This window comes from Oryzias latipes, chromosome 20 (genome assembly GCF_002234675.1).
Source record: "Oryzias latipes chromosome 20, ASM223467v1".
Classification (NCBI taxonomy): Eukaryota; Metazoa; Chordata; class Actinopteri; order Beloniformes; family Adrianichthyidae; genus Oryzias; species Oryzias latipes.
This window is the reverse complement of record NC_019878.2, coordinates 17863404-17995213: the sequence shown is the minus strand read 5'-3', so window position 1 is coordinate 17995213 and position 131810 is coordinate 17863404. Positions and strand designations below refer to the sequence as shown.

Below are 131810 nucleotides of genomic sequence, written 5' to 3'. Positions count from 1 at the left end.
TACAATGCTAAAAAAAAAAAACACGTTGTGATTGTCCAAAAGTTATTTAAATGTTAGGAATAAGGACATTTTTATAGATAGTAGAGAATGACATGTGTAGTAGAAATGTGAGACAGGTGGAATGATTTTTTAGAACAAATGAAGGATGGTGGGAAATGCTGCTTCTCTTTTGTATTTTTCCAGATAAACTCCTGTTTATACAACCATAGAAATTTGGAAGGGATTTGTGAATGTGTGCACGAATGAAATTTAATCAATATTTTTCATTGACTCCGTTAATGTTTCAGTGATTATATGGCAAAGGCTTAGCTGCTCTATAAATTTAAAGCATTTTTATGTACTAAGGCCTCACCGACAAATGGAGATATAAATTCGTTTGTCTTTTGGCAATTTAAATAATATTTCTTAAGTCTTGATTTTAAATATAAACAGAGGAAAGAGGGAGATAAATGCACTGATTCATAGTTAAATATAATCTGCACTGATATTCGTTTTTTTATTTTTATTGGGGGGATTTGATCTGTGGTTTTTGCTCAATTCATCACGTGGGAAAGGTATACTTTATTTTTTTTCCTTTCTTTTTTGTTTGTTTTCCTTTAAGCTTTTAAACCTTGGGATCCTTATCTGTTTGCATACTGCTCTAAGCTGTAGTGCTGCTTCAGAAACATGAAAGTTTTTCTGTTTTAATAAAATTCTTATGTAATCTGTTTTTAATAAAGAACAAAGTTGTTCATTAAACACAAAATGTCCAAAATCTATTTTTTTTCTTCTGAACACTAGTAATGTCACTGGCTCCATAGAATCTATATTGTTTTCATGTATTATTCTTAATTCTAGTAAAACTCAAGTGGATTTTCTTTCCTTTTCCTTGGTTTTATTTATTTAATTTTTTTGGTTTTTGCCAATGCAATGGCTATTTCTGTATTTACTAGTACTTTGCTTAAGTTTCATGGCAGGGTTCTGATCCAAACATTTAAACACTTTCCTTATTTATTACTTTTAGTCTTAATTTATTTTTGATAAACAGTTTATTTATCAGCAATTTACTTTACCACATGTTAAATTAAGTTTTACAAAGACGTGGTTTGATTTTTAAAAACATGGAGGAGTTTGCATGTATTGTTTCCACTTTTACAGCAGATGGAGTCCTCTCACTTGTTCATTATTGGGAGATGGAAGGAGGGATCTCTGGGATTTCTCCATTTGCTGAGGAGCTTTTGCCAGAAGTGAACCAGTTCATCACCCAGGCTGAAGTCACAGAGGAAGTCAAACAGCTCCAGAGGTGGATGAGCTTCATTCTTACTACCTCAAGTCTCTGGAAGTTGTGGGGCTGTCTTGGTTGACACTCCTTTGCCACATTGTGTGGTGGTCGAGAATGGTAACTGAGGACAGAATGGTGGACCCTTTTTTCAAAAAGGGGGCAAGAGGTTGTCCTCCAACTTTAGCCTTCCTGGAAAAGTCTACTCCAAGAGAATTTGGCTGATATTTGAACCTCCGATTCAGGAGGACCAGAGCATTTATGTCCCGGTCAAGGAATCAACTCTAGACCTTACACCACGTGCTTGAGATTTCATGGAAGTCCAATATGCATGTGGTTTTTGAATTTGGACAAAGAGTTTCATTTTGTCGTCATAGTGTATAACAGTGTTGTGTGGGTGGTGCTCTGGAAATAGGGGGAAATCCAGAGCCCCCTAATAAAGCTTTTTTCGCAGGAATCTGGTTTGTATTGCAGGGAGAAAGTCAAACCTGTTCTCAGTAGTTAAATTTGGTAGGAATGCCCTTTGTCATGTGTTCTGTTCAAAAATTTTATGGACAGAATCTTTAAGCACACAAGGGCTAGAAAGAATTGGGATTGCAGATGATGTTATTCTGTTGGTTCAATCGAACTATAACCTTCAATATGCAATGATGTAGTTCACAGTTGAGTGTGTACTTCACCTCTAGAAAAAGTATCAACCCTGTGTCAGAGGCCATGGATTTCCCTCTCTGAGTGGGTGGAGAGCTCCAACTCCAAATGGAGGACTTGGAGTTTGTTCAGGTGTGGTTCAAGTGAGAGAAGGGTGGAGTGGGAGATTTACAGGGGGATCATGATTTACAGGTGAAAGCCAATAATTTACAGGTCATGACTGAAATGATCAAATCCCAGATACAAGCAGCTGAAATGTGGTTCCTATGCAGGGTGGCTTGGCTCTCCCTCACTGAGTTTTGGGGGTGGAGCTTGATCACCTAGGAAAAGCTCAAAGTAGAGTTGTTTCTCTCCTCAGCATCAACAGAGGCCAGTTGATGTTGTTCTGTCATCTGGGTGCTTCCTGGATGCCTCCTCGGGGAGGCGTTCTGGGTCTGCTCCTTTAGGGAGAGGTTGCAGTGAAAATTAGGATGCAATAGAAGGACAATGTCTTTTGGCTGGAAGCGCCTAGGGGTCCCCCCACCAGAAGTGATGAAAGTTTTAGTAGAGAAGAGGTCTGCTCAGACTGATGTTCACGTGAGCCGGGTTTATGTGAGCAGTAATAGATGAATGTGTGGTTTCTTGAAAAGAAGAGTTTTTTTTAAAATCTTATCTGATCATTCATGATCAGTGCAGTTATTAGGGGTGTGTATTTGCAAGAGTCTCATATACGAGACGTTTCAGGATACATCGCATATTAAGTACCACAAAATGTTTTTATATGGTACTGGCAACAACGTGGCACAGAGTTTCGGTTAGGTGTCCACCTCAGGCAAAAACTAGGTCGTACATGTCGTATGACAACAAAGACCTCGTGGAACACTGAACATTTAGAATTGAACACAAGCTGATTCTCACGAGCTGTTGTTGTTTTGGTCCGGTGTAGTGCTGCTCAAAGAGGCTCAGTGTGCTCTGCTGCCAACTAGAGGTTTAAGTGAAAAAAAAACCAAGAGTCAGACGCTACAGGACGCTCATAAATAATTCAATAAATATCGTCTTGACAGCATTTTATATCAATGTAAGTATCGCCAAATGAAATATCGCGATATATCAAATCGAATTTCCCTACACCCCTAGCGGTCATGCTAAATATATAAAGCGGGTAAAAGTGCAAAAGAATCCTGAGTAACCCTTGTGCTATCCTCGACACTTTAACATTAGGAGTGGGGTCATCTAGACCCACTAGACAGAGTGCTGAACCTTTTTTCTCCAATGATTTTTGATCTTCACTGGTGTCCATGGATTACGTGAAATCCTCTTCACCTTTATCCACCTTTGTCATGGTAGGGACAAAACGTCAATGTAAGGGTGGGGTCATAGTATAGTACAAGGGTTAAGATTTATCTCTGTGTTAAATGACTTAAGTAAACTATTGGCAAGAAGATGTCCAATTTAAACAAACCAGGAGGAGTCGTTCAGAAAAACATGAATAAAACAGCATTTTATATCTGTTCTTTTTTTCCTGCTGTGTAACCTGTGACATTCACTCTTTCCAATGATTTCACTGACATTTAAATAGGCTGTTTTATTCCAAGAATTCATTTGATAATATTGTTATTCTTGGATTGACTGTTGTAGGTAAAGCCATTCTAAGCTTCACAAATTGATGCTGCACACTTTTTTAATTCTCTTTGTTATCACTTGTTTGAAATGCCCAGTTTTGCTACTGTATTTATATTTTTGTTTGCTTCAAAGCCAGATAAGGAAAATCTGTGGTAGGAACTGTCTTTTTTTTCTGTTTGGACTGCTAGAACTTCAAATGAGAAAAAGGACAGAAAGACAGAATACTAGTTATTGTGGATTCAAAATGAGGATGCCTGATTCAATTAATGTTTATAAAGTGGACATTTATTGTTCTGTGGCCCTTTTTATTGTTGCAAATCTTTGTGGGAATCTAATCACAGTCTCCATCAAAGTCAAATTAGGCTCATAAAGGCTTACTAAAACCCCTTCCATCACTCCAACCACATCTAAATTAAACAATCAGCTTGTCATTAAAAGAGTTTGCTCTCTTTATTATAACTGACAGACTCTCTTACTATTGAAGGTCTTGGTCAAATGTTTCTTTTGCACATTTCTTAAGCTTTAACAAACAGAATTGCAGAACTTCCAGTTAGCCTTTTGTTTTCTAGACACATTTAATGTATTTGAGTCCAGCAGGACTAAACCTTCTGTCAGCGGTTACATCTGACAGAAGGTTCAGCTTGGATTAAATTAGCAAATTACCCATTTCCTGTTGGCTAATTGAGCTTATAAAACACCTTTATTTTATTAGAAGATTCAATCCCCCATATATAAATCAGCTGCAAAGGTGACATGACTGTCACACAGGCAGTCAGGAGCTGCGAAGTAAAGATCAAGATATAAAATGACAATTTATGCTTAAAAGAAAGCAAGGAGTGTGAGTATTTAAGTATTGTAACTATTTAAGTACAGTTAAGTAATTAAATAATACACGCTGCTGAACTTTACTTTTTCCAAACCAGTAATGAATTGCAGCTGAAAAAATGCCAGAGGACAATCACTCATTTGACATATGACTGCCAGCATGTCTGTCATGTGAACGGCGGCTGTTGTAGTGCCAACTGGAATGTTCCTTGAGCTTGAGGTACGTGTAGTCAAAGAAAAATAAATTACATTTTATGATTTATTTATTTTCTTTAGAATATAAAAAGTAAAACACTCCTCAATCTCTCACCTTTTCCTTTTCCCTCATGTGATCAGATCAAGGTTGTGTGGTTTCTTTCTGTGACATGTAAGATGAGCAACCAAAGCTGGGATTCTTCATTTAAAAGTTGTTTCAGTCACTGGTTAGAGTAGTGGTGGGCAAACCACGCCCACCACTACCAACAATCTATTTAATCTGGCCCGCCAAACTGGAAAAAAATATACTGATAATCCTTATCAATGTTTAATTTTCTGGTGTGTCTCCATAGATGGTGCACCACAAATAAATTGACCGTGTTTAAGTGCAGAAAGTTATTTTGCATTCATGTGATGTTAGAAGTGGTTTTTTTTTTTTTTGTACTTTTAATGTGTGTTTTCCAAGTTGGACAGTCATTTTTTCGATCATTTTAGCAAGACGTGAATGCAGCATTTCTCCAACCTTGCGTTTTTCCCTGATGGACATCAACCTATCGGTGCAATTGGCACCAAAATCAAAAACGAAAGCTACAATTTTTAAATTAAAACTTCCAAAATGTTCTGTTTTTAAATGTATACATTTATTTTCAATCATAATTAATGCATGTTTTCTTCCAGATTCCATGGTATTTCTTTCTCTGATCTACTTTCTGTCCCTTCTGTCAAACTTGAGTGAAAAAGTTTCCCCATCGCTGGTTTAGAGTATTTCTTGGTTTGGATAAAATGCCAGGATCTTAGGACAGATTTGCATCATTATTCTGTGAAAACTTGTGTGAAATCAATTATTACTGTAAAGGACAAAGACAACATTCCTACGTAATGCTATTTACTTCTTGTATTTTGTAGAAAATATTTTTTATCATGAAACACTTTTTGACTCTTCAGTGATAGATAACTTTTATCCTATCTTTTAATGAAAATCATTACAGGGTAGCTCATCTTGAGAATTTATTTATTGTTAGTGTTAGAGAAAATAGTTGGTATGTTTTCTTTAACATATGTTTGTAGTTTCATCAAAGCAACTTGTCAAACTTATGTTAGGAGGTTTAGAGCATACCAAAAGCCAAAATGCAAAATCTTGTATAGACGTTTTCAGATTTTGAGTTTTTACATTAAATGGTGAGAACAATGATTGCTCCAGACTTTGAGTAGTGAATCTGTAAGAAAATCCTGCCCTCTTTGATGATATAAAGGTCACAAGACAGAAACCTTCATATTGACTGTAACATCTGATACATTTTTCTTCCTAAAAAAAAAGGGATTTTTTTCCAGATCGGATGTTTTGTACTTTGGCCTGTTTTATCAGGTTTTATCAGCTGTGTTAAAGACAACCAAATTATTTTTCATTAACCTAAGTATAAAAAAAATGATTCATTTAAGGGCTCAAGTTGATGGCTGAGGTTGTCTTTCATTGCTGTGCTTGCATACATTTGCTGTTTATCTTTGTGATTTAATCAAAGTGAGTCACCCCGGCAATCTCTTTTTAATTTTTGTCTTTCATTTTCAGCCCAGCAGACAGCCTCCACTTAATCCTTCTCTTTTAATTTCAGCTGCATCATTCATCCGTCATATCGCTTGCCTTGAGTCTTGCAGGCTCTTTGAGAAGGTCCTAGGTAATTGTTCTCACCTTTATAGTCACTGCCATTGAAAAGAAGCTCGCTTCGCCTACAGTTTACCATTAGTCCTTGTCTACATTAGTTTTTTTCTTCATTGGAAAAAGTGAAATCTGTTGGACAGCTCCATCTAACATGAAAGCTACAAATTATAAAGCCACTGATCCCTAAATGAAACATAATGCATGCTTTCAGAAAAGCAGCATTCATCCCATTTCATGAAAGAATGTGAAATAAATATGTTTATTAATGTCAAAATTTCAACCAATGTTCAGTACTATTTGGCTTTCAGATGATGGTTTGCAATAATTTTGCTTTAATATTTCTGAGACTTCAGAATCCAAACTAAAATATATTTTTCATTATCATTTTTTTCGGGTTGTCTGAATCTACAAATCCAAAATCCAGTGCCCTATAAATTACCCAGCAGTCTCTGATTCAAACAGTGTGCGTCCATTCTCACTGGATTAGCGAATAAAGACCACAATGCATTGCGATTTGTCACTAAAAAACGATTATTTAAATGTATTTTTCTAAATCATTCAAGTTTTCATCATCAGAACACAGTGGATTCATAAAAATAATTAGTGCAAATAAACAGATGATTGTGGTTGTGCAATACAGAGGGTGTTGTATGAACTAAAATATGTATACAGATAAGAAGTTGTGTAAAAAAGTGCAGTGAATTATTTGTATGCAATGAGGATGTTGCACTCTAAGATAAATATTTTTGTATTGTGTAAACTGCACACAGAAAGGGTTGTATACAGAAATAGTTATAACACAGTAATGTGATTGGTCAGTGTGTGGAGTAAAGAAACAGCTGTGGGGAAAAAGCTGTTCCTACACCTGCTTGTCAAGGTCCAAAGGCTCCTGTAGCTCCTCCTAGATGGTAAGAGGGTAAAGAGTCTGTGGGTGGGGTATGGGGGGTCCTTTGTGTCTCCTGCAGAGACATCACTTCCTGTATATGTCCTCAATCCAAGGAAGTGGAACTCCACAAAGATGCAGTTTTCACTGCACTCTGCAGTGCTTCCTAAGCTGACAGTGCAGTTCCCATACCAGACAGTGATTCAGACAGTCATATGCTTTCAATGGTGCCTCTGTGGATGTTCACCAGGATGTCGCAGGAGAGATGGCTCTTCTTCGAAGCCTTCAGGAGTTTTTTTGTTTTGTGTAGACTGGAGCTGTTGGTGGTGCAGGAGAAGTCCCCTGATCCACCACTTAATGCCAAGTAATATGCTCCATGGGCTTTACATTGATGTTTGACTCGATAGCTTAGTAGAGAGGTGTGGTCCAGAAGCGCCCCTTTTTGAGCTAAACTTTAAAACTGACAGGTGCTAATTTAAAAAAAACCCTGTAAATTAAATTTTTCTGAATAAAAATTCTACATGAAAGATTTCATTCTTTAATTGGATGAACAGTAATAACAAGGCTGGACGTGAGAGTGTGTGTGTGGATTTGTGTGGCCCTGCGAAAGATTAGCAACCATACCCCGCCTTTACCCAAATCTGAGATGGGCTCCAGCAACCCCTTGACCCCAAAATGATTAATCAGGGTTTGGAAAATGGATAGATGGATGGATGGAATAAAGGTTCAGATTTTACACATTTTCAGGTCTGAATTTGATCCAGAAGCAGACGACTTAATCTGTGCGTGTTCCTCTGTTTTTCTACCATCAACCTTTAAATGCAAAGAAAATGCTGCTAACACTAAAGACAATCAGAGCTTGTGTGAAACTTTGTGTTTTTTTTTCGAAACTGCACCAATTTCTTTAGGAGTCACATTTCAGCTTGGTGCCGGTTTTATGCTCGTCAGTTAGAGAAGATGAGCCAAAACATGGATGCTGCCACCTGTGATAATAGAGGGAAATTTGTCCCGTCTCAACAATACCACTTGTCCTGGCTGTAAAAGGGCACAAAATTTGTATTTCTTTTTTAGGTGAACCTAGGCTTAAATTATTTGTTTTCGTTACTTTTTATTGTAAACTGCAGCTGAAATCACTGCTTTCAGCCAAAATGTTTTAATTGTCACTAAGAAGTTTGGGGTGTGAGGAGAAACACTGCTGATTTATTTTGATTTTATATTGTCTTGAAAGTTTTCACTTATGCTCATGCATAAAATAAAATAATGTTTTGATTCTTTACTTTGACAAAAAAAGGTAGATGCTACAAAATTAAAGCTCCTGGAAACAAAAAAAAACTGAATCTTGATTTTAATCAAGCTGAAATGTTTAGTCAAATTATAATCATGGAAAAATTATAATTTAAGGTTCAATTTGGAAGCAAAAGTCCCTATTAAACAAAAACATTAAACCATAACCAAATTCAAACAGAAAAAATCTGTTTTTTCTTCAATATTGAAATCAGTGCAAGCCAAGAGTAAACGATCCAATAAAAAAAGTTAAAAGTTTCTGTCTTTTCCACATAAATCAAGCTAAATTTGCTCAAATTGTTCCATTTATCACCCATCAGCTCATAAGAGTTGATCTGAATGCAGCAGCAACATTGAGTAAAATGTCCTCAGGTGTTTGTGTCATAGTGACGATGACAAGGCAGACCCAGATGCTGGAAACCCGGAAGTAAACTCAGGCTAGGAGATCAAGTGAAAGAGTTTAATGGATTCACAATCCCAGAGTTCCGGAAAACAGCGTGGACCTGAGGTGAGTATATGTGGCGTGGAAACCAGAGCTTCGCGCCAGAATGTCTTGGGACTTCGTGGCCTGAGCGGAGGAGACGTGGAGAGAACAGGATACCAGCTGCACCCGTGGTGAGGAGAACCTGAAGGAGCACAAAAGAGGTAAGTTCAAGGCTTAGACTTGAATAGGCGTAACTTAACCTTGAGCCAGACGTAAGCACCGGAGAGTGTATAACGGACTGGCGTCGAATGGTGGGATGGATCTCCTTAAGAAGGACAGCAGGTGATGAGATGATGAGAGGCAGCTGGTTCCAATGAGCAGAGTAGGGAGGGGGAAGGCAACCGACCGAGGCACCGTGACAGTTTGGAAAGAGTTGGCTATTTTCCTCAGTCACTCGCCTTTCCAAACTTTTACTTCTACAAATGAATATTTAACCTGTGTAATGCATATTAAAGCATGCTCAGAGGCAGGACACCTGCTCTGCTGTTCTAGGATTCATGGGAAATCTGAGAATAACTTCACGCATCTCCTGTCTTGCATGCTGATGGTTCTGTGGGAACAAATTTGACAGCAGTCACCTAAAAAGACTCAAGCAGTCTGTTTTTAAGATAAGATAAATTATCTAAAGCTTTTTACTTAATTGTTGTAGTTTATGCATCTGACAGGTTGTAATTTGCAGAATTAGACAAAATACGATCCTATAATTGCAATTTTAAATAATAGCAATTTAATAAGTTCATGCAAAAATGTTCCAGTCACAAAAAACAATTACAATTAAATAAATGTCTAAGAATAACTGTTGAATTCATACAAATTTCCAGTTACTCAGTTGACACAGCCGAGCATTGGACTTCATAGAAGCCGAATTTTGGTGTGTTAATCTTTGTGTGCCAGTGTCACCTCAGCAGCGGTAGTGTTTCCTCATAGTGTGAAGCACTGATGGAGGTTCACTGGGCACAAAAATAAAATGAACACCAATAAATCAATGGGACAACACAAGGATTAGCTGAGATGTCGGAGATTTTATTTAAACACCAAAGCAGACTCAGTGGGGAAGTCAGACCTGTCAAATACCACACAGAGTAACTGGGGGTGGAGGCAGAGCTGTTTCTTCATCTGTGCTGACCAGATCACGTGGAAAATAATGTCTCGTGCTCCCTGAACCTTCATGTCAGAAGCTGAGCCTGATGAATCCTGGCAGTCATCTTTGAAAATGCTTGTGCAATCAGGATAGAAGAAAAAAAACAACTCCCACTGATGTTAGAACCTGCTCATTCAGTATGTCCTGGAAGTCAGCTGACCGAATTTCCTGAGCACACAACCCTTCTGACCCACTGAGGTGCACCTCAGAATAAAGCTTTTCTCAAAGGCTCCCATTGGAAGTACCAGGAATAATGCATGAATGTAGAGAAAACTGCTTTATTACTTCTTTTTTTCCCAATATTTTGCATTATTTTGATCATTTTACCAACATAAAAGGGGAACGTTTGCATTAATTAAACTTTTGAGTAAATCTACCTTTTTTTAACTTATTTTGCACTTAACGTAGCATTAGAAAGTCAGAAATGGCTCTGCTGCAGTAAAAAATAAAACTATTAAAGAGGTGTGTTTGGAATTTTTTGTTTCTGAAGTCACCATGACCCTGAACGGCAAACAATGTAGGTGAGAAATGACAGACTAAGCAGATAAAATTCCTTTTGAGAGGGCTTCAGAGTGCTCTCAACACTCTTATCTGTTTGCGACAAATTCATTGTCTCTTTCTTTTTGACTTTTAAAAAACATCCATCATGTGAAAGTGTTTGGATGATGACAGTTGAGGCAATTTACAAACCATTTTACTTACCCATAAGGAGGAAATGACAGATGAAATGTGTTTAATCAAAAAGGAAAATTCATGTTTTGGTTGAAAACCAGAAAGGAGTCTTGATAGAAGCAAACATACAAAAAGGGAAAAGCTAAAAATGAAAAGTGAGGGAAAAAAATAGTAAGGGAAAAAAAAAGCTGCAGTGTTGATAGCTCAACAAGAAAATAGAATGCTCGCTTCCTTGTTTCCTTTTAAAACAATTTATTTACACAATACAAATGGAGCTATGTCAAAAATGGCTGAATAGATTCTCTGCCAATAAACGTGTTTTACAATCTACAGAATAAGCTGGAAAAACAAAACCAAATTCTGACACCAAAAAGTTGCTTGAGTAAAAAAATGGTGAATTCTGGCAATAAATAAATATGTACAGTACACCTGTATTGCACTCGTAATACACGTATTGTGAAACCATTACAAGACATTAACAAATCCTGAACACGATTCAGTACTGAATACTTACTTTAGATGTGTCACCATTGGTTTATTCATGGTTACGACCATAATTTGTTACACATTCAACTTTTTAGGAGGTATTTTTGCAGATTCTCTCAACTACAATAAGCATTGTTATTAATAAAAAATAAAAAAAAGAGCAACACGAAACATGAATAGCTGTTAGTTAAAAATTACACTTTTATTTTCTGATAACTGAAACAACTAGAGCTTCTTTTCCTTTTTCAACTCAGAAATAAAGGTGAATATTGCAACAAACTCTTCAAAGCCCCACTCCAATCGTCTTTTGATCTATTGTAAAACTGTTTACAGTGGTCTTTTAATTGTGATCACTCTGTTTTTAGGCAAAATCTAAAAAAAAACGTTGTTTTCTAGGACATAGTTTCTGCAGAGCGGCAGTACTTCAATAGAAATTCGCCTCTGCGTTGTGGGCAGGACTCATTTCCCATCATCCATTTGTTTGCTATCAGGTTACAGGTAGCTTACAGCAAGCTCACAGCACCTCACAACCTAACATTACTTGTGCAGCAAAAATGACGAGCAATATTGATGGTATCCAGCCGTACAGTTTTGAGCCAGATAACAGCTCAAATGAGGAGAATGAAGACATTATTGGATCTATTTTTCAGCGTGAAAGCAGGGAGCTTGTAGCCCGCCGATTATAGCACCTGGTTCAAGCTTTTTCACAACATTTTGAATAAAGAAATACTCAGAAACACAATTTTAAGCCTAATTTTCCTTGTAGAATATTCTTCATCAACACAAAAATGCCATAAGAACAAGTAAAAAAAAAAACAAAACGTGATTTTCATTGGAGTGGGGCTTTAAAGCTACCAAATAAAATCTACAATGGATGATGACAGCTAAAAACGCACTAAAGCTCTTTAACTCTAGTCTTTGTGTCAAAGCAGAGTCAGACCATTAAGAGTCTTTTATAGATCTTTTTAAAATCCGATTTTCTTTTCATGTAATTGTACAAAAAAAAGGGGCTTTCATATTTAAAAACCAACAAACGGCTGGATTTGGTTCCGATGGTCTAACTTCTATCATTAACAAACGGTTTCACATAAGGAGACTGTTTTTCTTTTTCTTTTTTACTTCACATCATGGTTATTTTTGGTTATGCTGAATTTATCTTTTCAGTGTTTAATTTATTTATGTATTTTATCATCAGAGGAGAGCTGAAGCTCCTGGATGTTTTCTCTTGAGTGAACGTGTGGGTGACTTTCAGGTCCACTCAAAGAGAGCTGTAAAGCACATTAGAAAGCCCCGATGTGACAGGGCCAGTCATCCTTGTCACCTTGCCTTGCCTTACAATCAGGCTCCTGCACTCTCGGCTGACTTGTCACTTTCCAAGTTCTCCATGAGAAAAGTGTAAACCTGACAAGTTGGTGGAGGTTTCAGGAATTATTATTCATAATGGAGGTTCAAGCTCGTTTCTGTCCGCTGTGCGTATTACTCCTCTGTATAATAAAGCAGAGTTACACTTGACAAACCACATAGACAAGCTTTAACACAATAATTTTGAATTTTAAATTCAACATGCTCCAATAACAAACAACATAGTGACAACATTACTGGTTTTACAGACATAATTGGCAAACACAGCACAAAAAGAATCATATAGGCAACACTTTTCTATACACTGTACAACTATCTCTACATTATTTTTTCCCCTTTTGAGTAAATGTAAACATTCAAGGACAAGGGTGAAGGCCTTTCCTCCCTAAACATGTCACAACAAATGAGGCACTCACCAGTGATAAGCACAGAGTTTTCACATTGCAAGAAATAATGAAAAACATTACCCCAATCACAGATTTTCCAAAAAAAGAGAGGGTTAGGCAGTGTTGATATAAGGAAGGCAAAGAGCAATCAGTCTCTTGAGAACGATACTGCAGAGCAGGGCAGTTGTGCTCCAAACCCGTCACTGTGAATCAGTTTCACTCTGGTTATCTGGTGTGAAGCCTCAACTCTTCAGCATTTATGCAAATTCTGCCTGTGCCAGCTTTTCTCTCTCTGACTTCCTTTTGCAGTCAGTAAAGCGGAGCATTGCACACTGCTTTGTTTCTGTTCATCCATGCAGTTTAAAGCAAAGTTTCATCTCTGCTCACTTCTCAAACACACCTGCACTCCTTGCCTGTTCTTGGCCACCGCTCTGTCACAACATCAATTATGTAATTTCCTGTTCAGAAACATCAGTGTTTTTTCCTTCAATGGTTCTGCGCTAATGCAAGCCTGGTTTGTTTGGAGCAGCAGAAACTCCTCTGCATGATTTTTAATCAGTTCATATTTACATCAAATCATGAGGCTGCTTGTGGAGTTCCCATTTGGAATGCTCACTTAAGCACACTGTTTGCTCTGAGTCGCAGCACTCTGGAAGGTAATAATCATTTGGAAAATGATCTGTAAGGATAACTCACTAATTCGCTCATTAACCTGCCCTGGATTGTGAAACAGAAGCTAATAAGGTGGGTGGCTGTGACTTCAATGAGTAGGATGTGTTTGTGGCAATTTATCTTTGTCACTTGATTAAATCTGCTCCGGAGCTCATTTGTTTCCCTTTTCACTGCAAACAAAAAGTGTGCAAATCATTCAAAGGCTTCACATGCGGTGTGTGATATGTTCAATGATTCATCTCAGCTTGTATGTGTTTATTTTTCAAGTCATACGCAAGACAGGTCATCTTGACAGGAGGATGAGCCGCGGTGCGTTTTGGGGCTGCACCTTGTCAGCATGGTGATTTGGGTGCTGAAGTTGTTGCTGCTGCCGATTGATGGATGCTGGTATTTGGTGTCTGAGCCCATGTACCTCTGCAAATGCCACCTCCGCCACTTCCTTTTGATCTCTCCTTGGACCTGTAGTGGATCGCAGCAACAGATTGTTATTTTTAAAGTGCCGAGGAAGTTTGTCATGAAAAACCAACATTTTGATATTAATTTTTTCAATTTTCAACTACTCACTGGGTACTTTATTAGGCACACCTGTCCAACTGCTGGTTATGAAATAGGAGGTTTGAAACAACCATTTCTAATCAGCCAATCACAAGGCAGAAACTCACTGCATTTAGGGACATAGACATGGTCAAGACGATCTGCTGCAATTCCAACTGAGCGTCAGAATGGGGAAGAAAGGTGGCCTTAAGGCAGATGGGCTATAGCAGCAGAAGACCACACTCCTGTCAGATAACAGCAGGAAACTGAGGCTACAATTTACACAGGCTCACCAAAATTGGACAATAGAAGATTGAAAAAATGTTGCCTTGTCTGATGAGTCTCCATTTCTGCTGCAACATTCGGATGGTGGGGTCAGAATTTGGCGTCAACAACATGAAAGCATGGATCCATCCTGCCTAGTATTAACCACGCTGGTGGCTATGGTGTCATGGTGTGGGGGATATTTTCCTGGCACACTTTGGGTTCTTTAGTCCCAACTGAGCGTGGTTCCAATGGCACAGCCTACCTGAGTATTATTGCTTACCATGTCCATCCCTATCTGACCACAGTGTACGAATCTTCCGGTGCCTACTTCCAGCAGGATGAGGCACCATGTCATAAAGCTGGAATCATCTCAGACTGGTTTCTTGAACATGACTATGTGTTCACTGGACTCAAATGACCTCCACAGTCACCAGATCTCAACCCAATACAGAACCTGGGGATGTGCTGGAACGGGAGATTGGCTTCATGGATGTACAGGTGACAAATATGCAGCAACTGTGTGATGCTGTCATGTCAATATGGATCAAACTCTCTGAGGAATGTTTCTAGTACCTTGTTGAATCTATGCAACCAAGGATTCAGTCCTGCTTGTTCCGGGTCCAGCCCGGTGTACCTAAAAAAGTGGCCAGTGAGTGTAGTGTATTGAAATAAATACTCCAACTTCTGGGTAAAACTTTGATTACAAGTCAAACAAAAGAAAATGACCAGGACAGATTTTTCTTATTTGGGAAGCTTTATTACATGACACCAGAGGATTTAAACACCAGCTAAGTTGTGGTTCAAATGTCATCAATTATCTTTGGTAATCATCTTTGGGTTCAAGGATGTATGGCAACCCTCTATGCAATATGGAGCTGCAGAATTTAATTTTTAGCAGAGCGCTTTTTTAAATGGGAGGTTAGTAAGGTTGTCGAAGATGTTGCCTTCAAAAGTGTCACCTAACATTCAAGACATCCATCTATTTGCATTACAATTTCTCAAACACGTATTTAATTCCACTGTTTTTGTCAGTGTATTTTGACAAAAGTTGAACAGCTTTATCATGTGTTTCTATAGATAAATACATCAGTGTCTCTTAGTAGAATAAAATAAAAACATTTAGTGAATAAAAAAATGAAGTAAAATTAGGTAGCAAACTTTTAACCATTATTTTCAATTTTAAAATATAAAAAAAAAATCAAGATTTTCATTATCATTGACATAATTAAGCAACCAGATATTTGTATATTTAGGTGGGAAAAAAATCTAAATCAGATTTTCGGGGTGACCGCATTCATTTCAGCAAAAGAATAGATTGTTCTTTGACAAGAGGTCAGGTGTTAACCAGTTTTGTCTCCTGATCTGTAACCTATTTAGGGGAGTATGTCACTGTCTCCGAGCGAAATCTTTCAATCCTAGAAGGGAATGACTTTCCCCGTGGTCAGATTGTATACAAAAATCCCCTGCCTGTGTGCAGAATAATGTTCGACTAAAGGTCAAGGCTTTCTGCATTCAGATACAAATCCTCTGTTGCCAAGGTTCTGCTCTACGATGGCATGAACACTTGCATTATTCAGGGAATGGAAAATATTGTTAAGAAATGCCGAAAGATACAGCAGAAACATCAACATTTTTGTATGTACATTTGAAACAGATCCTACAATTGCTTTAATTAAATTGTTTTTCCTCTAAATTTACACAAACAGGTTGGTAGATTAAATTAAGGTTGAATAAAAAAAAATGCTTAGTGGCCAAATTGTACCCTTAACATTATTACATTTGTGATTTTTCAAACTCTTCTTATTTATTTGATGCCTTCCTTTTATTTTTTTGAGCAATCATGAAGGGAAATGAGAACAAACGACCTTTTATTACAGAAATATTCGTCCTCAAAGCTGTAAAATATTCTACATATAATTCTAACCTGAAGCAAACTCATCCACAGCAATATAAATATTATGTTTCATTATATAAAAGGTCTTGAACGAGGTTTCTTTATCAAGAAGGATTTTGTCTTGAAGCTCATCATTTACCACTTAAACCTTATTGCTTATTTCTGCTTTGGTCAAACTTTCATTTCATTCTTTCTAATGTAACAATTCATCACTCCAGCGTCATTCTTTGAGCATCAACTCTGGGAAAATGTAATAACATCACACCACCGCCAGGTTTCAAGCTTAACAAGCCACAGCTGAAAATTGCAGCTGATTGAAATTCAGGAGGCATCCAGTCAAGCCTCTTGCCATCACATCACAGTGATTTAATCTGGCCCGGTTCTGAGAACATAACTAATCTGCCCACGGTGAGTCTCTGCAGACATTACAGTCCCAAAAAAAAGCGGCACTTTTTCCCAGTACATCCTCCCCGTCAGGCAGAAAGCTGGCAGGACTGCATGAATGCCTTTTAGCGGGCTCAGGTAACAGTGAAACCTCAACTGCAGGTGACCTTTCCATGGAAAGGGAACCCTTTAAAGAAAGTTTACATACCTCACCGTTGAGAAAACAGTAAAGGACTGCAACCACAAAGCCCTGAAGAGAAAAAAAAAGTTGGGTATTTGAATGCACGTAAAATGAAACACAATTTCATCTGAGTCCTTAATTAAAACATGGGTGTGCTGGGGAGTTCTTTTGGTTTCCGAGTAATGCATGCTCTACTGTTGCTCAATAAATGAAGTGATATAACACTGGGGGGTTAAACAGTAACAATGTCAATAAAGCGTTAGGAGACCCACAATAGACAAACCAAAGCATTTGCAGTTTCAGATCCAAAGGGAAGCAGAATTTACTTTCATACCGTGGCCCTGAAGTGCAAATCAAAGCAACAACAAACTCTAAGCAACAACAACATTAAAGGGCCTGTACTGTAACATGCAAAATCAATTTTGGAGCTTTTAAGTGTATTATAATGTTCATTACTCACAAAAAGAAACCCCAAAGTGGTATCTTGATCAACATGAAGGTAATATATTATTATAAACATGGATAATGTTTATTATAAAAGGCTTAAGAATAGCATGGTATGGACCCTTTAAAGATCGCCATACCAATTAAAGAAGCAAAACAAATAAAAAATATATTATAAATATATAATATATTATAAAATATATTACTTAATTATTTCATAATCAAGACACCATTCCTGAAACCAAAACACAACTACAATAAAAGGAAATGAAATGAAATAAAACATTTCGGAAACAAAATGTTCTTTTGTTTAATTTTTTTTATTTTGTTTTACTTTCATGAATTTTGTTTTGATTTTTTAAATGTAACGTTGTTTTTTATTAATTTTTTTGCTTTTTTTTAATTGTTATTGTGATCTTTGTTATGTTTTTGCATTTATTGATTTTTTGATTTGAACTTCAGGGCTACCATACATTCATCGCATTTCAATGGTAAATTGAAATACATTTTGAACTTTTTAAAATAGTTAAAAATAAAGAAAAATACGGGGGTGGGGGCTGTTTTACTCAAAAAGAGTTGGTTTCATACCTGAAAAGATCCCAGAATAAGGTCAAAGACTAGCCGAAGCTCGGTCTTCATTTGCTCTGGGATGAATGCAAACACTATAAAATTTATCCCAAACAGGGGGATCAAAAGCAGCGTTGATTTTGCCAATCTCCTAAAAGAACAAAGCAAAAGCAGAATCAAAACGTTCTTTGCTGGAAAAAAAAAAGCAATTTCCATCACTTTTCTGTCAAATAATGAAATGCATTCCTGAAGTACATTTCCTTTTGCATTTCATCTCAGCACACTAGAGAGAGGAGAGGAGGAAAAAACACACCATAAAAATTTTCAGTGGGAAAATAGCTCATGCATTTGGCTGCTGTATGAGATGCTCTACATCACAAAAAAAAGAAAAAAAATCGCTTAAACACACTGAGTGCTGCGTCGCTGTTAAAGCAGCTCCCAGAAGAGGCTACATTTGCAGTGCGTTTTCTGAATTCCAAAAGGTTTGGTAATCTTCTCCTCATCCTGACTGTTCAAAGGCACAATTAAATAAATAAATAAAATAAGAACAAAAATAAAACTCTTTGCAGCCATGCTCATATGGACCACACAAATCCATTCTGTATGAGTTTATTCAGCGTAATCTTTGTTTGGCTTTGCAAATCAGCCAATGTTTGCCGAATGTAAAACTGTCCTCTCAAAAAACAACAGAAAAATCTGCAGGCCTTTTCAGACATCCTCATAAATAACACCTTCTATTTACTCAGGATCAACACAAAATAAACAGAGTCGCACACACAAGTATTGGTTGGACTCGTTTCTTCCGATGTCTGGACAGTTGATCTTCTGGCGAAGTATCCGGATGATACAGATGAAGAGAATAAAGTTCACCTGGTGGGAGAGGAGAAATCTGATTTGTAAACACATGTAAAAGATTATAACCCCATCTCAAACAGAGTCAACATGTATTATGAGTTTTATAAATATGGGAGAAAGCTAGAATGGAGATCCAAAAGTGAGTTTCTTCTGATGGAATGGCCCTACAGGAAAAAAGCAATTCTGAACTCTTCATTTCAACTGAACAAGCCGGGTGTCACAGCCTCTGTGACACTTCTCGCAATTGGATAAGTATAGATAATGGGTTGATGGATCATTTGGACTGTACATCTGAAATTGCAGAACACAATTCTACGTGACACCTTGTTTGTGGACCGAAAAAGAGATAACTGAGAAAAAAATGGATTTGAAATTTTATTTTTCACAAACAGAAATGCAATTTCAGTTTATGAAGAATCAAAGAATACAGAGTTACTTATAGGAAGAACACAGATAGGACTTAAAGTCTTTTGATCTATTTTAAAAGAATTTCCAGTGCTCTTTTAATTATGATTATGCAATTTTAAGCCAAAACAAAAAAAATGTCATCAACTAGGACATAATTTGTGCAAAGTTGATCAGAAATTCACCTCTGAGTAGTGGGTGAGACTGTTGGTGTGGAGTAAGCCTGCCCCTTTCTTCTCATCTGTCTGTTTGACACGTTCTCCTGCTATATTACAGCCCCTCACACCCCCAATTTGGATAAAGAAATACTCACAAACGCAATTTTAAGCTTAATTTTCTGTCCTCCATGATGGGAAAAATGGCACAAGAACATGCTGAAAACCCCAAAACGTGATTTTCACTGGAGTGTGTCCTCTTGACTTTTAGCTTTCTGGACATGGGGTGAATGTCAAACCCTCAGCTGATTATTCTCGGATTTTGTCCTTTATGTTTTTTAAGTCACTTTTTGTTTATTTAGGTATTCCAATTGATTTTTTTCTCTAATTTTAGTTCCGTTCTTTGGTTTTTCATGTATTTCCAGTCTCCAGCCCTCAGGATCTCCATAATTCCTTGTTTCTATAAGACTAAAATTTGACACATCTTTGAGACAAAAAAAATGGGGGGGAAAAACAGAAAAAAATGCATTAATGACACCAAGAAAGATGCCATTGATTTGCTAAAAGGGATATTTCACACCCTACAGTTTATTTTTAACTCTGCTGCTTTTGAACCTGCCTTTGACTTAATTTTCACGCCTTTCATTTTATTTTTATACAAACACACAATCTTTCTGCCTGAGGAGGAGTTTCCGATTCCTCAACACTCAATCCTGACCTATCATCAAAGTAAAAGTCTAACTTCTCAAAGTGAACTGAGATCAAGTTGACTTTCTGTTCTGTCAGCTAAAAGTGCAGAATAGAACAAAATGATGGAAAGATCATTTAAGCTGCCACAGATGCGTTTCCTCTCATGACACTTAAAAAAATGGATGTGATATTTTAGGTTGCACAACGTCAGTGAGTAAACTCACCAAGATCGATGCCAAAATTGGAGTTTTTATGATCCACCAGGACATGTCAGTGGGCTCAATTATGTCCCAGCACCTGGTGAGACAGGAAATAATGCTTGATATGTGGAAGATGGGATAAATCTATACAAAGCTCCAGCTCCTTCCTGTGGTTTCTCCTACCCGACATCATAATAGTAAGCTTTAGCGATGCTCCAAGCTGTGATGAAAACTGAAGGGCCTCCTGAAGACAAAACACAGACATCCAGGCATGTATGCTTACAAAATATTACTAAAACTTGAGGTGCAAAAATATTTTGACCAGGAAAGTTTTATAACTTAAAGAATTAATCTCACCCCAGCCGATCAGAATGTAGGCGCCGAAGTACTTCCTCTCGGAGAAAAAGGAGACGGCCAGCAGAGCGTGAAGATAAAGACCCTCGACCAAAAGCCAGAAGAAGCTGGCCATAATGCAGTACTGGAAGAACATTATCACCGCTTTGCAGCCGAGCTGGCCAAAGCAGAAAGGAGTAAATGACACAAAGTCGTTATCGACATTAATCACTGCCCACTTTTCTCTCTACTTTTAGCTCTATGCAGTTATCTCACTTTTTAGATAAGATTAAACAGTTTTTTCAAATAAGTTCAGGTCAAACCAAACTGTTGACTTTATGTAAGACAAATTCCAAAGCTGTATTTCTTTAACCCCTTGACAACTATTGATACAAATGTGCATTGGGCTGTAAGACAGTGGTGATGTGCTGTATGGATGACAAAGGAGTTCAAGGTGGAGGTGGGATTGCAACAGGGATCAGCTCTGAGCGCCTTCTTGATTGATGATGGACAGGCTGACAGATGAGGTTAGACAGGAATTACCATGGACTATGATGTTTGCAGATGATATTGTGATTTGTAGCGAAAGCTGGGAACAGGTGGAAGAGAAGCTAGAGATTTGGAGGTTTGCCCTGGAAGGGCGAGGAATGAAGGGTAGCTGCAGTTTAGGGCTGCACGATATGAGGAAAACTTGCGATATGTGATATTGGTAATTAAAATTGCGATAACGATATAAATTGCGGTATATAGACAAATAGCAAAAAAAACAAAAACATCATTTCCATTTCACTGCAACAGTTTAAAAATTATACTCCAAATGACCCTTGTCGACGTAGGAGGCAAACTTCAAACATAAAAGGGCTCATCTGATTGATCAAAAACGTAAACGGGTCCTTCCGATTGGTTAAATGCATAAAGGGATTTATTTCATTTGTTCAATATTTCAAGCTGCCATGAGTTTATTTTAGCACATTTAAGGTAATCATTTATTGCGATTTTTGCCGTCTTTTGCGGTATGCATATTGCACAGCTTGATTTCGCGATAACGATAAATTTGCGGTATATTGTGCAGGCCTACTGCAGTTAGACTAAATATTTCAGTTTTACTGCAGCTACCCTTGTGAATGAGAGGGACCCAAGTGGAAGAGTGAGATTACAGGGAGAAGAGGTAAAGAAGGTGGAGGATTTGAAGTATCTTAGAAGATGAGTAGTAGTGAAGAAGTGAGTGCAGGCATCTTGGAATGGCTGGAGAAAAGTCTCAGGTGTGACGTCTGATAGAAGAGTTTCAGCTCAAATGAAAGGAAAGGAAAGGTTTAGAAAACTGTGGTGAAAGGAGCCATGTTATTTTGGCTTAGAGACAGGAAGCAGAGCTGGAGATAGCAGAGATGAAGATGCTGAGGTTCTTTTTGGGACTGACCAGGATGGATAGGAACAGGAATGAATACATGAGAGGGACAGCACATGTTAGAGGCTTTGGAGATGAAGTCAGAGAGGCCAGACGGAGATGGTTCCGACTAGTCCAGAGGAGAGACAGGGAATGTTTTGGTAGAAGGATGCTGAGTCTGGAGCTGCCAGGCAATAGGTCTAGAGGAATACCAAAGAGGAGGTTTATGGTTTTTTTTATGATTCTTTGTGTATGTTTTGTTTAGTGACAAACAGTAATAATACATATTTATTATTCTTCTGAATTGAATAGGTTTTTGTCTAATAATTAGTAATAAGTAAACTGTTACACAGTATTTGGATATTTTTAACCATGTATTACCTTTACTTAAATAATTAAATGACTACTTTTTATTTCTTGCTGAGAAATTTTGAATTAAACTCATTCGAGAAAAAATGCTTGTGTCTTTTTTAAAAAGTGAAAGGTTTGAATTTTAGATGTAATACATTCCTTTCGTCATCCAATACCTATATTTATGATAAGTAACAACATTAGTAGTAATACATTCTGTCTACATTTGTCTTTCTTGCAAAAGAGCCTGATATTGTTGTGTTTTAAGGACCAAAATGTGTAATTCTGTCTATTATCAGACAGAATATGAAGGCAGGAAGTTGATAATTGAGCCAGAGGAGCAACAGATAAGAGCTCCATCATTCACCTCCATTACAAAAGTGAAAAATCCCAAACTTGAATTTGTTCTGCTGAATTTTATATTAAGCAGAATATATGAATTTTATACCACTTTAAGTTTACAGTGTTCATAAAAAGTCCCCTGGCTCACACAGTGTGCTCTATGAATGCATATGAGTTGTATATGTGTAACATCACATACATTAAACATGTATTTGACACTTTTAAATAAATGCAAAAACAAAGAACAAAGCGACCAAACAAATGTAAAATCCAGAGTAGTGTGGAAACAGTGCGGAAAAATCGATCAGACACACGTTAGGGTGAAAGCAAACAAGCTTTCAAGAAGGAGGAATTCTGAGATTTGTGTCTTTCAGAGATTCAGCTGCGCTTACAGAGATTAGACCAGTTCCAAGGACAATTAAGTCAGCAGACACCTGAGAATGATGTACAAGTGCAAAATTATCATAACAAATCTGCATGTCAGAACCTATAGGAACAATTAATCATCACTGAAGATGTTTGAAGAAGGCATCAATCTTTAGTTCTGAATCTACCCTTTCTTAACATGGCTCTTTATATTCCCTTGATGCAACCTGAGATGGACAGCACCATATAATATATTAAATTTTTGTCATTATTCATGAGCCAAAAGCAAAAGTAGTGCGTAAAATTATCGAATCGTGATCCAATAACTTGGAAAGCCTTAGAGACATAACTGTAATATTTTTTTTTTTTTTTGCTTTAAATATAATCACATTGTTTTCATGAGTTTCTCTGTCACCTACAGAGAGATCTTTCTGCATAGCTGCATTCAGACTACTGCAGTGCAGTTAAGTGAAGTTTCAGGCTATGACTGGAGCATGGCGGTCCATTTCTCATTGTGCGCATGGGATTATTGTTGTTTTGCATGAACCAATTTAAGTTGTACATGATCAAAATAGGTCGAGTGACAAACAAAGAATTTTACTTTTGACTCAGATGCAGCAGTGAAGCATAAGGAAACAAATCAAGTTTATATCACCTAAAAGTATGCTTGATTATTAAAATATGAAGTGTTTTCTAGACAAATCTGGTTTTGCTGTCAAGAAATCATCATTAAACAAGAAATGCAAACAATGCTGTAAGTTCTCTGTTAGAGAGAATAGGTTTTATTTTCCTAAAAAAAATAATGTTTGGTGAGGCTTGTGGAGTCTAAAGTGTCCTGGTTTTCATTAGATTTTTTTCTGTTTGTAGTAAACCTTGCAGTAAACTTGCAGAGGCAGCCTCTTCATCCACTTGACAAGAATCTTTCAGTCTATGGCATGATGTACGCCGGCTCCTTTGGAAATTGACTTCCAACACTCCACAGATTGATGGGCAACAGCAATAGTAGTCCATTTCATTGCCGATGTCCTCAATCCTTTCAAATGTATTCACAGACTTAAACGTCTGAAGCCAGAAAAACTCACAAGTACGTCTGCAGTAATCGAGTAGTGTAGGGACTGCATTTGATTAGCATTTCTTTAAGGTTTGTTTTTTAGACACATTAATGTCTGCTTTTGTAATAATGGATCATGTTGTTAAATAAAAAAAGTGTTTTTGTAAAAATTCTGAAAACTGGGAATTTATTTTAAAGTCTCTTTAAAAACTAAAATGATTTCAAAAGAAATTCATGAAAGAGATGTTGAACGCAGACTAAAATACACCTGTGCATATTTTCATCTAGTTTTGCAGTCTCTACATCCTTTTCTGGTCAGAAATTAAATCATAATGTATGCATTTTAATGGATAAAAACAACAACAACATGTGGGACAAAGGCATCACAGCAGATCTATACAATAACCAAGCATTAACAGAACCGAGTGATGAGAAAAATGATGTCGTGATCATGGTAAATATTGCACCGCTAAATCTGTGTCTGTGAGTCTGGCTGCTTTTAGTTTTATTGACACACCAGAGATTACCCCAAGACTACACATTAAAGTCCAATGCCCACTGGATGAAGTCAAATCAAACAATTCACAGTTAACCTCAAAGGGATTAAAAAGAAACTAAATCCCATCACAGATTGAAAACTGAGAAAAAGCTGCATTTATCCTGATTTTAGTTTGTTGTGAGCCAATAACTTTAGATGCAGCTGGCGATGGGTATCAAGAAAATATAAGTGATTTTTAAATAATTAATTAATGCACACATCCTTTGTCCATTTTTTGTATTCTTAGAAAAAAGATAAACTAATTCCAGGATCACAATATAAGATAATAAATGCACATCCCTGAAGGTGGAGGCAGAAATAATTGAGTTAAAAATAGTTTTTGCTGTTTTTGGAAAAGCTGTAATCTTGCTCTGAGTTTATTAAGCTATGATTTCATTTTCTCACAAAGTAAACAGTTTATTCTCCAATGAGTTTTAATCAAACATGTTTATCCTGGGATTTCAGATCTTTTTCCAAGATCTGGCATCTTAAAGAATTCAGCCATTTCTTCCCTATAAGTTTACTTGCAATGACCAGATTTACAACAAATCCCATTTTTAAAACATCAAGATTTCAAAAAGAAATGTCAAGAAGATGAAAAAAATATATAAATCCATTCATAAAAACTCAAACGATGTGACCTGGTTTTGTGGTCATGTCATGTATCACACACATCAGGGAGGTTTTACTGTTATGTGATTTGAGGTAGTTGCACTGCAGAAAGGCGAGATTGAAAACACTGTGGACTGACAATTACACAACTAAATTCAGCCAGAAATCCTGTCTTTCAAACGGAACCCTGTTTGGATGCTATTTTAAAGGTTGTACAAAATAAAATGCAAAATAAAATGCAATGTAAGCGTGTGGTTTTCAGTATATTTCATTTTCTTGTCAAACAGGCTACCACCGATAAACAAGAGAAAACAAAATCTTCAAATGTAGCCAATAATTTGTCCAGTGTTTTATGTAAAAATGCAGTGTGCAGGAACAACTATATCTGTCACCAGAACCTTTGATTTATGGGTGTAATATTCTAACAAAGAAGCAAAAAACACTTGAAAAAAGTCATTTTTGTTGATTAATTACAAATCTGTTGGAAATATAAACCTTTAGTATCAGTTTATTCTACACTATTGATCCAAGTAATGTCTGTAAACTGCAATTTTTTAGTAATTGTGAGTAAAATGCTATAAAAATATAAATCATTTATTTTGTTTGGATCCTTAAATGTGGCTTTTAGTGGATTTAAAAGCCTTTTTTAACCAAAAAGAATAAACTTTACTATACAAACTAAACCTCTTGCAGACTTCATGTCACCCACTTGTGATTATGGATTTCAATTATTCACACACACCACAGTTTCCAACCATAGAAAAATTAAAGATTAGTGTCTTTGAAAGTAAACTCACTGAGCCAGATGAACAGTTATCCACCTCCCCGACCTCGTACAGAACAACGTCCTTGATGAACACGGCAATGGCCTTCAGGATAAATGACACAAACAAGTGGATGTGGATGTAGTTCCTGGTGCAGTGAAGCTTCCTGGAACAAACAGAAAGACGATTAATGAAATACACCAAACCAAATAAATGTAAGAATAGTTTGTTAATGAAAATCCTCGAGTTATTTGTGTAAAAGGACATCAAATCCTGTCCTGAATTAAATTTTAATCAAAAATCCTGTTTTTCTTCCACAGTACCTTAGACTACTTTAGAATTAACTTATTTTGTTTAACTTACCTTGACGAAATAAAAAGTAAGACAAGTTTCTAATTGGATAAGCATTTTTATTTTTTATTTTGTCATTTAATCCTTAAGATGGTTAAATCAAACAGGAAATGTTTCTTCATTTATTTATTGTTTTAGTGGCCCCAAAAACTTAAAAAGACTAGCACAAAGACTTTATGTCTTTTGTTTTTACACGTCTGCTACAATAAAATTCACAGTTTTTGACCAGCTGGAAATTTATGTTCCATGTTTATTTATCAGAGGTCATCAACAAAGACAAAACTTCAGGGATCCTTCAGCATCTCAGATTATTTATTGATGCATCACAGGTTGTCCTTTCCCGGTGGTCTTTTAATTATGATTATGCCGTTTTTTATGGAGTGCTATACTGTTCATAATTAAATAAATAAATAGTTTTTAGCCCATGAACAAATGAATAAATACAATTTTCAAAAAGCCTGTGTTGTTTTCTAGGACATACAGTAGTTTCTGCATAGCGGCAGTATTTCAGTGGATTTTTTTACTTTCCTTTTGTTTAACCCAAGCCCCTTCCAGATTTTTTTTGCACACACAAGTTTTAAGGTTTTTTTTAGGCATGAAGGATATTTAAATTATATAAAATACTATAATGTGAATTTAATGTCTTATCCCTTGTGCTATCTTAGATGACCCCACCCTTGCATTGACGTGTTCTCCCTACCATGACAAAGGTGGATAAAGGTAGAAAGACTTCATGTAATCCATGGACACCAGTGAAGATCACAAATCATTGAAGAAAAAATGTTCAGAGCACTGTCTAGTGGGGTCTAGATGACCCAACTCCAAATGGTAAAGTGCCTAGGATAGCACAAGGGTTACAGATGTGAGAGAAAAATAGCTATAACCTGGTTTTCAAGAGTTCTGGCTCATTACTGAACAGATGTGATTTCCCCAGTTCCGTGTTTCGCACTGATGACCTTCGCTAAGTTTGCATCAGCACTAGCCTGTCACAACTCTTTCTAGTGCCTGAAGTCTGTGGACTGTCTTGATTTAATTTATTTTACCTGTTTACTTAATGTCTCTGACTTTGTCCTACTTTTGCTTTTGGATCTCTGTTAAACAAACATATGAAACGGAAAATTCCCACAGGCTTTTCGTCCATATGGAAACATTGAGAAGTATCTGCACACTGGTGGGAACTGCGGCGCTAAAAGCAGAAACATGTTAAACTATGAGAAAACAAGTATTTTCTGGAGAAAAAAAAGGGAAATTGTGTATTCAACGGTATTCCATCCATATAAGCCTAAAGAGGAATTAGTGTGCATATTGAGGGAGTGCTTGCAGATGTATAATACGAGTCTATTTAACATAATGGCAGACACAGACATGGACAGGAATCACCTGTATTGAATTTTAAATGCAAAGCAGTAGTGAAATACATGTTAAAATAGTGATTCCATTCAAGCAGCTTAAAGTCCCAAAGCAAACGTCAATCTTTCTCTCCCCACAGCTTTGGATGTGTGCCATGAAAAAACCAAGAGGCAGTTCTGAGTGACACTGTTGCATTTGGAAACCATTTTTTATTCTTCATCCTGCCTGTCACATTTGAAATGAATTCTTCTTTTTTTGTGCACAGCTGTACTGACCCAAGATAAGTTAAATCCTACTGAAATGTGTTTGATGTTGATGTGTGACCCACAATTGTCTAATTTGCCAAGTTGCTAAGTTAAATCTTCCGGCAGAAATGATTGCCAAAGCTCCACAAGTTAAAGCTCTGCGTGGAATCCATAAGAAGAGAAAGGATTTCCCTCTTTTGGTTCTTTGATCATTTTCTCAAATAGCTGAATGAATGGATCATCTATGTGGAACTAAAAGTCTTTTCTGAGAAAGCAGATATTTATTAAAGTTAGTTCCACATTTTGCAGTAAAAAAAAAAAAACAAGACGTTCTGATTTTTTCCTTCTTAGCTGATGTGGATTACAGACAGTGTGATTTTCAACACGTTATGTGTTTTGCATTTAAAGGCAGAATGCAAGACTAAACTAAACCAAAAGAGTTCAAATGTTTTCTACGTGAAAACTAAAATAGAAGTTGCTGTAAACGTCTAAAGCTGCGTTCACACGTGTGATGTGCATTGTTGAACGCACGTTAGCACGTTTCAGAACACACATTTAGTCCATGGTGTTCACACACAACAAGGAGGGAAGGGTTTCTTACTATTTTTCTTTATCCTTTGATGCTGTTTACTAGTGCATGTCCACCACCTACAGTCCGAAATGTCAAAGCGATGCAAATCTCACAAATCTTGCTCCGGGTTTTTTTTAACAGCTCTATTACAATATATGAAGAACTTCTAAAAAAACTCTAATTATTAATTTCTCCTCTTTGACCAATTTTCGGCACATCGGCTGGCACCTTAGTGAATGTAAAGGGACGCCATTTATACAGTATGCCACTACCAGAGTCGAGTTCATAATGGGTCAAAGTTCAACCTGGTTTAAATTTCAAGGTGTGTTCTATGGCCAGGTGTTTTAAACGTAGAGCCTGAAAAAGGCTTGAAAATGAACATGGCGACACATGAACGCGAGAGTTTTGAAAGCAGAAGCCCGAAACGCACGTTAGCACAGACATTTGGTTGAAAGTGGCCGCTTAAATGAGCATTGCAGCGGTGTAAGCGTAGCGTGAGAGTCAAACAAAAACATAAAAAATAACATTTTTGAATTTCATCTGGGAGAACGGTCCAAAGCTCCTTAGTTAATTGATACATATGTCATTGTGTAAAAAATAAAACAAATTCCCATTAACTAAAGATTTTTGGTTTTACATACCTGAAGATACACAGGATCACAGTAGCTGTCGTGAGAGAGATGAGCGAAACGCTGTGACCAATGGTATAGCCCATTTTGACTTGCCAGAAAAATGTTCCCTAAAAGAAATATTGAGAAGAAAAACATCCCATTAAACAAAAAAAGGAACAACTTCAATTTGCACCATTTATAGGTGTGAATGTGAGAGTTCATGGGTGTGTGATTGTGACCCTGTGACAGACTGGCAACAGTCCAGGGTGTCCCCTGCCCTCGCCCGCAAGTGAAGATGAACAAATGAATGAACGAATGAAGGTTTAGATTAAACAGAATTCCAGGTACAGTATTCTAAAATGTGTTTGATCTTAACAAATCTTCAAGACTAACATGAAAAAAAACTCACAGCTGAGCACCAACAATCAATACAGCTATTTTCCTGAAGAAAAAAAAATAGATTCCTGTAGATAGACGCAAAATTGACAGAAAAGCAAATTGGGGGTCAATTTAAGGGGGGTTTCAATTTCAGTCATCACACATCTGTCTGACCTGACATTGTTTCAAAAAGCCATTTGAGTTTTGCACTTGGTTTAAGTACGATAAATCACTTTTCCTTTCGGGACACACTTAGAAAAAAACTGTTTCCATAGTATAAAAATGTTCATATTTAAAATTCTTTGATAGAATATAAACTGACTGTTTATACATATAGTCTGCTCAAACGAAAAACACTCTTTGCGACTTTGTCACATTAACCTTTATTTCTTGAGAAAATAAAAGCTACTTCACTGCCATGTAGTGATTGAGATGCTTAGATTTTTAAAACAGAACTAAAAATTATGCATTTTGGAATTTGCAAGTCTTTGAACATGGTGAACTCACGGGGTTAAATTTGGACACTTTTTTAATTGAAATATACTTTTTTCTGTTTAAAAAAAAGAAGTTATTTGTTATTTATTTGTTTCTGCTTCCCCAAATGAACATAAAAAAGCTAAGAATTGTTCTTGGGTTTTTCTCATATTAACACGCTCTCTTCAATGACAACCTCCAACAAAAGAAGGTCTTTTTCTAGGTGTAATCCTGTGACTTTCTGTGGGAGTCCAAAGATCTTTAGAAAAATCCCACTCGATGCTTTTCAGCTGCATTTATCCGATTATTCTCAGCCTGGGAAGACTGATGCTGACAAGTGAAACAACAATTGATCCCACCTCAAGAAACAAATCTTCTAAAACTTTTCCTGTTTCATTGCAAACACCTGCCACTGTTTGTTGCAGCCTAACAAAACTTATTTGGTTATTTTTCTACATTTATCTTTAAAGGACTGTCTTTCAGGTGTAATCTAAATAAGATTTTGTGAAAATAATAAAATGTTCTTTATACTGTGCCAAGATTTGACCAACCGCAGAACTCTCATTAACTAATAGGAGCTACTCTAGTGCATTTCCTGGTGGAATGCAATCTAACACTCATTCTGTGTATTGACTTGTTTTGAGAATGTTTTACCTTTAGCCCTCCGGTGTTAGTGCCATGGCACCGCCTACTTTGTGCTCAGGGAAAATTAAATTAAGAGCTTCGTCTCCCGTGGCATTACAGAGATATCAAGTATGCAGAGAGACGGACATCAAATTCCTTTTAGGGAGCCTCACCCACTCGGTCCCCCATGACTTCCTATGTGGCATACTAATGAGGACGCCTCTGCGACTCACACAGCAGCCCACCAAGAAAGCTTTTACTGTTGAGCAGCACTCATCCACTCCTCACCCTGCCCCACCTTCAAAGGCATAGACAAGATTAGCTCTCTCTGCGGTAAAACAAGTGGAACTTGCATCTGATGTATTCCCATCCCAACCCTGGAGGGCATTATAACTAACCATGTAAAATATTGAATGATAATGGAGGGAATTAAAAAACCAGCTCACTTTTTTAATGAAAGTCAAATGTGTTGTCCAGCAAACATCTGCCTGTTTTAACTAACTGGGCCCGGAAACAAGAGATCAAGCGGCCACTTCCATTGAAAAGTCTATATAAACACTTTTAAACACATTTTTCAGGCGTCACTGTTTAAAACCTGTGCGTTAATGTGTAGCTACGCACATTTTTAAGACCATATTCATGCTCTATATTTTAAAACGCCCGGCCATTGAATACAAATTGAAAGTTAAACCAGGTTGAACTTTGACCAATCAGGGACTGTGATTTGGTAGTGACGTATGGAGGGGGTTCCTTTTCATTCATTGAAGTGCCAACCGTTAGAAGATTGATCATGGAGGAGAAATCAATAATTGCAGTTTGTGCCTGGCCAGAATGATATGACACAAAGTCTTTGATAAATCGAGATAGAGCTGCGAAATAAAACACCTGGAGCAAAATTCACGAGATTTGCACTACTTTGACATTTCGCACCAAGCCTCTTCCAACTGTGAGTCCATACATTAGTATTGGACGGCAACAGTCCAGGGGGAATACCGAGTGCTAACTGCATGCTAAACCAGGTTTCCTGAGCGTGCATTCAGCTCGTGCTGTAACCAAGAGTAGATAGTTACAGAAAGATGCATTGGAGACCTTTATATGCAGAACACTAATAGAGTAGATATCTAAAAGAGTTACAAAATAGAGTTCTCTGAGATGTCCAGACATCTACAGTTGATGTACATTAGTTATCTAAAAGTCATCTTGTGCCTGGTGGGAAGACACTACCCAAATGGCTTGTTTACAATGTGCAAGGCATTACACCGACATACATAATTAGCTGTCTATTGGAGATCAAATCAGTGATGTTCAATAAAACTCTATGAAGATGTCTATCAGATGCATAATGTATATCAATCACTGTAAACATTAAAATAGCCATGACTTAGATAACTAATTGATGTGTCTGAAGGCCCCGGGGAAGACCCAGGACATGCTGGAGAGACTACGACTCTCGGCTGGCCTGGGATCGTCTCGGGGTCTCCCCAGAGGAGCTTGAGAAGAACGGCAGCCATGGCTTAAATCATATCTTTCTCAAACATGTTTTCAGTTGGCGTGGTGGTTAACTATTGACAGAGTTTAGTAATTTAAATTTTAGTTAGATGTGAGCAGAAGGAAGTCTCTAATTTCCTCAGACTTCCTCTAAAACAACCATATACATCATGTCATTCTTCCTACAACTCTTTATGGGGAATAATGGGAATGCAATGGCACTTGTGATTCTGTGAGTCCCAGTGTAATAGAGACATCAAAATTGCTCTTCCCACACCATAGGACAATATTCTAACGAGTCTAACAATTTATTTCTACTTGTTGGGCCACAAACATCTCCAGGACAGGCATCAGAACAAACCCTGAAGAGATGGTTGGATGGATGAGACAAGAAGATTCAGGGGATGAAGTCAATATTAAAAGGGTTCATGAGCTAAAACTGAAGACATGAAAGAATGCTATTAAATATTTAGTCATGACCAAACTTTAATGTTTATGTACAGTAAATTGCTGTGTTATTGCGTAAATAATTAACAAGTGTTAAAACCTGTATCTTCAAAGTAGTAAAACTACCCACACTCTCACAGGATGAGAACAAATAGGACCCCGATCTTGGAATCATGGAACCAACAATCAATACAGGCATTTTCCTGAAGTACACCCACCCACAGAGAAAAGCAAAGATGCTCTCAGTCAATTCTTCCTGCTCACTGACTCTGGACACGTTTCCCACTGCACCGTCGCATTCATCCACGTTTAGAGCAGCTCAGAAACGGTGGGCGTTCACTTACATCATCGCTGGTACTGTTAAGATTATAGCCGCAGTTCAAAGCAATGTCGACAGGATGCATCTCAGTCCAGCCATCTGCTGTGCAGGTTTTGGAGAGGTTCCCTGGTGGGGAAGCATAAAAAAACAGAGGTCAGAGTCACCCGAGCACTGAGTTTCTTTTCCTTTTTGTCAACTATTTTAAAATTGGTTGAATATGGGCTGTGTGAAATCCAATATGACGCAGACGCTTTTAGTTCCCTGCAAACAACAAAACACTGAATTCGAAAAGTGCTGAGTGACTTTCTGCCGCAGACGTCTGCCTCCATCGACTCATGCATTATCAGAGTCTGCAAAGGCACTCAGCTGATATGATATTGAAAAAAATGACAAAGAAGCAACAAGCTCCCGGTAAGAAAAGGCAGGCACATATTTTGAGGGGGTGCTAAAACAGTCACTGCTATTATTTTTAGATGTTCAGAAATCTAAAGGTGAAGGTGAACATTTAAAGTGTGCACTGCGTTGTATTTAAAGGCAGGTGCGGGTGCAGAAGTTTCCACATCTTCATACAGAAACCAAACCAAAAGAATAATGTGGTTAATTAGCTGTGAACTGCGAAATTCTTCTGTTTCATGCCATCAGTAATGAGCTAAATTAATACTGTTAGTGAAAACATATTTTGTGGTTTGAGGGAAGTCAGCGCAGACTCTTTTTGTTGAGGAGACTGAGGTCTTTGGGGGCCTAGGGACCACTTCTAAAGACATTTTATGACTCTGTGGTGGCATCAGCCATCTTTTATGGAGTGGTTTGCTGGTGCAGCAGCATCTCAGCGGCAGACAGAAGGAAACTCCAGCTCTGTTCCGGGGTTGCCGATTGACGCAGTGGTGGATGTGGGAGAAAAGTGGATGTACCCAATCTATTTTTGGGAGAAAAACACCCAACCCCTGTATGACACGGTGTTAGCACTAAGCAGCTCCTTCAGTGACAGACTGCTACATGCTAAGTGTGTGAAGGAACAACATCGTAGGTCGTTGTGAGACTTTACAATCAGAGCTGTTCCCAGTGAATCCAGTTATTACTACATCTAATCCTCATCCTATACTGTAGTCACTTTAAATACCTTTTTGTGCATTTTTTAAAATCTGTGCAATATGGCCCATGGTGCAATTGCCTAATAACCTATTATCTCTATATCTCAATACATACTTTATCCTGCTCTTTGTCTCGTAACCCTTGTGCCATCTTAGATGACCCCACCCTACCATGACAAAGATGGATAAAGGTGGAAAGATTTCATGTAATCCATGGACGCCAGTGAAGATCACAAATCATTGAAGAAAAAAGGTTCAGAGCACTGTCTGGTGGGTCTAGATGACCCAATTCCCAATGGTAAAGTGCCCAGGATAGCACAAGGGTTAACTGTATGGTTGCAAAATGGAAAGTTTGTCAAATAAAGTGTTATCTTATCTCATTGTGTCCTGTTTAATCACGAACCACATTTCTTTTATATATTTGACAACTAAAGCTATGAAATAAATATTGTTAGAATACTTTGTATTTAGTTTTTTTAATATGCTAGTGCTCAATTTGTTCCATTTTTAAGATCTATTTGGATTGTCCTCCCACTGTTATTGTTTCCCATTTAAATTCCAACAGTAGGTAACAAAATTATTAATATTTATCGTACAAAATCTGTGTCAAAATGTAATATTTACCTGTTATTTGGGTTTATTTTTTACCGTATTAAAAAACATAGGATCAAGATGATGTTAAAAAGTCAACAGTTTGTACAAAGCAATTTGTGGGATTCATTCATATCTAAGGTTGTTTCAGACTTTAGCAAATGTTCTCTGAAGCTGAGTGTTATTGACCGTTAGGGTGCTCTGTGGGTGTCGACATATCCAGTTACAAACAACTGTTTTCCAGTGCTGGCCGTGAGGTCAGGAGGAAAAAATGTGCAGCAGGAGGATGATGTTTTTAAAAAATGCTGCTCAGTCAGGAAGAGGTCAACATGTGACTGAGGATTCAGGTCGTCTGCTTCTCCTTCGGTGTCAGGTCGAAAGAATGCTTGCTTCCTCTTTCATGAATGAGCAGATTTCCATTAGCAAATTACCCTTTAACAGATGCACAAATAAACATCTCATTAAGCCAACACCTTTATCTCCTGGTAGCAAAGAAGTGCTCACAGCATATTTGAAGAGTCAAGAGTCTATTTGCAGTCAGGGAGAGATGCTGGGTTTCCTTTCTGCATATTTATTGCTTAGCAGCAGAATAACAAAAAAAAGAAAAAAAATCCAACCTCAGTTTCAGGCAATGATGAATTCCTGCACCTGGAATCTAAACCATTTTCTGACAAAACATCAACTAAAGAAAAGCTTCTTAAGGAGATATGCCTTTCTGATACAGCAGTTAAGCTCTGCATTAAACTAATATGCACCCAATAGTCAGCAAGAGGAGGAAGAAAAAACATTTTAAATGTTCTTAAAATACACTTTGTACATCAGTTGATTTTTCAGTTGAGAAATATTTTCTGCTGCTCAAAAAGAGTCTTGAAAATTAATTAAGTTTTTTGTGGATGTAGTTGCTGTTTTTCCTTGAGGGCTGAACACAGCATTAAACTTTTGTTAGGTCAAACATTATTATGACATCAGTCCTGCAAAAGATTTAGGAAATGTACAGATTAGGGACAAGATATCTAATCAGAAATGAATTATTTTCCCCTCACCCTCATGATTATTCTTGTCTTGGATTATTCATTATTCCATTAAAATCCCAACGTTGATAGTGCTGACATAATTGCAATTTCTGGATGAAAACTCTACAAAACTTGAGAGTTCGGGAGAATATGGGATGGTAGAATCCTGATTAGGTTAAAAAAAATAAAACAGAATTCTGCATCTTTAACAAAAAACGCACTATGATTATTCTGGAGAAATTCTTAGATAAACAATTACCAATTGAAGGAAGGGTAAACTATATGATACCTAAGTTTTAAACATCCTTGTTTCAAGACATGGCGGCTAACTTTAGAAACATGCAGATTAAAATCCGACAAATAATAAGTTAACTGTCTCTTTTTCAGCAATTTTAAAATACCAAACAAATAATTTACAAAAACCTGGAGAATATCCTTTAAAATGCAGTCAATAGCATTATTGATAAGTTTTAACTGAATTGGCAACTGTTGGATTACAAAGAATCCAAAAGCTATCTGACATATTTAGTGGTCTTTTTTTTATTGAATAAAAAAAACAAAAACAAAGAGTGAACAACTTCAAAATATGCAACAAGTTAGCAATGTGCTACTATTAGGATTTCATTGATTATCCAGATTGCTGAAGTTCATCAATGTCTTCACTCAGTCTACAATAATTTTGACGATTCTTTAAAGTAAGTCTCTTGTAAACTATTTATAACCCTGTGACTTTAGCAGCAACGATGCACAAGAATCTTTGTAAATGTATGCAAGACAACATAAGATGTTGACAGAACAGTGGATGGTAAATTAAGTCAGCAGTGGGATACAGACTTCCCAAGAGGCAGCAATAATCACGCTGAGCAGAAAGCTTCGACTTGCATGAGACAAACAAGTTCAGCAAATTCGTTTTGTCTGCTGCTGTGAAATGTCAACAAAAAACGCTTGAAAACATAATTTAATTAGATTTAGGGTAAAAAAAACAACAACCTCAAGATAAGTCGAAGAGGGGTGAAAGCTTAACTTTTATAAAAACGTTTCAATTAAATTTACATAAAAGAGGGGGAGGAGACTAAAATGACAAACTTTGAGTAAAATACAAACTATAGAATAAAAGAAAACGTCATTAACAATGGTTTAATAATTTCCGTACTTTCATAATCTGTATCTCCAACTGAAAATATGTTGAAATCCTGATTGTAAAAATGAAAAAAACTTTTTTATTTATTTATTTAATTTATTTTTCAAGAGTTCCCCTTCGATCTAAAACCGTTTTATTTTAGTGTCCAAAAATGAATTGGCAGAAGAGGGTCAAAAAACAGATCACATTCTCTATTTTTTAGGAGAATGTGTTTGTTTTTTTACCATATCTTGTAGCATTTACAAAGAAATATAAAATAATAAAATAATGATAGCTAAATTTGAACAAAAATCATTTCCCCTTACTTGCTTTCAATTTGCTTTATATCAAGAATGCATTTTTATCACAAGTGAAGGCTGTTAGAAAATACCAAGATATTATTTGGCATAATTTCTCTTGACATTATGGGAAAACAAGGAAATTGGCTTCCAAGTTGTTTGTCACAGACATTTGGGGGAATAAAAGAGTTCAGCATAAATTGTGTTTTTGTTGATAGGGGAGAAACAAGAAAACAACCCTTTTAAGAATAATAAAAATTGTAATTTAGAACTGGGAGGAAAATAGAACTGTCAAAGCTTCAAGTTTCATCAAAATGCTTTAAACACTGAACTACTGAAGTATTAAATATACGAAATTCTAAAAAAGAATAAATGAATGGCATGATCTTGCTAATTTAAACATAGACAAAAATTGTATTCATAAGGAGCAGAAACAGCAAGAAGATAAATAAAAAATAAAAATACTTACAATAAAAGGGCATCAAAAACAAATAAAACTTTATACAGAGAAAAGTATAGTGAGTTAAAGAATCTGTCCCAAAGACAGACATTTTAATGTTATCCTGAAAGCACAAAAAGCCTTTGAAGGGGCTTTTAACGGGGTGTAATTGAAGAGCCATAATCAGTTTCTCATGTCAGTTCTTAGAATCATGCAAGTTTCGTCCTTGAGGCTGAAAACTGGAGTTGTTAGAAAAAGCAAGCTTTTCAAGATAAATTAAAGCTAAGGCCAGCATTGCATTTTAAGAAGGATTTAAATTTCATTTAAAGTTTTACAGAGAGCCAAGAAAGCCTGCAACATTTTCAAAATGTCACTCTTAAGAGTCGATAATCCACTATAAATGGAGTTGAATAAGCTCAAGGGGAAATTGTCCAGCTAAAATGGCTCTTTATAGCTCCTGTCAGGATTAGATAAATACACGAGCGTCATTCTTTTAAAGGATTCAATTTGCTGATATTGCCTAAATGAAAGACATTCATTTTAACAGTCATATTGAAGGAGTAGTTTACCTTAATTTAACCAAGTCGTTCAATTTGTAAGAGTATAGGGTGAAAGATACACTTCTTTTCAAGGTAAGTTCAAAAGTTCACTGGGAGGAGTCAATGGCCACTGAAACCTACATATACTTTACATTAAGCAGACTGTGATGAATGTAGAAAACAGAAAAAATATATATCAAGACATTCAAAAGTAAACAAATTCCTTCACAGGTTCCATTTCAGGACCCTGTGGAACACCATAATTATAGAGACCTAATTTACACAAATTAACTAACATTTAAAGATATTAACTATTTTTTAAGCATTGCTAGTTTGAAATAGTTTTTGGATTGGCAACAAATCCAGAATGTAGGTATGTTAGGATCCCTGTCTGTCTATGGGGTTAGATAACTGTCACTAAAAAGCATATCCATAAATACAAAATTGTACAAAATTAATACTTTGCATACAACTCAATATAAAAAATATGTAGACAACATTTAGTTTTACGTATGGCATGCCTGTTTTGAAAACAATTTGTCTTTGTTTATGAATGTACATGAATTGCTTGTCTTGAACACAAAGTTTCCCCAGTTAACAAACTGTAAAAAATACGTCACAGGGTCACGGGCATACACATCGAGTCCCGAAACATATGCGCCATTTACACCTTTTAAATTGATGGCTGTTGGTCTTAGTGTGCCAAACTGTTAAAAACCAATAGATTTATAAATAAATGCCATTTAAACTTGATGTAACAACAAACTAGAAAGAATCTTCAGTAAGTCAGCTGAACACAAATGCATTAAAAAATGAAATCTACCCCACTTCAGTAGATGCTGTGGGGTTCCAGAGTAAATCAAAGTTGTTGAGGTCCCTCTGATATCAATGCCTCGAGTCAATGATACCAACAAAAAAAAAAAAGTTGCAGACTTATCTTTGGTTTGGCTTTTCGCCAGACTGGCGATTACACCTACAGGGCTGGTCAACCCTGTTCCTCAAGAGCCACATTCCCTTCTGCTGTTCCAGCTCTCCCTAGACTGCTCGATGTTGACTACCTAAATCAGATGTGTTCAGTCAATCAGGATGTGGAATCACTAAAGAATTCTAATCAGCAGCAAGCTGGCCAGGGAGAACTGGAAAACAGGCAGGGTTGTGGCTCTTCAGGACCACTAAAGTGGTCACTACTAGTAAAAAAAAAAAAAAACACTATGATTTCCTAGACTATCCTGCATTTATCAGGTGTGATTGTAATGCAAACTTAAATCAATTAAAGATGGGGATGAGAGGTGCTGTGAGCTAGAGAAAGAGCATGTAAACAAAAGAATGCATGGAAGCAGAGGCAGATTTCCTTTGCATCAACATTCCTGCCCTCAGCTCAGAGGTGAATTTCTAATAAACTACTGCCGCTCTGCAGAAACTATGTCCTAGAAAACGACAGTTTGTTATTTATTTTTTGGCAAAAACAGCACAATCAAAATTGAACTGGGAACATTTTTACAAAATTTTAAAAGTTGATCGGAGTGGAGCTTTAAATCTGAATAGAAGTAACAAACAAATGAAGTCCATGACAAGTTATGAGCTTTCTCTGTGCATTTATTTGTCAAAAGATTAATTCTTAGAGGCTTTTTCTCTATCTTCTCTCTATTTAACGTTCCAATCTAAGGCTTTCTAAAAGAGTTAATTGGAATTCTCTGCGTCCAGCATCTTCTGTGAAGTGGTTCTGATAATGTTCAAAGTGATGAAGTTATTATGAAATAGTAATCATAAAGGCTAAGTGTCTGAGATAAATACAAGAGCTCAAAGCTCAGTGGTGAAGATGTGAATCATCTGATCAACACATCACCTGAAGGTTTTGACAGGATCCCCTGCTTTCTGTTATCTCCCTTGATCATTACAAGACCTTGAACCTAAATTATCCAGAAGATCTAGTCTATTTTTTAAATAAGGCTCTTTTGGAGCAGCCTAAAAGTGTGCAAATTTTTATAGAACTTACTCAAATCTTAGCTTAATTGTCCTCCTCTGTCTTTGACATTTGGCTTGTCTTTTGCTCCTCTGTGCACTTCTTTTCCCCAGATTCGAAGCAGCGTTTACTGCTTGGAGTCTAGCATGTCGCTCTCCTTTTATCATCCCAAGGTTTCTGGTTAGCCCACGAAGCGATGTTCCTGATGAAAGTTGACAACCTCTGAGTACTACGAGATCCACGCTGCCACAGACATGCCGCACTCATCTATAATGATGAGCTGGCTGTGGGCAGCCACTACCGTCACCGTGTACCAGGCAGAGTGCTCGAAGCTGTCCTGTAATCCTTTAAAGCTGAAATTGCACAGTCTGTCCCAGCACTTGACTGCTTTTTTTGGTTTATTAATTCATTCATTTATTGATAGGCTGCTTTTTGCATGCCTTGTGAAAGAGTATTGTCTGAATAGCTGACTTGGTGGGTTGGCAATTACCTTAAATACATTCTATAAGTTTGTGCTCTATGCTAAATCCACATCTGAATGAAAAAAAGAAGAAAAAAACATATTTGATGACGTCTAGATAAATATCCATTTAAATTAGGAAATTACTGTTATGTACATTTTATTTCAACATTTTTTTCCAAGTGGCAAGTTTACATACATTTTTATGTTTTCAATTAAGTGTTTTCATTAGTTTTTCTAAATGGTAAAAACAGCAGATAAAGCAGAAACCAATTAGACGCTCATCGAACCCACAAACATGCAAAGTTTATCAGTCTTCTTCATGGCTCTCTACACATTCTCAGAGAAATCTGGCAATCTGTCTCGATGAAAGCAGGAATTGTCTGAGAATTTTAATTCTAGATGTCTCAAAACGCACTTGAATGCCCATTTCTACAGTCTGCTGTGTTTTATCTCAGACTGGAAAACATGTATGAAAAAACTATATAATTTATTTACCGGTAAATGAAAAATTAAAGGAAATTTAGATTTTTCTTTGACAAAATGCAGAATATAGTATAGTTTAAACAGATTTTAAACATAAACCTTGGCATTCTAGATATTTTAATGGAAAAAACAAATGATTTTCACAGGGGTTTCAATGTAAGGGTCTATAAACGTAAGGTTGCTTCAATATCCTTTGAAAAATGCGGTTTGCACTTTTCTGACAGAACTATACATATATAAAAGAGGCACCTTGGGATCTAAGAGTGCAATACAAGAAGCCCTAAATGTCTTTTCTAAGGACATCCATATGTTTTTCAGAAAGAGCGCACGCTGTGCATATCAAAGGGTGAAGGACTTACCCGCCTACAGTCCTGAACTTTAAAAAAAACACTTTTTCCTGCTGTAAACATTACGTTTTTCCTATAAAACAGCTGTCAAATATAAAAGCAGAGCCCCTTTTTGTGTATAAGAAAAAAAACCTCTGGTTTAGGATTTAGTTACTCCATTCTTTTTAGGTTATAACCTTTAAGTTACAGGTTGCACTTGTGGAGAAAAGCATATTGTTTGGGTTTATAGTGTATAAAAAGTGATTTACAATTTAATTTGCTTACTTTATTGTAATAATTGAGAATGAAAAATAATAATAAAATACTAGAGTTTGAAACTTATAGAGATGTGTTACCTTTGTCAATGAAAACCTTTATAGGTAAAAATCGGATCACAGTAAAAGGTTGAACTAAGTTGTTATCAAGGCTTTTCCCTAAGAAGGCTGATATGTCATCTATTTTGTTTTTCTTAGTGTTGCATAACAGTAAAAGCTCTGTCCTTTTGCCCACAGCATGCTGTCAATAGCTTGGTTGTCGCAAATCTTCCAGCCAGAGATCAAGGGCGATTCAAGAGACAGAATTATAATCAGAACATAGAAAAGTCACTGCGTTGAACTGATATCCCACACTTTTCAGAAAATGACTCCAAATGAGGAATGAAAGAGGCTTAAAGGACAGTGCGTGGATCATTTAAACAAATACGATGAATGTGATAATCCCACATTCAGTCTCAATTGCTAAAACAATATTGACACACTGCACAAATCTACAGTATTTGACTTCATAACTAAAAAGCTTAGAGTTCCTGTTCCAGGGTCATGCATGGTTAGAGGCACGGTCCCCTCTAAAATTGAAAAATAAATGAGAACAGGCAGGCGTGAAATGACAGGAGTGAAAGGTCTGCAGTTCGAAGGAACAGGTTGAATATTTAAAGATGAAACCACGCATGAGGTTTGTTCACAAACTGTAGGAGGAGCCAGTCAGTGGAAAAAGAGCAGCTTCATAACAATCTTTGTTCTACTCAATAGAAACTAATACAGTGAAAATGATTTGTGTGCAAGATTAGTTATGTGTACAAAGGTGTTCAAGATTTATTCTTGCATTAAAGGCCTGTTCACACCGGGACGAATTTCGCCGGCGATTTTCGCCGACGTTTAACGCCTCGTGACTAAACAAAGGGCACCAATGAGAGTGTGCACACCGACGCGAAAAAACGCCACGCGTTAAAGCGTCAAAAAAAAAAAACGCCTCGGGTTCGTTTTTTTTTTCGACGCGTCGCGTCGAAATCTACTCGACCAATGAGAATGGCGCTTTTGCTCACGTGTCTGGAGCTTCTGAAGTTACAGTAAAACACAACTTGGGGGCGCTCAAACACAAAACTGCCTTGCTGAGCACACATACCAGCGAAGAAGATAGACGCCAAGTAGCGTCTACACAGCCGCGAAGCAATAATGACGGACATTCTAAAACATCCCCGAACCAAGCACCAGTTGGAGCTACTGGAGCTTGAAATATTCATGTTTTCTTTGTTTGATTCTGACAAGCGTGTAAATACTTGATCTCTTCTTCTGAGTGAAAAGCGACTTTAAGAAGCGTAAAGTTGCGCAGCGCCACCTTGTGTACAGGAGTATTTCTGTTTTACATTAAGCGCCATCTAATGTCAGGGAATGAAATTGCATGTTCACTCCACTCATCGTCAGCGAAAATCGCCTGGGTGTGAACACAAAAAACGTGGCGAAAAACGCTGGCGAATAACGCCTGGCGAATATTCGTCCCGGTGTGTACGGGCCTTAGTCTGATAAACTGGTCAGATTACGATCAACTGTCAAATGTGTTCTGATATTGCCACCAAATATCCTTCATTAAGCCCCTAGAGAGGTGCTGTGGTCTCTGAAACCAATGTGTTTGCTCTAAATCATTTCAGATCTGTAAGCTGTGAGGTAAAGTTTCTATAAATCAGGCCAGTTTGTGGTTCAGTTCAGTTTGATTCTAAAGTGCTACTTGACAACTGAGATTGTCTTAGATAGTCTTTTGAATTGTGATTTGGGTCATTTTAAGGCCAAGTCAAGTCCCTGAACCTTTAACACTGGAGATGTCACAGGGGACATATAAATAACACACTCTCTTTGAGATGTCGAGACTCTTCAACCGTTTGTGCGTTCAACATAAATGAATGGATTCTGATGTGCAGAAAAATGACTTTTCATATCGGCTTTGCACCAATATGCAACACATTACTAAGTCAAAGTATTTCATAACGGCACAAAGCCACTTTTGACAGAATCAGCTGATTTACGTTGATTACTTAAACACAACTGTTAAGTGTTGAATATCAGCACACAGCTGCTTTCTTTTGGATTGGAATTTGTTTCAAGCAAAACAAAAAATACTATAAAAAACAAACAAAAGACATACACATCTATATATTCAGTATACCAAACTTAGGAAAATAAAAATACAAATAAAATTTAAAGAAGATACACATGGAAACGGTGCCATCATAATTACTCTGAATCATAAATAGACATATTTGTACTTGTAAATATAATACACGACACTTTGAATCCATTTAATGTGAAGTTTGTCAAAAAATGTTTAACTTATTGCTTGAAAAGGAGTGGGAGGAACAGAATTAAATAATCCCACACCTGCTATGCTTAATTTAATAAATGTACGTATTTTTTTCAAATATTTCTTAAAGTTCGTTTACTTCTATTTAAAGCCATTACATTATACCTTTTTTCACCACTTCAGAGGGTTGAAGAGTTATGGAAGTAAAAGAATGTAAACGCTGGAGCTGGCTCCTTTGTTGAAGGGCATAATTGGTTTCATGGTCCTCAAACATTTCCTGAACTATTTTATCTTTACAGCAGGGATCATCCTACTGGAAAAGGCCGCAGACACATTTATAAAACCAAAGTACAGTTCCCTATCCATTTGAGCCACAAAAGCTTTTCTATTCATCTTCAAAAGAGCCTTTTACAAAATAAAATCTAAAGATCACTGTTATGGTTAATGAATATTCACATAAAGTGTATACTAGATATCAGATGCAAATTTTAAAAATAGTTTCTTTCTATATTTGGTTAAAAAAAATGCTCTTTTATAGAGCATACTGTAAATTTCCTTCTTGTCAAATAAAAAGTTAAAAAATTAAAGTTGGAAATACTTTAGATCTATCATTTATTTTTAAAGCACATTTTCATTTTACTTTAGTAAAAAAAAATTCCTTATACAGTACCCTATAATTTTGATTCATCTGAGGCAGAAAGAAATGATTACAGACATGAACAAAGTGGTGAAATGTTTTCAGGGAGAGCATTGATCTGTGTGGCGATTAACTGCATTGAGAAAAGAATTCCATTTGAGTGACAGTTCAAATGATGTATTCCTAATGACAGTTATACAGCACCCACAGAGGTCAGACCCCCTTAAAATACATTAGTGCACTCTGAGCTCAATACTTTCTCATCTCTTTCTGCAAGAGCCCCTATAGTCCAAATATCTAAATGCCAAATCGTGGTTACTTTTAAAAACACAACCTAATGGCCTTTTTAAAAACACAGCTTGAGTGGTGGAACGAATAAATTGAGAGTTTTTAAGAAAGAGTATAAAAGTTATTTACAGAAAAGTTTAGAGCTCAATCTCCAATTTTCAGTTCGAATTAAAATTGGGCCTTAGTGTGAGTCTTTAAATTGTCTCCCTAGTTATTACTTTTGTTTTTTGTTCAGATCTTTTGTCTGTTCCTGCTTTGCAGTTTGTCATGATCAGACCACATTTAAATTCCAAAGTTCATGTCAGATTGTTGCTTATCACCACTTGTTTTTTCTCATATGTACATGAGAACTGGACTGAGTGACTCCTCCCCCTTGTGTTCCAAACAGGAAGTACCCTCTGGTCCTGGAAGCCGAACTCCCATAGACTCTTATAGAGAAATAAACTGGTATTACTTAGTCATTCTATTTGTCAGAATTGCCATTCTTGCTCTGTTACCTTTTATTAACATGTTCTTGATAATCCCTTTTTTTCATTATATATTTTCTGTAGTCCAAGTTATTCAAGTTATAAACTGACCAGTCAGATGCCTCAATAAAAGTATGTGGTTACATGCTGAATTGTTTGACAGAATCCCCAAAGCCTGCTGTCAAGTGGTTGGGGCGTGGCCTTCCAACAAGATCACTTCTTATTGGCAACAATGGTTGCCATGGAACCTATGAATTAAACCAATATGGATCAACCACTGCTGATGACTACCTGCTCCAACAGTTCTCATATTCAGTCAATGGTTATTAAGGGTAATTATTTACATGTTTTTGTTTTGATTGTAAGTTTTCCCTTTAGATAATGCTTCTTTGATTTACAGGTTTCATGTTTTTTTCAGCTGGCACAGCCAAAATGGAACTTTTTTTGTTCAATTCTTTAATGATCTCCCACAACACTGACTTTGTACGTGCCTTTTGCGCTAAAATGCCGGTCTGTCTTTGCTTTTTTTTCTCTTGATTTACAGATTAAAATTCAGAACTCTTCATTAAAGAATCCAATCATGAATGTAAAATGTTCTGAAATGACATGGATTCATCAACAACAAAAGAAGTCAGCAGCTTCATCTGTGTGACTCATGTGAGCATCTCTTCCATAGAGGATGCTGTCTGACTGTAGTCAGGGCTGTCAAACATTAATCTCAGGGGTTTTGATGCTTTATTGATAAGCCTGAACAGAGATTTCCTCTTTGAAACGTGTTTATCCAATCACCAGAATACACGCTAAATATTGCATTTGACTTTTGATGCCCAGCACAGAGGAGCAGTTCTGTGTTCTCTGGGTAACTTTAGTGAAAACGTTTGCAGTCATTTATCAAAGAGTTGCACTAATTTCCACCTGCTGCTTTGGGACAAAGTATCAAAAGTTTCCTAATCAACGATTATTGTTTGGGCTAATTAAAGTTATTGTGTTTGTAAATCTGGAGTAAAACTGCAAGAATGTTGCCACAAAACAAATTTTACTGAGTGTTTTGATGAGTGTTTTGATTGGAAAACATAAAAATCTCCATAGAGAAAATTGTTGAAATAAAACTGGAGTAGGGCCAAGCTGTCAAATTAATAAACCTTGAATAATAACTTTCTTTGTCTAGAATTGATTCAAAAATTGATTTGAAAAAATACAGTTTTCCCAAGATTTTTAAAGACTGAACAAAATTAAATTCTCCAACTTTACTTTTTCTGCCATGAAAAGATAAGAAGTGTTACCTCTCTGTTGGTCACTGAAATAGCTGAAGTAGGTGGGGCAGCTTATGGTAACCACCTCTCCGACTCTGGAGTAAGGCCAGCACGCCACAATGTCCCACATGCTTGGACAACCTGCGAGAAAAAAACACAACATAAACATGGAGAAAACAACACAACATAAAGTCCCCTCTATAATCCACTAATTTATTACTGTGCAGTTAAACCGTGACGTTTATGAGCACTCAGTTTTACAGGCTAATGAGCAGATTTTTGCATGAAACCAGACCAACAAATAAAATGTTTTGACTTTGTGTGAGGCTTTGTAATGTTTAAAGCTCAGTTTATCGTAATGCTTTGCGTTCAGTTGTCTATTCAAGCACATCAGGTTGTGTTTCCAATCTTTTTCAACCATTTATTGTGCATTGGGACACTTGAGTCCATGTTTCTTAGTGGTCCACTGACAAATCGTTGCTTGTATTCTGCCCTATTGTCATGTATTTAGGGATGGGTATCCTCAAGGTTTTAACGGTACTACTACTCTTATTGATACTGCTTATTGATCCGGTATTTTAACGATACTCTTATCGATACTTTTTGAGGACGATAAATAAATAAATAAATAACAAATTAAGAACATAAAGTGTTTTATTTCCTCATTATGCAACAACATTGTTTTTTAAACAAAACATTCTACTTTATACATTTTTCCAACTTGAAAAGTAAAATACACACTCAAAGAAATGAAACATTAGATTTAAATAAAACAGGTTGCAGGGTGGGGTTAACCGCGACTGCTGCTGCTTCATCACAGCGGTGATCAAAAATCCCACACCGTCACAGCTCTAGTTTATATCTTGTGGGACACAAATAAAATGCGACTTCTCCAGTACCGATAGCAGAACCGTTGAGGTCAGATCTTATGGATACTGCGGTCTTGAAGAATGTTTCCCCGGGGCTCGTTCAATACCGGGGCTCGGTAGGTACCCATCCCTACATGTAATGCTTCAGATTATCTTCTGTTCTTCACATTTTGGTTCACGTTTTACTGTTGTATTCGATAATTGCATTTCTGTCCTCCATCCTTAAACCTTTAGCATTTTTTAATATTTAAATATGTTTTTTTTTAAATAAATATTTATGTTTACTTGCTTGTCTAGTCTCTCAAAACAGGAAGGAAAAACTTTCCTTAAGTTTTAAAACACTTTCACAACTCCTAAAAAATGTTCTTTAAGAAACTTTGTTGTTAACATTTCCATCATTGTTGCTTTTTTTAAACTGAAAATCTTTGTGATCATTATTTTGGTTTTCTAAACAGCATACATTTTTACCCCTTGATGCATGTATTTATTTTCAGCCATTTCAAAAGAGAAAAAAAGCACTAATGTTTTTGATTTCAAGTAGGAGCTAATTTAAGGTAATTTTGAAGCCGAAGAGGTTTGGAGCATATTTGCATCAATAGGCATCAAGGGGTTTTAAGGAAATCCATTTTTTGTCATGTATTCATCCATTCATCCATCCATCCATCCATCCATCTATCCATTCATCCATCCATCTTCAGAACCTGCTGTATCCATTTTAGCGTCAATGGGGTTCCTGGGGCCTTTCATGCAATTAAAAAATAATAATAAATAATATTTTTTCTTCTTTAATTTTTTTTCAAACAGTTTATACCTGAATATCCTGAGTAGGTTTGATTAACATAAATATGTTAATATGTAAATATGTACATAAATATGTAACATAAACATGTACAGTATATGTAGATTTTTGCAGTATGTATGTGTTTATGTATGCACTTTTTATGTATATGTGAATTTTTTTTATGTCTTCTTTGATTTTTGTTTTGATTGCTTCAAACAAACCTATTCCAATTCCAAAAGAAGCTAAGATAGGCTAAATAATTTACTAAAACAAAAAGATTATTTTAAATTATCACAACTCTGATTTGAATCATTTCAATGAGAACAGTTTGTTTTAACCAACAGATAACAATATTTTTTTTGGTGTAACACTCACACTGAGGGTGTCTGAATACAACAACTTTTTTTTAGAACGAAACCTCCTGCAGAACAGCAGAGTAAAACTGCTGTGAGAATTTTTTGGTCAGAGATGACAGACACAAAAACATTTACGACTTGAATACCCTCTCTGCAGCCGTTTTAGTCTGCATAAGCCGTCACATCTCACATTTATCCTTTTCTTTCCTCATATGTTGTGTCTGTCGCACAAAACTCTACACGTGTGAATCTCAGGAAAGTGTGAAATGACAACAACAACAAAAAACCTGAACTATCACTACTGCAAACAGATTCCTGAAGGTCAGAAAGAGGAAATAACAGTTTTCAGACAGATTCTTCACGGCTTTTTAAACTCTGAGGTCATCTCAAGAGATTTCTTGTGACCTTTTGAACTCTAAGTTCGTTCCAAAAGTCTGTTCATTTTTAACCATAAAGGAAACCAAAATGAAATTACATTTTCAAGACTCTGTTAAAAGTTTGAAATAGACTGTTTCAGTCAGTTCTTGTTCTGGATGTGACCTCAGTGTAACTTCCGCTACATTCCTGCCGAGGAAGCAGATTAGAGAAGGAGAAGAAGGAGCTTTTTCTGCAGTGATAAGGAGAGCTGCGCCCACACCAGCCACACGGGTGTATGTCCATTTAATGTAATCTGCTGTTCAACCACTGTGAGCAAATGGTCTTCACATTTATGGATTTTGAAATTTATGAGTAATGTAATTCATAGGAATGAGAGAAGACCCAGAGGCAGTTGGGGAACAAAGTACGAATCATTATTAGAATCAATTTTAATCTCATTTTGTGCACTATTGAAGCCACAGATTAATTTTTTCAACCATTCTTATTGGGTGGAAGCGTATTATTAAAAAAAAAAGGTTTTATTAGAGGGGAGGACAAGCATTGACACATGACATTATCAAAAACTCATAGAAATAATTATTATCTCCCTACGCTGTGTAATTTCTAAGATTTGTTGGGTAGCTTTGAGTAAAAATGTCTCAATTTTTATTAGATTATTGATTAGCAGTGTCCATACAGGGATTTTTGATTAAATATGTTTATCAAGTAAGTCAAATTACAGTCTATTATATGGTGTGTATATTTGATCATCAAATCCACAAATTGTTTATTTTAAGATTGCATCATCTTGGTGTACATTAGCAGTTTTAATCTGTAATTGTTTTAGGTTTGGGCTTTTTATATATAATTTCTGACAGATATTTCTTGCAGTCTTGATTTATTGTGCTCATAAATTGACATTGTCATTAAACTTTAACTCAGATTTGATATTTTGAGTTGCTACATTCACCCTAAGTACTTTTAGTCTCAGGACAGTCTGTCTTTGTTTCCTTAATAATAGCTTTATACCTGCAAAGTCACTCACTCTACAATCTTACCTGAACCATTTGTTCACTCTTTCTGCTACCCATTTCCTCTGAATAGCTTCCTGCATACCCTACACAGCCAGAAAAAACGAAAATACGCTTTCAACAATGACCTGAAGTGATGTTCCCAGAAGTACTGTTCTCACAGCGCTCCTTCTCCAGCTCAATCTCGTTCATTACGTCACACATCTGCACCGATAACACCTGGGAAGAGAAGGGAAATGCACTTAAGTGTCAAAGATCTTTCTGAAACACTGCAAAATGTTGCTAAAAGTATGTGACTTATGTAAGTAAAGTGGTTGCATGACAAGTAATTGCTCACAAGAACCCTTTTTAATACGTTTTTTTTTCCTTAAAGACCCACTCCGATCGTATTTTAAAATATTGTGTAGGCTTTTCCAGTGGTCTTTTAATACAGATTTTGCTGCTGTCAGGCAAAATAAAAAAACTGTAATGTCTTTAAGGACATAGTTTCTGCAGACCGAGCAGGACTGCCTTCATTTCACAATATCCCTTTGGTTACAGCCCCTTACAACCAGTGCGATGTACAGTGTTGAGACAGATTCTAGCTCAGACTAGCAAAACAAAAACGTACATGGAGCTATTTGTCTATGCATTGGAATGGAGCGGAGCAGGAAGCTGGTGATATATGTACAGTGCAGTACAGACCAAAAGTTTGGAAACACCGTCACATTCATTTGAATGAGAAGGTGTGTCCAAACCTTTGGTCTGTACTGCACGTGTCAACCACAAGCTTTTTCAAACAGCATTATATCGCCTGCTCCTCATTCACCACAATTTGAATAAAGAAATACTTAGAATCTTAATTTTCTTTATATATGTCCTCCATCATGAGAAAAATACTAAAAGACAGTGTTAAAAACACCAAAATCACTATTTTCATTGAAATGGGTCTTAAAGAACACGCTGGGAAAAAAACAGAAAACACATTAAAATGTTCTTTATCTGTAACAAAAATGACAGGAATCCATTTAAAAAAAGGAAGAAGCTGCCATCATGCAAATGGATTGGGAGGTGGAAGGAGAGCCAGTGAGTAATCTGCTGCAATTGTTCATCTGTGTCAACAATGGCTGAAAAATGCAGGCTGACGGCCGCTGGCAGAGAGCCAGTGGGCCAATGAAAACATGTAAGGCAAACAGCAAAAGCTGGAGAAGGTCAGAGGAGATGAGCAGAAGAAGGAAACGGAGAAGTCAGCATGAGGCAGAGTGATTTCATGAACTCCCCAAGAGGATCTGCCCCCTGTTACCCATACCGCAATTCTTACAGCACTCGAAGCAGTAAAGGTCACGGTGAGTGGAAAGCACACAGGGTTGCGACATTTGTACAGCTCATGTTCTCTAATTGTTTTATATAGCAGTCTTTAAAGTCTTTGTCATGAACTCCAGTCAACGTGGAGCTGACACGGTTCACTTCTGAGGAGACAGAGCATGAGCTTCACCGTAATATATGTGAGGCAGAATAAAGACGGAAAATCTGCATTTAAACCTTATACACTCCATTAAACCTGCAGAAAGCATCAAACGTATTTGAAATGCAATGACATTTAAATGAGTATAGTCAAAGAAACATTTTTGTTTTACATTTTTGCTTAGGTAATTCACATAAGTCTTCAAATTTCATGGTATATTAGTATTCTAAAAAGACATCTTTTATTATTTTTCTAACTAGAAATACATTTTTTTAACAAATAGTGCAAAGTTAGGCATCTAGTTAGGCAAAGTTAGGCACAACATCCCTTATTTTTGAAAGGACTCACAAAGAAAATGTCCAAAAAGATCCAAAACATTAACTATTTGTGTAAAAATGACCATGTCTTTGGTTAAAAAAAATAATATTTGAAACAAAATGGCTTGCTATTTGTTTGCATAAAGTGGCAAGATCACTAAAAATGTAATTGGGATCTAATTTAGTAATCAGAATTGGTGGTTGTGCAGACAATTTCTATTCAAAAACAGATCAAGCACATCCTGTTTAAGTAACTCAAAGGCTCCAGCATGTATTCCATAACAATAAAATATTTGTCTTTGACTGGAAACCGGCTCAAAATCTGGCTGATTTCTATTAGTTATTATTAAGACAATCTTATCCATCTACTGAAAAATAATTTTGACCACTAGAATAAGAGGAAGTCTCTGTTTAAATTCTTTAAATCCATTTGACTGGTTAAGAATGCACAGAGCTGGAAACCTGGTGGTTTATGAGCAGCAGTGTAGCATGTACTTCTACTTCTTTGCACCTTTTCCCTCAGTTTAACTCACTGATGCACTCACATTCACCCTGCATGCTTGAGGTCATCCCGACTTTGCCACAACATTTTCCACAGCCGGATTTGCTTGGGGGCTGATCACAGCAGAAAATGCAGTGCAGCTGCAGAGAGGTGGAAGTTAAATCTGCAAAATACCTCCTTGAAGTGAGAGGTAAATCTTGGAGTCATCTCTTTTAAAACTCTCATTTTTTGATCAAATACAGCAATAACTGATCAGCAACACCTTTATAACATATTGTCCTTATTGAATTTCAATTGTTGAACTTTTATTTCAATATTTTAGCCAGACAAGTAAAACTCCAATCATCTTTTGATTTATTGTGAAAGTCTTCCCAGTGGTCTTTAAATTATGCTCATGTCATTTTTAGCCACAATCAAAAACCCTGTGTTGTTTTCTAGGACATTGTTTCTGCAGAGCATTAGGAGTTCATCAAAAATTCGCCTCTGAATTGTGGACGCAGAGTACGCCAGAGCTGTATAATTCGCCATTTTTGTTGCTCCGGTAATGTTAAGTTGGGGTTGTGAGTGGCTGTAAGCTAGTTGGACAGAGAATAAACAAAGGGATGATGAAAAATGAGAAAAATGTACAAATAACTTGCTAAATACACCAAAAATAGGATTATTTTTTTTGTATATGATTGGAATGGGTCTTTAAATAAATGGCTAACAGACCTATTACTTTCATTTTTGCTTTTTCAAAGCAACTAATGCTTTATTAATGAAAATAAAAACAGTGTATTGTGTTTTTGAGAATGAACAACATTCACTTACTAATTAAAAATGGCTGTCAGATAGTGATTAGATCTCAGAATTTAGAATACACAACTACATTTTACTAACTTTTCCCGCAAACCTTAAATTTTGTGAAAAACAAGAAATACTTGAAGCAAGTTTTTCATCTGGGTGGGAAAATAAATGTTGTTTGTTTCTAGTTTTAGGCTTCAGGCTGCAAGGATCAGGAGTTTTTCTTTGGAGTAGAGATTCATTACTTCACATAAGCTTGTATTTTTTTAAATAAAGCCAGAATCACAGAAAACAATCAGTTCTAAAAAATCCTGGAACTGAATAATAGAGATGGCCAAAACCCTGAATGTTTGAAGAATCAAGATAAGAGAGATTTTTGCCCAAGACAAAAACAACGGTCAGCTTCCCCATGCTGGAAAAATCCATAAATTGGACGATAAATCAAACTGTCAGCTCCAAACTATGCAGATGATGAGCATACTTCTGTGAATCCTCAGAGATTGAAACGTACAGAATCTGAGTGAGCAGAAAAATCTCATAAATACCTGTCAGCTCTGATATTTTGTTGGCAGCTCATCACAAAGGCTGACAGGATGCCGCGTCTGTTTTTTGTACTTGTTTTCATTTTAAAATCACTGCCAGCTCTGCTGAATTTGAACACAAGATAATGATCAAATAGAAATTGAAAGAAGGTTTTGAGGATCATAAAAAGAATGGCCCCAGCCTGTGGGTGGTCATGTGTTACATTCATCTTGATGGATGCATCAAGTATGCACCTCTGCATTCATGTTGTGATTTATCAACCAGTGAGCTATAGAGAAAACACGGCGAACAAAAACAAACCGAGGAAATGTGGGTTTCTTTAAAGCACTGATGAAATCTGGTGAGGTGTTCGGTAAGTGTGGATTTAATCACATGAAAGGTTGTACCTTGTATAACAATTGACGTCTTCTGGCTTTTAGTTAGACCCTACATTTTTTGTGCAACCAGTTGAGGAGATAAGGTGACACCCACAATCCCAACTCCATTTGTTCCTAGCCAGGCAGAGATAATCAATTGTTTTTCACAACTAAGCAGAGACAAAATGGCTGAGAGCAAAATTTCTTAGAGGTGTTAGCACCCAAAAAACATCCAAACTTCTGTTATGGCAGCTTTCATCTATTTGTTGGGAGAGATAAACATACAAATAGAAAACATGATTTAAGAGTTTTGCATTTAAAGACCCACTCCAATGGTGCTTTTAACATTTTATTTTTTTGTAATTTACTGATGATGGAGGACATAACGAAAAAAATTACGGTAAGCATAAAACAACATTTCTGGGTGTTTATTTTTTCAAATTGTTGTGAATCAGGAGCACACGCCAAAATCCAGTTCAAAAGAGAGTGTATTTGTGACATAAAAGATATGCTGCTCCTCTCCATTCTGATGCATCCACTTGTAAATATATAGATCAATGTACGTTTTCATTTTCTCTTCCAAACTGGTACCTGGCTCAAAACTGTACGACTTGATAGCTCCAATATTGCTCCCCATTTCTGTTGCATCGGTAATGTTAGGTTTGGGGTGTGAAGCTACAGACACACCGGGTATGAGACGCAAATTTAAGGATGTCCTAAACTGGGGTACTTTTATACACATTTAGCTGACAGTGTTCACACTAGACATGCAAGGAGGACCTTCGTCTTTTTCTTTTGCTATTGTTTATAGCGCATGTCCGCCACCTACAGTCGGGAGAGGCTTGGTGTGAAAAGCTGTATTGGTGCAAATCTCACAATGCATTATATGAAATACTTGGTGTCATATAATTCTGGCTGTGCACAAACCGCAATTATTAATTTCTCCTCCATTATCAATTTTCAAGAAGTTTTGTGAATCAAAACGAGGAAGCGTCCATAAGTCACTACCAAATCTGAGCCCTAATTGGTCAAAGTTTAAACTGGTTTGACTTGCAAAGCATGTTCAATGGCTGGCATTTTGAACACGGAACCCAAAAACAGTCATAGAAACTTGCGTACCTGCAGCTGAGTTTTAAATGTACATTTACATATGTTTACATAGATTTTTCATTGGATGAGCTCCTTATTGGCTAAACACAACTGATCCATGTAATCGCAGGGTTTCTAGAAAACCAGCAGGAGGCTGGCGAGGACTGGAGTTGACACCCCTGATGTAAACAGAGAGCTCTCTAATCCTTCTAATGAACTACTGGCACTCTGCTGAAACTACATCCTAGAAAACAGCAAAGGTTTTTTTGTTGTTTTTTATGGCTAAAAACAGCATCATCATAATTAGAAGACCATGGGAATGCTTCTAAGATATATTTAAAAAAAAAAGATCAGAGTGGGACTTAAAGGAAACACGACTGCTGCTAATTGTTGAATTTCAATTCAAACAATCCTATAATTTAAGTTTAGTAGTTTCACCAGTTGTTTGTTGACTGCAAAACCTCAGTGGAAAACAAAGATATCAGAGTTTGAAATGCAGCCTGACTGGCATTAACAGTTATGAAAATGCATGACATTTCTCCAATAAATGAGGAGAATTGATGTTCATATCAGTGAGAAGCATCCAGCTGAACCTTTTTTTTTTTAATCAATCCCAACCACATAAAAACTGAACATATGATGGAGAAAATCTGTCTTACAGAGAATTTACTCAACAGATAAATACTGAAGGATCGCCCCGATTAAGATTCATGGTGTGATGCTTCACTCTGCATGTTATGCATCAGACTGATGTCCAAACCGCCTTTATCGTCTGTTGCTCTGTGGATTCCCTTGTCTTCTGTATGAAAAGTTTGAATTTATCTGCACAAACCTTGCCGATTGTTTGTTTCAACGTGCATGCAGGTGCCCAGCAACAAAAAACATGAAAGGATGAGCTGATTCAGCATGAAGCAAAAACGTTACTGCATTAATTCTGGAAACTGTGAGTAAAATTGGTGTAAAGAATATGCTGATTTAGGGAAGTGAAGACAGCCAGGTCCGGCATGGTAATCTTTCAAATGAGACACCCTAAAGCTAAAACAGGAAGTAAAAATGTTTAGATTAAGATGAGCTTTATTTATTCAAAAAGTTCCTTCTGGTTTTTATGGTTTCATGTATAGAAAGGTTGCCACTGGATGCCCTTCCAGCCCTCCGGCTCTGCAGCTTCGAGGTAAATCAATACCAGTGACATCCAGCCACTATTTAAGCACTCATGGGGTTTTCTGGGCAGCCGTCAACACCACGTTTACCTCTCCATTATATTGATGAAACATGTCAGGGTGTGTTATTGCAAAGCATCCAGCCAGGCCTTTAGAAGGGAAAACCGTGTAAGAGCCACTACAGATACTGTATGTTAACAGAGGATGGTTCTGGTTTATCTAAAACACCATGGTGGCCCAGATATCTGAGAGCTGTCAGAGGTGAGGAAAGACTTCTTTCCTCCCTGTTCTGCCAGGAAAAAAGATCTGTGATGGACGAAGAGGAACCACACTGAGAGCTAAGTGACTGAAAGTAACACTATATAGATATATATATATTGAAGTGAGGAATGCAAAGAACAGCCAATGAACATAATTCACATTTTTATGTGCCTCAACTTGTAAAAAAAGAAACATTCATAGCAGGACAGCTCTTGTTTTAGGCACAACGGGGCTTTCCAGTATCCCAAGAACTGAAGTTTGTATAGAAAAAAAAACTGTAAAGCTTTAGTGAACATGTTGCTGTTACTCCAATTTTCCTGCACTGCCACACAAACACGCTAACATAAACAGAAAAACAAGCAATAACATTAAAAATATTTGAAGAAATATTGGAAATGAACTTATTTAGGGCACAACCTAAAATAGCAATGTAAAATTGCCAAAAATGGGTTACAATATTCCTAAAACATGTCAAAACAGAGAAAAAAGTGTGTTTATCTTTACCACAGATTCCAGCAGCAATATATTTATTGCATGTTTGATATGTTTGGTCTCTGCATTAAATTCATTGTGGAATAACTTAAACACTGGAAAAACAGTCAACCAGCAGAAACATTTTCAGTTGTAATGATTACGCATATATTGTGTACTTTTAAACAAAGTGGCTTTGATTTGAGCCGTCTGTTTGAACTTGTTTAACAAAATTACTAAGCATAATTTTATTGGAGTTGAAAGAATTCACTTCAGATGTGGTGACTCAACAGAGATGAGTTTGGCTATAATAGTCATTTTTTCTTTGAAGGACTTGTGAACAGACAAGACCCTTGAGTAAGTCAACAGCAAAAAAAAAAAAAAAAACTTTTTTCTTTTACTTGTACAAGGCTTGAATGAGTTTGCTCATGCATATGAATGAAAACAAGTACATGCAAGTATTACCTTTACGGAAATAAAACTGATGTGATTGCTTCACATTTTTTGTGGAAAAAAACACTCACTTTTGGCAGAGATCCGTACAAGACCAGCAGATAAAGTAGCTGTAAAGAATCCATCTTTTTGCCGTGTTAGTCTTCAGATTGACTTTAGATGACGCCAGGTTTTCTTATTGCAGAATACTCCTGGTAAATCCCCCTGCGGATGCGCTCAGATGTGTGGGTAAAACCCGGCTTCGTGCGCTCAGAAGCCGCTGCTGCCGCTCCATCGGACCGCGCTCCTGTCTGTGCGCGCGCTCCTCCAGCTGGAGAGCTGCGTCAGCTCCACTCCAGCCGCTCCTCGCTCATTCACAACTCCACAAGCCGTTTGTCTCAAACGACTGTTAACAAGCCTGTCAGCCTGGTGCTTGTAGGAGGGCGTGTCTCTCCGGGAAACACGCATGAGTTCTTGTTTAATTGCGTTTTGCGCGCACAATCCACCCACAGAATTAAAAGTGAGACTAAAAGGAATCTAGTTTTTGGAGCAGGCAACCTGATGAATTTGATTTGACAGGTGGAAGAAACTTGTTAGTCTGACCTTGAATATCTAGAAGAAAATTGCAGAAGCCAATAAGCCATTCAATGATGACCAGTGAATGATTCACTCCCACCAAAACATTTTTGATTATTGTGGGTTTCCCTTCTTGGCTATTACATTTAGGTGAAAGACAAACAAAAAAATAAAATTATCTTATATGAGTAGATACAGATAAAACGTAATAAACGTACGTATAAAACGAAAAATACAAAATGTTGTCAGTGTCAAACACACTGTTTGTGATGCAACTTGACACTTAAATAGCCATTTCTTCTTTTTTTTCTTAGACGTTTGTGCTGAATGTTTTTCTCTGGATATTTTTAATGTAACAAATTGTTTTTCTCTCGATCGTGTAGGTTTTGTAAATACTAATATTGTTAATACTTTTATATATATATATATATACGTCTCAAATCAAACTTTATTTTTCCCCTATACGCATTCTTGCCCTCATACGACTCCACTGTCTTTAAGATTTATTTCAATTAAGACAAAACACAGAGCTTGTTGATTTAAAAAAATACTGCAGGCTTTTGAAATCCATTTTTTAAAACATTAATAAGAAAACTTAAAGAAAGAGAATAAAGGCAAACCTGTGCGGAAATTCACAATATAGCAGGTTTTTCTTTATTTAAGTGGTAATATCTTGGCTTTGTTTACATTAAAAATAAAATGTAAATAAAGCTTCACACAAATGCTGGATATTATGAGGCATAATGTGCTCATTTGAAAAGATGATGGAAACTGTTGTCCTTGAAAAAAGTGGAGTTTAAAGTAACATTTGTTCTTTACAAGGAACTGCTTTGTTGCTGCGTACTGTGAATCAGCCGTAGCTCCAACACAAAACTCGTATTTGCACAGGAAATTTCAGTTAAAAAAAGAAAAAAAGGTCATCTGATTACTCAAAATAATAGTAAATCATTAAACAAGGTGTTTAGGTTTTAGTTTAGGTTTTATTAAAACAGTTTTTCTTGCATTTGCCCTTGTGTGGTGTTAGGCGTAATTATTAAACCATAAAAACAGAACATCAAAGTAGAAAAAACGATCTCCATTGGTGGCCAGTGAAATTAAACACGAGGTTGTTTACCACATGTGTCCTGCAGCGTTTTGACCCCCAATGGTGCATAAAGCAGATCTCAGTAAATACTGTCAGCCAATTCCAGATATTTACGAAGAAATAACAGTAAGAAGATAAAACAATCATAGTTAATATGAAACTAAGTGCTGAGTGATCAATAAGGTATTTTACATAGTTTTTCACTTAATTTATCAATCTTTAACAAAGAGGCAAAAACAACTGAGAGGAAAAGCTTGTAGATCCAGTACTTTGAGTTTTATTTTGTGAGACAACTGCTCAAAGAAAGACAGAAACAGGCAGAAACTGCAAGAACACATCAAAATGAAGGCTACAAATGTGCCTGTAGACTCATGCATCACCTTTCCTCCCCCCAGTCTGCTGCACTCTTCCTCTGAAGTCACACAAATGCACTTTTCCACCCACAACTGTCCATCTTCTTGCGTCGCAGGCAGACGTTCATGCCCCTGTCACAGCTGATTGACCACCACTCACCACTGACTGGACCCCACAGCTTCCTCTTCGGTCTCTGTGGGGGGTTCTTCAGCATGATCTTATAAACAAGCTGGACTCTAGTTTAAGAGAAATGAATCAACACAGGTGGGGGATGGACATAATCTTTCAAACTGCAAAATTCCAGGCTGGATCTAATCTGTTGAGCCTCTTTTTGCTCGAAACGTAACAAATGTGCAGCAACACTTTGAATTTAAGGTCTGTCGTGGTAAAAGTAGCAAACATATTTTAGTGAGATCATTACGAAGTTATGAGATAAGATTTACTGACTTGGTTACAGTGTTTTGGAGTCTATGTTCAAACTGCTGTTCATGCATTAGATATGAATGAGAGTAAAGTTATTGGACATGCTCTCTTGTTTACGTAACTTTGTTGAACTAAAATAAAATCTATATTTATGTTTCTGTCTGAAACAGAACATACTTCAAACATAAAAGTTTTTTATAATTTTAAAGTATAAACAGGGTTTTTTAAACTTTGGTCTTCAAAGCCCCCTAGAATGACGGATTTCCACATTTCTCTGATCAAACAATCCTAGCATTTCATGAGGAAAAGATAAACCTTTGAGTCTTCTGGGAATATATAAGTTCACTTCTTCCACCTTCCCTTCAAGGAATTATTCTAACTTTATTTGACAATTATTATATTTAATGGAAGTGTGTGTGTTTCATGTATAAGTGCAAATACGTCTAATTATAATTATAGGAGCCATTATAGTGACAAGAACATAATAATTTAAATGTATTTTTGATCAATTTATGAGTTCACATCTCAAATAAATTTGCTATACCTATGTATTTCTATTTTTTGAAATTTTTCCCTTGTTTTTTGAAATTGTTTGAAATAAACCAATTTGTCAATCACCCATGAAAACAGTTAGTCACACCAGTTGTGACAGCTTCACTCTCTGTGCCACACTTTCCATCTTTTGAAAGTCAGTTGGTCCAGATCAAGCTCTGTACCTTGCGTTTGGTCTGTACTCAGACTGTCTTCAACCAGACATTTCTGTTTTGAACCAAAGCTTGTAAACAAAACCATGTGACCAAAGATCTCCTCTTAATTCAGCCATGAATTAAGAGGGCGGGGTAAAGCAGCGAGAAAAGGAATAATGGAAGTATTTGCAATCTCTGCCTTTGCAATCCTTGTAGGAAAAGTTCAGTTAGTCAAACTTTATATTTCCCTGACCAATTTTGATTTTGTCTCACCGTAAGGTACGACTCTTTTTACTTGCTACTTTGGTACGACAGAGGCATGCTCCAAGGTGGTTAGTGGGGAGATGACAGCTAAGAAGGTACTCTGATAAGTGTTTGTGACATATAGATTGACAGGAAAACAGCGTGAGAAGCAATGTGCATCACGTTAAAAGTTGTTTTCATGAGCCTGCATTCATCCAACAACATTTCAATGAGTTGCTGTGTCTCATCGTTGCTTCACGTTTCTCTGCGGCTCATCGGTTGCTTCCGTTCTACTCTGGTTGCATCCCGTAATGCCCGGCTACGGGTGGCTGTTTTGGTCCGCTACAAGAACAGGCCTATTCAGACTGAGGAAACTCAGAGTGAACCGGAGTTCAGTTTAATTGGAGATGAATCGAGACCACCTTGAAAGATGAGCCTGAAAGTGGTTCAGAGGAAACCATCTCTGATTCATTTTAAGGTAACTTACTGTGTCCAGTCTGAATACCCCCTAAATTTATAAACACAAATTTGAAACATCTCCAAATGCAACGATGGTTTTGCTCTTAAAGCAGATCCACTTTCCATTAGTTTGAATTTGTAACAGCAGCCGCCACAATAACAAGTAAAAGTACGGCTGTCATTATGATCTCTTGCTGTTGTGTCCACACAATACGTTTCCATTAATCCTCCTACTGCCGGGAATGTGATCATCAATGCAGCAAGCGTTCTCTCTATTAAAAAAAGAACTTCACCCCTACCCCATCCCCCAAAAAAGGTGAAGGTGAGCTTGTGCATGCCTGTGTGTAAGAGCACCATTGTCAGCTTTCGATTCAAACACGTTTCATCCAGCTGAGCCTGGTCAAAGTGGACAAAGCACAAAAAAAAATACTGGGAGCTATTTCTACACCAGAAATATTTCACACCTGGACTCATTCCTTTTGTTATCTCTAAACTACTAAAAAAATAAAGAGCATGGCCTTGTTGATTCAGATAAAGTGTATTTATTTTCTAAACCTGAATTTAGAGCAAATTAGTTTGAACAAAGTAAAAGTTTAGAGGAAAAGTTTTTCAATTAGCTGCATGGAAGAGCTTCCAGATACCATCAAACATCACCTGAGTTCAGACTCAAAATATCTCAAACTAACTGCAACATTTTTCGTGCACTTAGCCTGATGTTTCCTAAGATTGTAGCACAGCACACAGAAAATACACTGAAGATACAAGAGATGTGTGAAACAAGGAAGTGCAGAGGACCACAATTTCACTTCTTTTCTGATTATTTGTTCTCTCAGCAGGGATTTTTCATCAACAACCCACCTTAAACAATTTAAACAATTACTTTCACACACTGTTTAGCCAAGAAGTCATAAATAATGACATGACTTAATGACTTAAAAATTAAAGTATTTACAGAGGCAAAAAAACACAATGAAGCTTCTTCTGACATATATTTCAGATTCAGTTTCCAAATATACTGTCTTCTGTAATGTGTCAGCATGCATTTACATCCTGCTTATGCTCCCTTGGTTTTCCTCGTTAAAGGTGTCAAACACGCTTTCACAGCGTCAATGTAGTTCAAAGCTGCTGGAAGAAGTGAAATGCAAAACAGGGGGAACAAGATAAAAGGGGCGCACCATGATGACAGCAATCATATTGACAGCCAACTTGATGTGCTCTCTGCTGAGGTGAAGCAGAGCAGCGTGGCAGCTGTTGTGTGCAGCCACTCAGCTGACATCTCTCTGTGACTGCACCTTCTCGTTCTTGTCTGTCCACAGGTGCGGTTCATACAGATGCAATTACTTTGTAATTTTTAACTTAACAGGAATGGGTTCTTTTTAATTTTCAGACTCGGCTTACCGGTTCTTTGAAAATAGTCGAATTTGTTAACATCTTTTTGGGTTGCAAGCATTGAAAGCCTCAAAAAGATCCCCCTAGAGCTTTTTCTCAGAGCCGCATTCAACACATTAAACACTCAATTGTCATGGTGCCTCTGTCAGCTTTCCTCCCCCTCCCCCCTCTGGGTGGCTCCTAATGATTCCCAGCTGTGTCCACTCACCTCAACACCGACCAGACCTACTTAAGGAGATCCAGAACCAGCATTCATTGCCAGTTCATTGCCCCTGATGGTGCATAACCTGGTCTCTCGTCTAGTTTAGGCCAAGTCTTCGAGTTCACGTCTACCTTTTGTATTGCCTCGCCTTCAGGACAGTCTGACCCCGAGTGGACACCTGAGTCACCGGATTACCTGAGCCACAGAACCTCTCGGAACACCAAGAACCTCCAGCCTCGCCTCGAACCATCACTGACCTCCAGCCTCGCCTCAAGCCATAACTACCTCAAGCTACTTCCAGCAACTTCACCTGCTGCTCTCCAGCCTCCAGCCACATCAAGATCTCAAGCCATATACAGTCTCACAAAATGCACAAGTTGTCTGAAAAATCAACCTAAACAGCTTTGTTAATAGTCTGTGTGCATTTGAGGTTATAAAGATTCCTATAAACTGAAACCTTTGTGGAAGTTGGGAAATATTCCTTTTTAACCAAAAGAGAACAGTGTTTTTTAGGAGACAATTGCCAATTTAATTCATTAGCGAAATAGTCCTTTTATAAAAAAGAAGTTTTGGGTGTAGACTCAGTGATCTTTCTTGCAAGGTCCGACCATTTCATGCGACACTACAGAATCATGTTGAACAGCTGAGAAGGACGTGTAAAATGCAGGTACTTGTGCATTAGCATCCCACAAACACCATTCCATCCATCTATTGATTCTCTAAACCCACTTAATCCCTTTTGGGGTCATGGAGTTGCTGGAGCCTATCACAGCTACTGTTGGGCAAAGGTGGGGTCACCCTTGCCACACACACACACACGCATATATAGGGTCAACTTCAAGTGACCAACTGACCCACAGCGAATATTTGGTGCTTTATGATGAGGGTGCCATCTTTTTCTACTCCTCTGTTCTGCGTTTGCTTGAAAACAAGCTCAGAGGTAATCCTTTTGTTTGACAGGTCAGTGTGACAAAACTCACAAGCACAAACAGCTGCAACTTGTGAAAACCTCTTACCCTAAAATAAAATAAAAGTGACATTACTGCAGCATCTGTTTAGGAGGATGAATACAAATTCCTTTCTAGCCCTTGAATGAGCTTTTAAGAAGTGCACTAAGCAGTCATAAAACCATTTTAATAAACCATGTACTGATGCCACAGAGTGCTGGGAGCGATGTGACTTGTAAAAGTCAGTGTCACTGTATCCTCCTCCACAGATACTCATCAGAGCCTCCGGTTATTCTGCACGTGCATCAATGTCAGGGAACCGCGGAGAAAAGCTGCATCCATCAGTGACAAAGAGCTGCTCTTCAGTCACTCCTTCCAAGAGAGAAATCAACCCACCAAAGTCTTTTGTCAATGCGAATATCACCTCTCAACTTCCTGAAATATTCCTTTCAGAGTTCTGTTATTACAGCCGTCAAGGACGTGTAATTTAGAGAACTTAACTGTGCGACAGAGAAAAATTCTGAAACTTTCACTTGTATATCTCAAAAAGAAACCTGAAATGGTTCCTTATAATTACTTTCAACCTCGTTTTAATGCTTGAGTTGTTAAACATAAATGAAAATGAGTGAACACAGAACAGTCCAGCAGTGATGCAGCGACAGGTCTGTGGATGCTAAAGTGTTAAACTGCCACAATTAGTGTCAGTTTATCCAACCATGTATCTGTCTGTTTCCCATCACTTCCTCTTTGGCAGCTGTAAACGTCATTCTCTGAGTTCTTTCTGAGCCATTTGGGACTCAGATTCCCCAGTATGTTTTGCTATGATTCATTGTGCTCACAAATCACAGCAAAACCTCAAGAAGTTTTCCAGAAGACGCTCGGACTGGAGCTACCCTGAAAAAAGGTGGTTTTAAAAATGTGACACATAACCTAATTTCAGCTCTTTTTTTTTACTCTTATTAAGAAAAACAGGAAAGGTAGAAAAAACAAGTTTAGATCCTAAAATCCTGTTTTAAATTTAAAGAAGAAAGCCAGCAGGGCTTTTCTACTGTACCGAGCAGAAACCCTGCACTTGATATCTCAATTTTTCAATTCCTTTGCCTTCCTTCTACATTTAATAATCTGCCAATTTATTATTCAGAGGCTGTTCAATGTGTCCTAAAGCCAGCAGAAGGCTCTGTAAATTTAGGGCTCACCAAGGACACTTGAAGAACTGCAGTGAAAAAGAATGAAATCCACCCATTTTTCCAGTGCAGCACTGATGAGTCATTTTGCTCAGAGCCTGTTCTCTGTCACAGCGATGACGGCTGAAAAAGATAACATTGCTTTGCACTGTTTCAAAAAAAAGAGAGTCTCCCTGTTCATGAAGGTGACTGTGAATCAGTTTGGAGGCTTTGGTATAAATCTACCAATCACATTAATGGGAAAATTTATTTTTCCTCCATTGTGTCTCATTATTTTTGAAAACATTTGTTACTAGCTTCACAATTCCCAGCTCAACTCTAAAATTAAATTACATTATTGAGGGGCAAAGTCAAGTAAATGATCGCTTCTTTTAGTTTTGTGTCACGATACAGAATCACCTTTTTAATTGAGCAGCTCAAAGCCCTTTATTTTGAAGTAACCTAGACTTGACCTAGACTCAAATTTAGATGATTCTGAACAAAAAATTCTGAAAGACAGATGGTCTAAAGCTTCACTCTGGAATAATTTAACCTTACTAAAAAGTCAACTTTGGAACATTTAAAACAGGAAAATGCACAGCTTTTTCCTAGTTTTTGCCAAGTAAACCCAAACCACTGTCCTTACACTACCATGCTGCAGGCAGTCATTGATGGGGCAGGTAAACAAACTCACAGGATTTGAATTAGAATTAAATCCATAGGATCTGTAATGTTTGTTTACCTGCCCCATCATCCAAATTAATGTTGGGTTAAAACAACCTCTAACAGTTATTATGGTATGTGTGTGTTCCTGTGTGTTTTCACTGTATTCTTAAATTTCTTTTTGTGACAATTCAGTGCTACTAAGTCTGGGACTACTTGATTTAAAGGCATCCCCAAGGCCAACTTAGTGGCCTTGTGGAAGAGTGTCCACCATGAGATTGGAAAGTCATGCGTTCAAATCCACAGTTAAGTCTAAGTCTCAAAAAATGGCTTCCTGCTTGGCATTCAGCATGAAGGGGCTGGATTAGGGTGTTACATGGTTCCTGAGTATGGCTGTATCTGCAGCTCCCTGTTCGCCCTGGGAATGGATCAAATGAGCAAAACAAATCCCGAAACTATGGTACCATTAAACTTGACTTTTAATGGTAAGGTAGTGTCATTTTTTATTTCTCCTCAATTGCAGTTCGTATAGAGCTGAGTTGTGACAGGAGAACTTGTTCTTCTGGCTCGTCATAAACACCAGAAGACAGTGCTAAGAGTTTGCATTTAGCCCCAATTTGCTAGAACCCAGAGTAAATGCCGATGTTTTCTTGGTTCTTATGATTTGATTTTGATTTTGTGCCCCTCCAGTCACAACCACACCAGGTTCAAGTTTCCAACTATCCACATCTGTCTTCATTTAACTCAGGGGTGTCAAACTCATTTTCACTGAGGGCCACATCAGCATAGTGGTTGTTCTCAAAGGGCCAGATATAACTTATACATGTAACTAAATGTAATGAAAAACTAAATGTAACTACTCCTATGTGTTAACTAACTCATTATGTATTTACTATAACGTTTTAAAGTGACAATTACAGTTGCATAGAAAACATGAGTTTTCTATGCAACTGTTTGCATACTGCACTTTTTGCAACTGTTTGCAACTGTTTCTATGCAACTGTATGCAACTGTTTTCATTGAGTTTGACACATGTAATTTAACTTGATCATTTTCTGTGTGTTTAGGTGTCTGTTGTTATGTCAGCTTCCGTCAGGGCCCCTGCTTCCTCACCTTTTTTTGTTTCTTCCTTCTTTCCCAGTTTGTTCACGTTTACTGGTAAGTTAATTTATTAAAATTTCCAAGCTCTGCCCACCAATCTCAGACTCCTGGATTCCTGACAAACGGAGGTGGTAGTCTAATGTAATAGAAAAAGGTCAAGTAGAAACATTAAAATGTAAATTTAGCTTGATATCTTCATTAAAAAATATGTTTTCTACTGGAATATGGTCCATCTTGAATCTTTTTTTAAGAGAGAATAATTCCTGACTTCCCAATACAAATCTAACACAAGCAAAACTTGTGTATTCTTTTTCTAACTGAATTGTCAGGGGCTCTAACATTTATTTAAGTAGGACATGTCGGCCACAATGTGACTCTTGGGTCCTGTTTCTTTGTGTAGCCTGGCCTTTGGTTGAACTTGCTTGGACAGCAACTCCTGAGAAGGTTGGAAATTGTGTCCCTCTTTTCAACTGATAAATAATCACTGTAAAATCAAAAACTACCTCTTGCAAAAAAAAAGAATGTTTGTTAGCAAAGAAAAGGTTTTTTTCTTCTTAAACATTTGTGATTTGGAGCACTAATTCAAGTCTTTCCATAAATTTACTGTTTTCTTTCTTTTACTCTTAACAGTGTTGAGACAATATGCCTTTGGCCTTGTCTGGTGTAATTACATCACTGCTGGGCGAAGTCGACCAGTCTGGAGAAACGAGCTCTTCTGACTGGAGGCGTGTTGAGCCCCCGCCACTGGTACAACCCAAAAGCTTGACTAGATTTACTCTGAGACCTTTTGTGGTTTCTGAACTGCAGATGAACTTTGTCTGCATTTGCCAATAGCTTTCATAAAATTAGTCACAGTTTTGAATCTGACAGTCAGCGATGTTCAGAAACAGCTGCTGGAGAATTGAAATTGCTGGTTTACAGAGGACTCAAAAATTGCTGCATATGCTTCACAACAACTGGTTCATATTAGGTTTATATATTGAGGTTTTCTTTTTACACTTTTTGACAAAAGAATCTAAAGTAAGCAGAAAAATCCATTCCATGTTTTTAAATCACAGGAATAGATGAAACACTTCCCATTTTTGGGTTACATCAGTAATCAGAGCTGTCAAACAAAAAAAGATACAGGAAAAATATTTATACATGGATTTATCCAACTTTGCTTGTATAATTTGTCATGAATTGATTTGAAAATTACTGAAAGTTAAAAAAAATAAGACTTTGGCAGGGAAGTAAAACACAAGAATTGCAGATTTTGCTGGGTAGCTCGGTTGGTAAGGTGAGAAGCTACCTTATGGGGATGGGTCAAATGAAGAGAAGAATTTCCCCATTGAGGGATAAATACAGTATCAGAAAAAAAATGAAAAAAGAATGGAAGGCCATTAAAAATGAAAAGATTAAAAAAATACATGTTTCTAACTGTTTTCATTACTGATTTTTTTTCATAAAAAATATTACTTTTGTCTGCGACATATTGATTTCCTGTCCAGGGTGTCCCCTGCCTTCGCCGGTAAGTGGCCGGGAAAGGCTCCGGCAGCCCGTGACCCCGTAAGGGACAAACCGGAAGAAGATGAAAGAATATTGCTTTTGTTATTTTTGCAGTGCTTAACCCTTGTGCTATCCTAGGCACTTTAACATTGGGAGTTGGGTCATCTAGACCCACTAGACAGTGCTCTGAACCTTTTTTCTTCAATGATTTGTGAACCTCACTGGTGTCCATGAATTACATGAAATCTTTCCACCTTTATCCACCTTTGTCATGGTAGGGAGAACACGTCAATGCAAGGGTGGGGTCATCTAAGATAGCACAAGGGTTACAAAGGCTGGTATTGAGGATGTCTTAATCTTTGTCAATAATCATGCTAATATTGACTGAAAAATTGGAGAAACAAGTGCTTTTTACTGGGGGGGCAAGTATCCCCCCCCCCCCCCCCCCCCCATTAGTAGTTCCGCTCCTGAACTACTTGTATATTACCAGCAATTTTTCACATGCTTTGGTTTTTCAACTGTTGAGAAAAAGTTTGTAAAGACTTTTTATGGTGGTGCGGCCTCATTTCTCCCACATGCTGGTCTTTTGTCTTCACAGAAAGACAAAATTGATCTGATAACATCTCAGATCAATGTGTGCCAGTGCTGGAGAGTAGACTCAAAACAAAGCAGGTTGCTGGAAGATTTTAACATCCTGCTTGACTTTGTCCAGACAAACATTGAGCTGCTCTCAAAGCTGTTCTTCCCAGCATGCACACAGTCTGCGTCCATTATCCTCAGGTAACTTTTCTAGTCATTTCACTAAGTGTAAAAGCTTTGAAAAACAATCAGCTGGATTCCCCTCAATACGTAAAATAAAGCAGGCATGATTTTGTTTGAGTATAAATACAGTGTGGGCCTTCCCTGCTGAGCATGAGTTTATTTACTGACGTTGCAGCTAAAATAAGCATGCAAGTGGCACTCTTGACCCATCACCATCAGCCATTTCACACACAGAAAGGCCTTCATCAAAAAGCTTCCACACACTCACCTCTGTGTGAGTTACCTGTCACTTCAATTGTTGTCACACAGTCAGATCTGCACTTACTGAGCTGAGAGCTCCCTGTTTCTGGATGGCTGTATTTTCTGGCATCTTCTCTTTTACAAGGTGTAAATGGTGATTCCATTCCATATTCAATTTTAGAGCTTCTTTAACCTGAAAGAGATTAGCATCAATATGTATTGATGTCACATAATTGTGATACATTAAATCATTAAATAGTAACCTGCTGGGATGTGAAAGTTCAAGTTAACAACTTTATCTTAATCACAGAAATGTTGGTGGTCTGAACCCAAAGCTCCACCTTTAAGTTAAAGACCCACTGTGATTTAAATCATATTTTTTGTGTTTTTAATATGTTCTTGTGGCGTTTTTCTGATAACGGAGGACATCATTTAAAACAATACAGCTTAAAATTGCATTTCTGTGGGGTTTTTTTTCTATTCAAATCGTTGTGAATCAGGAGCAGACGAAAAAAATGCTAGATCAACTTTAGGGTTACATAATACCCAAAACTCTTTAAAAATGGGGACCCAAGCCTCCCTGCCTGGCACTCAGTAAGCAGGGAGGCTTGGGTCCCCATTATATTACATTACAATCCATGTCAAAGAGACCAAATCTACCTTTTATACTGACAGTAATGTGGGTGTTTGTTTGAAAAGCCGTGGTTTTTGGAAACGTGTCATCTCTGTCTTTGTCTGAAGCCCTCCCACCATTCACACTTGTTTCCAGGCTTTGCTCCAGGTGTTTTCTAATAAAGTGATATCTTTTGGAAGTTTCCAAGGAAGGATTAGACTTTAAACTTTGTTCCAGCTGCCTTTGGATTGCCGAAGGCTGACTTAGGAGATGCAAGGAAGAGGAAAACAAGGGTTTTATTGTGTTTGTGGGCAGCTGCGAGCAGGGCTGGGATGAAGGCTTGGAGAAGTGGCCTTAACCCTTGTGCTATCTTAGGCACTTTAACATTGGGAGTTGGGTCATCTAGACCCACTAGACAGTGCTCTGAACCTTTTTTCTTCAATGATTTGTGAACCTCACTGGTGTCCATGAATTACATGAAACCTTTCCATCTTTATCCACCTTTGTCATGGGAGGGAGAACACATCAATGTAAGGCTGGGGTCATCTAAGATAGCACAAGGGTTAAGGACTGTATGAAGGCTTCATATCAAGTAGCAAAAGATTACTTGCTGGACAAATTTACTGTTGAGGCACAAAAAGAAAAACAGTAGGATTTCATTTCCTAAATGTGAAACAACAGTTTTGTTGTGAGTGTGAGCACTCATGACAACTGGGGTCCCTGCTTCTTCTGGAAGAAATTAAGAAAATCAGAAAGATGTCAAACCAGAATAGGGATGGAGGACAAACGGTGGCAAAGTCCTTTATAGAAAAGCAGTTTATTTGGATTTTTTAACACTCAAACCACATTTATTGTCCCCATTTAACATTTTGTAACCTATTTATTTCGAAAGTTATTAAAGTTGGTATTCTACAATTAAAAGAGATGTCAGAAACTTCCTTTGGGCAGAATGGGGAGAAACAAGTTCAGCATTTTTAGGTGACTCATTTTATTCTTTATACTATAGCAGATTTTAAAAAAAGAGAATAAAAAAAACGTCATTTAAAGACGTGTGGGCAGTTTTGAGTCCTTTTTAGCCACCACAGATAATCTTGTGTAATTCAGACGGACGTTTTTTCTCCCCGTAATTCAAAGATATATTAAATTCCCAATTGACAGTTCAATTTGTAATTTGATCATGCAATTTTAAGATTAAGGCTTTCAATCTGAAAATACCCTCTTTAATTTAGAATTCAACATCAAAAATTACGATTCAATCTAACATTGGAAATAAATGTTGAATAAAAGCTAAATTAATTGCATTTTAAATAGTTTTCTGTACCATAAATGAAATGAAACTGCACTTGGCCATTTATTTTTGATTTCATTTAATTTAATATAAAAAATGTGATTTCAATTGCTTGTTTGCTTTTAATTCAATTTAAAATAACCTAAATGTCTTGCATTTTAATTTGACGTGCTGTTTGATGTTTGTGATGCCCTTAAGCATTTTGACATAAAAGGATTGTGAATTGTCGTGTTGCATGCTGAATTCTTAACTGCAAAATCCATTTGAATTTGCTAAATTAAATGGTCAATTGAAAGTTAACTCACTTTAATTTATGGGTGAAAATAACCTCCACACGTTCATCTAAAAGGCCTTTGGAAACGTTAATTAACACAGATGTAAAGAGTTGCAAAAAATCCCCCTTTACTTTCCTTTCTTGAATGTTTTTTCCAAATGAAACACTTGAGGAAATACAAACAGATTAAACCAGTAACTAAGGACTTTTAAACTTTAATTGTCAAAAAGCAGAACTCCATGTCTGCTTTGTGATGCCTCACATGATTAATTGAATCTTAAAGTTTAGGTCAAGCGGCTCTGTCAGTCTCCTAGAATTAAAAGCAAAGATTAATGACTTTACTTTTCCAGACGCAGCTCAATGAGCCAGAGGACATTCAAGAGGAACCATCAGGGAGAAAGGACAATTCTGCTCACTTACTGTGTTAGACCCAAGACAAACAGCCAAGAACATAAGCGTGCACTCTTTGGTGGAGTTGTCAAAGATCTTTTATTTTTTTCCAAAAATAAATCACTACCTGAAAAGCAGGAGAATAACAGACTAGAGGGGAAATTGCCAGACGACACAATAAAGACAAGAGCGTACCCATATATATTGATGATGTGGTACAGTGAGTGGCCGGTGTGTTGTTTTCCTTTAAACGCTCTTCTCCTGCACCATTATCAAACACTGAAAGGGGTTTCTGCTGTGTGATCTGGAGCTTTGGCAAATGCATGTTTATAAAAAATTCATCGCTCTTGAGTCATAATGTGCAAGGTACCTCTGAGGGTTGACTCACAGCCAGATGCAGATGAATTTACTCCTGCGATGACGGATGGATTTCCGAGATAACTGGCTGCTTTTCAACACCCTCGTATCTGGCTCCAAATGCCACATTTGCAAGGTGAAAGAGTGAAGATTCTCAAAGCTTTTACTCTAATTGGTAGCTGCATGAGGACGGCAAAGAGTGAGCGGACACTCCCACCCTAACAGCCCCTGATGATTCCTCCAACGCAGCATCCCATCACAGGGCGCCAGCTGTCCAAGTTTGATTGTAGCCAAAAATAAACCTTGATCGTGTCCATCGTCTCCTCTGTTTCCTGCTGTGAACATCCTGTCTAAGGAACACATGTGAGGTCAGGGGCTGGAGATCTAAAAGTCACAAACCAAATATACATATCAGGTTAAAGTTTTCTGTGCGGAAAAGGTTAAATACCAGAGTTTTTTGTCTCCTTTCCGAGCTGACTTCATAGATTTTAACGATTAATGCCAGGTACTACTTTTGCCGTCTTCAAAGACTGACATTTACACCCCAACCCTCGTCCCAAATGTCAGCCTAAGAGACTTTTAGTTGCACATCAGTGCATATCTTATGCACCAAGGAGAATTTCATTTGTGTTTAATGAACTCATCTTGTTCTATATGTAAACATAAGTCATTTTGGAATATTTATCAATACAAGGTACATACTATATATTTAGGTATATATTGTGTCATCTAAATAATTTGACATGTGAATCAGCAAGTACAAAACAGCATCTGAGGAGGAAGCCAACACACCTGTAATCCTAGTTCATGCAGCCATTTAAGGTTATTTTCTACTCGTCCAGACTCTTTCACATTTTAAGCCGCGTTTAAACCGATATTTAAGGTATTTCTTATCATCCAACCACCTGCTTAAAAATCCATATTTCATACAGTTTAATGCACAGCAATAATACGCTGCTTTGTATTCAAATGTACATGAATCTACACTACAAAGAGATTTCCTTTTCTCAGTTTTAGTGAAATCCGGTTTCAGTGTGTGTACATTCGGGTGAAGGATCTTGTAGTCCTGGATATGGAAACAGAAGAAACAAAGGAATTAAGTTAGCAAAAACTGTTTTAAAATGACACTTTGAAGTTTTTACATTAAAATGATTTGTTTGTTCTTAATTTAGTCACATCCAGAATCCTGCTGTGCGTGTGAATGTAAGTTCAGAGAATAATCAAGTCTGCTCGGTCCCTCATGAGCCCTCCTCATGCATTCCTGCTGTTTATCTTCCTCTGAAATGTCAGTAAACTCGCAACAGGGAGTGGGCTGAGGGATAATGACAGAAAGTAGATCCCAGCAGAGAGGGAATGCTTAATGCTTCGCCATAAATCCAGAGATACAATCTTTTCTGCTCTATATAGCTCAACTGTTGCAAAATGTCCAATTTGAGCTGCCCGTTGGTTCTCTCAGTGAAAAATACTTCTGAGGAGGAAACGGTCCTGACAATCGTAACTAAGCTGTGGAAGTCCCTCACAGATAAAAACAAATGAAATTGTTTATACTTCTGTATTTGACGGCTTTGGAGAGCAAAACTTATTATCCTCATGAGTAAAGGTAAACTTGAAAACACTACAGAGAAAAACAATGAAAAGTTGTTACTTTAATCAGTGTGGAATAAAATATTGGAGGCATTCACATATATGTGAGCCCTGCAACCAGAAATATATGAAATAAAGCCATTGCTATCCTCCTACACCTCTCAATATCTCCTCAATATACATGGAAAATCCACAAAAGGAAACATCAGAGGAGAGCCGTCTGCCTCGGCAGCACGGACTCCCCCCCTCAGCCAGAACCAGCATCACTGATGCAGACAGCACCGACTGAAAATGAGTTTGTGTCATCAATCCATCAGCTGTTCATCTTTTTCAGCTGTTGGGGGGAAAATGTTTGAGTCTGAAAAAAAATGTGGTTATTGAAGAACACAGAGAGCAAACACGCAGCAGCTAGGATTCAAACTGGCAACCTTAATGGTGCGTGGTTACAATACTAAACCACCACATGACATAACCTACTAATTTAACTACAAAGTCTTTTAAATTTTATTAAGTGTGAAGATATCAAGTGTTTTTTCCACAGTGTTTCTGAGCTGATGCTCAAAACTTTGCTTTATCACAAGATTTACAGGCAGCTGAGGAAAAACACAATACATCAATAAAAATCATTTTTGAGAGTTTGGACTTACTAATAAATCTAAAGGAAGTTTGAAAGGGACATATTTAAACATTTTTTAAAAGGTAAATCAGTTTCACATAATCTGTGAAAAAATCTGGATTTTTTTTCTTATCTTGTATCAAACTTAGCTCAGTTTGGATGCAGCATTTTTTGCTACACACCTGATGGGATGAAAATCATTTCTTCACTAGTATGATTTAAAAAATACTTTTTAGAAAGCTAGACAGCATCCCGCTAATCAGACATAATTTGGAGAAAAAAGTCTGTTATTCCTTCAACCTCATCATTGTTTGCTGGATGATCACTGTGCCTTCCCTCCTGATGTTTAAAAATGCATCAAACTTTTATTTTAAGGATTTTATTTTATGACAATTTTTTTTCATGTTGACCTACTTTTGTACTTCTACAATAATGGAAGCCAACTTAATTTTTAATCCAGTTCCTTTCCAAAAGGGGATATTTTACTCCACAAAATGCACTTTAAAAAATAAAATGCTGTGATGTCAGTTCCTGGCTCAGGCATTAATAATAACTTTCTGGAATCTAACTTCAATTATTGCTACCACCTTGTTCTAAACATGAAAATCCACTGTTTTGGGGGGGTTTTAAATTCTAAACTCCAGTTATATTTGGGTCCCTCTAGAATTGGAGGACATCTTGGCTTCAATATTCATGAAACATAAAGATTCACTTTTCTGATTTGCTGCTACACATCCATCAATTATGGGTAATAAATGATCAAATCCTTTATTAGCTCAACTTACGGAACAATTGTGAAATTTTCATCACATTATATTCTTGATGAATACAAACTATTGTGCAACCCTGAAACCAATTTTTGCCACAAAAGAATAAAGAAATAAAAGGACAAACTTACTTATGTAAATAAATACAGAAAATAATAATAAATAATAATAATAATAATACAGTTGAAATACATTTTAAAAGACAGAGTGTGTTTGGATCAGGAGTAAGCTTTTGCAAAGAGATAAGTTTTGAGTTTTACTGTAAAGCTTGAAAGTGAGTGCTGGATGTCAGTGGAGAGAGTTTCAAAGCTGGGGGGTAGAGTGACTGAAGGCTCTGCCTCCCATGGTGACTAGACGAGTGGTAGGAACAGCCAGCAGGGGAGCAGATGAGGATCGTAGGCAGTGGGAGGGAATAGAAACTTGTAGGAGATCCAAAAGGTATGGAGGGGCGAGGTTGTGTAGGGCTTAAAAGTTAGAAGGAGTAAGTTGTTGTGGGGGGATTTGGTGCAGGACAGGAGTGATGTGATGGGTTGAAGGGGTCTGAGAGATGATTCTGGCAGCTGAGTTTTGAATTACCGGCAGTTGAAGTTTACTGAGGTTTTTTTTGTGTGAGTCCAAGCAAAATAGAATTGCAATAATCAAGACGCAAGGTTACCAGGCTTTGTACACGAACGGCGGGGGAGTGGGGGTGTGAGGGAAGGACGGAGACGGTGGATGTTACGGAGATGGAAGGAGGTGGATCGGGTGATGTTATTGATTTGGACACTGAAGGAGTGTTGTCAAGGATGACACCCAGACTCTTTACCTGAGGGGGGGGGGGGTTGAGGAATTGTCAAAGGGGATGGAGAAGTTAAGGACTTTGTTGAGAGATGGACCTGGCAACATTTGGAGGAAGTTCTGTTTTATCAGTGTTAATCAAGTTTGAGGAAGTTGAACTAGGATTTTGTTGCTAGGAGACAATTGGTAAGGGACGTAGGTGGGAGAGTGGAGTCAGGTGTGGAGGAGATGTAGCTGAATGTCAATTAATTGTTAACTGTCTTGTAAAAATATAACAAATAGAAGAGAGGAGATCCCTTTGCTCTACCCATTATTTTGGAAAACTGATAATGTCAAGTCGAGCGTGTCATTTGATTCTCTGCTAGATTCTTCTTCTACCATGCTAAAAATGTTAGGATAACAGGGTTGTGTACATGTTGTGGGACACACGTTCCAAGTACATTGGGGGGGGGGGGTATTTTAGGGGATAATCCAGACCTATTGGTTATTTTTAAAACTATTTTTAAGCTTAATTTTTTGCAGATTTCGTCTCAAGACAATACTTTTATTTTGTATTTGGATTATTTGAAATATGATGGGTTGGACATAAAATGTCTTCTGATTCTGGAATGACCCTTTTGATGAAAGGTTTATGTTAAGTTAATTCATCCTTAAGATGTCTATATCGGTCAGAGCACCAACCGGCTGGGTAGCTCGGTTGGTAAGGTGAGAGGCTACCACGCAGGAATCCAGGGTTCAATTCCTGGCGGGTTATGAACAATAGTACTGGGTACCATATCAATAGCGAGCAATTAACATCACCCAGTGAGGGTCCTTAGGCAAGACCCTTAACGCTACTGCCTTCAGAGCGCAGTTAGGCTGCAGCTCACTGCTCTCCCAGGGGATGGGTCAAATGCAGAGAGGAATTTCCCCATTGTGGGATCAACAAAGTATCAATTATTATGTGTGAATGTTGTTCCATTGTAATGTTTAATAGCTGTACGCTAACATTAGGATGTGACTGGGAGCTACTTCTGCAGAGCTTTGAGGGTATTTCTGCACTAACCATGACATCAAGGAAGATAGAATGTACTGGAAGTGAGCACAACTGTGACATTTGGGTTGAATCGTGGGAAATGTGGAATTCTCTCCACAATAAAGACACTTTTATTAATTTGTTGTATAAAACAGAGACATTACTTGCAAACTGTTAGACCCCCAATATATAATACCAGTTTTTATATCTTTAGCAATATCAATGTAAAGTACTTTTAGGGGACTTTAAAGCAGCAGTAAGACAAGATGAACTGTACATCTAAAAGGTAAAGTTCTGCTACAGTTAACAGAGACTAAAAATCAGTTTTCAGCAAAATAAGAAGTGTTTGCTGTCAGATTTAGATCCATCATGATGGAAATGAACTCAGTTTCTGAGTTAGTTTCAGTCACAACTGAATTTTTTTCGTCCATGTCAACTTGATGCAACAGACTTCTAGTTCAAATCAATGTAGCCTTGTGGTGGACCGAGCAGTAAAAGACAAGGACAGCAAAATAGTTTTATCAAAACTTTTCTAATTTATTTTACAAAGGTGTAGATGGGCAAAAATGGGCCCTTAAAAGAGGTCAAAGTAACAAAATTAACTCAAGCTTTTAAATGTAACAGAGGACAACTGAACAAACAAACTTAATCAAACTGACCTCCCTAATTGGAAACACAAGGGAACATATATAGTGGCTGATCAAACCAACTAGACACACAAGGGGGAACTTAAAGAGACTAAGACAAACCACAGAGAACAAACTAAACTAATGCCCAACATGTGATAAATTAACATACACAATGAATGAAACTAAGGACCATCAAAATGGAAACTAAAGTAAAGAAACACAAAAGAGTTCCTTGTCCACTGGGTGATGGTTCAGTCCAATTAGCTGCCTGCTGAATATAAGGCCTCTGCTGACTGGCATGCATTCTTGTGTCAGGCCTGACTTGATTGTTCCAGCAGCAGATGGCAGCAGCAGCAGCAATGGTTCCCTTTAGCACTGGTGACTCAAAGCATAACATCAAATTAATAAAGCAAATTATAATAAAGTAAACTGAAACATGTTGATAAACTTTATGATCAAATGTGTGTTATTTTTGAAAAAGAAATCTAAAAGTATATGCAAACAAATAAAGCGAACAGATATATGTAGGGTGTGGTGCAGGAGGTTACTGCCCTGATGGTGTGGCAGCGTAGGCAGCCATCACAAGCCTATTCAGCAGAATATTAAAGAATATTTGAGGTTTTCTTTTGGCATTTACTAAAAAAGACAAGAAGATGGATGTTGTTTAAGAGGTAAATTATCCTAATGGTGGCTGTTTTGTTGATTGATCCTTGGACCCAAAGTTGCCCCTGTGTTCTAAAGACCAATGGAATTTTTCCAAGTCAATTTGGATAAGCGGACTCTGAATGACTAAAGAAAAAACCCATTTCATTGCTTTTTTTGCCTGAAAGGGAGATGAATGGGAATGAAAATTTCCTGTTGAAGAAGAATTGTCTTTACATTCAATTACATTTAAGTTGAGCAATGACAAAAAGCAAATTCACTTCAACCGGATAAAACACAACTTCAAAAATGTGTCTAGTATTGCATCAAATCTAAACCTTGGAACCATTTTTCATCCACGACGTGCTGGTGTTAACGGACACAGATAAAAATATTTTTATTGTTCGGTATTTAAGAAACACCAACAGCTGGTTGGTCAGAATAGCTTTCTTCCCTTATCAGAGCATATTTAAGGTGCCACAGGTCTCTGCAGGCAGAGAGGAGCACCTGGATGGAGCAGCTGCTGCTGCCATCAGTGCAGCTTGGAAAGTATTCAATAGTAGCAGATTGAAATCAAGGTTGGAGATCACTGAATGGACCCTCTACAGAGGATTACTGAACAGTCTGTAACATCAGCTGACTCTTGACTAGTGATTTTCACCCCTTCATGGGGAGAAAAAGGGATTTTGTTCATGTTTTTTATGATCATTATTGTTTTATTTCCCATATGAACTGCTATTGTAAATTCAAAGGCTGTTTTACAATAATTCAGTTATTCGTTTCCCATTCATTCTGGATGTTTGAATGATCTTTGTGTCTCAGCTTGTTTCATTTTCAAATACATTTTTACGGTGGCCGTATTTTCATCCCAGCATTCAGAATGCCAGAAAGCCTCACTGAGTAAGAAAAAGCTTCGCTATCGGGGGAATTTGTGGGTAAATGTGAGTTAAAATCGCACATGCTATAAATAGTCACAAAAGAAATCGAATAGTTGAAATGCATTCACCAAAGAAGCAAAAACAGAGAGGAAAGAGTCAAAGATTGAGGCAGGAGGTCATGCATTGAGTATTTAATAAGTCCCTTTTACTGACACCAAATTGGGTCATTATAAAAGGTTAAAACAAAGGTCAGAACTGACCTTCGTCTGCTTCTGGTCTTAATTAGGACTCCAATCAAGATTTTTCTACAGTTTTAAAAATAAATTGTACCATGTGTAGAAGCAAATTAGAAAACATTGCACACGTGCGCACATTTCTTTCATTATAAGACAAAAATTGCTTAGAAAAACGTAACTAAGATCCATAACCCCATAAACGTTAAAAAGTTTCTTGGCCAAAGCACAAATTCTGTCCGTTTACATTTTTCTAACAACCATTATATCATGCTTGCATTAAAGTTTACATTCTCCAAGTAATAATTCAATAACTGCCTTTCAGTTTCATATTTATTTACATAGAAATGGTTTCCTTTTTGCAGCTTTCTGAAGGTCAAGTGAATTATGCTGCTTTCCTTTTTTTCCCCATCACAACTGAGTTATAATGTAATAACCACATTTTTCTATTTGTTTTTCTTCCATTCTGTTCATTTAGCAAAAATGTGCAGTTAGGAATCTAACCACTCCATCTTGAACTTATATTTTCCTGGTCTTGGTTATAAATTAATTTGTCAGAAACAACTAGGCAGAGACGTGAACATATCAATAGGAAAAAAAAGAGATTCTACACGAAAAAACTGTTTATATACATTTTTGTTGCCTAAATAAGTTTTGATGAGGTCACATTAGTAATTTCAAAACAATAACAACATTTTTTAACTGAAAAAATCATTATTTTGTGTCAACCAGATCTTGTAGAAAAAATTATTCTGTATCTGTATCGTTGCTCTATGACTTTTTTTTTTCCACCCTTCTTTAAAAAAAGTTGAATATCCAAAAGATTTCTGCTTCAATGTGGCACTAAGAAACTATTTGACCTGTAAAACCCATGAATCCAAAGTGGATGCTTGCTTGAAAAAGGATTCCTGCTATGTGCAAATCCTCACCAAACATTTTCCACCTAATTAAATGTATTTAAAGGCTCTCGCAGACAGTGATCATCAGAGCAACTATTACTTTCATGAGATGGAGGGTCTCATTGAGAGCAAAACTCGGGTTAGATTAGAGTACAAATTCTGTTTGTTTGCTCAGTTTTTTGACACTGGAAAATTTTTGTTTTTAAAAAATTGCCAAAAGTGCAACAGTTTTTTTTATAGCCTTGGGTCTTTTTTATCCATTTTATCCAGAGTTGAACAAAGATGCACCAAAATTCTCTGAAATAAATCTGTTGCTAATTTTGAATTTTTTTATAAATCAGAAAAACACATTTGATAAAATATATATATATATATTTTTACAGTTATCAAATGCAATGCAATTTGAGATTGTTTTCTTTGTATATGTCCTCCATCGTCAGAAAAATGCCATTAGAAGTTAATGTAGTGAGTCTTTAAATACATAGAAAACTTTTACATCATTCGTTCTTTTATTGTGTTTTTTAGTAAATAATGTGATTTTCTATTTATTTATAGTGCCATATACAAGTAGTCAGAGTTGACCACTGATTATCTATTAACCGTGTTTACATTTTGCACACATTGCAAGTAAGTTCTGTCATGAAGCTTTCAATAACACATTTACAAAATCGTAAACTAGTCTCCATGATTGTCTGGAAAACTAGATAGTGGTAGAATCTGCCTCCACATGCTGTGGATGTTTGGAGAACTCCACCCTGAACAGATGCATCCCATAATCAGAAAGATGTCAAGTGCTCTGAAAAAGCTCCAGATTTAAGCAATTTTCAAAGGTAAACATCAATACAACAGTGAAAAATGAGTTTCAGCCTCTGGTGTTCTGAACTAAAGTGTGAGTGGACACAGATGGTGTCTCTCCACTTCATTTGCTGATCATTTGCTGTGTTGTGATCTAAACAGCATTTGAGTTTCAGAGGAACTCCTGTGGATAATGAGTCAAAGGTACTCAAAGTCCCTCTTTGTGTCAGCGTGTCTAAAAGGAAGTTAGCACGACATCAAACAACACAAAGGAGGTGCAGCTGCTCAGTAGGAGCAGGAGGAGGTGGGCTGTTTGTCGTTTGATTTAAGATGCAGGTTTTAGGTACATCCGGTTTAGAAAACTTAGAAATGTGTCTTCCGAGTTTATAAAAGCCTTTGTGCAACAGATGCAAATAAACATTAAAAGTCTACTTCCTGTCATTTGCATGAACCCCAAAAGAATAACAAGGAAGGCTCCTGGAGCAGAGCAACCATTTTTTACACTCGCTGAAAGCCAACGTGCAGCCAGCACATGATCAGAGCCCCAACAAAGGCAGGAAGTCATGCTTCATGTGTGAAATCTGCTCCAAGAGCAGGATTTTTGACTGAAAACCCGCTCAGCCTTTGCTTGACCAAATGAAACTTCTCCTTTTAAAGCTGAAAGCTGACAAATACAGTGTGATTTATGAAACCCTGAGTGCTTGATCACTAGGAAAGTAGTTTGTCCCTGACAAGTCTTTTTTCTGCTTCCATGCTGGGCAACAACACAACATGATACATTCAAAGAAAAGAAAGTCAAACAAGACTTGAATATCCTTTATAGAGTGTACACATAAGAAATTCACACGCATTTCTTTGTTTCTAACGCATATGCTCACATCTGATACATTATATTTGATTTTTATAGAGTGTTCACTATTTAAGAAATGAGTTAAAACGTCATCTTCATTTTTAAAACCTTCAAAAAACTGACTTTGGTGTGATATGCTGTGGTTTCATTACTCTTTTAAGAGCAGTTTAAGTAACTGCATTTGGTTTGTGGGGTTTTTAATTAAGATCAGTGTTGGGCAAACTCTCAGGAGTAAACATCTGAATGTTTCACTTTCCTATTTAAATTAAATAAAAACAACGGAAGGCAGAAGACACAGAAAAAAAGACCTTTTTCTGTTTGCCCCCCATCCTTAAAAACACTCAGATTGCAGCTCGCTGCTCTGTCTCCCTGGCTGGAGAATAGATGTAAATGTCAGCTGGTGGAGTTTAGAACATAGATCTTCGTCCCTATTTACACGTCTGAGGGGGAAGACTAATAAATGACTGTTCATGTGAAGCAAGATTTAAGCAGCATGACAAATATTTGAAATGTGGACGAGCACAAACTTAATATCCTCTTTAGGTAAAACCATGGTTTATATTTTACAGTACTGTTACCATAAATACTTATTAATTTGGAAAAAGATTGTATAAATTGATCTTAAGGTCTTAATGTGCTATTACAGCTTATCAAGACCTTTGCAGCTCATTTAATTAGTCCAAAAGTTCTTAAGGCAAATATGCAAAATTAATTTACTAATTTAAAAGATATAATCTTTTGGGAAAAAATACTGGTTGTCTAATCTTACAACCTCTGGCAGCAAGACTTGGTATATTGTGATAAGATCTAGCAGTTCTTCTAAACAACATTTTGTGGATTTTTCTTTGAATGACTCGCACATCCAGCACAGACGCTTTTATTGCAGATTTTTATCAAAAGGCTAAACACAATGACCTGTTGAATGTTTTCATGCTCGGGGAAGGCTCCATCCACTGTCCTTTTCGCAGTCAAAACACTGGGAAGTGCTGCATCGCTTGGCTTTCGGGGATCCCCACAATCCACCAGAGTTCTAGATACGCCCTAATCCACAGCCTCTCAACTGAAATGAAAACAAAATCCTTCACAAGCAGTTCATCCAGGCATCCTGTGGACATGACTCACAGATGTTGTGTTACAGGCGGCAGATTCCGTCATAGACATGGTAAATAATTAAATTCACTTAGGGGGGGCTTCCTCCTGGGTATACTCTGGTGGTCCAAGCATCATCTCTCAAGGAGACCCTGCCTTGAGGCAGGTCAAACTGCTGCAGAACCACAACACTACACTCCTAAATGATTAATGATCACATATCTAATGAGGAGACACTTCACTGTTCTCCTGTTCACAGTTCGAGTCTGTTCGTTACCACCGGCAACAAGTCAGCTGCACTGCAAAAACCAGAATTAATTTTGTGTTCATTGACTTTTTAGAGCTGATGACACCTGAATGTTTGGGTGCAAAGTCTTTAATCTCAGAGTAGCTCAACTTTTGGCTTAGAAATATTTAAAATAAATATATCTGGAAACTCTTTTCCACTGTTTAATTCAGTTAAAACAAGACATTTACTCCATAATGACATTTAAAAGCTGAACATTTGCTCCCATGATCTAATCAGGAGTGAGATAAAAGCTTTAATGTGTTGCTAAACCACAAAGCTGAGTCTAAATTTTATAAAGGTAGCTTTAACGTGTTTTATTGAGAGCAAAAAATAAAATAAAAACATTTATAAAAACTTTATTTCACTAGCTATTAACTGAAAAAGTTAAAAGATCCTGACTCTGAGGGGGATATAATGAGACGTTCAGGTGCGTATGGAGATGAGGTGATGGAAAAACTGAAACTGGTCATATGATGAGAAAAAGACTGAACTCAAGACTTAAACAAAAAAATCAAAATATTTTTAAAATATGATTTTTTTTTAACATAAAATGGCAATGTTTATCACACAAGAACCCAGACCCGTTTCTTCTTAAAGGAAAATGATGTGGGCTATACCGGAGCGGACATCAGAACACATTTCTGATGGAGTTTTTTCTGTTACATTGATGTCAACATGGGTTAATACAACAGATGGAAGTTCAACACTGAATTACTCCCCAGCCCCATTTGTGTCACAACTGAATTTTGTTCGTCCGTGTCAATTTTATACAAAAGATGTCTATCACTATATAATATATCGATCTCTACTTCAGAGAGGAAAAATCATCTTACGGTTGCCGTTTTCAATCCTACGATTGGCATATTTCTAGTCTTGACTGGTTAAATAAGGTTTTCTCCCCATAGAGTTGTGGTAAATTGTAAATATTATTCTTTAAAACTACCCACAGATTTATTCAAATTCCATTGGACTAATTATAGAACTCAACGAGATGAAAAGAAATAACAAATAAACTTCTTAGATGCCTGCTCTAAATTAACCAATTTTAACTTTAAATCCCCAGTTAACTGGTTAAAGAAAACTTTGAAAACGTTAAGGCTGCCACAAATGATTATTAAAGCAATGACTAATCTGAAGTTATTTGCCCCATTAGCATCTTATGGCAGCAGCAGCATGCTCACAGCTCATTCCACATTGAATTACCAATGATTAGACAGCTCTTTGGTCCTGGCCATAGTGGAGTTTGGAGTGTGACTGTTTGAGGCTGTGGACAGGTGTCTTTTATATAGATAACCAGTTCAAACAGGTGCCATTAATACAGGTAAGCAGTGGAGGATAGATAATAATAATAATGCAACTAAAACCATCAGAAGAACAAAAATGTAAATATAGATTCATTAATAAAGAAACATTTATTTTACAACTTTTTCAGCCCTTTTTTTACATTTTGGTATGGCTGCTAAAATGTTTGTACTTTTACTTTATCCAAAACTTAATTTATGCTGGCGAAACAATTTCTCCCACAAATTTTAACATCCAACCAAAAAAAAACAAATAGCAATGATAAAAATATTGTTGTTCTAACCAAATTAAATCTGGTTTAACTGCAGACCAGATTGTGTTTTTTTCCAACTTAAAATGTTAAAAATGGACAAATAAATACAAAAAAAAGTTCTTCAAAAGCAGAAACTTATTTACAAGTTTTTTTCTTCACTTTTTTTTTTTTACAGAATTGCATAAATTGAAGCACAAGACAGATTTACTAAGCTGGATAAAAATTACAAATACTAAAGTATTCACAATTCATATTTGAAATAAAAACTAGTGAAATTATGCATTGAGGTTTTCTGGGCTTTTATACAAAAATCTAGTTTACAGTTTCAGTCCGAACTTTCTGCTACGATCCGGGTAAAGTACAGAACAGCTGGCTCTGAGTTCAGGTTCTGGAGGCTGTAGGCTTGCCCTGCAGAAATATGAAAAGAAGAAGAATTCAGAAGATGACAAAACATTTATGCCTGAATAATAAATGCTGCTTTTTGTTTGCTAAAACACATAAAAGACCAATCTTCTTACCACACTCGACAATGAAGCTTTGTCCGGGTCTGAGGCGGAACACGGTGGAGTTGACGTTAACCCTCACTGTACTCGTTAATACGTTGAAAACCTGTTAAAAGTTTAAAAAAAAAACATTTTTATTAAGCAAACGAAGAAGTGACATCACAATATTATAAAGGAGATGTAGTTCACTGACGGTGGTCGCACTGTGATCCACCCAGAGGGGCTTCTTCATGTGAGAGCCCAGCAGGATCTTTCCAGAACAGATGGAGCCGTTGTTGAGATCCACCTGGAAGCCAAGCGCTCGGTCCTGGTAGGAAAACCACTCAAAGTGCTCCGCAGTGACTGCAGCAACATCTGCAATGAAATGACGGGCAAATAAGTCCAGCCATAACTCTGGTCAGAAAATATTCAACTACACAATCAGCCAGGAGGATTCCAAAAGCACTTTGGCTTAGAGGAAAATGTTGTTATGTTCAGAATACAAAGAACATAACAACTAATGCCAAACAGTGATGGTTAGAACACCGGCCTTCATTCAAATGAATGAGAAGGCAGGTCCAAACTTTTGGTCTGTGCTGTATATTTAGATATAAATGCTGTCAAGCATTGACTGACTATATAATTAATAAATCAATCAATAAAGGTTTGGTTACTGTCAGACGTGGTGGACCAGAGCGCCTGGAGCCATTCATTGAGGTTGGCCTTATCCTTTGGATGTAAGGCGAGCGGTCTGAGAGGAGGAGCACAAAGATCCGACACACAGAGCGCCGGCCGCAGATGGGATGACTTCAAACCTGAGACACCAACAGGAGAACACCGCATGTAAACACAGAGATACCAACAGCTGTTTGACTCTGATGTCAACTAGATTTCCAGTCAAAAGGCCAAAATGCTGCATTACCACAAAAGAGAGCATTCACACTTAAAGCTGCCAGTGATAATCATGTTAGTTATTAATCTGGGTTTTCATAACCACAATGTTCATTTTTCCAACTTAGACTAAGTATTTGGGATTTGTCCACTGATTAATTCCCTTGTTTTAAATGAAATGTTTGCCCACATTCAATCCCTTCATTGTATTTTCCTTTTGTTTGGATTCTGAATGATTCCTGCACTGAATTTAATTTCAGTCCATTTCTGTTTGTTGAATGTAGAGAACACAGACGGGCCAAAAGAAATCCAATTTGAAAACATTTTAGGTCTGCCTATTTATAGTCCATCAGACATAAATCAGACATATCCCTGGTATTAGGATAAATGGAAAAGTTTAGCTAGTTTATTGGCTAAACTGGAAGCAACAAAGAAAAAGAAGTTCTGTTTTAGAGAAGGAGAATCAGAGCCACTCCTCAGTGAAGAGGGAAAACAAATATTACATCGGTTTGGTGGATCCATTTTATAATCACAGAGGGGGAAAATCCAGCAGTCGTGTTTTCTGTGCAGCCTTCGTAAAGGATCCTCAGACATGATGGACCAGATGGATCACGTTACACGGATTTGCTTAGAGGAACCCAAAGCATTTCATGGTTCCCACAGGAGGACCTCCTAATGCTCAATGACTTTTGAAAGTCGGACACATGACCACTGCATGTGAAAAACTCATCAACTAGTACACAAGCCACAAGCTCCCTGCTCCACTTCATTCTGATGCATCCACTAGCAGACAAATAGATCCATGATCGTCTTTGTTTTCCTGGACTGAGCTGACATCTGACTCAAAACTGTGCGGATGGTAGCTCCTATATTTCTCACCATTTTTGTTGCACCAGTAATATTAGATTTGGGGTGTGGGGGGTTTAAACAGGGAGAGGAAAGAGGGGCAACGTCGCTCCGGGCCGATGGTCCTGCCCACAACTCCGGGGCTTATTGCGGAACTACTGCAGAAACCATCTTAAAAATTGAGAAGTTCTTAGATTTTGGCTAAAAAAACGGCATAGTTGTAGTTAAAACACCACTTGGAACACATTAAAAATAGAGCAAAAGATGGTGGGAGTGGGTCTTTAAAAGCTACAGTGAATACAGAAATAATTAATTTGGTCTAAATAAACAAATAGTTTTCAGTTAAATATTTGAAAAAAAAAATCACTTAGTCTTAGACCTGCACAATATACCGCAATTTATCGTTATCGCAACATCAAGCTGTGCAATATGCATACCGCAAAAGATGTCAAAAATCGCAATAAATGATTACCTTAAGTGTACTAAAACAAACTCACGGCAGCTTGAAATATTGAACAAATGAAATAAATCCCTTTATGCATTTAACCAATCGGAAGGACCCGTTTACGTTGTTGATCAATCAGATGAGCCTTTTTATGTTAGATGTTTGCCTCCCACGTCGACAAGGGTCATTTGGAGTATAATTTTTAAACTGTTGCAGTGAAATGGAAATTATGTTTTTGGTTGTTTTGCTATTTGTTTATATACCGCAAATTATATCGTTATCGCAATATTAATCGCCAATATCGCATATCGCGAGTTTTCCTCATATCGTGCAGCCCTACTTAGTCTAGATTCCTATTTCTTTTTTCTGCAATTTCTTCGACATTTAAAAACGTGAGAGCAGCAAATCCACATTTTAGTGAACAAATCATTTCAAAATTTTACTCCAAAACACTTTTAATTGGGAATTTGCATATTTCCTCTCTGAGCTATAACGTCTCCTAGCCACGAGTCTGATAACCACCATGTCCAAAGTCTCAAACAAAAGCTATAAATAAAAACAGGTCTTTTACCAGACAAAACTCTAAAACTCCAGAACTCACGCAGTGCGTGTCTTTTCTTTAACTGCAAAAATCCCTGCAGCTATTTTGCTTTCAGAACAACGACTGAGCTTCTTAATAGTTATTGATCGCACTGCCTTTCGACTGGCATCTAAAATAATTTATGTGGCCCCAGCCTGTGCGGGAATATAGTCAGACCTCCAGAAGTAAGATGGTTAAAGCACATACTCATGTTGTCATTATCCTCGTACTGCTCCATCGCAATCATGGAGGAGGGTCCACTTTGTAAAGCTTTTAACCTGTCAAAAGTGATCAAGTTTTAGAAACGAACTGTCATGTTTGCACAAATGGAGATCTACTGAGTAATTCCTACTTTGACTTACGTGTCTGACTGGCGTTTCGGGTTTGGTTGAGGTTTGTGGTTGGACCTCGTGGCTGTGCTTTTACCCACCTCTTCGCTCATTACGTCTTTATCAAATGTGTTGCCTGCTGTGAAGTCAGAAGGAAAGCATTCCTCAGCAGAATGTGAGGAGACATCGTGTCGAGGCTCTGCAGCTGCAGGGAAGGCGTCCTTTAGAGAGCGTCTGACACTCTTTGGAGGGGACAGAAATGACCGCAGAGGCTCCAGAGCTCCCCCTGCTGCTTTTACCGGGGTTGCCACATTTCCGTTTTGGAGAACAGCAGGTTCAGCAGGCTTGCTACGCTTAGATTGTTTATTTGCCTTACAAGGTTTTGGCTCTTTGGGACAAAGCGGATGAGGCTTAGAGGAGATCCTTTCCAGATCATCGTCAGACTTGGAAACTGCCCACCAGTCCCCCGGTGCCTTCCTCCTCCGTTTTCCTGTTTCCGGTTCACAGAGCGGATCGTTGGACGCCGCTGATGGGGTCGACGTTTTAGCACTGCACACATTATAGACCTTCTGAAATATTCGAACTCCTTCAAGAAAAAAAAAAGAAAAAAACATTAGTTTCTTTTATATATGACATAATCATAGAATTTAGACCAGAGGGCCCTAAACCCAGGCCTTGAGGGCCGGTGTCCTGCTGGTTTTCCCAGAAGCCCTGCCTTATTTGCTGCCGATTATCTGGATCAGGTGTGTTTAGCCAATTAGGAGCTTCACAGGCAGATTGGTCGGAAAACATGTAGGACACCGGCCCTCGAGGCCTGGATTTGGGGACCCCTGATTTAGACTTTTAAAACGTTGTCAGAATTACCTGCTTTGCGACTGGGTGTGCACATCAAGGGACTCGACTGCACCTGATCCAGGTTTTGCTCTGCGATCTCCTGCTGCTCCATGCCTGTTGCTTTACTTGTGGCATATTCCACCTCTTCTGCATTTTGTGTCTTTTTGGTTCGTTTTGGTTTTTTCTCTTTTTTTTGTTTACTGAAATGTCCCACAGGGTGTTTCTGGGCCTCCGCGGGGGAACATAACGCTGTACTTGGCTTTTTAATATCCTTTAACTTTTTCAGTTTCGGCTGCTGGTTTGGGTTTTCCTCGGATCTCTCTGATCCTAACCACCACTGTCCAACCGGCTTTCTTTTCCTTCTTTCAGTCCTCTGAGTGTCTTCAGATGAACTTCCTCCAGACTCAACTGGGAGCTGCATTTTTTTGTTTTTCTTATTTTCCTTTGATTCTACAATTTCTTTATCTGCAAGAGAGAAAAATATATAAATCATATAATGTTTACCGCTTGGTCCAACAGATGGTCAGAGATTCATTTTATTCATCACATAAACCTCTTTCAAAAACAATCCAAGGGGTCTCACAGTTATGGGTTATAATTCTTGTTATGTTTGTTTGAAACCAAAAATCTCAAAGCTAAAAACCTTGTGTAACTTTTACGTTACCGGTAATTCTTTTCTAATGGGGGCTTGTGCCTTTCGTGTCATTGTAAACAGCCAATGTGACCTGAAACTCACCCGTGAGTTCAGAGGCTACTGAAAATAAAGTAAAGTATTGGATGTCGTAAAGTTGCCAGAGGAATTAACTTAAAAAAGGAATTAAGTTTTACTGTCATTTCTCCAAGTCTTCCTAATGGTTTCATGAGCTGAGGTCAGAGCTGTTGCTGCAGATCCAATGGCAAAAACTGAAGCTTAAAAAGACATTTCTAGAGGTTTTTCTATTATTATTATTATTTAAACCAAAGACTAAAAATATGTCGTATAGTTTTACAGAACAAATTAGCAGCCAATCATTTTAAGAAGCTTAAAGAGGCAAAACAAAACAACCTCTAGATGAAAAATTTGAAGTTAATGTGTTTAATAAAATCAGTTATGGTTGCAGCAAAAAATAATTTTTGACAGAAAAAGAATTATCAATTTAACAGAAAGTACTTACCTGTAAGTAAATTGAGGTCTTCTGTGGGTTCCTTGCTGCTTTCCTTCTGCATTTTATTCGTTCTGGAACCAACATCTGCTACATCCTTCTCAAGCAAACCTCCCTGGGTTTGCTTACTGGCCTCCTTTGCCGTTTTTTCAATGCTTTTCTTGGTGGTTTTTTTACCATCTTTCGCGCTCTTTTTGTCAGAGGACTTTTTTCCTGTGGTTTGCATTTTCTCTGAGGGTTTTTCATTGTCCGATTCCTCATTGGCTTTGTCTTTAGACTGAACTTCAGTGTTGAGACGCTTTTTTGATGCAACTCTTTGCAGATTTTTCTCTTTTTCTTGTTGTTCCAAGTCATCTGCAGGAAAATCCTGATAATTGGCCAAATCATCGTTTATTTTTCCGTTCTTAGTCAATTTCTGTGTCTTCTCTTTTCCTTTCTTCTTCTTGTTTTTTTGATCAACAGCCAGGCTTTCCAGTTGGTCGCTCTTCTTCTCCAGCTCCCGTTTTTCTTGTGGAATCTCTGATGGGATTTCCACCGTCCCCTTGTCTGTTGAGCTTAAATTAGCAGAACTGGTCGTCAAGCTTTGCCTTTGTTTTCTTTTTGAGACACTTCTACTTGGGATGGAAAACCAACAAGGAGCATCCTCTTCCAGAATCAGAAAGTCGTCCTCTGGATCAGGAGGAGGCGGAGCTACCACCTGAGCTTTTTTCACACTGCAAAGACCCAAAACCTCTTAGTAATGTTATACAAAAAAAGAAAAGAAAAAAAGTTTTTTTTTAAACGTTTTCAGCTTGGAGTCACAGAGAAAAGTTAGTTCGTATTGACTCACCTTTTTTTACTTGACTGTGTATCGACTTTAAACTTTTCCAGAAAAGCAGTCTTGTCCCTCGCAACCTGTGAGGGTATCTCACCAGCTCGCTGTGTGTTCACAGAAACACCCGATGCAGACCTTTGACTCACTGCTGGATCACGCAGCTGAGTATTTCCCTGCCCCCTGTTGAACCAAAAAATGTCATAATATAAAAAAAAACAATAAAAACAACAGTAACAACTGAAAAGGTTTTAAGAATTGGCTTAAAACACGTAAACGTTACAATTCAAAATCTCTCTTAAAAGGAAACAAATTTACTCTGACATTTTTGTCTCTTCTTTAATATCATATGCAGTAGTCAGAGCAATCTGGTTTTGAAAATAATCCAGATCAACTTCAGTACTTCGAATGACAAGGAAAATAGTGTCAAAAGCGTAGAATTCATCATTTCAGACTAATTACTGATTAAAGAAGTACAATTTCAGAATATTGTCCGTACTTTTTCATTCCCATTTCCTTTTTCTTGGGCATCTCTTGTGGGGGTACTTTGTGAGGTTCCTCTGCCACCTCATCTTCACAGTTAAAGAGAACTGGGGATGCAGTTATCTCTTCATCTTTGTCATCCTTTTCTACACCCATATCTCGTTCAATGGGGCTGGAGGTCTTTATTGGCCCATGCGTTTCAGACTGAAAGTTCAAATCTGCAATAAAACAAAAGAAAATTCCCATGAAAACTTGAAATTAAATCTCATAGTGGCACAAATCATTTTGACAAAACAACTTTTGAAATAATAGAAAAACGGTTTAAACATTTTACCAATGTCCAGTTTAGAACTTGCTGGTCTTGGGGAAAGACTTTTGTCGTCTTCTTTGGAGCTCTGGAGAATTTGAAAACACATGTTCAGCAATTGAACATTAAATAGTAACATATTTAAGAAAGCTATAAAAAGAATAGAACATCTACAGTAACTTAACTTGAGAAGATAGAAAAACATAAATTATTTGATCACCTTGCTAAAGAAAATGGTCATAAAATTGAATTTTTAAGACCTTTATAATTATAAATAAACAAATTTACATTTATTTCAAACATTGTTCATTGTTTATTGCAATTGTCGTTATAAACGGAACATACATGTGCTTCGCTCTGATTTGCCTCAGTATCAGAACTCTCGAGCAAGGCAGCCGGAGGCTGAAGATCAGTCCAGCATGAATCTGAACATAAAGGTTTATCAACAATTTGAATTTTTCAAAATGATAAAATACAGTTTATAGTAGTTGGGTTTTACTTACCAATGTCATCAAATAGCTTGTCAACATCCACCACTGTCAAAGGCATTTCCCATTGCTTTGATTCTCTTAAAAAAAAAACAGTGAAAGTGTCTTTTTTTATAAAACCTGGAATATCAACAATAGAATTTACAAACTGACCTTTTGATATTGTTCAATTAATAATTACTTATTTTACAAGAAGATTTTTACATTAAGTACTAAGGTAGAATACAAATAAAATGTGTATTTTACCAGCAGAAGTCACAAAAACCATCTGTCGATTTCCATGTACAGAATACTTCACCCTTGTGCAATCCTATGGGGTCCAGTTGACCCAACCCTTACATTGACATGTTATCTCTAGCATGAAAAAGGTGGATAAAAGTGGAAAGATTTCATGTAATCCATGGACACCAGTGAAGATTACAAATCATTGAAGAAAAAAGGTTCAGCGCACTGTCTAGTGGGTCTACATGACCCAACTCCCAATGTTAAAGTGCCTAGGATAGCACAAGGGTTAATAAAACCAGATGGTTTTGCGGTAAAAAAAAAAACATTAAATGGTTACTAGGAAAACATCTAAACTAAATGTGTGTACGTACTTTTCCTTGTCTGTAATATAGCAGAGTTTCCTCTTGGGCCTTCTCTGAAAAACAACAAATAGACAACTCATGTCAAAATCTGCTTATTTAGTTTGATCAATCCAAAAAGAGGCAGTGAAAGATGCCCATACATCACTAGAAAGGAATACCATGGGAAGAATTGCAAACATAAATGTCTGTCCATATTATAATGCAGCTCTTATAATGGAAAGAAACACACACAAAAAGAGAACACTTGAGTGCTCAGAAAGACTAGTCTCAAAACCAAATCTTTGCATTAATGAATAGTTTTTTTATGCCATTTACAGGAAAACTAACATTCAATATTAGCTTTTCTTTAGGCTTGAACAGAAAATTGATTATTATTCTTAATAAATTCATTTCAGCGGGTGGACCTCTGAAAAGATGGACGTTTGGACTGAGTCACAACAAAAGGAAATAGATTTTTGCTTTAGGACTAAAGAAAGAAAGAAAAAAGCCATTATTATAATCTAAACACGGGTTAGCTTGTTGAAGAAAACCAATAAGGACTTGTACTGATGAGCAACAACGTACATTTTTATGTTATTGTGTGGATGTCCGGAATGATATTATTTGTTATAACTTACACACCAGCCACTTAACGCAGGGGTTTAAAATGAAGGAAATAACTTGAAGACGATTTCGGGAAAAATACCAAAGTTAACAGCAGTTGACAACTACTAAATTAAATTTGCTATAATGAATTTCATCGTGTGGATGGGAAACTTCTAAAAAAAAGTTAGCATTTTATCAATCCCAAACCTCGCATTCATTGCCCATCTACACTCGCACATAAAACAGATATGAAAATGTAACCTACCATGGTGGGATACTTTGTCTCCATTTCGTATTTTAAAAAAAGGTCGTACCGTAACACCCGCGTCTCTCAGTCTGTAGCTACCTTAAAGTCCGGGTAACATTAGTTTTCAAACCGATCTACGTAGTTTCTGTGTCTATCCAACGTATTTTGGCTTACAACGCAAAAGCCAAGTTTGGCAATAAATACAGGAAAGCGTGAAAAAGTGTGGCCTTTTCCATGCTACTTAAATTTGGACAACGGCTAACGTTAGCAAAACAATGGCGATTGTGGCCATTTGTAAATAACCCGCGCATTCCTGACGTCTGTCCAAGGTTTACCCTGTGCTTAGTCTTACAGGCACACTCGTTGCAATCCTACTGTGTAATAAATGACCTATTTTTCATAAATATAAAATATGAAAGTGTTAATGAAATCAATGAATAAATTAGTTAATTTTAATAGCTGTTAAAAGCCAAAAAAACGATATATGCAACAGACTTGACGCCTGGAAGATATTGCACAGGGACAAAGCACTATATTTTCGAGTTCAGATTTTTCTTCTGCTTTTCTTGTCAAGAGCAACTATGCGATTTACCGCCACCTACAGTTTTAGAGGACAAACTGCCAAAAACACACTTAAATGGTCATAATTTTTTGGCGCTTTGGATTAGATTAAAAAAACTACATCCGTTTTAAATGTGCACGATTTTTTTTATTTAAATAATCATTTAAACGACTTTAAACAACTTATTTATGTCCAGACTAGCCCTGACTGGCACTTTTAGTGCACTTTTGAGCACCACCTTTAAATTTAAATAAAAAAAATAAAAAACTTATAACAGTTCCCTAACAGTGCTTTTAATAGCTCTCCATTACCATTTCTAATAGTTGCTTTTTGCCAGTCTGGTTTTACAACTTATTAATGGCTCAAAAGAAATCTGCACACATGTGGTGCACCTGTGGATCTTTGGGTGTTACTGTGCAGAATTTAATGAAAACACAACATTAGTGAAATATTTTCTGATTTGTACGCACTGGTATTAATTGCTTCAATTCTCTCTCTGTCCAGTCTTGAGTGTTAGCTACTTGTGATATTTATTTTTCATTCATTCATTCATTTTCTATACCGTTTTATCCCTTTCGGGGTCACGGGGCTGCCGGAGCCTATCCCGGCCACTTGTGGTCGAATATTTATTTTTGAAATGAAAAATACTTTTTTTTTCACATATCAAATGACATGAAAACAGAAAAATTAAAAGAAAGTACTGCATCTGTTTGACCAAATAGAAAATTTATTTGTGAGAAAATAAAAATTTGAATTTCATTTTAAAACAGACTGTAATATTATATTTTTACATAATAACAAAAAATTATTCATTTAAATATTTTCTATAGGAACATGTGTAGGAACAACTGCATTTTAGCTAGACTGTATATCTTTATCTTGGTTGAACATCTATGTAAAATGAAAAAGTTAACATTAATATTTACATTACAATATTTTGCTTTCTTTTGTGGTTTTTAATATTCTAAAATATAAACGAAAGATCCACTTTTTAGAAACCAAAATAATAACATTGTGAAATATATTTACTTTTTTTTTACTATTTCATAATCTAAATGTCATTTAATTTATTTTCTTTGTTATAAACTCATCATATGATACAAGTCAGTGCTATGCAGTTTCCGTCTGCTGTGATCCAATAAACCTGCAATACAAAAATGTAAAATGGATATTTCATAATTTACAAAATATTGGAGATGTCTGCAATTGGCTTTAGAGTGTAAGATTGTTTAAAAATCTGATTAGCAGCTGACCTCATTGTCAACCCCAACACAGACGTTTGATTAAAAAAGCCTAACGAAATATTTTTTTGTCCTTCTTTGAAATTTCCTTCACTTCCATGGCTTCAGGACTGGCGTCTTCGTAAAGTGGATGTTTGAAGTGTCTCCAAACCACCAGAATAATCCGGACGACGAACAGTACACATGAAACCGCCAGCAGTACAGCTGTGGGAGGAAATGGAGTTGTTAATTTTAGAAGAGTTTTTTTTTATTTGAGTGTTATGGCAGTATATGTGTGATGGCTGTGCCATACTTGATCAATTTAGGGGGAAAAAAGTCAGAGATTTCTCTCTTACCAATGAAGATGCCAATTCGACCAGGAGAGTTGGCATCGTAATTTTTGTCCATGTTTCCCGCCAACGCCCAGATCACAACAACATAGGTGATGAGGACGTACCGCATGTGCTTATCAAAGATGGAGTTTTCCAAAGCAAACCTATGATTGTATCTTTAATCATTATCTCCACATCATTTAAAAATATATAAATATTTTTTTCATTGAGAGCAAACTCACCACACAACCAGCAACACAGACAGGAGAGAGTAGGAAATAGTGGCAGCATCAATTGGAGACATGTTTGCATCATAAACCAGGACAATGGTCAGGTTGAGGAGGGTTGCTATGGTTGTCCATGTGGTGTAGACCATCACACCATTCTGAACCTAAATTTTAGATGGAAGGAATTATAGATGTTTTTTTCACCCATGCACATTTTACTTCATCTTAGTCGCACGCACCAACACACGAAGGAGCCAAAGATCTCTCTTGCAATATTTCTTGAGCCAGGCTCCATAAACACAGAGTCCGTGACAGCAGAAGAATATCATGGAGTAGTTTGTGGCAACGATCAGAATGAGAAAAACCAGGGCAGGGATCATCATTCTGTTTGAAATTGAAACTGGAAATGTTAGTTTTTTTAATTTATTTTTTTTGCAGTAAATCTTTTTGCTTCACTTCACAGTAGAAGACACTCTCACCCTCTGTCCCAAACAAGAAGCCAAGCAATGTTGAAACACTGGTTGAGACACCAGCAAACAAAGAATCCATACGGCAGCACGGGAGGACTGCAGTACATATAGCCGGATTCATTTCTGAAAGACAAAGTATTGATCAATTCTTCAAACTGTTATGTTTGAATTCTACTTGTGTCAGTAATGACATGAAAGTTTCATGATTTTACTAATATTTCCAAGAATTAAAACATTAAAAGTGCTCCAGACTTTCTAAAGAGTCCTGCAACGATGTAGACATTCATTGCTGCTAGCCAGATGTAAATGAGCCCCCAGATGGCAAAGGTCCATCCTGATGGTGTGAGCTGCGTGTCAAACACTGCAGATACGTTGGACGTTGTGGTCAAGTAGGGACCTTTGAGGAAAAAACAAAAATTAATTTTCGCGATGCTTCTTATTTGTAAAAGATTTATAAAAAAGGTGATTAAATTTACCAGCTCCAAAGACAGACAGCACGTTGAACACCAGGCTTATGACAAAAAAAGCAAAGGAGATGGCAACAGCACCAAGGCGGAAAAAGTTATGCTTTCCCATCGCTGTTTGCTGCAAACAATCACAATTTATATAGAAACAAAGAGGCTGTTTAGCTGGAATGCAGGCTGTTTTTCACAGAAAAAGATGATTTAATCTGACTGTTCTCAACTGTTTTTGGCTGTCTTTATTTCAATTTATTTGTTTAGAGGATAAGCCCCTTGAGATGTATCATCTCGTTTTCAAGGGGGTCCTCAATCATTTAATCCTTTATGAATCATTTTATGTACAAAAATCATCAAATCACATTACACAAAAAACTCAATCTATCGTTCAATTTAATTTAGATTAGTTAAACTGAATAAAAACAGAGTTTACATGGTTAAGGCAGAGAGAGATGTCATACCTTGTGTGAATCCCCCTTTGTATGAGCAAAGTCAGCTGTGTGACGGGGCGAGGTAAGTGGGCAGGGGATGGAGGACGCTGTTATATACTGCAGAGTAGCTGTTGCTGAGCACGAGGAGGAAGCCACGTGTTTTTTATCTCGTCTATACATTCAGCCTAAGTACACAGAGCCATAAACACCAACAATGTTTCCCTTAGGTAGAAAATAGCGCCTGTTAACCTTACATTGGACTGACTTCAGTATTGCTTTTTGTAGCAATGTCCCTGTTGTTTCAATACATGTAGAAATAACAAATTATGGAGAGAAAATAGTCAACCCACAAATATTTATTCATTTAAATCCGTTTTTTTGTAAATGTTGCTGTTTTGAGATATTGAGAACTGTTATTGCCCCTCATTTTTATAATAAGAAATGTTTGCAACTCACAGTACAATTATGTAAATTTTCTGTTTTTTGTCAATTTAAGAAAACACATCTCTGTCTATCTTAGGTAACCTCGCCCATTCTTCACCTCAGTCTTCATTATGGTATCATTCAAACTCAATGTTGTCAACTCAATGACAACATATCTCTCTTATCTTTGAGATTATTTCAGACAAGATTATTTTTTTAATACCAGGCAGGTCAGAGGAAACCTGCGAATAGTTCAATAAACGGCTGTTTCCAATCTATATTGATCATTTAAGTCTTTGATAAAGTGTGGGAATGTATAAGTTCATTTTCATTCCTTCCACTTCATTTCAATCAAAAAAAAAACTCTTTTTGACCCACATAACATTTAATGAATGTCATGCGTTGTATGTAAATGTACAAATATGTCTATATGTATGCGGATGTATATTGATGTAAACGTATTTCTCTTAATTTTAGAAATTTTCAATCATGTCATGATTAAGCAATTATCTGAAGTTTAAAATATCTATGTATAGATATACATCTCTTTTGTCTGACTTCTTTAGTATTTTTAGCTTGAAATAAACTTATTCCTTTTCCAACAGTTAAATAATTTTATTTTGAAATACTGTCATGACATCAAACACATTTGAGTGGGTCGTTTAGTCCGTAGGATATTGTACAATCTCATGAATTTCAACGTTTTTAATATTCTGTATGGGCTGTTCAGGCTAGGCAGATGAACATAAATGTATTGATTATGTCATTAATATATATCTTAAAATCTCAGCAGTTGGAACATGACTTTTAATAAAGAGCAATTTTCCAAAAATGTTGAAATTATGAATACATTTTTACTATGAATAATTGACAATTAATTTTGCCTTTTTATAGAAAAACAAAAACCATACACTCATAATTCACAAATGGATTGAATAGCAGTAAAATACCAGTCAAATTGTTGAGCTAAATATTTTAATTTAAAGAAATATAGCAAATACAGAAATATGAACAGACAGACAAAAACAAAAAGTATCTATGAGAGGAAGAATGGGATTTTGCTATTGTGTTTTATAATTAACTGAGTTTTGAAGTGGATGTCACAATCAAAATATTATATATTGTTGTTGTTTTTTGACAGCTGTATTTCTATGGACAAGATCTTAGCTTACAACTCCATTTATCACAACACTTACAAACATATATTAAATAGAAACTTTTGACTTCTGCAGCAAAACAAGTGAAAAACATTATCAGAAACACAATAAATGAATTTATGTTTTTTTTTTTTACCAAACATCTCAAATGAAAAACGTCTTCTGCTTTTCTGCTATTTCCATTGGAGTCATGACGTCTGGGTCTACATCCCTGTACAGCGGCTTTTTGACTTGTCTCCAGGCGACCAGCAGCAGACGTACAGCAAACAAAAGGCAGGAGATTCCCAGCAAGGAAACTGTGGTGGAGATAAAATAAAAGTTAAAAAATAAGAAATATTGCGGAGTTTTAAATAAAAAGATTTGTTCTCCTCACCAACAAAGATGTTATTGCGAGTGGGAGCAGCAGGATTGTAGGTCTTTGTGTACACGCCTGTCAGCGCCCAAATCACAACAGGGTAAATGGAGAGAATAAACCTCACGTGTTTGTCGAGGACAGAGTTTTCCAGGATGAACCTGAGAGAAAAAGGGACACATTGTCTCTGCTTGTTCCTTTTGAAACCAGTATTTTATTCGTCCATCGTTTCCACTCACCATACAACCAACACCACAGTCAAAATGGAAAGGGAAGTAGTGGAGGCGTCGGAACTGGACACACCGCTGTCATACGCTAACACAATATTTAGGTTGATTAAGGAAGCTATGGTTGTCCATGTGGCGTATATGGCGACACCATTTTGAATCTGTGAAACAGAAAAGACTTAGATGTGTTGTAAAAGTAGGGAATAAAAACCTGCTGCTCATTCATCAACTAACCAGCAATCGATGGAGCCACAGGTCCACTTTGTGGTATTTGTTGAGCCATGCTCCATACTTGCTAAGCCCCCAGCAGGAGAAGAATATAACAGCATAATTTGTGAGGGCAATGAGGATGAGGAAGGCCAGGGCAGCAGGCATGATCCTGTAAAAAAATAAGGTTAAAACAATACACAACAAAACTGTTATTATCCCTTATGTGTATCTAAGTTTCAGTTAAGCGCATTAAATAATATGTTTCTGGATCGTTTGACTTAAATAGTTCCAAGGGGCAAGGATAATCTGGGATTTGGAAATTCTCTGTCAATAATTTAAAGTAATAAATGTTGTCTTGATGTTTAATGTAACTTACCGTCTATCCCACAGAAACAGCCATCCCGTATTGATCGCCAGATTTAGGCACCAAGCCCCGAAAAATCCATGCGGCAGCACAGCGGGGCTGCAGTACACGTAACCATAGGTGTTCCTGCACATCACACATGAGACGAACTGAAATGTAGACTTTGTCAAACATTTTTATAGGCTGCTTTTTATGTTCTCGTGGCTTCTTCTTACTTTCTGAAGAGACCAGAGAGGATGTACAGCAAATCTAATGCCAGAAACATATAAATGACACCCCAAATGCTGAAGGTCCAACCGGAGGGTGTGATCTGGGTCACAAACTCATTTGACACGTTACTGGTGCTGTACAAGAATGGATCTGTGGCACAGAATCAGATATGACAGAGCATACAGTCAAACAATCTAAAGTTTACATCTGGCAACTTTAGTCCTACTTGTTTGAAATCAAATAGTGAAACATGACAACAAAAGTTAGACTTACAGATCCCAGGTCCAGCGAGAACAGAAAACACCATTGTGATGATGTAGACGATCAGTGACAGCACAATGGCAACCAGAAGGCTGATGTTGTGCTCCCCCATTGCTTCCAGTTCAGCCTTTCAGAGAGGAAGTCAGCAGAAAAGTGAAGAGAAATGTCTAAAATCTGCCTTTATTTACTAGATGAACCTAAGAGGCTTGGTGCCAAGGAGGGACTTGCTCTCATTTAAAAGGAATTGGTTTTGTAACAGCAGCGCTTTTATTACACAATCGCACGTGTACATGAGTGAAACTTACATCACCATAGATAGGAGGTGCATTATGTAGCTATATCTATTGTTCAAAAGTGATGGAAAAAAAGAGAATGACTAACTTCTTCTTTACAACTGTGTTCTATAATTATAAAGATGTTATATAGGAAGACTTTGCCCCAGTAGCCTGTTTGGTAACATGGTCTTTATCACCCATCCCTGCCTGACCCTGCCCCACCAGGTGAGAGCAGAGTTTGCGCTTGAATAATGAATAATCTCATCTTTACATTATGAAATATTAATTCAGTGCCATGTTTTTGTTGGTTTTCATAGACATGGCTGGCTCTTATAGCAGACAACTGTCTCTATAAGTTGTCAAGACGAACAGGACAAACTTGTTTTACAGGTAATCTGTAAAAGGAAACTGCCTTGCATTCTGCCCTGAAGCGTTTATCCATTTGCAGCATTGTATTTAAACCATTTTTATCTATTTTCTTTAGAGAATTTATACATTTTCACACGTTTTCATGCTAAATATCCCATTTTTAATTGTTGCAGCTGCATATCTTTTATTTTTTTATAGGGCTGTACTGTTTTAACCAACCATATTGCTTTTAAAATGCATGATTAAAACAAAAATATTCCAATCAATATTTTTAAAACAACAAATCAACACTTTTATAATAGATACTGGTATAAATGTTATCGTCTTTTGTAATGTATTTTGTAATGACTCATAGGTCTTTGGATCAAAATTCCTTAAAATGCTTTCATGTCAAGTCTGCGAACCAAATAACTACATTATTATTACATGACATTATTTACTCATTTGTTTGTTTAATCTGATATCTCGTGAGCTGTAATTGTAGCACTTGTCTCTTTTCTTTGAGTTACCACGATGAGTAAATTTTTCCCTGTGAGATAAATAAGGTTTAAAGACCAAAAAGACAGAGCCTTAAGGATTTGGTTAATAACAAAGCTTGATATAAGCTTTTTTCATCATCTAAAACCCCAAAATCAAGCTTAAACAAATTAGGAGACCTTTTAAACTATATTTGGTTAATAAAAAGCTTGCCACACAACATTCCAGTTTTTATTTTATTTGATTTGTATTTGTCAAAGGCATCAAAACTGATTTCACAGCAGTTTCGGTTTGGTCTCAAACACGAGCTTTTAAGTTATGAAATGGTGAGTTAATCTTCACACGAGTCTATAAATATTGTTTACATATATCTCCACACCTCAACTTAGGTCCAACCAAACATGCAGGAAAATATGACGTCATCGTGGCTGAAAACTTTAAAAAGACAACTTCTCAAAAAAGTTTTGAAACGATTTATTGTTGCTTCAAAACCTTTTTTCAAAAAATATAACATTTTGTATCTAAAACACAACAGACTTGTTTTTAAAAAAATTATGAAAGGTTATTTAAAAAACGGAAAATGTTTTCAAAGTAAGAAATCACCTTCTTTAGCTGCAGATTGACAATCAAGCAGATTTTTAAAGTCAAACATGAACCAGCTCTGAAACTGCTATAGACTCTAAAAACTTGTAACGATGATTTCGGTTTTTCCTTTGGTGTTTAACTGAAAACATTGTCTCAACGGTGGATAACTGGTCTCTTCAGTGGGATCATCATCATCATCAGTTACCAGAACTTGTTGGCGGGCAGCATCCTCGCAGCATCCTCTCTCTGCGCTTGCGGGCAATACTTGCGCGTGTGAGCGCGGTCTCCGGTGGCCCCGCAGATGGGACAGGTGTAGTTTCGGAGGATGGGGCAGGTGACCTTCCTGTCGTCCGACCTGAGCGCGTGCGAGCGGTAGACCTGCCGAGTCTCGCCGTTCTGCTTGCAGAAGCGGCAGTAATCTGCGGGGCTCCCGCCGCAACTGGTGTCCGAGAGGCTGCTGACGGAGCTCGTCTCTGCGGAGCTCTGCGTCTGGATGATGCGCCACGGCGCCGCGGGTTCCTGCTTCGGCTTCTCGGGGTCGACCTGCCGCCGGTTGCACAGCCTTTGCAGGAGTGCGCCCAGGTTCATGTAGTCGTGCCACATGTCAAAGCAGTCCTCGCTGAGGACGTGCGCGCTCTGGACATCCACAGTTGTTTGCACCGAGGCCATTTTTGGAACACAAATTTCGATCAGTTCCAAGTTAGTCTGGAGAGTTTTAAATTTAAATACTTTCAAAATAAAACCTGAAACAATGATTGCAGATGTTTGGGCACTCAAAGGCTTTGTTCTTCAGATTATTTTACAGGTGTATCAATTCGTACTTTTAGGAATAAAAAGGAGGTTAAATTAGGCTAAAAAAACTAATTTAAGAGCTATTTTTGGGATGCAGATTTGAATGTATGCGCCAATTAGGCCATTGTGTTGGTTCTGTCTATTGCTTAGCTTAATTTTTTTATGTCATGATCCTAATTTCTTTTTCCTTTGTTGAGAAGTATCACTTTTAACATCTGTTAATCTTTTGCAGCCCAAACATTTAAGGCCACTTCATCATTTGGATGGACACGGTGTCCACCTCGGGTCATTTAAAGACCACAGGCGCCGGATCGTCTAGTCAGGGCCACTTCAAAAACATTTAAAAACACACCTGCACGCGGGCAGGTGTTGCACACACGACCCCTCCTTGAAGTTTGAAAGCACGATTTCAGCCATTGATTGAACTGCGATACCCACATACCGACTGTGCTTCAAAAAGAAACTCCATCATTAGAGTTTGTGTCCATTTTTTTTGAAAACCGCACAACTATTCACTTGTTTACCAGGGCCAGCTCCTTGTGTGGGTGGAGCCAAAGGAGCGTCACTGAATACGTTTATTTGACGCATGCGTAGTGGCATACCGGCGACGGCAGCAGAAGCAGTGGCTTAGCGATTTAGGGGATTATAAAACCTAAACTGACAGGTATGTATAATGTATCTACACATTGTTGTTCTATACTTTTACCGCTTTTAGATTACGAATAAATGATTTTAGTATGTGTGTTTAAAAGTTTGGTGACAAATAAGCTGTTAAAAGGCATGTGTTACTCGGGGTTTTCAGCTAAGCTAACGTCAAGCTAGCTCGTTAGCAGCAGAGGCTAGCAAGAGCTGTGACATCAACAAGCTAATCATGTGGGAAATTAAGTAAATAAGCATTTTTTACTATAGACTGTTTGATGTCTTGATTTCTAATGAGAACCCATATCTCTCTATAAATAGAAAGAAAAGTCATTTGTTCCACAGTAATGATTTTGGTATTGGGCAAACATGCCGAAAGCTAGCAAACTATAAAGCTAACTGCTACAAGCCCTTCTGACAATCTTGAGTAATATGTTCGAGACGTCTGAAAACGACCTGCATTCTTGGTTTTGCTATACATTGCGGTGATTGTCATGAAAACCTGAAGAAATACACAGAAGAATGTAAAAGAAAATACAGACATTACAATACATCTACAACATGTGGGTTTTCCAGGATCTGTAACACTAAAGTTCTGCACCACCGGGACTACTAACGAGACTAAAATTCTTCATTTTCTCAGGCTACAAAATGAGTCAGGGGAAGGATAATGCACGACTGAAGAGCTACAAGAACAAGTCTCTCAACACAGATGAGATGAGAAGAAGGAGGGAAGAGGAAGGCCTGCAGCTCAGAAAACAGAAGAAGGACGAACAAGTAAGTAAAGTGTAAACTTTATATTCATCCATCAAACACAATAATTTAGTGTGTTTTCCTAGCTTTTTTCCCCCCTCATAAATTGCTTAGGTTTTTACAATATGGAATTGTGTTACTTCCATATAAGACAAGTAGAAGATATACAAACTGGTAACAGCAGTTATTTTTGTTATGCTGCTTCTTACCTAGTCAAAGTACATATAATAATAAAACCAAAAGATGCTGTACTATTTCTTTGTACAACTTTAAGGACTGTGTCTTTGCAGCTATTTAAAAGAAGAAATGTTGCCACTGTGGAGGATGATGGTGCCCTGGAGGATGATGGAATGGCAGATAGTGGTTATCTGGAATCCCAGGCTAACAACATGGACCCATTTGGGGTGAGAATTAGCTCAATAAAACCTTTTTTATGGTGTTGTTTGTTGCATCTTTCACAATAAATTTGACTGATCTGTTATTGTTTTTACTATGTTCTGCAAAGGGTGGGGTCATTTCTGAGGACATGATTCAGATGATTTTCTCCAGCACTCCAGAGCAGCAGCTAATAGGCACACAACGCTTTAGAAAACTCCTTTCTAAAGGTAAAGGTCTAGCTGAATGCCAGCCTGTTCTATATCGCATAGAGCGATGAACAAATGCATCAACACATTCTACTGTTTAACTAGAGCTAAACAGCCTTGTAAGTTATCTAGAACTAGAAACAATCTTGATCATGTTCAAATTCAATTTGCTGCATCATCTTCATTTCTTTCATTTTTTTTTAATATTACAAAAATAACGAAAGACTGTTCTGATTTGATTTATTTTTAATTTTTAATTAAATAAAAATTGTCTCAATTTTTGTCTCCAACAGAGCCCAATCCACCTATTGATGAGGTCATTGCCACTTCAGGGGTGGTGGAGCGTTTTGTTGAGTTCCTAAAAAGAAGAGAAAATTGCACATTGCAGGTAAAGTGGTTTAATGCCTGAACAAATGCAGCTAGTCTAGTAATCATGAGCTATAGTGTTTTAGATGGAGTTTTTTTTGTCTGTCCTGACATAAATTGGTCGTGTTTTTCTTAGTTTGAAGCTGCGTGGGTTTTGACCAACATTGCTTCAGGCACATCCCACCAGACTAGGGTCGTAATCCAGGCAGGAGCTGTTCCCATATTCATAGAGATGCTCGCCTCGGATTTTGAAGATGTGCAAGAACAGGTGAGGGACATTTTTGTTGTCAATATTTATCTCTTTTCATATTCTTATTTTCAAATTATTACATATTTCGTAAATTCGTTTTTTTATGTCTAACTTGAATTATTTCCTCTTCTGTAGGCAGTGTGGGCTTTGGGTAATATAGCAGGTGATAGCACAGAATGCAGAGACTTTGTCATAGACTGCAATATTCTACCATCCCTGATCCAGTAAGTAGCAGATTATTGTTAAACAGCTCTATGGTTCTCGTTTCACGTGAGATAAATATGAACAAGTCCATGTTTGAACATCGAACTCCTTTTTTCAGATTATTGGCTAAACAGAATCGTTTAACAATGATGAGGAATGCAGTTTGGGCACTGTCTAACCTGTGCAGAGGCAAAAATCCTCCTCCTGACTTCTCCAAGGTAATTTCTCAAGATGATACTTAACATGTCTCTCATTCCCAAAGAACAAGTTAAGTTAAAAACCATTGTTGGTAATTATTTACCGACCCTCCAGGACTTTCAGATGTTGGAATTGCACACTTGCAACTTTTTCTTGACATTGCAACTTTACCCAATCTCTGTAACTTGGAAAAAGTTTTACTTGTAAAACCCTTTCTGCCAATCAAGTTTAGAGGCTCAAACATGTACATCATCAGTCTAACCAATCAAAGGTGCCAACATGGCTGGTAAAATCTCTGTTCCCTCCACAAATCCCAGCTAAAGATTGTTTTTAGCGGCGCAGCCAGCTCCCAGCGGGTTTTGGTGTTGGACGGTGTAAAATCTACAGATAATAACGAATCTTGGAGACTCACATTTGTTCAACATAAGTGGCACGTTTTTTATCATAACTCACTACATCTCCCAAAGTTCATTGGGTTAATGCAACAGTATCTCTTTCTGTTCTAATGTAACTATATTGCACAACAAAAGCAAACATTAAACAGTCTTGGATACATTTTTACTTTAGAGCAACTGGAAAAAAAACAGCATTTTAAAATGTGTATGTCCTCTTACAGCCTTGTGTTGGAAATTATTGAAAAATGTCAGAACTTTTAACAAAACTGCTTCAAATTCAGGCTTTTTGTACCGCAACAATAAAAAAAATGCCTGTGAGGTCCTGGAGGGTCTGAACTGAAAAAGGAGCGACATAAGATGCTTAATTTTGTTTATTTCTCACTACTCTTGTTCTCATGTTCTCCATAGGTGTCCCCCTGTTTGAACGTGCTTTCTTGGCTGCTGTTTGTCCATGACACAGACATCCTTGCTGATGCATGCTGGGCACTCTCCTACTTATCTGACGGCCCAAATGACAAAATCCAGGCTGTTATTGACTCAGGAGTTTGTCGCAGACTGGTGGAACTGCTGTTGTAAGTAAAAGATAAAAATACAATAAAGATTTTGACAGAGACTTTAAATGAAGATATTTGGGGTTGAAAAAGCATGTTTTCAGTATTGAGGAATCTCATGCATGTTTTTGCCCTCTTGTATGGATTGAAATGCTAGATTTGGATTTATTGTGAACATTGTTTTGAAATTTATCAATGGTTCCCCTCTAGGCATTCTGATTACAAGGTGGTTTCCCCTGCTCTGAGGGCCGTTGGAAACATCGTCACTGGAGATGATCTGCAGACACAGGTAAGAATAACTTCACAAACTAAGCTAAAGTGCCTTTTGAGTTAGAATTGTTAGATTCATTTTTAAATTGGTGTCTGTCTAGGTGATTCTGAACTGCTCAGCCCTTCAGTCACTACTTCACCTGCTCAGCAGCCCCAAGGAATCTATTAAAAAAGAAGCTTGCTGGACAATCTCTAACATCACAGCAGGGAATCGAGCACAGATACAGGTTTGCTTTTCATGACACAAGCGTGTTGGCTTGGGGGGAGTAATTGCGTAACTTTATTGTACCGTACCTAATAACTGGGTTTATTTGTTCACAGATGGTAATAGATGCAGGTTTGCTGCCACCTCTCATTCACATCCTTCAGGTGGCGGAGTTTCGCACGAGAAAGGAGGCAGCATGGGCCATTACTAATGCCACTTCTGGAGGTTCTGGAGATCAGATTAGGTAAGACGCACAGTTCAACACAATGTATTTAGCTGATTCAGATTTATTTATTTTTAATAAACATATTGTGGCTTAATTTATGCCATTAGAAAAGTAAAAAAACTTGATACTTAATTAAACTGCATCTATCCGACTCTTCTCTTTACAAAGAAATTAAGTCAAAGCTTCTAAATGCTGTTCATACTGAAAGTCCCTCTAGACAGACTTTAGCTCTGAGTAAGCATGTTTGGTTCCTGACTAATGCTGCGCAAACACAGTTGATCCTCAGAGGTTTATTCTGAGTGATATAACACCTGTCCTTGTCTGTGTGCACTGCCCCCTGCAGGACTCTTGTGGAACTCGGTTGTATAAAACCTCTGTGTGATTTGCTCACACTAATGGATTCCAAAATAGTTCAAGTGGCTCTAAATGGTCTTGAAAACATCTTGCGACTGGGAGAAATTGAAGCCAAAAGAGGTGGTGGAATCAACCCTTACTGTGCCCTCCTGGAGGAGGCCTACGGTGAATGTTCACACTTTTGAAAGAATTATATTCTTGGAAAGAAAGTTATTGCTCTGCACAATAAGATATAGATTAGTTTCATTTATTTTTAAAATCTTATTAAAATAGTTTTTTTTCTTGCATTAGATTTAAACATTCAAAGATCTTTATTTTTTGTTATTAAGCAGTCATAATGAACAAAAATAACGGTCAGTTTCATTCAGCCCTTTTCCTATTTCTCTTAGGCCTCGACAAGCTGGAGTTCCTCCAAGGTCACGAGAACCAGGAAATCTACCAGAAAGCATTTGACCTGATTGAGCGCTACTTCAACAGTGAAGATGAAGACCCGTCTCTGGCCCCGGCCGTGGACCTGCAGCAGCAGCAGTTCCTCTTCCAGCAGTGTGAAGCCCCGATGGAGGGCTTCCAGCTATAATGTTAACCCTTCGCTCCTCCTGAGCTCCTCCGTCATTCCCACCTATGTTCACTTCTGTCAATCTCTGCCCGCTGGCAAGATCAAGGGTGGTGTTAGCTTCCAGCAGCCGCTCCTCAACGTGCTGTTAGCGAGGTGGGATTAATCATAATTGCATTTATTTAAAAGAGAAAAAAAAAAAGAATTTAAGACAACAAGAGCACGCGTGTCTGCATACGTCGGACATGGGTCAGTTTCTAAAGAATAATCAGCCAGTTTGTGAAGGTTCTGCTTATTTTTCTGTGTTGTGCCGACTTTCTTAGAATTTGAACCTTTCATGACCCGCTCCGGTTCCTGTATACCCCACTAGCACATTCTAACACCACTCATTTCTCTTTCGATTACTTTCCGTGCTCATCCAAATGGAGGATCCCCTCCACACTTGGCGGGTTTCCTGCTTCGTTTCTGAGTTGGTTGAAGTGTTTGGGCTGCACCACTTGTCTAAAGCATTAATGGACTTGCAAGACATACCTGGACGGGATCTACGCTCTCACTCCAGCTTCACGCGCAGAGAATAATCTAACCTGAACACTGGACTGACCGCACCATGTTGACCACAAGTTTGACTGTGCCCCTGGGGCGGGATCACGGGGCTCGGCGGACCTCCCTGGAAGGCACTAAAGTGACTTCAAAGCGTGAGATTGAATTCCCTTCTCTCTAATTGCGGATGGACAAATTAAAAACTTGACTTTCGCCAAGGAGTTAGAACTTGGCAGTAACAAAGCACACTGCTTGGATTCCCTCCTGGATCTCATATCATTCCTCTAACCAGTATTGGGATACCTTCACCTGCACAGGCTCCATTATCGAGTTTAAACTGCCTCCTGCCTTCTGGTGTGATGTGAATAAACCCATGGAACCATGGGAAATAGGAGTCTTCCCTTGCACTGAAACTATTGGACGGACTTGGACGAGACGAAAACGGACTATATAGAATCCTGGATTCAGTCCAGCAGCAAACCAGCGAGAATTTTTACTAAACCAGTTTCATTTGCAGCACTTTAGTTCTGGCCTGTTGCTTTGCTCATTGACAGGAATTTCCTTTTTCGCTTTTATTTGGATGATAACATTGCTCTTCCCCTCTTCTGGATGCAAGGGATAAAAGGTAGTGTACTGAGGGTGCCCCCCCCTCCCCGCTCTAAACTAGCTTACACTGTTTACGCTTTCTAGTTGGGGAATCAAGGTAACTGTGGACTAAAGCTGTCAGTAGAAAATGTGTCACAATCAGAGCATCATGCTGCCTAAACTAGACAAGATGTAGTTGCTTAGAAAAAAAGTTGACCTGAAAATATTTAACTTTCTGGCACAGGTTGAGGTAGTATTTTCTTTATTAATCTCAGCAAATCAATCTTTTTTTTTGGTACTTGGTGTGATGCGGTCTTTAATCAAAGGCCTTTTATTCTTAAATTGGGGGATTATTTCATGTCACGGTGCCATAATTTGATTAGAACACAAATTCTTCCCATAATCCAAACAAAACAAAATTTAAACTTGAAGAATCTTAGTGGTCCTTAGTTAGCACAACTGAATGTTTGTTTACCAAGTTCTCTTTATCATTTCATTTATCGAAATATCAGAAAGATGTCCAAATTATTTTTCTGTTCATTACTGTTGCATTGAGTTTGTGCATCTGTTGCCTGTTATTCCATTTGCATAAAAGATGTTTCATGAACTCTGAGTGCTAAGTGAGTCAATTTCATCGAAATAATGCACACTTTTCCAATAAATGTGCACAATTTGTGTTCTGTAGCTCAGAGGTCAGTTATTGAGCAACAACACAGAATTTAGGGTGATTCGTCTAAAACACTTTTTATTTAATTCCTTAAAATTCTACAAAAAACAAACACTTGAGTTTTAGCATATGGGTAAAAACCATTGATTGTATTTACAGGGTTCTTTTATCCAGTGAAAAAAAGAAGCATTAGTCCTGTTTTACCCGTCACCCCGCTCCACTCCACACTTCTACACTTGGTGCACAGCTGATTCTGGCACAGTCATTGTGATCGAGCAAACTGAAGGGCACAGGCATGTGAGAACACGCACAGCAGGCCAGCATGGGAAACAGAAAAATGCAACCACAACTAGAACCGAACAAGCCGTCACTGTAGGAAATGACATTTGAAATTCAGCGTTGAGGCATATGAAAAAAAAAAAAACCTTTAAATCCTTTTTGCCCCACTGGGTTTTTTATTCTTCATTGAAATGTCCAAATAATATAATTGGAAACAGACATTGTTCTATTTAAAATTCTGTTTTAACCTAATACATAAATTTCTTAAGATAAAACTTTGTTTTCAAGTTTTTAAATCGCAGCATAAGCAAAGCTGTGTTTTAAGGCTAAACTTATGGTTACAAAATATACAAGGACCGGTTTTGTGATGCATATAAACTACCAGTCAAAAGTTTAGACACAACTGGTTAAATGAACGAGTAGCTGCGTCCAAACGTTTGACTGGCAGCATAGCAGGAAGGATACTCTAGTACCAGGTGACCGTATCACATCTGATGAGTTGAGCCTCATCACTGAGCTTTTTCTGACAGAGCAACAGAATTCTCTTTCCGGAGTTCTTCTCTCCACTTGGCTTTCTTCTCCATGTTATAAGCTGTCAAAGTCTCATTTCTGCCTGAAGCCTGCAAAAAAATAAATACAAGAATTAAGTTTAAACACGTATTTAATAAAAATTGAAAAAAAGGACAACATATAGGAAGAACACAAACAAAAACAGATGAGAGCACTGACTTTGCTGTAAACTATGTCTGCTGGGATGGAAAAATTCAAATGTGTTTGAATGTCTGTGACTTACCCGTTTGCCCAGGAACACCATCACGCCACAGGCTGCTAGTGTGGCCGCAATCATCAAATAAGCAGCTTTCACTCTGAGTTTGTTCCTGGCTGAATCAATCATTTCAAACCTGTAGAGAAGGTGAGGATGAACCCCAATCATCATACCTGTTGGTAGTAACTCATTCAAAAAAATAGTCTACAGCAATGCAAATCATGTTTACAGTAATAATAATGTCAATGGCTTTATTAGTGGATTACAAGGAAAATATGATGAATCTTTCAAATTCATTATGACTTAAATTTCTGAGCTAAATTTCCAATTAAGCTTTTTAGGTCCAAACATTTCATTTTTGGGATCCAAATAAGCTGGTCTATTCAAATGTAATCAGTCATTATCTGCCTGCCTTATTGTTTGTTTGTTTATTTACTTACTTTAGGTGACTCCAGGTATCTTTCCTGTGTTTTCACTTTACCAGAAAGAAAGAAGTAATATATTTAGTTTAAATGTTATTATAGTAGATATTGATATTAAGTCATCTAAGTATTTATTTTTGTACATTCGTCTATATCATGTCTTGCAGATGCTATAAAGAAATTCATTCAAAAGTGACACTGGAGTTATGTAATTATAATTCTGGGACAGTAAAATTGTTTGGTAAGGGATTACAGTCCTTCAAAGCAACAATAACAAGTAATCTGTTCTGCATTAAAGTCATTATTATAATTGTTATTTCAGCAATATGGAAACTGCCCATCTTTTTCATTTATTTTTTGTCCTGTTAACAATGACTTGTATTTTTTGTACAATCAAAGCATCATTACCTGTTATGCTATCTTATTCCAGCGTCATATGTCAATATTTTTAATAGAAATCTAGTCACCCTATCCCACACGTTTGGCTTCATTTTGGTTACTTTACTCTGAAACGGCTGCACCTCCCTGCATGACAAGCAGATCTTTTATCACTGCAGCAGATCAGATGTGAGATCTCCACCCTGATGTCAGGGACTGCAGTAATTACCTGCATTCAAACAGATGCCTTGTGTGAATTATGGCCGTTTCAGAGGACCAGCCGCAAACGGCAAAGACCACTCATCCAGTTAGTCAGCTCTGTTCTTGTGATGCAGGGCCAATCAGACAAGAGTGTGCAGGGAGGTCTGGTATAAACAGGAAAACTCTACTTACGACACAGTCTCTGGGATCTGGTCGACGGACTTGAAGCGCCCTGACCACAAAAAGATCTTCTTGTCCCAATCAGATGGTCTGTAGCCTGGAACTTTGTGTGAAGGACGAGGCTCTGCTGGAAAGAACCCAATTATTAATGCGCAAGCAAATGAAGATCAAGTCTGTTTATTCACATACTTGACACTAATTTGTGATGCTTCTATGGTCCCTCCATTTCCTGTCCCCTCAATCCTTTGAGACTAAGAGCAAACATTTGTACTTTCAACTAAAGAAAGAACTCTGTGAACCCGGAGAAGAATGTACGACGAGCTTTGGTGTTGCTCTGAGGAATAAAGTGCAGTCTAACGGTAGAAAATACCATTTTGTGCGGAGACCGGAGCTGAAGACTCTGGTTTGACCTCCTGTGGTTTATTGCACATCCCTCTATGTCTCTGATCTGTAAAGACATGAAATAATACATAAGAAAATCACTGCTAAAAGAGGAAAAATAGATTTATTACTTTTCAAGGTTGTTAATTGCTGTTGTTTAGTTACTTTTACAGTTAATTTTAAACCTTGCCTGGAAAATAATCAGCTTTTTTTTAACTTATTTTTTAATTGGCTTTTTATTTCCTGTTCTTTAATTAACCCATGCCACCATTTAATTTAAATATTTCAGAAAATTTAAAAACAAAGACCAACAACATTAAACCTTATTTGTACTTTTTATTTACCATTCTTTAACAAACTTGATATAAAGTGACAAAAATGTTACAAAAGAGTTGTCAAAATAAGTATTAAATCATTTGGATGCTGATTTGTATTTCTATACTGAATTATTGTAGTAGATGAACGTTTATCTAATTGGTCAACTGTTAATCATATTATCTATAACCATTTACAATATTTACAACTGAAACATTAATACGCAAATCACAAAGTAGCACCAAAAATGCTAAAATAAGTAAATCAACCGCAAATTTTACACAAATTAAAGCGAAACTAAAGGTGCTAACACAACGAGCTGTTTGCTTCCTGATCAACGATGCAAGATTTTTTAAAGAAAATAAATGTTACAAACCCAAGAGGTTGCCGAAGGAAAGGTGATTTCTGAGGAAATTCATGATGCTTTCCGTTTAAATTTCAAAAATAGCAGCAGGTCTGCGAGATCATAAAAATCAGCGTGAATTAACTGCGCAGACTGCAACCTCCGCCTGCGACTGAAAGTCAATCCAATTACACAAACACAGGCCGAGGAGGCTGCGCGGTCTGCCTGCTCAAAAGTCTAATATAACTCCAAAGTTTGTTTCACAAGTGTTAGTTCAGTACTTCTTTACTTGTTGGTAGAATTTTTTTTCTTTTTTTAAGGTAACCATTTACACGTTTGAGGGACAACAAATACGGCTGTTTTAGCGTGTGAAAAGCCGAGAAAGACCGACTTCGACAACATTTAATTAAATTAAAACATGGAAAAGATTCACATCAAATTGTTTCCTGTGTTCGTCTGCGTTCAAGCGTATGGTTTTGTTTAAATCTACAATATGTATTTGCCAGTTTTTTGGGGTTTTTTTTAGTCTCCAGTCAGGCACTATCTTGAACATTCGCACCGCTCTGGCTTTCTGAAGGACCTTCACAATCCACAATGGCGGCCCCCGTTGCAACGTTAAACTGTGAGGACTTCTCGTTATTTCAGGTAATTTGGACCTATGACTCGCTATTTCTTTTATTCACGTAGGAATATTAGTTCGAACTTTGATTGCGTTGAGAAACACTGTCAAGCACGTTATTTACTATGTCAAGTGTACCAGCTGATCTCTCGATTGTCACATTCTTCTGCAAAGTTCAAGGATCCAGGAGGAACCGAACCTGGTCATAGATGATCGGATCAGCTGCTGACAGCTATACACAGCCGATCAACATCTGGCCTATCACCAGACAATAAATGCACTCCACTTCAAACAAAACCCAAAAGAAATCCAGTTAAATTAAGTTATTTGAAAGTTACAAGTTACATCATACACCACAAGTTACATCACATGGTTAAAAAAACATTATTTTTAAAAGTTGAAATGCAAATATAGCATCTACTTTGTGTTATGTAAGACCAGTACACACACTCAAAAAATGAGTTTTTATTCAAATTTACTTTTTTTTAACCGGTTTTTATTTTTATATTAGTTTAGACTAGAAACTAAAATACATCAGCACTAACCTATGCAATGATTTTTTTTTCCATGCGTTTGCTAAAATACATCTGTAATGTGTTAGAAATGTATATTAGCTCTTATGTTGTTTAAAGCAGTTGAAGCAGGATGCCTTCATTTAGAAAAATGAGGCACATCTACTACTTAGAAAGCTCTTTAAAGCCGATTTGTTTAGACCTATATGGGGTACAAATTGACAAAGTGGCTGTATTGTAGATTCTGGGTGATAATATACACAATAAACCATTAAAAAAGCTTTTAAGCAACGGGTAAGAGACAGAAAAGTAAAAAGAAAAAAAAACTCCTAGATTAAAGTCATTTTCATTTGAAGCTAAGCTCTTGAATTGATTTATTGTTTTCTAGGAAGTCCTAAAGGTGATGCGCACAATCGATGACCGAATCATCCACGCCCTCAACTCTACGGTGCCCACAGTTTCCTTCTCTGGAAAAGTAGATGCCACGCAAACTTGCAAGCAGCTCTATGAGTCTGTGAGTTACTGTGACCATGAAAAAGTCCTAGTTTGCTAGAACCGCAGTGTCTTCTTATAATGTCTCTAAACTGTTTCTGCTTTATCTCTTCTTGTGTGATGCACAGATGATGGAGGTTCATCTGAACAGAGACAAAGCCATTAAGGCCTGCATAGCTCAAACATCTGAGGTGGTGGAAAAGATGCGTGAGCAACGAGCACAAGACAGTGAAAACCTGGGACTAATCAAACAGCTCCGAAAGGAGCAAACCAAAGTAAGTTCCTGTGGTAACTATAGCAACCAAGTGTCTATTTAACATAGATGGATCATTCATTTATAAGGTCTGTTTATCTCGGCTAGTTTATACATCCAATGGTTTTTTGTGAACTTACATCCAAGATGTGTGAACTTGATGTATTGCTTTATTATTTAGTTTTCAGATTTTTGGTTTAATGGAAAGTCCTGCCTAAAAAAAGATGGTTTAAATGTTTTTTTTTTTAAATTAATTTTACCAAAAACTATTAGAACATTATTTGATTATTTCCCTCCTGAATCATTGAAGCTGTCTAACTTATCGGACCGAGGTTTCAGAGGTATCTTGTCTTTTTTTACAGTTAAAGCTAATGAAGTCTGAGCTGAATGTTGAAGAAGTTGTCAACGATAGAAGTCTGAAGGTAACGTCAGTTTTGCTCTTCCAGACCTCCTTGTCTTTAATATCTTTAATTTCTTTGGTTTTGGTTTTCTCTGCAGGTTTTCAATGAAAGGTGCAGGATCCACTATACTCCTCCCAAGGTGAACTGAAGCTGGGACCCATTTTGTTCAAAGTCCAAAAATCTGACCAGAACAGGAACCCTGAGCTGCCAGCGAGTCCGTGCTGCAGGCGGCTAACTGTCCCAGACCCCTTGGACCCCCCCTCCCCCTCAGTCATGTGATCATTGTACTGCATTACCATCTCTGTATGAGTCTTCTGTGTGCTTCCTGGAATAGAAATATTGTACAAAGCAGTTTTTTTAAAAGACAGTGAACTATTTTCAAGTGACTGGACATGTTTTTGTTATACATCATTTTAACAGATTTGGAATAACTTGAAGTTTTCTGAATGCTGTTAAAACAAAAGTTGGACTTTATTACAGTGGAGAGAAAAAGTATTTGGCAGTCATTGATCCTGCTAGATGCCAAATTTAAAATGATGAGGAAAGTCTAAACTTCTTCATAGATACATCTTAACTGTGAGACAGAATAAATAAAAAATAATTAGAGAAATCACATCGGGTGATAGATTTCACATTTTGAAAGAATTTATTTCTATAATGGTGCAAGAATAAGTATTTGGTCAGTAACACAAATTCACCTCAATACTTTGTAATGTAACTCTGGTTGGTAATGACGGAGGTCAAAGGTTTCCTGTGAGTCTTCTGCAGGCTTCTACACATTGTAGCTGCTATTCTGGTCCAGTCTTCCATGCAGATCTTCTCAAGAGCTGTGATGTTTTGGGGCAGTTGTTGGGCAACACAGACTTTCAACTTCCTCCATAGTTTCTCTATTGGAATGAGGTCCAGGGACTGGCTAGAACACTCCAGAACCTTAACCCTGGATAACCCTCAGGGTCAAATTTGGCCCTCTTTGTTTTGTTTTATATGTAATTTTCTTATTTTTATGTTTTAATTAAAAATCAAAAACCAAATTTGTTTAATTAGCTTAAACAATGTTGTTGGGTTCTCCAGGGTTAAAATGCTTTTTTGGACTTACGCTGGCTTAAGCAGGGCGACCTTTGGTCTGCGGGATTTGAACCCATGATGACGTTGTGTTTTACTATTGTTACCTTTGTTACTGTGGTCCCAGCTCTCTTCAGGTCATTGATCAGTTCCCACCAGGTGAGCTCTCAACTAGAGCCCCAGGTGGAGGGAGATCATCAGGGATCTTGTACTTCTTTCATTTTCTAAAAATTCCTCTAACAGTTCCTCTCCTCTCTTCAAGCGTCTTTGCTTATTATAGAATGGCTCAGTCTTGCTTAGGTGAGCAATCTGGTCCCTGGTGTCTTCAGGCAGCTCTTTGGTCTTGGTCATGGTGGAGAAGTTGCAGTCTGACTGTTGGAGAATAGAATAACATCTTAAAGTAAAAGAAACAGAGCTGTGAAAGAACTAAAATACTTATTTTCTACTCCACTATACAAATATATTCTTTAAAAATCAAACAATCTGCCAAATACTTTTAATGTTTGTGTTTGGATTTGCCAGCTTTAAGATAAAAATCTCTGCACTTTCACACATTAATGTATTTCAACAGTTTCAATTCATGACAGTTCATTAGAACAATTTATATACAAGTGTCTCTCAGGGCAACAGAATTTTTTTTCAATCATAATCACCAACTTTAAAAGTAATCAAAAAAAGAATAAATCAATAGTTTTTCCATTAGTATGTTTATTCTTAACACATCTTTGGTTCTATCTCAGGTAATTCATGCATAGCGGGTGTCATTGCATTTGGATCACATGCGTGAAGAGGAATTCCTTGGAATTAAAGAAAAATAATTTAACCTATTGTTAAACATATACCTGTTTTTATTAAAAAAAAACTTTTCAAATTGTGTTAAACAAACAAAAATGTGTGAAAAGCACAAACTTCTCAATGGTGAGACTAATCACCAAATTAGAAACAGTTACATAATTTTTGATATACTGTGAAAACAACCCCACCATAAACATTCAGGTTTGATTGATAACTGGATGCTTAAAAAAATACCTTATAAACGTTTTCATTTTTGAGAGGAAAATATTGCTAAGTCATCTTAAAGTTACAGGAGTTGTTCACCTTTTGACATATAGTATACTATCCCTTCACAGCGAATCATCTTTCACTGATTCGCACAGGTGGTTTGGCAAAGATTTTTCCCCAGATTGCCTTCCTAATACAACCCTTTATTTTACCTGGGCTGGAGACCTTAAATATGTAGCCACAGGTCCTCTGAGGCTACATATTTAAGAAGCACAGATGTAAATCCCCAAAAACAACCCCTAGTTTTATCATGAAACTGCCAACTTACAAAAACAAAAATTTGAAGTTGATTTGAGTGGTGCTTCCTGGTAAACATGCACACACTTTGTTAAATATCATAATACTATTGAGAAAGAAAAGTTAGAGCAAATCAATGACAAATCTTCTTTAGCTTAGAAGACATTACATTCTTTTTGATCATTGTATATTATAAGAGTGGCTCCTGGAGCCCAGTGACCTCAAAGATATTCCTGTGAGGGATTTAATCTATTTGAGCTGAAAAGCCCATTTAATGTTTTTAAACTTTTACATTTTTTTTGCTAATAAATTGTAGTTTCAGTTGATTTGTGCTCAAGTAACTAAAGTGAGCCCAGGCGCCACTTAGTGGACATGATGAAGAACTCATGCTGCAAACTAAGGAATATTTCATTCTAGTAGACAAACAGAGCACAACACTGACCCCTGTTGGACACCACCTGCAATGTTCTAATCTGAAAAAAATGACCCACAGTACCCCTTGTGCTATCCTAGGCACTTTAACATTGGGAGTTGGGTCATCTAGACCCACTAGACAGTGCTCTGAACCTTTTTTCTTCAATGATTTGTGATCTTCACTGGTGTCCATGGATTAAATGAAATCTTTCCACCTTTATCCACCTTTGTCATGTTAAGAATAATACGTCAAAGTAAGGGTGGGGTCATCTAAGATAGCACAAGGGGTATATACCGGTACCTTTATCAGTTGTTTACGTTGTTGCTGTTCAACTTCCCACTCAGTTCTGTCTCTCTACTATAATCTCAAATGTATACAATGTATTGATTAATATTAGGTGACCTAAAATAGATTCTAATGCATAAATTGTTTTGTGCTTTCTAATAACTTTCAACAATTTTTTAAATCAAGGTCACCAGGGTCTTGACATCTCTGTTAACTGCATTTTCTTGTTGCAATGATCAGAACAGCGACTTAGTTACTGATATTTATTGTCAAATGTGAAGAAATTAACTAAAAAGGTTTATCGCTAATATGAGGAATCAGCATCACATTATAGCAATAAAAGTTATAGAAAAGATAAAGTACAATAATCTCCACCCGTTTATGTAATTTAACCTATCGAGAAAAAGATAGGTAATACTTTTAAGGAATTTAATGAACTGTATTATCATTTTTGTGTGGTTAAAAATAATTTTGTTTTTCAGAAATGTTTTTTTTTTAAATATATTTTAAGTGAAATAATGTGCAGCTTTCTTTTCATTACTTCTGTTGTGTGGCCTCTCTTTCAGGTAGGTGCTGACAGTTATCCTAATATTTGTGCCATAACCTCATTTTATAAAGAAGGTCTGTACCATCTGTACAAGTGGCAACCCAAATAGAACAGAATTTTTTAAGATTATGTAAACACTCAATATTGTTCGATATGCTGAAGGAAACTAGTAACAGAGTTTATGAGAGTTTATCTACAAGTTCTCAAATATTGACTAAAATAAAATATTTTACAGGAAAAAAATTCAGTAAATATACTCAACAAATATGGTGCTATTTTAACAATTAAACTGTTTCAATGAATGTACAAAATGTGTTGAAACCCCCCCCCCCCCCCTCTATAATCAACCACCCACCCCCACCCCTTTCTAATATCCCTCTCTCTTCCTCCCTTCTTTCCTTTTCCGTCCGGCCCAACACAAAAGATTTTCAAATGTGATTAAAATGAATAAAGTTTGGCCTCGATTAAAAAGGGGTTTATTCAGACATACCTGTGCTTTGTCAGATGATTCACAACCCCTGTTGTTGAAGTAAAATATGTCCAACACAAGAGGCCTTCAACTCTCATCTGTTTGCCCAGATGTTGGAAAGGACAAGTTAAAAAATATAAAAATAAGACAGAATCTGAACAAATCTTTTTATTGTGCACATATCTTGAACTCGTGTCCTTAATGAACAATCAACAGTGCTTATGCAGCTATTACATGGCAGTCATTTTCAAACAATGAAAAGTTAAACTGTTAAGGTTACAGGCACTGAAGCTTTGATAGATGTAGGGTCTCTTTAAAAGGGCTCAATGGGGTCACTGCACTTATGGCCACCTTGAATGTCCTCCAGCTTAGTTCCACTCTCATTTTGGATCACCTTGATGTGAGCATAGTATTCTGTTTTCTCATAGATTCCGAGAATCTAAAACAGAAGAGCAAAACATAGGTTTTCTTTTACCACATTTAAATAAAATTAAATGTATTTACAGAGCAACCTCCTCTGAGTTTGGTGCCAGTTTTTGTGCATTGCCTCGTATAAACTGAGGTTTTAAAAAATGAGAGTGTCAATTCAGCTTAATCAATAAATAGAAATGTTTAGAACAGTAAATGTTGATTCTGTGTGTTGCAATAACAGTTCTTACCTTTATATAGTAAAGACCTCCATGCACGATTTGAATCCTGTAGCTGACTGGTGTGAAAGGATGAAAGTGTTTTCCTAGCTTTTCCTCCACTTTATCTTTTACCCTAAAACCAAATGAGAGAAAAGAAATAATTTTATGCACAAAAAAGGCCATGCGACTTGTACATTTGCTTTAAACTTACTTCCTCTATGTCTACTTACTAGATCGCAGATCTCCTGGATGTCTTTATTGGCGACTTTCATCTCACTGAGTCCTCCACATGACATGGCAGCAGCTTTGTAATGAAACAGCAGTAACAGAAGAAGCAGCAAAAACTGATGAGATTTCTCTCAAAACTCCTCTATTTAAGTCAGGAGATTAGCCCAAAGGCAAGACAACCCAACGATTGGGATGTTTAAGCAGGAAAAAACAAGTCAATCCTGAAAGAAGCAACGCCGGGTTTCTTCAGAACTCTGTCCCCAAACTCTTCCACAGTAAGATGATTCTGCAATAGAACAATTAAAACTGCAAAAACCTTCACCTACTTGGAAAGGTGCAGTTGACTGTTTTGCTAAGTTGATCAAAAACTATTTGAAAAGGACTTCAAATCAGATCGTATTAACAACAGAAAATGAATAGAGAAACAGATGCTTTTTGAATAAGACAGATCAGGAAGAGCAGAGTTCTGGTAACTATCCTAAACACTGGTGAAATTGATGTCAAAGGAAATGTTCTTTAAAGAGCTTTAATGTAAAAATTCCTGTTTCCGTAAATCCTTCCTTGGAGTCGCCCAGGGTTTTTGTTCATCTTCTGCCGTTTTATCCTTTCGGGTCACGGGGCTGCCAGAGCCTATCCCGGCTATTTGTGGGTGAAGGCAGGTGACACCCTGGACAGTTCGTCAGTCTGTCGCAGGGCCACAATCACACACCCATTCACTCTCACACCTAGGGACAATTTTAGAGTAATCAATTAACCTATGTAGCATGTTTTTGGACGGTGGGAGGAAACCGGAGAGCCCAGAGAGAACCCACACATACACGGGCAGAACATGCCCAAGGTTTTCTTTATCAAAAAATACAGTTTTGGATAACAGACCTTTTGGGATATTAGGTCACATTGGGACTTTTTACCATCCAAAGAGGTGCCAGATCCTTTTTGGATCCTCATGCTTTGGCGATCTTAATAAGATCTCCAGAAAGGGGCTTTATGGCCTTGGAAAGTCTGAGTCTTGCCTTTCTTTCTGGAGTTAAGAAAAATACAATTAATCAGCTGCAGCTTGTTCGAAACTCGACTGAATGCCTTTTAACCAGGACCAGAAAGAAGGAGCACGTTACTCCAATTTTGAAATCTTTGCATTGACTCCCAGTCAGTTTTAGGGTTGATTTTAAGATTATTTTATTGGTGTAAAGTCCTAATGGAATTTTTATCAGGCCTGTGAGTGTGAAGACTTCATATACAGAGGTGTTTTTTGAAGAAAAACTTTAAAACCCATGTTAGTTTTTTTTAGCTTTTAAGCAGTTTTTTTCATTTCTTCAAGTTTGATTTTACTTTTATCAACTGTTTCCCCCTGTCTGTTATTGTTGAATGTGTCTGTGTGTTGTGCTTATTTTACAACATGTTTATTATTTATTTATGTATTTATTTTTATATAAATTACTTTGATGTGTTCAGCAGCAGGAAAAGTGCTAGATATATGAAGTTACACTTAAAGTAACATGGTGGAAAATGCATAAAACATAAAACAACAGTTTTTGTCCAATACAACCATTTTTAAAACTTTTTTTCTAAATTGGTCCGAGGTGACTGTGTTCAAAACTGAATACTTGCAGTTACAAAAAACAGTTTGGCCCCAAAACGCATACAGAACTCTCTACATTGGTCACAGCAAAATTGTATCAGATTGGACCCTGACAACCCAAAATCTATAACTTTAAACAGGGAGCCACAAGGGCAACATGGTCTGACTAATTTTTTCCACCTTTTAAGTTTCCAGAAATTATAAACAGAGATAAGACAGAATCTAAACAAATCTGTTTATTGTGCACATATTTTGATCAAATGTGTTGTGCTGAATGAACAACTACATCTACATGATTATGCAGATATCACATGGCAGACATTTTCAGACAATGAAAAGCTGGATAACTGTAAAGGTTAGAGGCACTGAATCTTATGATGTATAGTCTCTTTAAAGGGGCTCAATGGGGTCAGGGTACTTATGACCGTCTTGAATTTTCACCAGCTCAGTATTTCCTTCCAGGTCTTCGAAAACCTCAATGTGAACAAAGTTTTCTTTTCCCTCATGGGGCGCGTAGACCTAAACAGAAGAGCAAAACATAGGTTTTGTTTTCCCATATTTAAATAAAACAAAATTAATTAACAGAGCAACCTCCTCTGAATTTAATACCATTTTTTTAAACATTGTCCCATATAAACTGAGGTTTTAAAATACTGAGAGGGACAATTCAGTTAGATAAATAACTAAAATTTTTTAGCAAAGTAGATGTTTATTCTCCGTGTTGCAATAACAGTCCTTACCTTTATGTAGTACATGATTCCAGCCACGACCTGACTCCTGTAGCTTATTGCCCCGAAAAGATCAAAGCGTTTTCCTGCCATTTCCTCCGCTCGATCTTTTACCTAAAACCAAGTGAGATAAAAGAAATAATTTTATGAACAAAAAAGGCCATGCAACTTGTTAATTTGCTTTAAATTTATTTCCTCTATTTCTACTTACTAGATTGCAGATTTTCTGGATGTCTTCATTGGCGACCCTAGTCTCAGTGAGTCCTCCTGGTGTTGACATGGCAGCAGCTTTGTAATGGAACAGCAGTAACAGAAGAAGCAGCAAAAACTGATGAGATTGCTCTCAAAACCCCTCTATTTAAGTGAGGAGATTAGCCCAAAGGCAAGACAACCCAACGGTTGGGATGTTTAAGCAGGAAAAAATATGATCAATCCTGAAAGAAGCAACGTCTGGTTTCTTCAGAACTCTGTCCCCAAACTCTTCCACAGTAAGAGGATTCTGCAATCAACTATGTGCTCATGCTGTTTAAAGCAGCACCTCAAGCTACACATGATCATTTAAAAAATTCACCTCAATAGAAAAATTATTGCATATTAGAAGTGCATAAATGATAAACAGTAGATTTCCAATAAAGCTAGCATATTTAAAAAAAAAAGATTATTGGAATTAGTCTAATCAAATTTTCAGTTTCAGCAACAGTTTGGCTTCAAAACGGACGGAGCACTACTGAAGGCCCAGGTGTGAAATGCACGGTCCGCCACTGAATTGGCCCAAAGGCAAGACAACCCAATGGTTGAGATGTTTAAGCAGGAACAAATATGGGTGATCCTGAATGAAGCAAACCCTGGTTTCTTCAGAACTCTGTCCCCAAACACTAAGATGATTCTCTCTGACTGTTATGCAATAAACAAGTACTCATGCTGTTTAAAGCAGCTTATCAAAGCTATATTCCTGACTGAAAGTTTGAATGTTAAACTGAAATAAGAAACTTGTCAGAACAATAATGAGTCTAGAACTGCAAAAACCTTCAAATAATTGGAGAGGTGCAGTTGACTGTTTTGCTAAGTTGATCAACAACTTTTTGAATAGGACTTCAAATTATATTAACAACAGAAAATGAATGGAGAAACAGTTGCTTTTTTAAATAAGACACATCATGAAGAGCAGAGTTCTGGTAGCTATCCTAAACATCGGTGAAATTGATGTCAAAGGAAGTGTTCTTTAAAGACCTTTGAGGTAAAAATTCCAGTTTCTGTAAATCCTTTATTGAAGTTGCCCAGGGTTTCCTTCATCAAGAAATACAGTTTGGGGATAACAGACCTTTTGGGGTATTAGGTCACATTGAGACTTTTACCATCCAAAGAGGAGCCAGATCCTAAAATGTTTTAATAAGATCTCGAAAGAGGGGTTCATGACCTTGGAAGGTCTGAGTCTTGGAACTCACAGTTTTTCCTTTATCATTAGCACTAAAAAATACTACAAAAGTATTTTCTGTTCAGTCAAAGGTAGATGCAAAAAACTGACAAGGCTAAAACAATTAAGATATTATAAATATAGAAAGAAATGTTTTTCTTAAAATAAATAATATCAAATAGATCAATGGAAAAAATTAAAAAGTCATAAAAATTCTTGAACAGCGTAATACTAAATCTAACAAACTACTGAGTAGCAAAGTTAAAGTCCCATTAGCTGGCATGCATCTAGATGTGTGTAATTTGTTCTCTGCATGGGAGAGTGGTGAGCTGCAGACACAGACGCACTCAGGAACCATTTAGTGGTTTTAAGACGCAAAGGTGGTAAAGATAAGAAAATGCTCAAGAGTTATGTAAAATGTAAAACCAATGTCAAAAACTTTGCCTATTAACCCAAGATGGATCAGGTGATGCAGATGATCTCTGTGGAGCATGCAAGTCAATTTGATCCGTTTTTGTACGAACCAGAAACCAAGATGATTATCTGACAGTGTTATGATCAAAATTTCTCTGATCAAATCATTCTGAACATTTATGTTTGATTGAGGACTTTCTTGTCTGAAAGAGAAGATCTGTAGATTTACGGTGGCTGAGAGGTGCAAGACACGCTTACATTTAAGATACAGCAACAGCAAATCCCAGTACAAATGAACAAATCACGAAACACAACAGCAAATACTGAAACACAACAGCAAATCATGAAACACAACAGCAAATACTGAAACACAACAGCAAATCACGAAACACAACAGCAAATCACGAAACACAACAGCAAATACTGAAACACAACAGCAAATCACGAAACACAACAGCAAATCATGAAACACAACAGCAAATCATGAAACACAACAGCAAATCATGAAACACAACAGCAAATCATGAAACACAACAGCAAATCACGAAACACAACAGCAAATCATGAAACACAACAGCAAATCACGAAACACAACAGTAAATCATGAAACACAACAGCAAATCATGAAACACAACAGCAAATCATGAAACACAACAGCAAATACGGAAACACAACAGCAAATCATGAAACACAACAGCAAATCATGAAACACAACAGCAAATCACGAAACACAACAGCAAATCATGAAACACAACAGCAAATCATGAAACACAACAGCAAATCACGAAACACAACAGCAAATCATGAAACACATCAGCAAAAACGGAAACACAACAGCAAATCACGAAACACAACAGCAAATACTGAAACACAACAGCAAACCACGGAACAAAACACACAAAAGCAATTTTGGGTTAAAACTAACAAATACTGAATTACAAAAACAATCTCGATACAAATGAACAAATCCAGAAACACAACAAGGAAAGCGGAGAAACGGCCTCTAATTGAAACGGAACGTCCTGAATCCCGGAAGTGACGGAATATAAAACTAATTGTGTATTATTTTTTACATTTCCTTATTACTGTCTTTTTTATGTGGACATTTTCAATACATGAGACAGTCCAAAAGCATTTCTTCAATTGTATTAGTACAATAACACTTCTGCTATCCTAGGCACTTTAACATTGGGAGTTGGGTCATCTAGACCCACTAGACAGTCCTCTGAACCTCTTTTCTTCAATGATTTGTGATCTTCACTGGTGTCCATGGATTACATGAAATCCTTCCACCTTTATCCACCTTTGACATGGTAGGAATAACACATCAATGTAAGGGTGGGGTCATCTAAGATAGCACAAGGGATAAAAATTACAACAACTTTTAAAAAGGTAAAGTTTTTGCTTTTCCGGTATTAAGGGTATTCCCTCTCCGTTAAGACCACTCTAGCAAGAATGCTTCAGGACTGTTTCATGTTTTTAAAATGTCCACATAAAGAATACAGTAATTAATAACATTTAAAAAATCATACACAATTGATTTGCTGTTGTGTTTCAGTATTTGCTGTTGTGTTGCGTGATTTGCTGTTTTGTTTCATGATTTGCTGTTGTGTTTTGTGATTTGCTGTTGTGTTTCAGTTCTTGCTGTTTTGTTTCATGATTTGCTGTTGTGTTTTGTGATTTGCTGTTGTGTTTCAGTTCTTGCTGTTGTGTTTCATGATTTGCTGTTGTGTTTCCGTATTTGCCGTTGTGTTTCCGTATTTGCTGTTGTGTTTCATGATTTGCTGTTGTGTTTCCGTATTTGCTGATGTGTTTCATGATTTGCTGTTGTGTTTCACCTCTCAGCCACCGTACAAGCTCTGACCCAGGCGTACGCACAAAACGGGTGAAATGAGAAACGGCGACACCGTCAGCAGATGGAAGAAACACGTGAAAGTGAAAATGACAATACTGCCTCTCATAAATAACATGAAGACTTCACAAAGCAAGTCTTACAATTAACAGCTACACGAACACCCATTTGATTGATCAGCAGTGAAACAAACAAAGAAAATCAAACGAAAATTACAACAGAAATTCAAATGAACACATATTTGCAAAAAGAAAAGTGAAACATGTTCTGCAATATTGGCATGTAGTGCAAAATAAATAATAAAGTTAACAGAACGAAATAATGTACAAAACTGATATTCTCGTCAGTGTGTCCGTCTGGCGGAGCGGATATAGGTGCGGGCGTGCGGACAGACGGACAGATGTATTAATTGTCCACTGGGGAAAGTTGTTTTCATAGTAAAATATTTCTTCATAAGCTATGGAATTATGGTTTTCATGCATATGCCTTTAGTTTGTTTTATTTTTGATAAAACAATGTATGGCGTATGTCTCAACCATTCAGAAAGCCACAAGAAATTACATTTGCGCTGAACAATTTCCCATTTCCACGTCGATTATTACCGACATCTGTAGCTTGTCAGATGTAATTAAATGGATGGAAATAAAATGCCCCATCACTATGCGTAATGACGCACAATGGCTGATCTTGCGCTCTTAGAAGATGTGGCAAATGGAAGGATTCGGAGTGAACGCATCTTTAGACAGCAACAAGACTTCCTTATGAGCCGGTTCCGACTTCCTCGAGCGTCCTGTTGGACCTCTGCGGGCTTTTGGGCCAGGTGTTACAGAGGAGCACTCGGAGGAACCACGCGTGTCACCCGGTGCATGCATCTGGCGCTCCGGTCCCCCCCCCCCCATGCACTACAGCATTTACGCCGTCTGCCACCGTTTGCCGCTGACGTGCCTTTTTGGCATTAGTAATGCCCACACTGTGCCCTCCAAACAGCACTTTTCTCCTCTTTTCCACCTCGCCAACGATAACTTCTGCTTCACATTGAGTGAAGTTACGTTTTTTTGATTTTCTCTCCGTGTTTGGCATGGTTTCGCAATCAATGAATATTCATTTGTGGGCGTTTCACGGACTATTTATGGGCAACTATGGGCGTGTCATGAGGCCGCAAAAGCTGTGCTGCATTTAGAATTGGTTGTGATTTATTAAGGGAAAGATGCGTAGGATGTGCGTGCGCACGGTTTTATAAATCCGAATATTTCTGTGCGTACGCATGTCCTATGTTTCATCCGTACGCCACTTCTGACGCAAATCCTACGCAAAGTTTTACAAATGAGGCCCCAGACCCGCAGAGGCCATTCAGAAACCTCAATTTCTAACTAAGCTAAAACATAATAAAGCTACAAACAACAAAGGTGACAACACAGATGACCCGACAAAACTAAACAGAATCTCGTTTATACAGAATATAACTGACTTCAGACAAATAGGTAGGAAATTTAACCAGGAAAACATGATATAAAACTCAAAACCTGACTGATGAGCAATAAAAGCATAATTCAACAAACACACTTTTTCAACTATACATTTGACAATAGGAAGGATGTACTTTAAATCTCTTAGTTAGCATCAAGAGTTGCCATATTGATTTATCAGTTAGTGCAAGAAAAACTAAGTAGTTTTATAAATTATTTTCCACATGATTATTAAAAAATTCACCTCAATAGAAAAATTATTGCATATTAGAAGTGCATAAATGATAAACAGTAGATGTCCAATAAGGCTAGCATATTAAAAAAAAAAGATTATTACATTTAGTCTAATCAAATTTGCAGTCTCAGCAACAGTTTGGCTTCAAAACGGATGGAGCACTACTGAAGGCCCAGGTGTGAAATTTACGGTCCGCCACTGGATTGGCCCAAAGGCAAGACAACCCAACGGTTGGGATGTTTAAGCAGGAACAAATATGGGTGATCCTGAATGAAGCAAACCCTGGTTTCTTCAGAACTCTGTCCCAAACTCTTCCACAGTAAGATGATTCTGCAATAAACTATGTGCTCATGCTGTTTAAAGCAGCTTCTCAAGCAATAATCCTGACTGAAAGTTTGATCGTTAAACTGATCTAAGAAACTTGTCCGAACAATTATGACTGTAGAATTGCAAAAACCTTCACCTAATTGGAGAGGAAGTTGACTGTTTTGCTAAGGGGATCAACAACTATTTGAATAGGACTTCAAATTATATTAACAAAAGAAAATGAATGGAGAAACGGTTGCTTTTTAAACAAGACACATCAGGAAGAGCAGAGTTCTGGTTACTATCCTAAACACTGGTAACAGTGGTGAAATTGATGTCAAAGGAAGTGTTCTTTAAAGACCTTTGAGGTAAAAATTCCTGTTTTTGTAAATCCTTCCTTGGAGTCTCCCAAGGTTTTATTTATCAATAAATACAGTTTAGGGATAACAGACCTTTTGGAATATTAGGTCACATTGAGACTTTTTACCATCCAGAGAGGAGCCAGATCCTCAAAGGTCTTAAGATCTCCAAAGAGGGGTTTATGGCCTTGGAAGGTCTGAGTCTTAGAACTCAGTTTTTTCTTAATCATTAGCACTAAAAATTATTACAAAAGTATTTTCTTTTCAGTCAAAGATAGTTGCAAAAAACTGACAAGACTAAAACAATTAAGATATTATAAATATAGAAAGAAAGGATTTTACTCAATATAAATTTTTAAATTTTAATTTATCATCCTGAGTTGGTAAACTATGTTGCTTTTCCAACTGAATCACCAAAAGATCACTTGTTTGAGAAGACTTCTCTGTTATTTCATCCTGTGGGCAAGAATAAAGATCCAAGCTGATCACATTTTGTGATTAGCACAAGATTGGATTCAGAAGCTGCAAAGCTGCAGTGTTGTTTCTAAAAATGATTCACCATAAGTAGTCAAAGGATTCAGAGGTTTATTGTCATATGCACAGTAAGGAAATTGGTTTCCCTGTACAATGAGGTGCACACAGCTGTTCCTGGTGCAGGATGCAGTGGTATTGCGCTACCTTTCCCCCACACTCTGAAACTTTTTGGGAAATGAGAGCAGTGAGGCCAGCTTTTTTCCCAATCATGGCAGGTGCACCATCAGTTGTTATTCCAACCATTTTGTCCCAACTCAAGTTATATTTGTCCAGGACTCTTGAAACCGCCGCAAACAAATCTTCGCCTTTTGTCGTCCCTCGCAGCGTCTCAAGTCCCGCCAACTCCTGTGTTATTTCCATGTCAGCGTTAATTCCCCGAACAAAAACCAAAAGCTGCGCTGAATCAGAAATGTCTGTGCTCTCATCACATGCCAGTGAGAAAGCAACAAAGTCTCTTGACTTTACTGTTAACTGATCTCTAATGTCCCGAGACAAATCTTCAACGCGGCGGGTCACTGTGTTGCGCGAGAGGCTAATTTGGGAAAAAACTCTTTCTTGGGAAGGGCACATTATTGAAGCAGCTGTGGACAGGCACTCTTTAACAAAATCTCCCGTTGAAAACGATCTCCCACTCTTTGCAATTAGCGCCGAAATTTCGTAGCTGGCCCGTGTGGCGCAGTCTTGTGCTGTCGAGGGCCTCGTGAGGGTGGCTTGCTCTGACCGAAGTTTCGATAGCAGCTTGCTCGATATTTTCTTTCGCGCCTCACCTTTGTATCTGGAGAAGACCGCATGTTTAGTTTCGTAGTGGCGACGTATATTGTACTCTTTTAGAACAGCCACAGATTGCTGGCAAATAAGACAAACAGCCTTAGAAGAGATTTCTGCAAAAAAATAATCATCCTCCCACTTTTGTTTAAAATGCCTCTTATCCGTGTGCCACTGCCGTTGTTGTTCCATCTTAACAAACTGAAAAAGTTTTAGAGTCGTAAATCTTCTCCAAAATGTAAGGATTGCCCTATGGTGCGGTGCGCTTTATGTGTTTGTGAGACTTCGGTAAAGAGGACGTGAGAGAGGACAGCACAAGAACGGTATGCAGAGCAGTGAGGACGTAAAAGAAGACACTCAGTGCATGGGGTTGAGAGGGGGTGGCAGCGGTGGGCAGCAAAGGTGCTAACAGCGCCATCTGGAGAACAAAAGTAAATTACAGTCATAGACTTTTCACCATCATAGACAATGGATGTGAGGTTAAGGGGTTTTACAAAAACACGGCGGCTTGCGCAGCCACGACTTGGCGGGCCAGAAGAAAACCTTTGGCGGGCCAAATTTTGCCCGCGGGCCCCACTTTGGGCACCCCTGCTCTAGACCATTTGACCTGTTGCCTCGGGAAGGTGCCACAGGTGCATCAGAGCAAGGACAAACCGCCTTAAGAACATTTTTCCCCAAAGCCATAACCATCCTGAACTCACACATGCACTGACACTGACAGCTCCACACGCACGCACCCACACACCCATGTCTCTCTCTCTCTCTTTCCCCTCTCTCTCACTATGCGCATCTCATCATGTCAACACCATCACATTATGTGCAATATATTAAGTGCAATATATCTCTGCTATTATGGGCATAGCAGTTTTTATTTTTTACCTACCTCTCTGCAGAAAGTAAAAACCCACTCATCAAAAATTTGTATTGTACATTTTGAACTTTTGTAAATTGTACTTCTGTAAATTGTACTTCTCTTTCTTGTGAAATTGTTTTATTATTATATTATTTTGTGAAATTATTATTTTCTCATGCATGTTTGCACTGAACAGTGAGCGGCTCTCATTTCGCTGTTTGCGCATGTGATGCGAATTGTACATATGTATAGTGACAATAAAGGCATTTTATTCTATTCTATTCTATTCTATTCTATTCTATTCTATTCTATTCTATTCTATTCTATTCTGAATGCCAAAAGGTTAAAGGTAAAATAAAACAAAATAAAGATGGGTGTGAAGGAAATTGTTTTATTATTATCATTGTGTAAATGTATTTGGTCAAATGTAAGTTTAAATGTTAACTTAGATTGACCTTTTCTGAAAACAGTTGTGTGTTTGTTCATCTGCTTCTCATCCCCAGCAAGGATGAGGGGGTTTTACAACACACTGTCCTGAGCTGATAAGGGATACTGTTTGAACTTAGAATCCACCCAGATGGGTCATTATACGACACCCCCTAATGAAGTTTTTCTCTTTGTCTTGAAATTGTTACCTCCTTCTTGTGTTCTTAATAAAAGGTGCACTGGGAGAGGCAGACCTTTG

The 131810-nt window shown here is 37.3% G+C and overlaps 9 protein-coding genes across 11 annotated transcripts; 2 read left to right on the top strand and 7 right to left on the bottom strand.

Annotated features, from left to right (window-relative positions):
• Nucleotides 1-10884: 10884 nt before the first annotated feature.
• On the bottom strand, nucleotides 10885-57433 carry LOC101155153 (vasoactive intestinal polypeptide receptor). Of its 2 annotated transcripts, XM_023950181.1 has the most exons (14): nucleotides 57118-57433; nucleotides 49796-49886; nucleotides 46304-46414; nucleotides 32756-32856; nucleotides 29031-29128; nucleotides 25906-26038; nucleotides 20489-20642; nucleotides 20315-20375; nucleotides 20156-20228; nucleotides 18605-18696; nucleotides 17848-17977; nucleotides 16843-16884; nucleotides 13884-14014; nucleotides 10885-13725 (listed from the first exon to the last, which is right to left on the bottom strand). In XM_023950181.1, the coding sequence occupies exons 1-14, from the start codon at nucleotides 57169-57171 to the stop codon at nucleotides 13707-13709; spliced, it is 1290 nt and encodes a 429-aa protein (XP_023805949.1). In that variant the 5' UTR covers nucleotides 57172-57433; the 3' UTR covers nucleotides 10885-13706. The 2 variants fall into 2 exon arrangements, with proteins under 2 accessions (XP_023805949.1, XP_023805948.1); XM_023950180.1 differs by having other exon boundaries at nucleotides 10885-14014; nucleotides 57118-57432.
• Nucleotides 57434-84183: 26750 nt separating this feature from the next.
• LOC101154908 (nucleolar and coiled-body phosphoprotein 1) lies at nucleotides 84184-93733 on the bottom strand. Its single transcript, XM_004081277.4, has 15 exons — nucleotides 93421-93733; nucleotides 92580-92623; nucleotides 91999-92063; nucleotides 91841-91920; nucleotides 91523-91583; nucleotides 91205-91406; nucleotides 90724-90888; nucleotides 89907-90607; nucleotides 88783-89217; nucleotides 87952-88504; nucleotides 87797-87867; nucleotides 85502-85642; nucleotides 85042-85202; nucleotides 84864-84954; nucleotides 84184-84753 (listed from the first exon to the last, which is right to left on the bottom strand). Exons 1-15 carry the CDS (start codon nucleotides 93442-93444, stop codon nucleotides 84671-84673), a joined length of 2877 nt encoding a protein of 958 aa, XP_004081325.2. The 5' UTR covers nucleotides 93445-93733; the 3' UTR covers nucleotides 84184-84670.
• Nucleotides 93734-94717: 984 nt separating this feature from the next.
• On the bottom strand, nucleotides 94718-97843 carry LOC101165850. The gene is made up of 9 exons (XM_011488955.3): nucleotides 97133-97843; nucleotides 96690-96798; nucleotides 96466-96610; nucleotides 96223-96336; nucleotides 95983-96127; nucleotides 95759-95907; nucleotides 95541-95680; nucleotides 95218-95409; nucleotides 94718-95108 (listed from the first exon to the last, which is right to left on the bottom strand). The coding sequence occupies exons 1-8, from the start codon at nucleotides 97280-97282 to the stop codon at nucleotides 95258-95260; spliced, it is 1104 nt and encodes a 367-aa protein (XP_011487257.1). The 5' UTR covers nucleotides 97283-97843; the 3' UTR covers nucleotides 94718-95108; nucleotides 95218-95257.
• Nucleotides 97844-98486: 643 nt separating this feature from the next.
• LOC101165601 lies at nucleotides 98487-100533 on the bottom strand. The gene is made up of 7 exons (XM_004081073.4): nucleotides 100319-100533; nucleotides 100051-100195; nucleotides 99848-99961; nucleotides 99496-99640; nucleotides 99274-99422; nucleotides 99056-99195; nucleotides 98487-98978 (listed from the first exon to the last, which is right to left on the bottom strand). The coding sequence occupies exons 1-7, from the start codon at nucleotides 100416-100418 to the stop codon at nucleotides 98827-98829; spliced, it is 945 nt and encodes a 314-aa protein (XP_004081121.1). The 5' UTR covers nucleotides 100419-100533; the 3' UTR covers nucleotides 98487-98826.
• Nucleotides 100534-101888: 1355 nt separating this feature from the next.
• On the bottom strand, nucleotides 101889-102706 carry nanos2 (protein). The gene is given in 1 exon segment (NM_001160447.1): nucleotides 101889-102706. A coding segment is annotated over 1 exon segment (468 nt). The 5' UTR covers nucleotides 102682-102706; the 3' UTR covers nucleotides 101889-102213.
• A 646-nt stretch (nucleotides 102707-103352) lies between these two features.
• kpna1 (karyopherin subunit alpha 1) lies at nucleotides 103353-110082 on the top strand. The gene is made up of 14 exons (XM_004081072.4): nucleotides 103353-103468; nucleotides 104087-104220; nucleotides 104487-104600; nucleotides 104702-104801; nucleotides 105074-105168; nucleotides 105283-105414; nucleotides 105532-105620; nucleotides 105719-105818; nucleotides 106602-106765; nucleotides 106955-107033; nucleotides 107116-107241; nucleotides 107336-107463; nucleotides 107789-107964; nucleotides 108189-110082. The coding sequence occupies exons 2-14, from the start codon at nucleotides 104095-104097 to the stop codon at nucleotides 108374-108376; spliced, it is 1617 nt and encodes a 538-aa protein (XP_004081120.1). The 5' UTR covers nucleotides 103353-103468; nucleotides 104087-104094; the 3' UTR covers nucleotides 108377-110082.
• A 123-nt stretch (nucleotides 110083-110205) lies between these two features.
• Nucleotides 110206-113615, bottom strand: fam162a (family with sequence similarity 162 member A). Of its 2 annotated transcripts, none has more exons than XM_004081070.4 (5): nucleotides 113443-113615; nucleotides 112741-112818; nucleotides 112383-112494; nucleotides 111217-111325; nucleotides 110206-111043 (listed from the first exon to the last, which is right to left on the bottom strand). In XM_004081070.4, exons 1-5 carry the CDS (start codon nucleotides 113483-113485, stop codon nucleotides 110933-110935), a joined length of 453 nt encoding a protein of 150 aa, XP_004081118.1. In that variant the 5' UTR covers nucleotides 113486-113615; the 3' UTR covers nucleotides 110206-110932. The 2 variants fall into 2 exon arrangements, with proteins under 2 accessions (XP_004081118.1, XP_011487254.1); XM_011488952.3 differs by having other exon boundaries at nucleotides 112383-112497; nucleotides 113443-113606.
• A 233-nt stretch (nucleotides 113616-113848) lies between these two features.
• Nucleotides 113849-116065, top strand: ccdc58 (coiled-coil domain containing 58). Its single transcript, XM_004081069.4, has 5 exons — nucleotides 113849-114054; nucleotides 114929-115054; nucleotides 115161-115307; nucleotides 115648-115707; nucleotides 115784-116065. Exons 1-5 carry the CDS (start codon nucleotides 114004-114006, stop codon nucleotides 115832-115834), a joined length of 435 nt encoding a protein of 144 aa, XP_004081117.1. The 5' UTR covers nucleotides 113849-114003; the 3' UTR covers nucleotides 115835-116065.
• A 6355-nt stretch (nucleotides 116066-122420) lies between these two features.
• On the bottom strand, nucleotides 122421-123283 carry LOC101164440 (leukocyte cysteine proteinase inhibitor 1-like). The gene is made up of 3 exons (XM_004081068.4): nucleotides 123139-123283; nucleotides 122940-123041; nucleotides 122421-122718 (listed from the first exon to the last, which is right to left on the bottom strand). Exons 1-3 carry the CDS (start codon nucleotides 123205-123207, stop codon nucleotides 122590-122592), a joined length of 300 nt encoding a protein of 99 aa, XP_004081116.1. The 5' UTR covers nucleotides 123208-123283; the 3' UTR covers nucleotides 122421-122589.
• Between the last annotated feature and the right edge of the window lie 8527 nt (nucleotides 123284-131810).

What these genes read in the sequence shown, in the direction of transcription:
- LOC101155153 (XM_023950180.1), bottom strand. Translation starts at nt 57,171, where the DNA reads ATGGATTCTTTACAGCTACTTTATCTGCTGGTCTTGTACGGATCTCTG. An exon ending in TGTACGGATCTCTGCCAAAA is followed by an intron (nt 49,887 to 57,117) that starts GTGAGTGTTTTT and finishes TTCTCTTCCCAG; the next exon opens with GTGTTATCGGTGCAGATGTG. An exon ending in ACTGTTTTCTCAACGGTGAG is followed by an intron (nt 14,015 to 16,842) that starts GTATGTAAACTT and finishes GATCCACTACAG; the next exon opens with GTCCAAGGAGAGATCAAAAG.
- LOC101154908 (XM_004081277.4), bottom strand. Translation starts at nt 93,444, where the DNA reads ATGGAGACAAAGTATCCCACCATG. An exon ending in CAAGCTATTTGATGACATTG is followed by an intron (nt 91,921 to 91,998) that starts GTAAGTAAAACC and finishes CTTTATGTTCAG; the next exon opens with ATTCATGCTGGACTGATCTT. An exon ending in AGACCTCAATTTACTTACAG is followed by an intron (nt 89,218 to 89,906) that starts GTAAGTACTTTC and finishes TCTCTCTTGCAG; the next exon opens with ATAAAGAAATTGTAGAATCA.
- LOC101164440 (XM_004081068.4), bottom strand. Translation starts at nt 123,207, where the DNA reads ATGTCAACACCAGGAGGACTCACTGAGACTAGGGTCGCCAATGAAGAC. An exon ending in TCCAGAAAATCTGCAATCTA is followed by an intron (nt 123,042 to 123,138) that starts GTAAGTAGAAAT and finishes ACTTGGTTTTAG; the next exon opens with GTAAAAGATCGAGCGGAGGA. An exon ending in GAATCATGTACTACATAAAG is followed by an intron (nt 122,719 to 122,939) that starts GTAAGGACTGTT and finishes TCTTCTGTTTAG; the next exon opens with GTCTACGCGCCCCATGAGGG.
- LOC101165850 (XM_011488955.3), bottom strand. Translation starts at nt 97,282, where the DNA reads ATGTATAGACGAGATAAAAAACACGTGGCTTCCTCCTCGTGCTCAGCA. An exon ending in GCTGTCTGTCTTTGGAGCTG is followed by an intron (nt 96,611 to 96,689) that starts GTAAATTTAATC and finishes TTTTCCTCAAAG; the next exon opens with GTCCCTACTTGACCACAACG. An exon ending in TTTGGCTCCTTCGTGTGTTG is followed by an intron (nt 95,908 to 95,982) that starts GTGCGTGCGACT and finishes TCTAAAATTTAG; the next exon opens with GTTCAGAATGGTGTGATGGT.
- ccdc58 (XM_004081069.4), top strand. Translation starts at nt 114,004, where the DNA reads ATGGCGGCCCCCGTTGCAACGTTAAACTGTGAGGACTTCTCGTTATTT. An exon ending in AGGACTTCTCGTTATTTCAG is followed by an intron (nt 114,055 to 114,928) that starts GTAATTTGGACC and finishes ATTGTTTTCTAG; the next exon opens with GAAGTCCTAAAGGTGATGCG. An exon ending in TCCGAAAGGAGCAAACCAAA is followed by an intron (nt 115,308 to 115,647) that starts GTAAGTTCCTGT and finishes CTTTTTTTACAG; the next exon opens with TTAAAGCTAATGAAGTCTGA.
- fam162a (XM_011488952.3), bottom strand. Translation starts at nt 113,485, where the DNA reads ATGAATTTCCTCAGAAATCACCTTTCCTTCGGCAACCTCTTGG. An exon ending in TTCCTTCGGCAACCTCTTGG is followed by an intron (nt 112,819 to 113,442) that starts GTTTGTAACATT and finishes ATGTCTTTACAG; the next exon opens with ATCAGAGACATAGAGGGATG. An exon ending in CAGATCCCAGAGACTGTGTC is followed by an intron (nt 111,326 to 112,382) that starts GTAAGTAGAGTT and finishes CCTTCTCTACAG; the next exon opens with GTTTGAAATGATTGATTCAG.
- kpna1 (XM_004081072.4), top strand. Translation starts at nt 104,095, where the DNA reads ATGAGTCAGGGGAAGGATAATGCACGACTGAAGAGCTACAAGAACAAG. An exon ending in TTGAAGATGTGCAAGAACAG is followed by an intron (nt 105,415 to 105,531) that starts GTGAGGGACATT and finishes CCTCTTCTGTAG; the next exon opens with GCAGTGTGGGCTTTGGGTAA. An exon ending in GAGATGATCTGCAGACACAG is followed by an intron (nt 107,034 to 107,115) that starts GTAAGAATAACT and finishes GTGTCTGTCTAG; the next exon opens with GTGATTCTGAACTGCTCAGC.
- LOC101165601 (XM_004081073.4), bottom strand. Translation starts at nt 100,418, where the DNA reads ATGGGGGAGCACAACATCAGCCTTCTGGTTGCCATTGTGCTGTCACTG. An exon ending in ACTGTGGTGTTGGTTGTATG is followed by an intron (nt 99,196 to 99,273) that starts GTGAGTGGAAAC and finishes TTTTTCTCTCAG; the next exon opens with GTTCATCCTGGAAAACTCTG. An exon ending in TCGCAATAACATCTTTGTTG is followed by an intron (nt 98,979 to 99,055) that starts GTGAGGAGAACA and finishes TCTCCACCACAG; the next exon opens with TTTCCTTGCTGGGAATCTCC.